This window comes from Ylistrum balloti, unplaced genomic scaffold (assembly GCF_031769215.1).
Source record: "Ylistrum balloti isolate Yb309-2 unplaced genomic scaffold, AGI_CSIRO_Ybal_v1 Utg370882, whole genome shotgun sequence".
NCBI lineage: Eukaryota > Metazoa > Mollusca > Bivalvia > Pectinida > Pectinidae > Ylistrum > Ylistrum balloti.
This window is the reverse complement of record NW_026782502.1, coordinates 639,878-784,056: the sequence shown is the minus strand read 5'-3', so window position 1 is coordinate 784,056 and position 144,179 is coordinate 639,878. Positions and strand designations below refer to the sequence as shown.

Below are 144,179 nucleotides of genomic sequence, written 5' to 3'. Positions count from 1 at the left end.
TTGGAGAATCTTCTGGAAATGTTATAAAGCATTGTTCAGTTGTTCTCTCACTATTCGGGTGATGCTTTTGTATACTATACTGGTTAAGTCGTTTCATTGCTGTACAATACGTGGTTTTCGTTGAAGCATCCTTCATCACTGCTTCCGGTATATCACACATACCACTATTAGGCACACAATCATTATCTACGGCCACCATTCGAACATAACGTGCTTTCGCTGCTTTTGAAGAGAACTTCAACACTTCTGGAATTGAAATATAGTTGTATGTGAAGAACACGTATGCTGCTTGTAACATAATGGATATTGCTATTTTCCGAATCACGTGGTATCTTTCAGTTGGGGATGATTCCATGTTCAATTATTACAACCAAACCCGCACAGTCTCCAGAGATATTTACCACTTCACTGCATAACACTATATCGATTACCACATGTCGTGTGTGATGATAAACAGACACATAGTGAAATTGCGCATGTGCTGAGCATGACAGAACGAGCGTTCATGGCTGTCTTTGGGTTGCTGTGAAGCAAGATCGGCTTAACTCATGCAATCCCACTGCAAATTATTATCGGATGACACCTGACTGAACCAGATGTAACACGATACTTCTAATGTAATCAAAATTGTCAGTCATATGTAACCGAGGTCATTATTTATTTCAATACCTCCGCTATGAATCGAACCCGAAACACCTGGCTTACTAGTCTGATGCTCAACCAATCGAGCTTAAGAGGAGTTCTCTCTAGCCGAGTGGTATATTGTGACTAGTATTTACCATGGTTACAGAGCTAAAGAGAAGTTCTCTCTAGCCGAGCGGTATATTGTGGCTAGTATTTACCATGGTTACAGAGCTAAAGAGAAGTTCTCTCTAGCCGAGTGGTAACCATGGTATATTGTGGCTAGTATTTACCATGGTTACGGAGCTAAAGAGAAGTTCTCTCTAGCCGAGTGGTATATTGTGGCTAGTATTTACCATGGTTACAGAGCTAAAGATAAGTTCTCTCTAGCCGAGTGGTATATTGTGGCTAGTATTTACCATGGTTACAGAGCTAAAGATAAGTTCTCTCTAGCCGAGTGGTATATTGCGGCTAGTATTTACCATGGTAACAGAGCTAAAGATAAGTTCTCTCTAGCCGAGTGGTATATTGCGGCCAGTATTTACCATGGTTACAGAGCTAAAGATAAGTTCTCTCTAGCCGAGTGGTATATTGTGGCTAGTATTTACCATGGTTACAGAGCTAAAGATAAGTTCTCTCTAGCCGAGTGGTATATTGCGGCTAGTATTTACCATGGTTACAGAGCTAAAGATAAGTTCTCTCTAGCCGAGTGGTATATTGCGGCTAGTATTTACCATGGTTACAGAGCTTATGCAAATTGGTCAATTAAAGTAAATGCAACGATCTCGGGTAGGAACCGAACCAATCTCTCCCAGTGACTGGAAGACTGAAACAGAAGTCAGAGTCAAATCGCTTCACATTGGTCATTTGTAGGATGAAGGTGACAATGCAGTCATCGACACGTTACTCTTAATTCTTCTACTGGTTGTGTTGTAAGATGAAGGTGACTGTGTATTCATCAAAACGTCACACTCTAATCTTCTACTGGTTGTGTTATAAGATGAAGGTGACTGTGTATTCATCAAAACGTCACACTCTAATCTTCTACTGGTTGTGTTATAAGATGAAGGTGACTGTGTATTCATCAAAACGTCACACTCTAATCTTCTACTGGTTGTGTTATAAGATGAAGGTGACCGTGTAGTCATCAAAACGTCACACTCTAATCTTCTACTGGTTGTGTTATATGATGAAGGTGACAGTGTAGTCATCCAAACGCCACACTCTAATCTTCTACTGGTTGTGTTATAAGATGAAGGTGACCGTGTAGTCATCGTCACACTCTAATCTTCTACTGGTTGTGTTATAAGATGAAGGTGACCCGTGTAGTCATCGTCACACTCTAATCTTCTACTGGTTGTGTTATAAGATGAATGTGACCGTGTAGTCATCGTCACACTCTAATCTTCTACTGGTTGTGTTATAAGATGAAGGTGACCGTGTAGTCATCGTCACACTCTAATCTTCTACTGGTTGCGTTATAAGGACTTCTTTTCTGAAGCGCAGCTTCTGTTTGCATATCGTACGTAATATAATGACTTTTAGAAAAAGGAATGAAATATCTTGTATTCATTAACATAGTATTGGCTAATTTGGTGCTTTAAGTTTTGAGAAGTATGAATTGAATAATCCCCAGCATTTATTTTCATTCTAGTGTTTTGTATATAAGTTGTCGATGGTATATCAGGGGAAAAAACTTCATTCCGGAACTTGTTTTAATTATTAGTTTGTACATAAATCCGGATAAGCTGACCGGGACATGTTAAGCAATGACATCATTTTACATCCGAAATACACTAGACTAATGATGTGAGGCGAATAATCATAGATATTGTAAATGAAAAATTGTGTTTAAAAAGAAAAAGGAATTTTAGTTTTAGCTGTGTCCACCTGGAATTCTCAGTAATGCCGACAGGGGTTGAGAATAAATCCAAATATTACCATGTGTCTGTCGTCTGCTTCATCAGAGAGTGAACCAATAATCGTCAAATTCCGACACATGAATACATTTGGTGTTAGAGGTGATTACAAAGGTGCCAATGAACACTTAATTATAATATGATTAAAAATTTTACCAAAATTGCATCCTGTAAAAAAATAAAACAAACGAAATGTATACAGCACAGAATACATGGTCAGTGTCTTAAAGTATAAGCTTGATTTGAGCAAGGGTGGAGAAAGACAAACGTACAGTAGCTTTCCTACTTTAGATACCCGCGCTATATTCTGTTGTGGAAGCTGATCACGAGAGCACAGATTACCTTACTTGTCTAGGCTGGTGGGAATTTCCCTTTAGTCGAGCAGTAGAGTGTTCGGGTAGTTCGAACCCCAGCGATGACATGATGTTTTTCATAACTCCTTCCGTTTGACTTTGGTGCCGTTTACCACTCCAGGGGAAGAAGCTACAGGAGAAAGACATGCTTTCTTGGAGATGTGGAACCTTGGTTGTCGTAGTCTTCTGCAGTTTTGATAATGGGACATCTTACATTCGGAGGTTGAGTGACTTCACCTCGAATGATCGAAATGATGCGGAAAATTTAGGTCTGGTTAGAAAACAAATCCAGGTTTCGTTTCATGGTATCGGCGGGGGATCGTACGCCCAGGACCAAAGTCCCTGTCGAGGAGATTTACTTGTTTTAAGACGTGTTCTACGGAGGATTGTGTTACTTCAATGTGGGGAAATTCAACGATATCTTACTAACTAAGTTGATATGTATTTGGTTTTCCACGGACCTAGAATAAAATATCCGAAGTCCGGTTTTTTTTTTTTTACACTACCGTCTTGGTTGGCTGATAAGAAATAGCTGTAAATTCTTTTTGTAGACACAATTTAATGTCTCGTCCTTTTATTTCACGAGTTTTACATTCACTATTACGTCGACCTTTCGGCCTTTTAGTGGACAAGTCACAACTTCACATGTCGCTTACTGGTGATATATATGGATCAGCAGCATTTAATATTCAAGCGTCGCAAAGACCTAGAGACTAGAAAGGTGAAGGTCTTAAAATAACACAACAGTAACCTGTCAATTCCAAATAGAGTAGGTGAGAATCTAGAACTAAAGAATGACTACGCATATTTAGTGAAACGTTGCATTAAGATAAGGACACGTAATTGATGAAATTAGGATTGTAATGTCATTTACGAGTTGTCAGGGGAAAGATGGCGAAAACACGATCAGCTGGGATGTCGGCCGAACCAGAACAGCGAGAACCGCTTTTACTAGACAGTGACTCGGAATTTGTTAGCTATTATGACGAACAGGATATTAAGAGAAGAGTGACAAAGAAGGACAAAAAGTCTAGGTGAGAGAATTAAGATGTATTCACGTACACGTTACAGCACGGTGACAGTGAGTCCTCTGCGGCTCTCTTAAACCTGTCTCAATCTTACCAGAGACATATATAACATATATACGTCTTTGATCTTACCAAAAAATTAAAAAAAAGAGAAGAAAATACTGAAACTATTAATATATTATCAAAATGTCAGCAGTTTTTACAAGGAATATGTAACCCCGGTGAAATACTAGCCACAATATACCACTCGGAGAGAGAACTCTTTAGCTCAATTGGTTAAGCTTCAGACTAGTAAGCCAGGGTCACGGGTTTGAATCCTAGCAGAGACATTAAAATAAATGATGACCATTGTTACGTTGCTGCCCACGAAGCAACCCAGTAATGATACTTAGTGTTACTTTCACAAGCATCACTGTAACCCCTAGAAACTTGAGGACAAGATACATTTTGTATTTCCTGGCAGGAATTATGTAACCATAGTAAAATAGGAACAGCAATATACCGCTCAACTGGTAATGCTGAACCAATCAAGCTAAAGAGAAGCTTTTCTCTAGCCGAGTGGTATATTATGGCTAATATTTACCAGGGTTACAGAGCTAAAGAGAATTTCTCTTTAACAGAGTGGTATATTATGGCTAATATTTACCAGGGTTACAGAGCTAAAGAAAAATTCTCTCTCATCGAGCGGTATATTGTGGCCAGTATTTACCAGGGTTACAGAGCTAAAGAAAATTTCTCTCTAACCGAGCAATATATTGTGGCTAATATTTACCAGGGTTACAGAGCTAAAGAAAAATTCTCTCTCACCGAGCGGTATATTGTGGCTAGTATTTACCAGGGTTACAGAGCTAAAGAAAAATTCTCTCTCATCGAGTGGTATATTGTGGCCAGTATTTACCAGGGTTACAGAGCTAAAGAAAAATTCTCTCTAACTGAGAAGTATATTGTGGCTAGTACTTACCAGGGTTACATGTACATGAAAACTGATCATGAGTTCCTCCACAGACTAAGTTGTCCAACTCTGGTGCAATAATATTGGTAAATCCTGCTCTCACCTTTCTAATTAGGGTTTCTGTGAGAGGAAACCAGAATTAAAATAACTTGTTAAAGGTGATTGCATATAGGGACCAGGCCATTTTCCAGGTTCTCTGTGGTATTGAATATGGACCACATTCACATTGGGATTTAGTTCCCAAAATTTACTTCTGAAAATTTGTTTCCCAATGGATAAGAAAATTTTAAATTCAAAACACATTGGAATTTACCTGTAAGTTATCAGCTTTTTAATTACCTGGTATATAAGAACCTCCTCCTTCTTCCTTTTCCTCATCACACTCAAATATTTTCAATACCATCTGTCATTGTTATTCATACAGCTGCATGTTTCTTTATCCGACCTTCATCATGTAATGGGCTGTTCAAATTGCCCATGGTCTGAACTAAACATCCATGAAGCCCTATCTTGTGAAGGGTTACATGGATCTGTCTTAAATTTGGGCTTCATTTTGTCTCTAGTTGTGCATTCTTTGTTTAGAGACTGATGAGAAAATCAAAATGATTAACAGATCCATGTGGTCATTATTGTGGTTCTTTCTTGAAAAGTTGTCTCTAAACGAATCATTTTCAGATTTTATTGTAAATACCTTTGGTCCGAAGTTGTGTTGACAAAATGGCTGACTGGCAACCACCTTGGATTTCAACATGGTCCATTTAAGAAATTATCAGAAAAATAAAATAACTGACAGATAGAAGTCTTTGATTTTGATAGAAAAAAATATCATTACAATTTCTTAAGAGGCAATATTTTCATTTTTCTCTCCAAAACAATATGTAGTAGTGATACAATGATTTAATCTAACCTCGTGTGATGTGATGATTGTAATTTTTCATAATAGATTAACAGTACATTAATATTTTCTTGTGTTTTAGCGGAAATAAAATTCATATCTTGCATAATAAAGATGCCAATTGGTATTCATACTTATGTTAATTCTAGATGAGTGATGTTTTATGTTAATTTATCTACAAAAAAGAAAATATTACTGCCAGACAGAATGTATTCACTTTCTAAGAATATTGAAGTCACAGTCAGCTGGTTATGTAATTGATTAACTACAAGGAGAAGCCTGTTGAGTTTTATGTGTTTATGGATTATTTATAAACATTAATATATAGATTCCCCTAGAACCATAGACAGACTAGATGTGCTTATTTGGTATACGAACCAATCAGAAAGGAAGGAAATAAGGAAAAACTAATATAGAACTCATAAAAACCATGCAAAGGTTGGTGTCAAGATCTTGTTGGGATCTTTTGTGTAAGTTTATAAAGCAATGAAGGATCTCCACCTTACATCTTGGTCCAATTCTTATTGGAAAGATTCTTTTCAGTTGTTCACACATGTACATTTATTGTTAAACATTAAACAGCCTCTACTACACATTGAGGGACTGCAAAGACGAATGAGGACAAAAAGTTTGCCCATTTTCAAAGCGCAATAAAATTGGTTAGCAAGTGACACATGAGCAAATCTCAAGACTACATTCTGTTTTCCTTATTACAAACTCATTATAAACATAATTTGTTTGTCCTTTCCAACTCAAAACATGTCCACTTTCGTGTACTGTGTAAATGATAATAACATAGTGTTTGTACCTGTCTATTCATTTTAATCGCTGAGTTGTCGCTAATATCACTTACGAGTCCTAAAAGAACTTCAAACAATGGTAGGACACATTTCTATGTTTTGTGTTATTCACTTACATGTTTTGTACAAATTCGTGGTCATGCATCCTTTGGGTGTTAGTATACAATTAACTTATTCAACACAATATTACAACTCAGTTTAAGGGATTTTTTCATGGTGTAGTGGTTAAACAATTTTATATACCAGTGTTTTGGATTTGATGCTGTAGATTGGTGATTCATCGTCCCAAAAGATCGTAAGTACAGCAAATTCTCTTTCTTGTTTATGTTTTAAGTTATTTTATTTTCTCTCTCATACATACACTACACTACATACTATTTACTATCTGATTAATATTAACAAGTATTGACTTTGGTGGCAGATGTGTCTGAAAAATGGTTTATATTATAGTATTGTTATTGTTAAAGTAGTTTTTGTATTTGAAGTGTTGGAATAGGACACCAGTTCCTCTTACACTTTGTGACCTAAAGGGCTTTTGTTTTTTCTCGTATAACTCTGTGCTAGTCTATTCTGAATATCTTAAGGATTTTATGTATTAAGAAAAGGTGTCTGTGGTCATGCAAAAAAAATCCTGAACTGAAACTACAAAAAATATATCCAGGCTGTATTGTGTGTGGATCTTACTTTAATGAAGATATGTTGGCCAGCTTGCCAAATTCCACTATGTAATTCACCGCTTCTTATGATATACATATGAATACAAAAGGAACCGTGAGTTGTCATTCAAAACTCAGGATAATTTTATTTGTGTGGACCTAGAGAGGCATTTGAGAGAAATAAATCAAATTCATGTTAGCCAGAGTCAGAAATCTTCCATTTTGATTTTCAGTTGATGAAAATACTTACATTTTATACAAAGTTGTCCTGTGGTCGCAGATTATACAAAAACAATATAATTAGTCACCAGTGAAATCGTATTGAAGAGAGCGGTCAAGTTGTGACCTGGGAAGATAATTGACATAATGTTTCGTGCGGATGAGAGGACTGAACTGTGTAGTATCAATCATAAACAGAAAGAAGATTCATGTTGGAAGAGGTTAAACTTAACGTATGACATCAACTATGATCAACTTATGTTTAAAGTACCAGTTTTCCAGAATAATTTAAAGCATTTTTCACCTAACAGTATTCAATATAGTCGCCATGATGTCATAAGTTAAAAACATTAAAATAGTCATATCTCGAAAATTATTGTACAGAGTTTGTGTAATTATGTTATTTGTAGATAATTTCCATATCTGGCTTATTCATATAACATTTAATGAAAAAAAAATGTCAAATGAAAAACTTGCTGTTGGGTCAAAGTTCAGAAATTTCTATTTTTAAAAAATGAATTGTTTCTTTTTAATATTTCTTTTTCTGATGAATTTAATGTCTTCTGATTTTTTCAGCACTTACTGTTAATGTTTAATGACATTTTATAAGTTTCTTTTTGATCTTTTGAAATGCTTACAAATTGGTATAACTTATTTTAGGTCTGTATCTAAGATTTCTCCTAATGGTCTCTACTATTTAGTGACATTTTCAACTTCATCAGAAAAAACAAAATAACTGCTATGATGTCATATAGGATTCTAACTTAAATTACCATATCTAGATAATAGCTGTATTAATTTAATTCATCTTCAGACATGCTATGTAAAATAACAAATAAATAGCATTTCATAGGAATCATTTTTTGTAAAATGTCAACTTCAGGATTTTGGTTGGAGTCAAAGTTTGAACTGGAAATTTTATGAAATAAATTTTTGACAGCTTCTACAAGGCCTAGAGGCTAGATATTTTAAATAGATTATCTTCAAGTTATCAAGTTTTATAATGTGACAAACTTTCAAGGTCACATGGGTCAATTATGTCAAAACTTTTAAATAGTTTTTTCTCAACAACCAAGAGGGACACAGTGATGAAATTTTGTCAGCAGCCTACGGTGATCAATTGCTAAGAAATCTATTAATAAAACCTTGTCTGAAGTTTGAACTTGCGGTTTTCAATGGCGTCAGATTTGAAAATTGCTATTTTGGATAAACAAAATTTGAAAAGCTTCTTTTCAAGATTGACAAAGCCAAGAGCCTTTATATTTCCTACTCAGGAAGCTGTAGTTATAGGCTATCAACTTTTTAATATAAATAACCTTGACCCACTTTGAAGGTCACAGAAGTCTATTTCATTAGAAATCTAGAAATGACTTATAACCAGTATTCAAGATACACAATGTGATGGTATTTAGTCAGTTCCTTACTAAGGCCTGTTGCTAGCGACAGTTGTAGGTAAAAGTATTTTGCTTGGTCTACTTCTGGTTTAAGGTTTAAAATTCAGAAACATTATTTTGGGTAACAGACTTTGAAAAACTGCTTTTCAAGTTCCACAAAGTCTGCAATTTAGATATTTTACTTGTAAGATAACCCGGTCATTATAACTATCAAGTTTGATAATATGAATGACCTTAACCCACTTTTGAGGTCACAGGGTACTACTTTGTTAAAATCTTGTTATGGCTTCCTTTCAGTAACCAAGAGGTACAGGGGACCATTATTTAGTCATTTGCATATTGCTCTCAATTGCTGTTGATAAAACATGTAGTAAAAGAATATTGTGTCATTTGTCAACTTCCAGTTTTCGGAGAGGGTTACATTTAGAAAGTTCTCTTTTGGGTAACACAAATAATCTGGAGTTGTATAGTGTAGAGTCTAGATATGTAATGGTCTGGCTATGAAGGTTTTGGAAATTATTGACCTTTATGTAAGGGGGTCAGTACAGGTGAAAAGCATCTGATGTGTCAAATCTAAATTTTTGCAGAAAATTACGTGAAAGTGGTGGAACATGCATAAGATTTTGAATATTAGGTATACAGGTATTGAAATTTGAGTGAAATCTCTTGTTCATATTGAACATATATGTGGAATACAAACCGGACCCACAAATAAACATTTACATACGCCGTGCACATGATGTCATTAATCCAAAATATTCAGGAAAAAATGCCTTGTATTTTTAACTCGCAAAAAACCCAAGTAATATTTTTCAAAACAAAATTGACTGAGAACAAAAGTTATTCAGCATTTTCTCTAGTTTCATGAGATATAATCAGTAGATCAATACCTCCAAAAGTAAGGGAGATAGGAATGTTTTTCCAACACCAAAGTCACGATGAATAGAAATGTATAGTTAGGAGTGACGGGGCTCAATTTTTAGCCGACAATTTCTATTTTACAGTATTGATTCTTTCTGCTTATGTAAATAGTGAAAAAATCACTTTTCCTTATAGTGTTTATTACTAACATAAAACATCCTGTTTACCTGGCATTTCAATAGAATCCCCAATGATATATATAGATAAGTTCTAAACACAACATGGTAATATATCTTTGTGTGATATTTAATCATCTGGATTTATGACATCCTACTAATTGCATTTGACTTTTTTTCCATGCATATTCATTAATATTGACTGTGAAGTGCAATATGTAGTTTTATTTACCTGTAAAATGTCACATAAATAACTCATAAAATGTTATTTATGAGTTATGACAATAACTGTTTGTTTTTCTCAATAATAATAGTTATCCTTTAAATAAATCTTCGCAATAAAGACAGCCTACACACTATTGAGCAAAAATACTGGTCTTCAAAAAGACCTATAGATATGCTAGCTTAGCAGTCAGACTTCCTTTCCTGTAGATTCATATTTTGGGGTGTTTTGTAAAATACCTTAGGCATTCATATATATTTAAAGGCATCGGTAATTCTCAGTGCATAGGATGTGATTCACTGTTAAACATTTTTTATTGGACTGCATTGACCTTCTGTCTACGCGAGAATTTTAATATCATAACATTACAAGTCTAAAGACCCTTTTTAAAACTGTTGAGATTTCATTCTAAGTTAAACGAAAAATGTTGGTCTATATTATAAACTATGACTTACCATTTTAATCTTTTGTAATAATATAACTATTTAAGATTTTTAGCATTTGTCTTTTACCTTTTAGTTTGTTTGATGTTATTCCATTTTGGGTCACTGTGGGTTTCACCAGTTAATGACCCTAATGACCTTTTATGTGTTGACAGCAATTAAGAATGTCATGATAATAATTATAAAATTTGATTTTTGGCCGGGTTGCACATAGTGCAGATCCAGGTTATAGTATGGTAAATGGCAGACAGGCGGGCGGGGAAATGGGGTACCAGTTTTGTAGAATCAACTCCTCCTAGAGTTTTTGACGTAGAAGCTTGAAACTTTGTCTGATGTTTACATATATGTTGAAGATGTGCACCTCCTATTATGGATTCATTCTGGACATTGTTCTGGATTTTCTGGACTTTGGAACTTAGTCATTTTTACCGCAGTTTGGAAGGAAAGGGGTGTACCTATTTTGTAGAATCAACTCCTCCTAGAGTGTTTTACGTAGAAGCTTGAAAACTTTGTAGGATGTTTATATATATGTTGAAGATGTGCACCTCCTATTATAGACTAATTCCAGACATTTTTCTGGATTTTCAGGGCTTTGGAACTTCGTCATTTTCTGAAACTTTTCTTGTTATTTTGTTATGCAAACTACTACAAACTGCACCAATTCATAAAATACAACCAAACTTCCTCTCTTATAACAAATATTCTACATACTCAACAAATGAAACACCTTTAAGTGTGTTAAAAATACCGTATAACATTGTACTCATCCCGAAACCCAGCCAATTGTGGCTTTGCCCCATTTTTCTATTTCTATGGAGAGAAATTTCTATACACCTAAATAGGTGGTAGGTCTTTGTCAGTACTGTAATTGCATTAGAATATAATATACTTATCTAAGTTTGTATATGAGGTGATAGTCGTTATTATTTACACATACAAAAAACCCGTACTTACTGGTCGCATAACTGTGAATATCCAAAGGGAGATAATAACTGACTGGAAGCCGTAATTCTTTACAGAACACAGTTTTGCTTGTTTGTGATCTTCGCTCTGCTGGTGATCATTCTCTTGGCGGTGGGTCTGTTTTTCTTGACGAATGGCATATCATCTGGAACACCAAGTCCGAGACCATCCCCCTCCAGCCTTGGCAAATTTAAACATGCTGCCCTGGCAACAGATAGCCCTATTTGTTCTGAAATTGGCAGGTAAGAATTGATATTCATAACTTATAATATTGATAATATGTTCTTGATAAAATTGTTAAAAATTGAGTGTGGTTTGATTCTTGTCCTGTGATGCTTTGTGTGGAAGCTGAGGCTGTGCTGATGTGGGTGTGTCCTTGAACATAACACTTTGCTTTAAATGCTCTTGATGGCATACAATGCTACCAGCTACCAGCTATCAGCTACTGCAAGGAGACCTTCCCCTGCCATCCCAACACACACCCTTCCCCAAACATACACATACCCTTCCCCAAACACACAGACAACCTTCCCCCAACACACACACATACCCTTCACCCAATACACATACACACCCTTCCCCCAACACACACACATAACCTTCCCCAAACACACATACATACCCTTCCCCAAACACACACACACACATACCCTTCCCCCAACACACACACATACCCTTCCCCAAACACACATACCTACCCTTCCCCAAACACACATACATACCCTCCCCCAACACACACACATACCCTTCCCCAACACACACACATACCCTTCCCCCAACACACACACCCTTCCCCAAACACACATACATACCCTTCCCCCAACACACACGCATACCCTTCCCAAAACACACATATACACCCTTCCCCCAACATTCACATCCTTCATGCAACACACATACACACCCTTCTCCCAACTCACATACACACCCTCCCTCAACATACCCACTCTTCCCCCAACACACATACACACCCTTCCCCCAACACACATACACACCCTTCCCCAACACACATACACACCCTTCCCCTAACACACACATCCTTCACCCAACACACACACACACACCCTTCACCCAACACACACTTACACACACCCTTCACCCAACACACATACACACCCTTCCCCTAACACACACACCCTTCACCCAACACACACACACACCCTTCACCCAACACACATATCCTTCCCCCAACACACACACATACCCTTCCCCTAACACACACACCCTTCACCCAACACACACACACACCCTTCCCTCAACACACATACACACATACCCTTCACCAAACACACAAACATACCCTTCCCTCAACACACATACACACCCTCCCCCAACACACATACACACCCTTCCCCTAACACACACACCCTTCACCCAACACACACACACACCCTTCATCCCCTTCATCCCCTTCACCCAACACACAACCTATTCCCTTCCCCAGTCAGAGTTATCATATCTTTTCACTGAACAATAAAACCATTTAACAACTGCAGACTCTTTGTGGTATTTACAGGAAAATTCTTGAGGATAAGGGTGGAAGTTCTGTAGATGCTACCATTGCTGTACAGATCTGTTACTCTGTCATCCAGCCACAAAGTAGTGGAATTGGTGGAGGGTTCTTCATGGTGGTGTACAACAGAACAAGCCAGGAATCAATGACAATTGATGCCAGAGAAGTTGCACCACTCGCTGCCACAGAGAATATGTATGTGAACAAACCTGGGGAGTCGGAAGTGGGTTGGTAGAATTCTTAATTATGTTACAGAGCATCAATTTAAGTCTCTTTAACTTTTTCTTAAATTTTTATCAAGGATATAATGAATTAAAAAATGTTCAAGCTAAGCCAAGCTAATTGTAATAAAATCAATGTTATAAAAATCTATTCATGTTTTCCACTGATAGATAATCTTTTATGCTCTCAGTTTTTAAAACAGCGTACAGAAAGTCTTAAACATTTAAAAAAGACCAAACTTTTTCTGTAAACATATTTTGCTAATAGCACTATCTGTTTATAACTTACACAACATGTGTACATACAAAATATTGCCACTTACGACATCACATTCATTTGTTATAGGAGGAAAGTCTATCGCCGTTCCCTCTGAAATCCGTGGATACAAGACAGCCCACGATAAATTTGGTCGTCTATCATGGTCTGAGCTATTTGCTCCTTCTATCAAGCTTTGTGAGGATGGATTCCCTGTATCTCAACATCTGGTAGACATGTGGATTAAGGAACGAAACAAACTCTCAAAAGATCCAGATGCCATGTAATTTCAAATTATTATTTTTTCTTTTTATGTTGTGATTTAGTCAGTAAAAAAATCTCATCTCTTTCAATCTTTCTACTTTTAACGGGATGGAAAATTTTTGCATATAGTTGCCGTTTTGCCCATTGGTGTCCATCTGTCAGTCCATCCATTCATCTTTCCTTTCATGTCCAAAGCAGAACTTTAAAAAAACTTCTGCAAGGATTATGAAATTTAATTTACACATTGGTCATAAAAAGACAAGGTATAGTGCACTCCTCAATTACAGAGTTATTGCCCTTTTTTTTTTAAATTTTTATGTCCATAGTTTACGTTTGCTTGCATTTAAACTAGCATTTCACTTGTTTTATACATTGGTTATACAAACTGCAGTGTAGTGTATAGAGTGTACCAAATTTAGATTTTGCAGCCCAATACTTTTACAGAGCTATTTCCCTTTTTTAGAACTTTTGTTTCCTGAGTGTAATTATATAGATGACTTAGTGCCCCTATTAAAATTTTATATATGTGGAGCATAAGTTTGCTTTCACTTAATCAAGGACAATATACAGTGGAACCTCATTATCTTGAACTTGTATAAATCAAAGACCCCGTTTAATTTGAAGCATTTCGTTGGTCCCTGCCTAGCTGTACACAAAATTTTCAAACTCACTGAAATAAAATATTTAGTTATCTCAAAGTTTTTGCTGAGTTCGAGATTACTAGGTTTGACTATACCTTGTTGTATACATTTTTATACTAGGAGGATTTGCAGTGTTCCAAATTCAGGACCTGCAACTCCTTAATAGCAGAATTATCTCCCTTTGTTTAAATTGTGTTGCCACTGATTTAACCACCATTTGTATGTGTTACCTCTTGATATTACAGCCATTTGTGTGACCTCTGATTTTATGTCTGCTGTTTGTGTTATCTTTGATTTTATGATGCCTAGTGTTAGTACAAGACTTACTTCAGAACACATTTGAATAAATATATCACATTTCCTGTGTTCTTGGGTAAAAATTCATGAAATTCTGCTCATTTTGTTTTTTTACAGTAAAACTTACACAGACCCAGCTACTGGAGATTTTTACAAAACTGGGGAAATGATGAAACTTCCAGCATTAGGAAAGACACTTCGAACCATAGCAACAGAGGGAGCCGAGAGTTTTTATACTGGTAACCTGTCCAGAGACATACTACTTGACCTCAAAGATAAAGGTATGTAATATATAGTTAACTACATCCTATTAACCTTAGTTAGCATCATTGTGGCCCTAAAGAAACTTGAAAAGTTCTTTCTTGTTATAGTTACATGGAGAATGTTTGTTGAAATCATTCAGTGGGGTGTTTGCCAGGAAAATTAGGTAAATTAATCTCCTCAGGTTCAATCTCAGATCTAGAGGCATTTATAAATAATTACATACCTCTGTGACATAAAGAAAATACTGTAAATTGTATTTTAGTGTATTTTATTTTAGCATTTTTTGTGGAGAAAGTTTAACACTAAAATAGGATTAGGCTAGTTGTAATTTCTTAACGCTGTATATATTAGTAATTATTGTGGATGCATGCAGAAACTGATAATGTCCTAAAATCTCCTTGTGACAAATTAAGAACTTTTAAATTATTATACATATATATATATGATATGCTGAAAAACTACCTGGTTCAAATAGACTGTGTTGGCCAAGCCGTTAAGGAATCTAAATGTCTTTATTACTAGCCCTCCTCCTCTGGGTTATGTTTCTAGGCCTTTGTTGGGCAGTTGCCAGGTACTTGTCTTAGGTTGGTGGTTTTTCTAAAGGAACTGTGGGAACTTCGACTTTCCTCCACCAAACAAACCTGGCACGTCCTTAAATGGTCCTGGCTAATTATAGAATGTAAAACAACTATAAAACTTAACTTGGATCAAAGTTGTTTATAACAGTTGTGGCTGCTATTGTATGTGTCTAGAAACCAAACTCTGACCACACATCTAAGTTGTTTGGACATTTTCAGACTCACTAATCACAGCGCAGGACTTGAAGAGCTACCAGGCACTTATGAGTAAAAGTTTAAAGTCGACTATGAGAGATGGTAGCACATTGTACTCTTCTGGGGCACCATCTGGAGGTCCAGTTCTCATCTACATCATGAATATATTAGATGGTAAATGTCCTACATTATAATGGAGGGCGAGCTTAAGGGGTTATATGGTCTTATACAAAAAAAGCTTTTACGCTATTTTTCAATTTTTCATTTTTTCAATATTTTACTTTTTGAAAAGAGTATAAAATTGACAAAATTGCAAAAGTTTCACTGAAATACATGGAATAAACAGTGTTGTTTTATATGTTTGCATTATCTTATGAAAACAAATAACATTTTTTTGTCATTGGGTGAAAATCTCTTGAGATATGATTCAGTTTCTCTAAATGGAAGTTGAAAAAAATCATCTTGGTAATGGAAATGTGCATGGTATGATAAAAAGAGAATTTTGTATCAATGAGATAATGAAGTACTTTCAACTGATTTTCATGATCAATATGAATATTACAGACATTTTTCTGACTTAGTTTAATCTGTCATATACAATAATAAAACTGATGTATACTTTCTCTAGGTTATGAAATTGCTTCAGGACAGAAATGGAAAAAAGAAGATAAACTTCTTGCTTATCATCGCATTACGGAGGCTTTCAAATTTGCATACGCCAAGCGTACAGACATGGGAGATCCGAAGTTTGTCCGTCATGTTGAAGGTGTATGTATATTTGTAGAATGGTACAACTCCTATTTATCTACATAAACCTGATTGGATAAGATAAGTCACATGACATCATATGGTAACATCATGTTGACTTAATACATAAGCATTCCCTCCTGATAATCAAATCATGTTCACTTACAATAGGTGAAGTATTTCTTAATTCTACATCAAAACATTGCTTTATGTTCTGTACATGTTGTGTTTTATTTCATTGTCTGCTTTTCACAAATAAATTTAAACAGCTCACCTGGCCTGAAGGAGCTAGGGGGACATGGACAAATTAGAGGAATTATAGGTTCAAATATTTAAATTTTTCCTCCTCAGTTTCTGCCAGGAAACTCTTTGTAATAGAAATGATTTTTTTAAATATCTGTAGAGCTTTGAAAGTTCTATGAACCTCTTGTTATATTCAAATTAGGAATATTGACTTTCCTTTTTATATTTCAGCTGGTTGCTAATTTCCTATCGTTTATATTTCAGCTGGTTGCTAATTTCCTATCCTTTTTATATTTCAGCTGGTTGCTAATTCCTATCCTTTTTATATTTCAGCTGGTTGCTGATTTCCTATCCTTTTTATATTTCAGCTGGTTGCTAATTTCCTATCCTTTTTATATTTCAGCTGGTTGCTAATTTCCTATCCTTTTTATATTTCAGCTGGTTGCTAATTCCTATCCTTTTTATATTTCAGCTGGTTGCTAATTTCCTATCCTTTTTATATTTCAGCTGGTTGCTAATTTCCTATCCTTTTTATATTTCAGCTGGTTGCTAATTTCCTATCCTTTTTATATTTCAGCTGGTTGCTAATTTGACTGCTATGGGCTATGCTGATGTCACACGCAAGATGATCTGGGACAACACCACCCATGGTTGGCAGTATTATGGCCCTACATACTATGACCGTTATAGGACAAGTACAGCACATGTTTCCATTGTTGGCAATGATAACTTGGCAGTGTCTGTCACTTCTACTGTCAATTTAAGGTACATCATTAATATATTCTTGTGCAGTTGATATTTTGTATTATGATTGATCCAATAGACGCTGTTGCATCAGCTACTTATATCAATCTTCTCCTACAACAAAGACTACATAGATAGCATTTCACCAAGCTGTATGATAAGTATGATGATTTCTGTTTCCCTATTGTGAATTTTCCATTTCTGAATAGCAATATTAATGCATCCCCAACCCATGGTATTTACATGTCACAGTTTATTCAATATTCAAAAGCCTGTTCTCATTAGCATGATTTTTCTGTGAATTAAACACAGGGTTTCAAATGATGCAGGTCGAAGAAAATCATGTGGAACACATCCTTTTTCACATCCAATTTGGGGATTGAAAGCCAGACTCTGAGGTGAAAGACATTAACTCACTGCCATTTCTAAACCACAAAGTGGTGATGCATCAGATCAATGAATAATTAAGGGATACCCAGCAAGTTTTGGTTACTTTTAGTCAACTTTTTTTGTATTTTGTCTGTTTAGGTTTGGATCTGGTGTGTTGGGATCAAGAACTGGGATCTTGTTTAATGATGAAATGGATGATTTTTCCACACCAAATCAAACTAATTATTTTGGCGTTGCACCCTCACCAAGTAATTTTATCAAGCCTGGGAAAAGGCCTGTATCATCAATGAGTCCAGCTATTCTCGTCACTAAGGACAACAAGATAAAAATGGTTTTAGGGGCTGCTGGTGGAACACGGATTACTACTGCTACTGCCTATGTAAGTTACTTGGTTATGGAAAGAAATTAAACCAAAAACTTTGTTTCAAAGCTTGATGTTTTCTTACCTGTCAAACTGTTCAATTTGAAAGAGAGGAGAAGGCATGTTGTCATATCTAATTTTATCTACAAAACATTTATGTGTTTTTCACTTTAAACAAACGTACATTGTGTTGGATACAATTGGTTTATAATTTAGGTGTATACATGTTGTTTGAATTTAAAGCTCATTTGAATTTTTTCAAAATCTTTCTCAATTCATTTACTTAACGTGATTTGATATTTTTCATGCTGTTATTAATTGCATCTCTTACAATTCAGTGAGATGAAAGGACAATTTGTTTGGGGGAAAAACTGAAGAATATTGTTGTACAATATAGATTGATTTTTTTTTTTCCAAGATAAAATGTTCTGTAGAATTCTGAATGTATATTATATTGTACAGACTGAAGAGAGTTTCACAATCTCTACAGGATGTGTATAGAAAGACAGATATTAAAACTCCATGTTTTCTTTATTTGTGTACAGCACTTATACATATTTTTACATAAAAATTTTCAAAGTTCTATTAAAATTTTATCATGTTATTTAAAGAGCATAAATTTTCTGTATATTTTGATCTTGCTTCTGATATTCAGAGGATGTTAGTGGTCTTAGTTTGTCATGTACCTACAGAAAACAATTATCTACATTGAATCTGCTTTGTGCCAGTGTTTTCCACATTTACCTTATAGGTTATAGCGAACTTTAAAAGACAAGATCAAAGTATATAACATTCAAAGTTTTAGAAAACCTGAAGGTTCAAGGTGAATTTTTTTAACATTTAAGATTTATATGTAGAACCTTAAAGGTCGGCGTCAATGTTTGTAACATTCAAGGTTGTAGCAAACATCATAAGTCAAGGTCAATGTCCTTTACATTCAAGGTTATAGCAGATTTTATAGGTCAAAGTTTTCTTACATTCAAGGTTATGTCAAATCTATTATCAAGGTCACCTTATAAAAAACAGCATTGTGAAATGAATTGCCAGGTATAAGGGTAATTTCTATTTTTTTGACATTTCAGGTGATGACGAACTTTCTTTGGTTTGGTGATGATGTGAAACAGGCAGTAGACTCTCCTCGAATACATCACCAGTTGTTACCTCAAGAAATTTCCTATGAGTCAAATTTTCCAGAGGTATGTAGTGTTCTGATATGTCAGGCTAATTAATCTTGCTCTACTAATCTTAAATCTTGTATTTTTGTGGGGTCCAAATTTTTGTTCTTTTTCAAAAAAATGTTTTTTGTCGTTGGCACTTGATTTCATGGACAATTCTTGATCACAAAATTAACTTGTTACATAATCCATATCAACTTTCATATGGTATTTTTGGACATTTTTTTGGACATAGAGAATCAAGGATCAGGCGTACCCCATGGATTCAATGAAAATAAATACCTCACTAAAATAAATGATTTTACAGTAAATTCTATTGTTATTCAGTATCGGTTATAGGGATCATAATGTTGTAATAGCAATACCTGAAGTATGTACAAAGTTGTTAAACTTCAAAATAATAAATGTATCGTTAATTATTGGGGTATTTAAATTCAAATATTTTTAATATTTCTTTTACAAGATTTATTAAATTTTTAACGAGAACTACATATATAAGGATTTGTGATCAAACCAAATCAATAAAGTAACTTTGAAATGTATATAAAATATAGTTAATGACGATACGCAAGTGATAATCTAAAGAAAATTGTTAAAAAAACACACAAGAAAAAGTTAAGTTAGCATTTTGCATAACATTTTCACAGCTTAGCTGCTCCTCAGTGCAAGGTAACTATGCTAACTTAACTTTTTCTTGTGTGTTTTTTATCAATTTTCATATATATATATATATATATATATATATATATATATGTCAATACTTTTGTTGCAGTATTACATTAATGGCCTGGCAGAGCTGGGACACAATTTAACATTGTCAAGCTCAATAGCTGTAGTGAATGCAATCACGAGTGACGGCGACTGGTATTACGCCAATAGTGACTTCAGACGACCTGGCAGCAGTCCCGATGGATTTTGAGAAATAATGATAATGATATTTATACATATATCTGTATTTATTTGGAATTCAGGTCAAGATGTCAATAAATTATCTCCTTTGATATAATAATATATGATAATTTTCACATGATTTTCAAAATGCTGTATGTATAGAGATTTACTATAAGTGAAGTTTTAGTCTTATCATTTGAAAATTTTATAATAGTTAATCACTGATGCAAGCATTACAGTAAGGACTATTCCAGTAAAAAGTCTACCCAAACCCAGTTGTTGTCAAGGGTTATTCCAGTAAAAAGTCTACCCCAACCCAGGACACTAGGTGTTGTCAAGGGTTATTCCAGTAAAACATCTACCCCAACCCAGGACACTAGGTGTTGTCAAGGGTTATTCCAGTAAAAAGTCTACCCCAACCCAGGACACTAGGTTTTATCTAGGGTTATTCCATTAAACATTTTTCTTAACCCAAGACACCGAGTTTTGTTTAACATCTTTCCCACCCAAAGACATCAGGTTTTGGTTTTTTCAGTGAAACATCTGTCTCACCCTGGGAATCCAGATTTTGTTTAGGATATTACCAATACAATTATATTGATAAACTGTTCAGAAGTAATATGCGTGAATCCAAACCATCAGAAGAAGTAATTTATTTTTGAGTACTGGGGTCAAGTAGATATTTGCTGGAATAACCATGATGTGTATTTCAGATATACACATAAAGTGTAATAAATTAGATAAAATATTTTTAACTTCATTTTTCTGTTACTGTATAAGTACTCCCAGACAGAAATTCCTTGACTTTATTTCAGACAACTATTTTCGAAATTCAGAAAACTGATTTCAATAATGATTACTATAATTTTTCATTGAATAAGGCTTCTATATATAGTCTATTTTCTCGGATACTTAGATAGGAGACCATAAAACCAGTAGTGGTATTTATGCAATACTGTATGTTTCATTTGATTCTTTTTAATTCTATTTTTGTTTATTTTTATCCTTTTTTTGTCATTGTTTGTGTTTTTGTGTTTAAATTTCTTTAAACTGATAGCATTTTGTCATTTGAAGGAATTGTGAAGTAATTATTTTTATCAGAGTTACTATTGCATAATTTTTGTAAATAAATGAATGACCCTACCACTGATACTACATGGAAACACAACAGATTTTAAGTCTTGTTTAATTCCCCTTGGCAAAATCATTATTTTGAGGAAATTTCAACAATGTCAATTTTTTATGGCTTAACCAGTTACATAAAAATCAGAATAGCTTGTTTTAATTCTTTTGATGGCAGTGTATATACATGTATATGGAGCTTAAATCTTGAAAATTTTGGTGCAGATTTATGTCCAGGGCGAGTTCTGTTTATAAAATAATTTTAGGTTGATTTTTAATCATCAATGCATTTCTTGAAATTTATAACATTAGAAATATAAATTACTGGAACCTTGCCATAGAAACAATTCTTTGTTCCTGATGTAAAACTGTGGTAAAACTCAGCACATGATATATACCAGTATACAGAACAGGATATCTTTGACAACCATATTGATGTGATTTGTGAAAGTCTGGTGATTTTGTGTTATTTCAATGTACATGCAATCAGACTTTAACACAGAATAAAATAATCATGCAATGACATATTTCAGAATACTTTTTTGAAAGTAAAAGTGTTTTTAAGCTAAAGACAAGACAATCCATATTTATGACGTAAGTCATATTTTTTAAAAAGTTGTATTTTGCATACAAATAGACTTGAAACGAAATTAAATACATTGTAAAGGGTTTTTTTGTCAGCGACTCAATTTTGTTGTTTTAATTATATTACATAGTTTAAATTCAAGATGTGAGTTACTGTGTAACATTCCTAAACCCTCAATTTGTTTACTCCTTTTGATGCACTTGTGTGTATGACTGTCATGTCTCTTTGAATTAAAAACGATTGTATTTGTTGTATACAGTATAACTGTAACACCATTGATTTTTAACCTTTGTGAAGTTCGTGAGACAAATCAATATGAAGTGTTTAACAGGGTATATTTGTGATAAACAAATGTTGAAACTTATGATTCTTCGTCTTGTGAATGGCAGTTATGGTGAAAATTGGTTTGGATGGTGTTACCCATGTTTTGTATTAAATCTGATAAACGTATCCTCATGTGCCTGCTTTCCTTTGCCTCATACTACATTATTGAGAATATTCAATTTCATTTCAATAAATGTACTGTCTCTTGATAAAGCAGAGCTTTTAAAAATTCAGAACATCACACTTTTTATCATCTTAATTTTTATTACCAATTATGGTTATTTAAGGATATTCTAGGCTGACCTGTCACCAGAACTGCCGTATGTAGGCCTTGAACCGTGCCCCTGAGGTGGAGGGCTGGTGATAAACATGGGCCGATGCCATTACCATCTGGGCCCTGCAGACCCTACATTACACTGTAAATTGTTATATAAATGTATTCTGTATGTAAGAATACAAAACACTTATATATAGGAGTATTACCATTCCAATATCGGATACATTCCTATTATATAAGATTTGAAAAAATATTCATGTTTAAAAACATTCTATTAATGTTTAAAAACACATCTGTTTTAAATCTCAAAACTGTATAATTTGCTGTTGAGTTTTAAGGAAAACATTTTTTAAAGCTTCTGTATGTGAACAAAATTGTTCCTGACTTTTACAAATTGAATTTGTTGTTCAAGAAATCTTTGTTATAAATTTACACTAAGAACAGCTATATATAGAGTGAGATGTAGTCAGAATCGTGGAGACCAGCACTTATGCTTAATTTTTACCTGAAAATGTTTCATTCCTTTACTACTGCTCAATTTATATTGAATTGTGAACTTTGATATTTTTATATTTGTTTTTATCATAAAGTTCACTGAGTGCAGATATGTATGATTGTGTTTTGTTTATATGTTCATTTAAAGTAGATCTCTCCATTACATTACTTGTATGTGTTAAGTAAGATTGTCATCAGATACACATTTAACGAACTATACACACATGTACCTGTTGTTTTCAGAGGTTTCTATGTGTTCGGTGTGTATCTTTCGTTACATTTGAGATAAATATCTGTTGGATATTGGGTCAAAAATTGATACGCGAAATTTTCAAATTTACTTAAACCGCGAAAATTTAGTCCAGCGAAAGGAAAACTTTAACAGTACTGAACTGAATATTGTGACAAATTGTTGTACAGAAGAATAGATTGTTGTACAGAAGAATAGATTGTTGTACAGAAGAATAGATTGTTGTACAGAAGAATAGATTGTTGTACAGAAGAATAGATTGTTGTACAGAAGAATAGATTGTTGTACAGAAAAATAGATTGTTGTACAGAAGAATAGATTTCTATGTTGTCTAATAGGTATGAAACTCATTTATCAGGTAACACAATTCTTATCATTCTGATCATGCTAAACTGTTCGGAAACATGGCTCTGTATGGTACTTAGAGGCTTTTATATCACTTCTCTTATTTTTCAGTAATTTGACTGTTACCTGATATCAACTGAACATTCCAGTCAAGTTATAGTATGTTTTATCTAAGATTATAACATCATTTTTTCAGTTTTGTATGTATTATTATGTAGATAAAGCTAGAAGTATGTAAAATGCTAGAGGAAAAGATGTATTGTGGGTAAGGGTACTAAAAATTACGTATGTTTGAGTATGTTGGTAGAAAGTATATATTGTGGAGTATGTATGTTCAAAGTCTGTATTAAGGGACATGTTAGCAAGATGTGTGTGTTCTGAGGTACGTATGTTAGTAGGACGTATGTATTCTGTGGTTAAATGACAGAAAGTATGTAGTGTTTGGTACATTGTACATATGCTAGTTGTATTGTGGGTATGTTAGGAGAAAGTAACTGTTATAGAGCAGGATGTCATGTCTGGAATTATCTTATTGATCACATCATATTTACTGATATATTATCCTCTTAATGTGTCATGGGAAAGTAACTAAATGATGCATGGTGCGATTAAACAAAGAAATTTACAAAAATTATATCTTCCCCAGAAAAAGGACTTCTAAGGTACACTGCTGTTGTCTGATAAATCAAATCCTTTTAAATTCTATATTTCCATTAGATTGCTGAAATGTTTTTGACTTCATTTATTACATAAATCAATGGAATTTTTTATATCTCATTGTTAACAATTCTTGAACTACATGTATGTACATTTCAATAGTATTTTTAGATGTCAATTTTTCTCCCATAATTTTTGGGGGGAGTGCTGATTTGCCACCCTCTTACTTGTACAGTGTTGTTCCATACATCTCTTGTGATCACTGTAGTGCTGTTCCATACATCTCTTGTGATCACTGTAGTGCTGTTCCATACATCTCTTGTGGTCACTGTAGTGCTGTTCCATACATCTCTTGTGATCACTGTAGTGCTGTTCCATACATCTCTTGTGGTCACTGTAGTGCTGTTCCATACATCTCTTGTGGTCACTGTAGTGCTGTTCCATACATCTCTTGTGATCACTGTAGTGATGTTCCATACATCTCTTGTGGTCACTGTAGTGATGTTCCATACATCTCTTGTGATCACTGTAGTGATGTTCCATACATCTCTTGTGATCACTGTAGTGCTGTTCCATACATCTCTTGTGATCACTGTAGTGATGTTCCATACATCTCTTGTGATCACTGTAGTGCTGTTCCATACATCTCTTGTGATCACTGTAGTGCTGTTCCATACATCTCTTGTGGTCACTGTAGTGATGTTCCATACATCTCTTGTGATCACTGTAGTGCTGTTCCATACATCTCTTGTGATCACTGTAGTGATGTTCCATACATCTCTTGTGATCACTGTAGTGATGTTCCATACATCTCTTGTGGTCACTGTAGTGATGTTCCATACATCTCTTGTGATCACTGTAGTGATGTTCCATACATCTCTTGTGATCACTGTGATGAACTAATGCAGATCACATTTTAATATATTACAGTTTGTCCAGTAGTTGTGTGGAGTATGAGAAATGTAACATATTTCAATTTTGTTATGAAAATTCCCAGGTCGTTTTAACTCTTTGAAATTTAATTAAAAAATAAGGTTTCCATTTTTTACGCAATTTTATTAAGATAGCAGATGATTAATAATTGTTTGTGTGTACACAATGATCAAGATGTCCCCAATAATTGGTATCAATTACCTCGGAGATATTTTTATGTAAAGTTTCATTTTTGTCACACATGCCTAATTTGATATATTTTTTACCTGGTAATGGACATTGTGATATTTTAAATATTAATTTCTTGTGTCTCTGTCTTGTTTACATTTGGTTTTAAGATCATCATAAGTCCTCATATTTGAAGTTTTGTATAGTGATTTTTACGTTTTATCTCTCCTTTATACGTTTATTCAAGAAAGTCTCCCAATTTTACATACTGATTCGGCAAGTCATGAAATTGCTGTTGCATGCTGTTTTATCTCAAAAAATGTTACGAAATTCGTTGATAATTGAACAAAATCATTTACAATATAGATTAAATTTTTATTAAGCGTACATCTTAAATCCGGCGTGAAATTACAATTGTGACAACTTATTACTTTTTAAGTAAAGAAAATGAATTTGATGTTAATTACATTTGCAATCATGTATTGGTAAAGTGTTTGGATGAAATCTGAATCATGTTAATATACAACTGCTGACCGAGAACGAACTTGTAAAATAAGGTTTATACTTTCGAAGTACGACGTTCACATTAAACATTATATCATGAATATCGAGGGCTCCAACTAACCTTTTTGCTTGGTTGTACGTAAGGATTAAAGATCAACTAAAACATTAATATCTAGAAGAAGAGTGCCACTGTCATAAAAGGCGTCTAGTTTTATTGATATGCTTCTACAATTTTTTCCCGTCTTGTTTGAGAAGGATAATTAACGTGTAGTTATTATAAAACGTTTAGTTTAAATATATTTAATTGTGTAAAACTTTTACAACTTCCAACAACATTATTGTCAGTGCATCACCTTCGATTTTATCATGGTACATTCTAAGAATCCTAATTTAGTGTTTTGGGATTGTTACTTTGGGATTTGAAAAACATGCAATTCCATAAAACTAGAGCAAAACATAAACAAAAGAAAGATTTATAGGAGACTACTGAAAAAGTTAAAGGATGATACAAATAGATGTTCCGGAAGAATAAGCGTATTCTGCTTCGTCGATGATAACGACAAGCTGAGTCAGAGTTTTTTTTTATATATTATTTGCCGTTTCTTCGTGATCCTGTCATTACTTATCAGAATCGACCAAGACCTACATGTCCTATGTCGTCGATGTAGCAGAATACGCTTACCTTTCCGGAACACCTGCGCATATTCCTGTTAAACATTGTAAGTGATCTGCGTGTAAATCTTTTCCTGTTTGTTTCCTTGAGTTTGAATTAAGATATTGTAAATATGTAGACCCCCCCCCGCATTGTTGCCTTAGATGGTGGCAAACTATTTGGATAAGACAAATTATGATTGTGCAATAAATGTTAATTGAACGTTGTACGCTGATCATGTAGTCGGTTCGTTGGTAGATTTAAGACCATTCTTGTCACTTCGTGGTAGCATGCGATTCAGAGATACTGATTATCAATACAAAAAAAATGTTTTTATGTATGTTTTTTTATGATTTTATGTACGATTAATTAATTTGTACAAATGTAATGGACAATAATTACATAGAAAAGAAAAATACTTGTAGATGAGGCAAATGGATTGTGTATGAAACATACACGTGGAGTGGAAATAATATCTCCAAATTTCAAGATTGTTTCATAATTATTGCTGAATTACAAAGATAAACTTATTTTACAATAGCCATACAAAGTCGTTACCATGGATTGAAGCGTGCAAGGGGTCTTACTATGTGAGTATCCAGAGTACCCAGAGGAAATCCGCATAGTTATATGGGTGACCCCCATACATTTTTATATGCGTTCTGAATCGAACCTCGATCATGTAGATGAAAGGTGGGTGTGTTACCACTGTGCCACCTGATCACCTGTTTAATCGTAGCACTATCCATGCATGTTTAAATTTTGATATTTCTTTCACTTATCTGGTTTGTTTTGATCATTTCTTGGTGCACGGAAATCTTGGACCACTGTAACACTTTCCTGTGTAATAACAGCCTTTGATTGTTGATATTGTTAAATACTTGCCTCTTTAAACCAAGCAGTCCACAATTATTAGGATATTACGTGTATTTGTTGAGTTGAAGTTAACATGTTTAATGCTTTATCTTGTTTAAGTTTTACTAAATATAATATCTGTTAATTTCTTTACATCACCAAGATATTTATGTATAATAAAAGGAAATATTAAAGAAACGATTTTGTTTTACTTAATTCTGTAACCATGACTGCTAGTCTTAGGAGGACAGATATAGTTTGTAATTTTATCGCCAGCATGATAAAAAATTCGATAGGTTTTATGTACATTTCAGATGTGAAAAACACGTTTTAATACAACTTAAAAGATCGATACAGTAGAACCAGACAGTTGATTAAAATACATAATACACACACTGCTGTTTTGTCCTTAGAGCTGGAGACGTGGGGTCCAATAGGGGATATATAGAAATGTCTTTAAAATACTTATTCTGCTGAAGGAAAACCAGGATTCAGTAATTTGGTCTGAATAACCATTTGATGAAGGGGGTTTAAGGGGCGGCGCCTAATATGGGTAAAAGAGCAAATTCTTGGAAGTCTCTCTCCTTTTGAAGGAATGCCAGTATTCCGTCTATGTTTGGTTGGTAGTGTCATTAAACATAAGGGACCTCCGTTAAAACAGTCGGACTAACTCACTTAAGAAGAGAGACAATGAGAAAATGGATAGTAATAAAACCGGGTGATACAAGCCTTATGGGCCTCTTGAGATTGTATAACGAACACGGGAATTATATGTTTTAATTTGTTTAAATGTCTTGATAATATGATGTTTCCATGCTGTTCTTAATATACAGACGTTAAGAAACAGAAACTTACCGCGAAAACAAACTTTTTTTAAAATGATATATTTTGTTTGAAGTTAATATATACAATATAGGTATTGGAATTTCCATACACTAAAGAAGGTTTATCATTTCAATGACTTCTGCTATTTTAGAAGAATGGCTTATATACTTCCGGTTCCTGTTTTTAAAACGACGTCAGCCGATCTTCCCTACATATAACTCCACAAAATCTATAATAAGCAATCTTGAGATATTAATAGATAGGTTTTTCCACGCCCTATATTGTCGTTATAAATAGGTTCCTCGTCATTTCCGCGTCACCTATATCAATAGAAAAATGGAGAACTGCCGTATATGTTTAATGGTAAGTATCACGGATTGTGTCCCATTACACAACTTGTGAAACAATATACAGTATATCTATATATAATTCTTGTAATGTGATTACTTCTGTACTCAGCCTTGTTGTAATATTTACAATGACGATATATCTTTTGTTTTGAGTGGTTCCGAACATGTCAGAAAATCAGTTGGCTATACAGAATGACTTCCGGCGTTCTGACGCCACAGCTTGGACGACCAGACAAGTTGTCTTTTATTTAGTAAGCAACTTTGATACAGTACTTGGCAAATTAATCATCTTGTTCATTAATTAAGACATTTTCTTTGTTTATCAATCATCTTATTTACTTACAAGATACATTGTTTAAAGTTAAAGAGATATTAAAACTTAAATAGACATCTTTAAATATTCATATTATATTAGTTGCAATATATATCGCTGGCATAGAGAGATCTCATCACCTCCATCAGTTGAGAGTAAGGCTAGTAAACCAGAGGTTTTGGGTTCGAATACTAGCGAAGTCATTGTAATAGATAATGATTATTTCTTTCATAAGCACTCATTTTAGAACTCGGAAATAACAATACACTCACTAGCATCGATAGAAACACGAGGACGAGAAAACTTCCATGAGGTAGAATAAAGGAAAATGGTACAAGGAACCTGGTAAATGCTAGCCGCAATATCCCGCTCAGTTAGACAGATCTTCTCTTTAGCTCCATCAGCAGTAAGCCAGACTGTCGAGTTAAAATCAGAGGAGGCATTGAATGTGATAATCACCTCTGATTCTTATACTAGTCCGTACTACAATACGATGAAAGGCCTGTGTAAGAGATACAATACGTGTCGCTATGGTTTCAGCATCAGAAGATACTGTAAGCTGAACGATGAATAAAAATACACCATAGACTTTAAGTATAGACCATTTCAATTCCTAAATCAGCATGTTATTGCACGGGTTCCATTATATTATAAAGTAATTAAATAAAAATAATTTCCATATTTCTGCTGTTTTGGGAGTGTGGGTAAGTCAAGGGTAAGTGTATCAACACATAAATACAACACAAACGTACAGTAAACAAACAGGGAAATATTCATATCATACATACTGCATGCCACGAACACACCTCACGAGAAGACATTTCGCAACAACAATAAATAGTCGACAACAGGAAGACTGGGTATTGCTATAAAACAGAATGCAGTCAAGTGTAAAGGATGGTATCAAATATCCTTTAGCCGACATTGGAAAAACGTAACAAGTTAAAAAGCAATCTGCCATTAAAGGTCTTGAATATCCAAACACACTCTTCAAACTGTATCAAAACACGTCTGGATTTTTTCTGGGTTTTGACACCGGAAACTGCAATTGACAATTTTCTTACTTTTCCTTAAACAATTTATTCCATAATCTTCAATATAAATACATATTATATATGAGATGGGAATACAAGTTTTAAGCCTATTTCAATCCCTTTCCTTAAACATTTATACAGGACAGGGCCATTGTCGTATACTGTCGTATTTTCGCGGTAATCGCATTTCAGAGCTTTTCGCAATGACGTATAATACAAAATTATGGTTACTAGGTGCAATTTCCCTAGGTTGTTTATAAAAAAGATTTTATAGGTCCCTAAAATTAATCTTTGCGATAATTTGCCAAGCATGATAAAGAGTTAAAACTAAGTGCGTTCACAGTAAATATTCTAGAGTTTTGTATTCACATGGCATTTGTATTTTTTTCAGAGTTCAAAATCAACGGACCTTCAATTATTGATTGCAATTTCCAAGTCCTGTCATACGGTGATTGTGAACATTTTATGGTGATGGTGTTGACATAACCTTATTTTAGACCATGTACAACAACTCTGAACGGTCGAAAAAGTGGCGAAACAAACGAAAAACAGACCCATCATATCGTGAAAATGAACGAAAACGTAAACAGGAATCGAGGAAACGTAGAAATGAGGATCAGAGAAAAAGGGATAGAGAACAATGTAGGGCTAGACAAAAGAAATACAGGGAACGGAAGCGGAAGTTGTCCGTGATTAGTAGTGATGATAGTCTTGAAGACCCTGGATTTGTATGTGGGTCGATAGTAAACGGCGATTCCATGGACACGGGTTCAGCTAGCTCCATTCCTCGATCCAATAAATTAGTTGCTTCAGTTTCAAAATCCGATGGAATCGGATTACATGTTGATAGTCAGTCATCCGGAAAAAACGAATATCGGTCATTTGAAGACAGTGTCTTCGCAATGAAAGTGTCGGAACCTGTTAAACAGGATGTGGAAACAAATAGATCTGAACCAATGGGCAATGTGAACATAGAGACCGGAGATTGGATAAACCATCTGCACCACTCAGTGGCCTCCGTTCAAATGCAAGATTCGTGTGATGATAAACAAACGACCAGTGACCTGCCGTTTGCTACTTTTTTAAATAACACTTCAAATAATGTTTTACAAGACGTAACAGAGAACGTCCTGTCCGTTAAGGAAACGGAAGGTATCGGAAACTTTCACCACCTAGCAGACCAATCACACGAGTCGACATCTGAAACGGATTTTGGCATATTTACATGAACAAGAACGTGAGCCTGAGCCACAGTTTGATAATGGTGTCAGTTTGACTGCAAAAGGTTCAGAATCGACAGAAGAATTTGGCATTGGAAGTCGCTGTTACCAATCGACTTCATTAAAAAACTCTTGTACCAACAGGTGAGTAACTTCATTCTTATTCCATATGCCATCAGTTCATAATAATGAAAAAATTGGACTCGGATTTAGATTTGGACTTAAATTCAATAAGATATTTTGATATTTTTAATTTCGCCAAAACACTCTTATAATTCGAGAAAGCAGGCACAGGGATTAAAATCTAGAATATCATCTCAGATTTCTATTCATCTGCAGTTCATTGATTGGAAAGAAAACTTCAAAGTGGATCCAGCAATACGCTGAAGGGGAGAACCACGAGGTCATGAGTTTTCTTACTAATGACGTCATTCATACAGTGGCTTCTCAAAGAAAAGAGTTCTTCGTGAGAATGCAGCAGGAATTTTTGCAGATTGAAGATTTCGAAGTACTCAAGTCAAGGTGCGTAGACGTATTCCGTGAGATAGAGGAAAGATATCAGATGTCAACTATACCAATCTTAGGTAGATCAGGACATCAACGTGATGACAAAGCCTTCAATCTATATCCGACTGACGCTCCACCAGATCATGTTCCAGTCAAGATAGTCGAAGACGGTAACTGTCTCCCACGTGTTGGGAGTCTGTTTGCTTTCGGTAATGAACAAAGACATCCCGAAATGCGTGTTCGAATTTTCATAGAGCTCTGCATATTTGAGGATACGTATTTAAATGATTCCTATTTAAACCGCGGTTTGAACAATTCAACAAAGCGAACCGCTGGACTTATAGCACAGTACGCTGAAGTGTTCCCAAGAGATGTACCTGGCCCTGATTGGTACAAATACATTTACAGAATCAACACAAAGCACGTCCTGAAACCTGGATCATATAATGGAATGTGGAGTGTATTTGCATTAGCTAGTGTGTTAGGAGTCAGATTACAATCAATATATCCCGATTATGGCGGTAGAAATGTCCGTGACGATCACAACCGTTTGATCATGCCCAGGGTTTCTCGGAATAATCACACAGTTATACACATAATGTGGACAAATACACGAGGAAAACAGCCCCTGGCGAGTGTATGGGTGCCAAACCACTTTGTTGCAGTTCTTCACAAAAGCACAATTGATGATAAACCCATCGCCGCTGTTGGTTCCCCAGAGGTTACCGCCACAGAAAAACTGACGGATATCACAAGCAATAATGCTAGCGACAAAGAACGGTATTTTTTTCGTTTTTATAGCAGTAACACAGTAAACTATAACGGTTGTACCTTTGTGATGATTGTGTTTAGTTATTCATCATAAAAATAAGATACCAGATGACAAATAATGGTCCCTTTACTTGTTGACGAGATAGAAATAATCTGTTTGCTTCAAACTCTTTGCTCACTCACGTTTTATTTTAAATCGTACAAATGTTGATATTGAAAAATATTTACATCAATAATACGGCTTGAACGAAAACAATCTCAAATATGTTTTCTGTTCTTTATTGGTAGTGACGTCAAATAATGACACACCTTTAACAGTATGTCTGTTACCTGTTTCATTTTCAGGCTAAGAGCCATCCTCGATACTCCAGGTGTTACGATCACCTTCGTTCTCCCCTGGAACATGTCATGGCAAAATTGAAGACACAAGCAAAGTAATTGGATTGATTCCAGGATAAAACAACTGACCAATCATTGGCTAATACGTTCATTTTGAAGATTACAAAGGAGCGACACCCCACTTCAAAGCTATTAAAATGTACCGCTATGCGACCCCAACATTCGTTTGATGTAAATGAACGGATCAAACTAGTCTTTTCGTCTTGACTAAATGGTGTTGCAAACGGAATCTTCAATTTTGCCACGACATGTGCCAAAGAGTATCGAGGATGCCTTAGAGCGTGACAGTTGATAACGTGAATGTTATATTTGCTAACTTAATCCAAAGTTAATGACAAACTTTGATTACAAATCCATGTAGTTCAGTATTTTTTGTCTTTTTTTTTGAAAATTCAGGCTTCAGTTATCAGATGATAGTGGACCGTCGCAGATGGTTCCCAGTTACAATATCCTGAATACAGCTGACAGTAGTGAAACTGCTACACCTAAAGCCAACATCACCTGTACATCACACCAGGACTGTCCGGTTCCAGCTGCCGTAGGTCCTGTTGAAAGGTATTTCATTACACTGTTTAACATGCGCAGCCAGATCAATGTTCTGTTAGGAATGCATTATTTGATAGTCACAATTTACATATATCCTCGATGAAGCAGACTTTTCCTATTCCCAAACACCTTTTTCAGGAATTTCCGTCAATTGTCAATGTCCTGTTCTCTCTTCTTTTAATTTGAATTTGAAATATGACTATGTTCTTATTTTTGTCGTTGTCTTTGCATTCTGCGCATATGATTGAAATGATTATAGTCATTCGATAGTAACTGATAGTTCGTAACGATTGCTAGTAGACTTTTACGCGATGTTGAATTTTTCTTACCGGCCTTTAGCATGCATTCTGAAAATATGTTGTAGATATCCTCTATTCAAAACGATTTGTGTACTTTTTTATCACCAATACGTCACAGAGTCGAAATTTCTTACCTTTTTTTCAGAAACGAAGACACTTGCTTCTACCATGTCAATGAGAAGCCAGTGTATTTGTGTAATACGTGTAAAGGGCGACCTATATGCTACAAATGTCCGCTTGAAGGACATAAATATCATGACTACGAAGATCTGAATTCACATCTTGAAAGCAAGGAGAGAATATATCTTCAAATGGCGTTACGAAAAAACGCAATGGTGCTGAAAAAAGAGATGGAAAAAGGAAAAATAGAAAACGAAGAAAACATACGTAAAATAGCAGCAGAGCTTGATTCACGTGTTGAAGATATTACAGAACTGTTGCAGAAATGGAGAGAAGAATGCCTTAAGAAGCTTCAAACGGATGGTCAAGCAATCTACAACAACATCACTTTATCGGGAGCTCGAACGTTATTAAATTATGACAGAAATCTGAAACAAGAATTAAGACGCTTGAACACGACCAAGCGACTTGCAAAAATGTCTGAACAACCACCAGTTGACATAGAGGTGAATACAGGACCACTCACGTATGTTCAGTTTACTCCAGGAGCCACCGAGCACTTGATACAAGAGTTTGGACGCCTTTCCTATATCCTTTCAGACACTGAAGGCAGTAAAACGGGAAACACAGCAACCAGCAGCGCTATTTGTGACTCACTTGAAATCACTACATTTCTTCAGTCACATGCCCTATTAACTTCTTCTAGTCAGATGGCACAGACTGCGGAAAGTGAAGATTTGGAGGACGCGGTAGCTACCTTGCATAGTACCAAGTCAATTGTAGCTATCAATTCTGACGACAAGAAGCAGACAATGGTCGCAAAAGAAGAAAATGCCGAATGAACCGATCCCGAGCGAAAGCCAACGAACAATACCTATAGTAGGTAATAATACAGACCTGATTTAGAAACTGCACTGACAACAGCACACACCACCTGTTCCGTGGAGTAGAAATGCACGCGATGTACTTCTATAGCATCAAGTACTACTAGAACAACGAAATAAGTAAAGTATGGAAGAATTGACAACCTCGGATCGAAGTGATGCTGATGTAAGATCACAGAATCCAATCTGCATACAAACATAAGGGAAGGGTACACCATTCCTGCCCTCGACAATTCTAGTGACTTCATGCAGCATGCTGCAAGCTTTAAGTGTCCAACCTCTATACAGATTTCAAACAGGATCGATTCAATTCAACGAAATCGAAGAACCAAAGCAAATTAAAATCAGATATGTAGTGAGGTGGAAACCCAAAGTGACTGAAAGTGAATAGATATGTAACGTTTATAGCTGTGCATCCTCGACAATCCGCAGGTCACGACCACATTTCACTTTCTGCGCCCTTGGAACATTCATTGCAAAAATGAAGGCACCAGCGAAGTAATTTGATTGGTCTTGAGTGGATTTCATATGAAAAAACAACTGACCAATGACAGACTGATACACTCACTTTGAAGATAACAAATGAGATTCACCCAACCTCTAATCTAGTACAACATAAACCATTAAGCGATCTCGAGATTCATTCGACGTACATAAGAGAATAAACTAGCCTTCTCGTCTTATCCACCAGATGTCTCTCATGGAACTTTCAGTTTTGGCATGAAATATTCAAAGAGAAAAATAAACAGCAAGCGTAGTCCATAGAGTATCGAGGATGACAGTTGTGATAATATTTAAGTTGTTTTAAAGATAGCTAATTTGTCAGATTGACCAATATCCGGGAAGTAAGATGCATTTATTGTCCAAGTCTTGTGACGAACTAAATACTATGAATATCTTTTATATTGCATTCTCATTTTTTTTCGGATTGTTTTCAATCCTCGAAAATAATATCATTTATTCATATTACTGTAAATTTTACTAGTGAAATTCTAATTTTAAAAAAGACAATTCTCATTCAGTAATGTGAAAACATAAACTATCATACAATCAGCTCAGATTTGTCTTATTTTCCTCATTCATGTCCCTCATTATGTTATCCATTTTTAGTTTTAATCAAGATTCTGTTGACGCGTCTGTATTTTCTTTGATACACGTAACCGATACGATAGCCTATATTTCACGCGATGTGGGAGCGGCACGGTAGACCAATACTTGTATTTGTTGACGATCTCTCAAATATTTCAAATAAATGCTTAACCTTAAGTTAATATAACTTCTAAATGCTAAAAATATCATCGCCACTGTACTAGATGGGTGCTTGCTGTTCATTCAAAACCAGTCGTCGTCATGACAACACCATGGAACTGTGTAATTATACAGACATACCACTAAGACAAAGTACGACCAGGGGATACCAAATACTGTTTATGTAATGTTCAAATTTCAACCACTATTTTAATTATCGAGTGCCTTGTAAAATCTTTTTCAAGAACAAGGGGGGAAACTCTGTCGTCTTTCTAGCAATGTCGAATATTGTTATATGTTTTTAGATCGTGCTAGAAGTTGTTATTCCACACTGCACACAACAAAAACGTAAAAAGCACAACTAAAACAAAGTACAAATTGTAATGGGTAAATGATCGCAATAATCAGACCTGCAGTTATGCCAAACATGGACTACGCCATTTTGCTCCTATAGTGCGACCTAATACATATATATCAATTTTCACAAAAATTATCAGCAGTAAATGATCGCAATAATCAGACCTGCAGTTATGCCATACATGGACTACGCCATTTTGCTCCTATAGTGCGACCTAATACATATATACCAATTTTCAAGAAAATCAGACAATATCTAAAATTTGGCCAAATTTTGACCACAGCTGACTGCTCAGATGACCGATTGGGAAAAATTTAAGTGGGCTGCACTCCGCCTCGCATGTATGAATATGTGTGTAAAGTTTTGTTAAATTCCATATAATCCAATCAAATCACAAGTGTAGTCCAAACAAGATAATAAAATGCAATTAAAATTACAATCATCAAAACCGCGCAGAACAAAATAACAAATGTAGTCCTAACAGGTGAAGAACGTGAAAACCAAAGCTGTAACAGGTAAAAGATTGTGTAAACAGAATCAAACAAGAGATCCGAGAGGATTCTTAGAGGTCACCATTGTTTGATCTTTATTTGTTCTTTGAATGTGGGATCTTTTCTCTTCTTTTCTCTGCCTTTGCTCTTAATGATAATAAATTTGAACATTAATCCTTTGCAGAAATAAAGATAATATTATAAAGATAATACAACTACCATATCTAAGATTTTGCTTTTTCTGATCAGTCACAAAATTTAATGGGCAACAATGGGGAACCTAGATAAGAAATTTGAGAGAGATCCCTTCAGCACTTCTGCAGAAATATTGATAACAAACTTCACTCTGTGAAATCCAAGATGGTCATCTGTCCGCCATTTTGTTTTTCTGATCACTTCAAAAATCAAATGGGTACAACAAAAAATGTGTATGGATGGACGGACAACAGATGTAAGACAATTTGAATACCCCCACCAGCTGATGATGGTGGGAGAAAAAGACATTGGAAACAATACAACAGCAGACCCAACAAGTATGTTCCTACATGTTACAAAATCATCATTCAATCTCAATAAAGATGAAACAATGGCAAAATAACGACTTTCAAAAATTTTTTGACCTAAAACCTTTTACGTTACTTGCCTAAAAAAAAACAGAAATCACAAAGTTTTATTATTCATGTTTTATTCCATTATTTAAAAGAAGTAGATTCCAACTACCATTTTACATGGATCTGTATTCAGCCCCTACTTCCTTTGCAAATGGTCAATCAACAAGCAAAAAGGGAAAATATATCAAATATAATGTTACTATCACTAATAATCAGCTTGTAGCACGTCTCGACATTCTGATTAATAATCACAGGTCACAGAAATAATGCAATATTGACCAGTGCATAGTGGTGCCACATTATTACTTTGAATCGTTTATTAAATCAACAATTCCCTCAAACTATCAAAATCAATGTCTATTATCACATTTCTCACATAAAAAATACTTTTTTTTATCAAAAAATGCCAAAAAAGAATCAGATGTGAAAATAATTGATCACGAATTAGCTACTTTCCAAACAGGCAAAATTCCAACAATTTGGATTCTCATAAGAAATATGTTGATTTATGGAGCTCTATGATAGCAAAATCCTGGTATTTTCTTCCATCTTTATCAGCATAAAAGTAAGTGAAGAGCTTTCAAGACCCTGGAATTTTCCTTTAACATAGTCTGTAAGATCTTTCTGTATCTTCTTAATTTCTTCATTTTTGAAAATGTCTGTGAAGATTCTAAACTGTAATGTTCTCTTCTATTTTTATATGTGAAAATGTCAGATAAGATGAACCAGAGCAGCTGTAATTAAGAAGGAGAGAGTGACCACCAGGTATCCACTGTTGTAGGTCTCTTTTAAGCTGAAGCCTTTAGCCCAATCCCACGCCTGGAACAACACAAGACATTAAAGACACAAAACAGCAAACAGGAGATCACATACAAATGTATCAGAATGTACATAAAACTTTAGGATATTCTTTCCATCTTCGCAATAACTATATCAACATAATGATTAAACTTTCTAGTGATTCTTGAGCATATCATTCATGTTAAAATATTTCAGTATTAGTACTTGAATGTTGTGTTTCAGAACTTAAACCACAGAAATTGCTATAATAAATCTGATGATAAAAGAAGATATATTCAGCTGTTTCTGTTTTCTTTCTCTCAAGCCAATTAGATATTCTCAATTAAAAACAGATCATAAGATTAACCGATATGTCTAGATTTGTAAAATAGTTGCCATTTTGATACTTACCAGATGCCGTATACCATTGACATAGTGATAGGTGAAGGGAAAAGCTACTATATATTTACAGGCAATCACACTCCCTGCACTTAGATGTACAGAGTGAAGATAGGTGGTGAAATCTCCAGGGGCAAACATCAAACCTGTAGCCACAACTGGGATAGCTGTCAGAAACAAACAAGAGTAAAACATCAGGCCATAGGATCAATACATACATATCAAGCTATCATGCTATAGTTCAATCTCTAATGAAGTTAAAACAATTTCAAATTGAAGATAAAAATATTGGGTTTCAAAAATGTAATTTCCTGAAGAAAAAAAATAAGGAAATTTGACCCTCACCATGGTGGGAAATGTGAGACCCTATGCTCATGAAATTTACAATTTTGGTTTAACACTTTAAGACATTTTCATCCACACAGAATATTGGCTCTACTTTATCTAGGAATTGAGAAGAAATTTTTTTAAATTTCAGTCAATTTCGCCAATTTTGGGTCAGCCAGGAACAACACATACATATTCTCAAACTGTTATCCTAAAATGGCCATTCTAACCAAGCTTAAATTCTTTCCAAAAGAAAGTAAACAAATCATGCTCCAAGATCTTATTTTCCAATATAAACTTTTGTGAATTAGATAGCAAATGAGGAAAACTGATTGTCTGTATCACAACAAATTTCAAAATCATAAATGAAATAAAAAATTATATTAATTGATAATAACTCTAACCAAGTTTGAATCCACTCAAAAATTAAATAAGTTATTCTCAAAAATGTTCTTTTTTCCCTATAAACTACAGAAAACTCAATTTTCAGTCTAGTTTGGCCACTTTTGGACCTGCCCCTCAGGTTGTTAGGATGGGGACTATATGATTTACAATACTGATTTGTCTGTGGCCCTTGAAGGTTTCAGTAAAATTTCATTGTAACTTGTTCATGGGTTTTTGGAAAGATGCTTATAATGTTTAAGGACACTCGTCAGATTACACACGATGTCAGAAACAAGAAAAAAGAGGATTGCAATAGGTCACCATGAGATTTAGGTGACCTAGAATGTGTTCTATACAGGGTGTTCCCCTCTGTCTCATCTCTCCACAAAAACAAAGTACATGCCTGTTTATACTACTGTACTGTACTTACCAACTGACATTGCTATACCAGTGGCTCTGTGAGTCAGCGACAACATTGAGGTAAGCTGTGGTCTATAATACAAATTTTATAATTAGAAAATGCAGGAAACTTGTATGTTAGCTACTAGTTATCAGAATTATGTTTATTTACTCCGTCAATAATGTACCTACTAAGTCATGTTACATCTATCATGAATATTCAACAGAAACATACATGCTACCTCTTATCAGTTGATGAAAAAGATTCTACAAATGACACACAAGTGAATATCATCTCTTATACAAATTAAGGAAAGATAAAATAGAGACAAACAATGAATTAAACAGCATCATACAGCTGTTTCCGCCTTCTGTGACTCATCAGTGATACGAAGAGCCTAATTCTAAACTAATGAGATGAGTGAGAAGAATCCAAAGTTATCAAAAGAAATGTCAAAATTTAGTTTGCACTAGCCCCATAATTCAGTAGATTTTAGAAGAACATCAAGTACATGACTGTATGAATAAAAACCTGGCATAAAGGTTACAGCAAACCTTGTGTATCCAGTTACACCAGGGTTGTTCAGTGTGATCTTTACAACATACAAGTGACTGAGTAGGTCTAAAAAATGAAGAACTTACATGGTTCTAACAAATATTGTTAATTTGGTATTTTACACATTTAAAGAGGTTAAAGATTGAGTCCAGAGCTAATAACGCTATCACTGAAACATGTTTATAGTGTGATCACACTGAAATATCACAACCTAGAAATTTATAAACTGTAGTCTTAGCCATAGATTGACAAATGTATATCAGGTAGGTTTTTTTTTTAGATCAACACGTGTATATTAAGTTGCCTTACCTGTAGATTGACAGATGAGGAGACAGTGGTCTGTTAAGTTTTTTGTTTTTTTGCCAGAAATCCTTCATTTCATCGTAAGCTTGTGATGATGATGGCTGTATACTATTAAATGAAAAACAAATGATATTTATCATGTACATAATACAGTGTTCTCACAAAAAGGAAACAGATGTTTGGTTTAAGAAAGCAGTTTTCTATATATCTCCTAAAAACATAACCAGTTAACTGTTTATAAATAACAGGCTAATCTGTGAACCAAATCGTTTTTAACTGGACCAACGTTGTCTATCAAGATCTGATCTTCGGAAAAATTAAAGAATTTAATCTTTTTATGCAGTAACAAATAGAAATTCTAGGTAAGTTTCTTTGTTAAACAATTTGACATAGCAAGCAATCAAAATAATATAGATGTATGAAGACTTTGAACATCAAAAGAGTTTAAAGTGTTTTTAATGACTTCTGTCTATTGAATCATTGCGACAGTTCATTGCATGGTATACAGCGGTCAAGATTTTATTCTGATGAGTCCAGAACATCATTTCCTAAATAATGACTGACATTCACAAACAAAAAATACATTCAACAACAAGCCAGGAAGGAGGGACTCAATAATTTCATTACAATAGAAAATAGACATCCTCATCAAAAACATTGATTACGATCAGTTTTTTAAGAACAGTTATTAACAGTAAAATTAAACCTTGATACATATTGGTAGGCATTGGATTATTAAGCGTCTTGTAGGATTTAGTGTGAAATGTTATGTGATTATGTATAATCAAATGAAAGAAAATTTTAAAAAATACCAGATAATCCATAATACTGCATCAGTGAAACTCAAATATTTGAGTCCTGGACTTGTGCTTTTCCTGTGGTACTTTTTGGGAACCTATTCCATCCCATTTTAGCTAAATTTATAAAACTTTTTGAAATGCTTAAATAATTTTATCAACCATGGTAATCACTGATGCATGTGTCATACCATTTTGTAATCACCAATTTGTTGTGTCCAAGTAGTCCTTTTCTGCCAAGATTTCTGAAAGAAAGATAAGATTTAGGTCAGGTATTTATAATGTTTAGTAATTAAAAGAAACAAATCTTGTGCTTGTCAAAATAAACAGAAGGACCTTGTACGTGAACCTGTTAGTCTTCGGAAACTGGAGAATACTTTAGAAGAGTTTCAGCACATTGATATCCGCAACTATGAAATAAGATCAACATCATTTACATATGTATATTTCTTATCACAAAAACACTATCAGAATATGAGTACCCTGAACTTTATGAAACTTGAAAAGAATTTTTTTCTAGGTTTTTAACAAATTTTTATAGTATTCCATCCCAGACCTTCTGACCAAACATTACTATCCAACTGCTTATGCTTTTGGACGGAATGTTGCTCAAAGAAAAATTAGGCATGCATAGAGACAGATGGACATATGTACTTTTATCCTGCAACTAGCACTGCCATTGTCAAAATACACTTGCCACATATATTTTTGCTATATTCGGCAGTGAAAGAAAACATCTGTATTTTGGCATGAACAGTAATTCAACAGAATTACTTCCTGACTTTAAATTACGTCTAACAACACAATAATTTTTCAAACAGGCAATTTTTTATGTTATACTGAACAAGTTTATTCACAAAAGTCATAAAATCACTGTCATATTCATTGAAGTTTGGAACAATTTTTCTGTGCAGAGAAATTATTATGGCAATATGCCATCAGGCAAAATCCAACGTAACATCATCATTAGGTAAACTGCTGAAGTTTTGATTGCCTGATTTTCAATCAGTGTTGCATGATTAACTCGCCACTTTTATTTTTCTTCACCCTCGCCAAAACACGGCTTATATTTTATTACACAGACCATGTATTCTCTATACATGCAACAATAATAGGGAGGTCAGCTCAAAAAATGAACCACCTAGAAAACATTTTAAAACATGTTTTTTGGACAAAACTCAAAGAAAGAGGAATTTTGGTGCAAAAATTTTGGAAATCGGTTGAGCGGTTCAAAAGTTACATCAATTTTTGTACCTCGAAAAGCGACCCTTTTTCTGTTTTTAGCAAATAGTCCCTAAAAGAGGCATGTTTGAGGCCTTATATCTGAAAATGTGGTTATGATATGTATTGTCTGATTGTTGTAGGGTGCCAAGTTCCCCTTAAGCTTCAAAAAGAAACATTTACTTAGTTTAGGTGGGGACAGATAAAAAAAAAATTGGCAGCTGAACATGAGGAATTATTCGTTTGGACTTAGTTTTTTTGAGAAATGTGTCGGCACCCCTCTTTGCTAGACTACAACTTTTGAAGAACTTTATCTTAAAAAGTAATCACCCAATTTATCCAAATCTCCTTATTTTTACAGATCACAATGCATTTTCTTGAAAAAAAATTCCAGTTAGGGTTTAAGATCATTATTTTTTTTAATATTTTGATATCAAATACCCTGCGCAGCCCCTTTTTGAGACGAAATCGAAAATTTCAGAAAAAATGACTTTTTTGATGCAGAAAGCTCAAAAAAAATCTGGAATTTTTTTTATATGGTGTTTCTTGTTGATCTTTGTATGTTTTATCAGAAAATATGTAATATTTCCCCTAAATTTTTTTTTTGAAAGCAACAGCTCCAAAATATAGCTGCCAAAGAGGTATATTTTTAGCCCCGAAAAGACGAAAAATAACATTTTTTCAGGACAAAAAGATCTTCAACTACTCCCAGGTGGTAATAAAATGACAATTTATATAAGAATGCTTATTTCTACATACAAATGATCCAGTTTTAACTCAAAACAACAATTTTTTGCAACATTTAAGGTTGTTTTTCTACGTTTTGAAAATTTTGGATAAAACCTGAAATTTGTGTTTAATCATGAAATGCGAGAAGAATATAAACTATTGTATGGTGTATAAGGTATCATTTTAAAGATAGAAATATGTAGAATGCAACTAGCACATATTTGTACCTCTATCTATTAACAGCACCAAGTATTTCTATAAAAACCTAGCCCTACCCCAAAATCAAACATTCTCAGAAGGTGAAACCCCCCCCCCAATTTTTTTTTACTCCTACAAACAATATCATTTGAGAAAAAACGTTCCTGTTGATATTAGTTCACCTTTTATAAGCCTTAAGAGTTGAAACACGGTTATTCTTGTCTTTATAAGTTTATCCTTAAGATTAAGATAAAAGCACAAAAAATAGGTAAATCTGTCATTATCTAGCATAAGTTATTTTTAACATCAATGTTAAAATTTAACGGTCATAAAAATTGTTATCTAATTAATTCATTGATAGTATTGAAAAAAAAAGTAAAAACAATCATCACATACTTATCAAACTGCAAATAAAAAAGTGTATTGGATTGTAAATAAAACTTATCACACTTACCAAAAATAAAATGAAAATCAGTATATCAGAGCGTGTAAACAAACTAAAAAGAAAATAAATCAAAATAATTTTTTTTTTTTTTAGAAAAAGATTTATTTAGATTAAAAATTAAATAAAATAAATCACAATTATTATTCTTCCTCTGAAAAATTTGACAACTTAAAAAGAAACCAAAATAAGGTAAAATAAAACTTAAAGAAATAAAAGAGATTTTAAAAAGTGTCATAAATTAGCAAAACAATTAAAAATATAAAGAATTTCAACAAAATAAATAAAACAACTTTCTTTCACTTCAACAATACCCCCTTGCATTGATAAAGAAGGGCAGTTCTTACATTCAGAAGGAATTTAACAACCAAGATATAGACCAAAATCAACTTTCTGAGTTAAGAAGAATGGGCTAGTTGAGAGGGAGTATAATCATGATATTTTACAGAGAAAATTGTTTTCTCATCAAATGTTCATCCATTTATTTCATGGAAAATAATTTGTATTTGTGTCTTAAAAGATTAAGAAAATAAAGTATGGTTCTGTGTTCAGAAAATGTTTTTTTTATACCCCCAAACATATTTTTCTTAACCACAGCAACTATTCCCCCCCACCCCCCACCCCCCCCCCCCCCCCCCCCCCCCCCCCCCCCCGTTTTTCTTTTGTTCTAAAACTTTTATATAAATCCTAAAGAAAATCGAATGTTTCCTTTGATATTTAACATAAAAATCCCAAAATGTTCCGAATGGACATACTGATGTCCCATTGGTCAATTTTGTTTACCGGGTCGGGAGGATTTGCACCCGGCCTGCAGCAGCAGCAAAGTTCGATAACTCATACGAACAAAACATTGTGGCAAAAGTCATTCAAATATCCAATGATTTCCGCTGGCTGCTCTTGTTATTTTGTTGAAACCTTGGTTACCAATCGCTAGATGAAGGTCCAGGCTACCAAAATCCGAGTGATCCCTGTTCGCGGCGAAGTGATATCACGGTAAAAAAACACTGTTTTGCAAATTTATATTTTTTACAGTGTGATCCTTATACTTTTTCAAAAGAGATCACTCAGTTTCAAAAACTAGACTATATTTCCTAAATTTTAAGCCATTAATGGTAAAAATTGGTCCAGTAATAGCCAGCGGATTTAATTCTGAACTTGGCACACTTGTTGACACATAAATCAACATGGCGGCCGAATTTTTGGAAACGACTTCACTTCGAACTCCATGCAATGGTAGGAATTTATATCTTATTACAAAATAATTACCAAAATAAGAAAATATAAGTCTTGAACTTTATTTTGATATATTTCTATCCCCCAACTACGCTTATTTGATATTTTAATTTTAGTGTGAAAAACCCGAAAAAATGGGGTTTTTTGCTCCAACAGAACGTAATAAGCCTGTAAATGACCGTCGCCGACCTCCCTAACAATAAGCCTACACTATATTTGCCATTAGTCCGAAGGGTTTTGACTATCTATCTGCAACTTTTTTTCTTTGTTTCGGCTGTGACCAAGACAAAAAAAATCGCAGAAAGATAGTCAGAGCCTTCAGACTAATTTGCCTTTTGATTTAAAAACCCATGTACAATTACTCCCTGCTCCATATATTTCCCAATCATGAATCACTAAAATCAAAATTAGTGCAGAGCGTGATTACTAATTATCAGCAGTAATATTTACTTACTAATGTGTACATTGTATTCTTTGCTAAGAGAACTACGTGTAGTAAGACAACTTTTTGATATCCTACATTGCATGTGTTTATCAAACAAAACCCTTCAGTTAACCAACATTACGTAAACTCATTAGCGATGTATCATCATAAATTTGCTGTATATCAATACTGACAGAAATCGTGCGCTTATGATTTATATCAATTGAAAACTATCACTGTCACAAATTTTTTTTGTTTCGGCTGTGACCAAGACAAAAAAAATCGCAGAAAGATGTATTCCTTTTGATTTAAAAACCCATGTACAATTACTCCCTGCTCCATATATTTCCCAATCATGAATCACTAAAATCAAAATTAGCTTCAAAATTTAGAAAATAACTGTTACTTTGAGATCGTTACGCGACATGCATGGCAAAACTAGAAACTTGGGCCAAGGGCAAACACGAACAAACCTAAACTCTTGCATTTTTATGGAATTCATGAACTTAAAGTTGTACGATAACAAACGTGTATGGTATACAATAACGCATTGCTCTTGTGTTGCAATATATCAGATTCGAGCAATCTGTAAAATTGACAAAAACATATTATCAAATCCCAATATTTTTTTTCACCTCAATAGAAGCGCCATCTTGAATGTCTATTTGGAACTCCTCTAGACTTAACATATTATAATAAACTAAATGTCAGAAATGTGTCGATCGAATCCAACTCTCGAAAAATCTCGCTTGCATATTCGAGATTTATGAACCGGAGGCGCCAGAATCAAAACAACACCAGACAACAATATTTTGGTAGGGAAATAGGTTTGTTGAATTCTAGCTATGACCCAATGTTAGGTTTATTGATAATTTACTCAGCGCTCAATACCACTTTATCATACATTGTATGATCATTTTATTGCTGGGGAGTGTCCTCTAAAATTTTCCGTGATTTTTGGGCTGGTCCCGTGTATTTCAATGTGGAATTTCGTCTTTACGTGTGTGACTGCATGCGCAAATGCCGATTAGGGAAATGGAAAATGGTTGATAAAATTGATCGAAATATCAAATATTTGTTGTAAGAAAATGCATATTCGCAAAAAATTAAATCTAGACCGATACATTTATTGTTGAACACGCCCATTTTATTTAATAAGACCTATCACTCAGATTGGATATACATGTACAGGGGTCCTACATGTACAGGTGTCCTCTGGCTGGCACCTTTAGTTGGGCAAAACCCCACATATGGGTTAAAGTTCTAAATTTGAGGAATGTTTACTGCTTAAGAGTAATCAATTAGTAACTCAACAGACCGAAAATTTGTGTCTCTAAAATATTCACATTTATTATGTTGTTATTGATATTTACATATTTATTGATTATGCTCATTTTAGAGACAGGGTGGAGGAGTTCATAAAAGTGGTAAAACTTAAACATCATGGACAAAGCGAATTAAACAATTTCCCCCTCCCTAACATACCCAGAAATCTTTAGTTTATTTCAAAGCAAAATTATGCATATTTGCCTGACTAACCTTTTCAGATTTGATAATTTAATTTTAAGCCATTTCATTAGGTTTTTTCTCTGCTTTGACTTGAACTTTTGTTTGTGCCACCTTTTCCAGTTATAAAGTAGAACCCACTTAATGTCATGTCTGTTTAAGGGATATTCCGCCCAAGATGCAAATATATTTTACTGCTCCATTCGTTTTTAATCTATCATTTATGACTATTCAAATGATTGTAAGCTTTAAAATATCCATCTGGTGGTCTTAATGGAAACACACATCATTTTGAAAGTGAGGCTGCAAAAAACAATTATGTCAGTTATCCATAAAACTGCTGCCACATTTTTAATGGAATATAAAGGGAGAAAATCGGTGTATCAAGAAAAATGTGATATATCACCAGAAAGTGACATTGAAGGGATATTCCACACAAGTTAGGATTTCATAGGATGCTTTTTGAGAAAATTCTGATATGGTCACTTATTTTCACATGGATATGCTTAATGTCACTCCATTTTGATGACTTTTACAAAAATTCATAGGTAGATATCAGGTAAGTGAGGACAGGATCAATGGATTCATGCCTGATAGTTAATATGTCATACCTGGACGTGTTATGTAAACATTGTCACTTCCCTACTGCAAAACACATTTGCTGATGACACAGAAATGTCACATACAAATCTGACCTTGTGTAAATTGGAATATTGGAATATAATAGTTAAAACTTCAAATGAGGAGATTGCCACATTTCTTTTTGCTTGTCATCTAAGGTTATGTGTAAATTTCACAAGGAAGTCTCTTGATCAATGGTGTAAGATGTTAGGACTATATTTACACAGAAAAATGTATAATTATAATCAAAACATATATGTATACTGTCTTAATTTGTCATGTGAAAATGGCATGCTGTTTGGAAATTTCCTTTAAAATCAATTTGACACAAAAAAGTCTTTCTTTTGTTCATCATCTTCCGTTTGTAAGTTCTATGTAGCCTAAAAGTCTGGAATACTGTTCTGTGATCTGTATGATGTTAAATATATGGGTTGATCTAGAATTTGGGGAATACTACACATTGTGGAAGGAGGTAATTACTTGGATATTTTAGAGAAATGGAAGAATTTTCTCACACCTCTGTTGGTCACAATTCAAAAGAGGGATAGGGTTAAACTAGATGACTTATATGAATGACAATTGAGGTCAAATTGAATTCTCATTTCTTGGCAGCATGACTTGAAAATATGTTCAGTAAAAATACATTAATTGCTCTGTTTTGAAGAAATTTTCTGTATTTTTAGGAAATTTCCCCATGTTTTCAGTATACTTTCTTGATGGAAAATTTGTTTATATTCAGAGGGGAAAACATACCTCTTGGGGAATACTCCCTTTTTTACTGGTGGTAAAATTTGTCGAGATTAATCCCTGAAATGTATGATGAATTGTTTTGATTCTTTATTACAGGTCAATAATACCAAGTGTTTGATCAGAGCTCTAACTAATCAACACCATCATGCCTGTGGAACAGATTTCATACTCAGAGAAATATTTTGATGAACATTTTGAGTACAGGTATGGCATAAGATTTCTGTTACAGTAGCTCTAGATTTAGTCAAGTGTTTTGTAAAACACACTTCTGTGCAGTAAGCTCATCCTTAACCAAAACCCCAACTGGCGAATAGTGTATAAACACAAGATTCACATTTTATATAGGTCTAGATTCTTAGACTTATGATAAAGCATGGAATTTCAAAGCAGTTTTAATTCTTTGCTGTTTCCCAGAATAGAATAACCTTAATATAAAGTTGACATGCCTTGAAATGATAAGAGGAGAGAAAAGATAAATAGAATGATTAGAAAACGATTTCTTTCAGTTTTCAAATTGGAAACAAAAGCATCTTAATGGTAATCTGAATAGTAAAACCTTCAAATGATTACCACATTTGTATTTGTTTGGCTTCTAAAGTTATGTGTAAATGTCAATGGGAAGTCTTTCAATCTTTACCAATGGTGTTGGATGTCTGGACTATATTTCCACAGAAAAATGTTTAATTTCAGTCATAACATATATATGTAACAGAGGTCATTTTTCATCTCAAGGCCTCCGCTAGGAATCGAACCCGGGACCCCTGGCTTACTAGTCTAGAAGTTCTCTCTAGCCGAGTAGTATATTGCGGCTAGTATTTTACCAGGGTTACACATATATTGCCCTAATTTGAGTTGTCTGAAAATAGCATGCTGTATGGAATAAAAGGTTATGTTTAGCCATTTTAAATTATCAGGGTTTTCCCTGGGACTCTCAATCTTACGAATTGTAAGATTCCACATACTCAAATCATACATGAAAGAAAGTAAAATGCATGATTTTTTAGGGTCTTTTGTCAGATTATGGAATAAAAATGAAGGTTTTTTTAGGGTTATGGAAAACCCGGAATCATATCTTCTAGTCTATCTATTTTAGTGTTTTAATATAAATCGTTTGAAGTGGAAAGTGTTTCAAATGGAAAAACATATTATACATATGGACACTTGATTACTAAGAAAAACAGGCATTTTTTCTGGTTTCTTAGGATAATGGATCTCATTCCAAATTGAAATTATTTCACATTTAAGCCAAATTCTGAAATTCTTCAGTTTACTCTGAAAAAGTTCCTTCAAAATCCATTAGTTGCTAAATCGAAATGAGGCAAAAATGTCTGCATCCCAAACCAGTGAAAAAGAGGGAAATAACTCTAGCTCGGTGCCTGGAATTGTTTCCAGTTCCATTTCTGTTGTTTCAATTTATTGATAAAAGGAAAGACAAAGAGAGATTTCTTGCTTTTTAGATTGATAGAACAATTTTTTGACACTCATTTGTGTTAAATTTGTTTAAACAGACATGTTATCCTACCACCTGATATTGCCAAGCTTGTGCCGAAGAATCACTTGATGACGGAGACAGAGTGGCGAAATATTGGTGTGCAGCAGTCCCCAGGCTGGATCCATTACATGGTGCACTCACCAGGTGTGTACAAGTGAAAACACTATAAATATGTATGGTTTATATGTTCAACATATTTCATGGAGGATTTCAAACTGGGAGGCACCGGTTGATGTCCGTATTGACTTTTTATGTGTTGATGAATCGTTAAAAACGTCTTAATACCTATGACTGGGAGGTGCTACAAAACCGAAGTGAGTAATGCATTGTCCCAATTCTTTGGGAGGTGAAACCATCCCTCTCCTCTATGTGGCAGACAAGAGATTTTCCCAGTTCAAAACATCAGACTAATTTATACCTTTGGTAAGACACAATGTGTATGGTTTGATCCCAACTCAAAGCAGTTTGTGTTTTTCACAAAACAGATCACAGGTTGTCGTGTTCTGTGGTTGTTTTTTTCCCTTGGGCAGGACACTTAACCCTAGTCAATGACTTGAAGTGGGCCTCCCATCAGATGTGTAGGGAAAAAGCCACAAGTCACATTCAAGAAACCCATCCTCAAAACTGGTCTGGTTATTCACATAGTGTTAAATTCAACAAACAATACTAAAACTAGTAAATTTGGATAGTAGAAATTATCTTTCACTGATGTACACACCGAAACTATTGACATCTGTTAATCCTTGACAAAAGGCTTGAAACCAATATATTGACGGATGCACAGCATAGTTTTTCAAAAGAGGTTTTTATATTTTTGGTTTGTAGTCTTGTATTAACATGAAGAAATCAAAAATTCTCTCTTTTTAGAACCACACGTATTACTGTTTCGACGACCAGTACCACAGACACAGAAATCCCAGGTGTCCCAGGCCATCCCCACACAGGTACACTAATGAAGCTTTCAACACAGAATCTGTGGTGGACTGATGGAGAAAACGCTGGTCTGAGATCCAGATCAACAGAGAAAATGATGTCGCTCAGTGTGTGATTGAAAAACAGTCCTCAGACAATAGGAGTGTCTGAGAGAAGCTTTATAACAGGTGTACTTTGTTAAGCATTAAGTGGGTATACTTTTAGTCAGGGTTTTATGGAAATTTTTTTCTTAGTTTTTTTCATTTTCTAAACAAGAATGACATGAGAAAAAAATCACATTTAAGCATTCCATGAATACAAATCAGTATTTATGCTTTATTTTCAAAGGATAAATTCATGAACTTTACAATTTTGCTACTTGTGCAAAAACCCATAATTGTTTATAATTTTGGATTATTTCATCATTCAACTGCGACTTTGACTACAAAAGTAGGATCGACAGGCTGGAGCTGGTCCACCACTGTGGTAGAGGAGAAATACAGATTTCTTTTTTTACTGTGTTAAGTCTATGATAAGTCCAGACATGAATGAAGCTTGTCTTTAGAGAGGTTAGCTGTGTCTACTCTAAGTAAAAAGTTTTTAGAATGGACCACACTGCCGAGATTCCTGTATGAGAAATCTACATTGTCCAATCCAAATATTCACATTTAGAGCATTTTCTGTTTAGTTTTGAGTTTCAGCTCTAAATAACAAAATTTAATTGGTTATTTTAAACCTCTTGATTTCTTCAGGAAAAGACCTTTGTAAACGATCATCAATGATGTATTCTTGAAGTCAAAGCATAGTACAAGTAGTATTAACATTATCATGCGAAAAGTGTATATTTCTACATTTCACCTTCCAAACTTGGAAAGTCGAATGATAATGTTTGATGGGCATTTTACAGAGCTGGGTTTATCATAGGCTAGACATACCATATACCTGGTAATTTTTGCGAGTGAAAAGTTTCAGGATTTTCTTTTGAAAGAATCAAAATATGTTTTAACGAGTCAAAATTTTGCAGTCTGGATGTAAAAGGACATCTACACAAATGTCAAATTATTTCAAAGACTAAATTTTTGAATTTTTTTTTTAATGTACGGTAAAATAGCAAAAATATGGTCCCTGCAAAAATAAGCAGCTATATGGTAGCTATGTATATATTAATGACTTTGTTGATATTATCTGAATCTCCATGTTATTTTTTATGTTAGTGTTATAGAATGTTTTGATGATCACAGATCATTTTCTGAGAAAAAACCAGATTTTTTCAGAAAATCCTATTTATGTTTATAATCCCTTGTAATGAATCTTAATGCTTATGATGAACACAGGATCACATGTGAGTGAATCAATAATATTTTTGGATTCATCTACAAGATATCATAGTGACATTATCTTGCAGATAATAAATGTTAGGCAAACAGTCATTTGTGAGAAAAAAAAATGAAATTTTTTTAATTTACCTACAAGAAATCATAGCAATTTTATGTGAATCAATATGAAATTACATATTTGTTAAGTTCTTTGAGTATTTGATATCATTAAATCTTTAAATTATGGGTCAGCGGTACACTTTCCTTATTTTTACTAGTGTGATCAGTTACCTCCCTTTAGTTGTTTATGACAACCACTGACATTTTTTTTTTTGAGGGGTTTTGAATATAAATATGAATATAACATGTTATCCTTATCTTTTTAAATTATATCTTCTTTGTATAAAGAAATGTTGTGGCTGTGTTATAGATGAGATGGCTGTCAGATAATTTAGACTGGGCTCTCCCAAATTTCTTTTCTTAAAATCAGCAACTGCTACAATTTTTGTAGGAAGAGTTCAGGATAGTTCTTTCTTTTAAATTAAGATTTTTAAAATAAACAGAAATGAAAATAGAAATATCCTTATTTGGAGTATATCCCTCCAACAACATGTCTATTTTCTCTTGTCAATATTGATTCACAATTACTTTGAAATTTGGAAGGACCCTACTAAAATCTTATGTCATCCCTTATACTGATGTCAGTATATAGTGCTTTGTTTTTACGGTGCTGTTAAAACTGTTTTAATTCATGTTAGTAGTGATATTAAAATGTAGCGGATACATTACTGAAAAAGTATTAATCATTTATATGTTAAGAAGAATTTAATTGTAGATTTGTGTCAGTGTTTCAGTTTCATTTACACTCATCAGACATCTGTTACCAATTTAACTAACGCTTGTTAGCTAGTCACCACAGTATAATGTTAACTGAATTAATATGGTATACTTCCATAAACAAAAGATGTCCTTTTTTCTGCATCACATAAACGTTTAAAAAAAATTCTTCATATATGATGAGCTATCTTCTTTTCCAAAATTGAATGCTTGAAAATCATCTCCAGATATTTCATTGTTACAGTTTGTAAGGTAGTGGCTCTCTGTTAGAGATGTTCTTGGTCACTAAAAGGCTTCCCAACCATATTCCGAAGAGCCTGTTGATAATAGACAAGCAGAGGTTAATAAAGTCCTTTCTTTTTTATTGAGATGTTATTGATTGTACGAGTACATAGAACAGATGTCCTACAGGATGCCAACAAGATCAAAATCTTGTTTTTTTTTAAACTATTGGAACACTGCCTGACAATTAGTTTTTTGTGTCGCCTGCAGAGCTGGCGGACACTTAGGGATCACTTTGTCTGTCGTCATGCGTCCGTACGAAAGCTTTCTGGACTTTTTTCGGTAATGCTTTGAGTTATCAAAATGAAATTTGGCATATGGCTTTTTGTTGCAAAGGTAAAGAATAACTTCGATTCCTGGTTGTCTGTGACCCTTCTTGGCTGAGTTATGCCCCTTTGAACTTAGAAAATTCTCTAGGAATATTGTTTTCATGACTTTCTTTGTTTATGCTTCAAGTTATCGAAATGAAATTTGATATATGGCTTCTTATTGCAAGGGTACAGATTAAGTTTGATTTCCGATTGTCTGTGACCCTTTTTGGCAGAGTTATGCCCCTTTCAACTCAGAAAATTCTCGAGGAATATTGTTTTCTTGACTTTCTTTGGTTATGCTTCAAGTTATAGAAATGAAATTTGGTATTACAACTTTATGGTTGATTGTTGCACATCCAGTTCAATTTCTGGGTGACCGTGACACTTTATGCAGGCGATACATACATTTTCAAGGAACTCTTGTATTCAGTCTCTCTGACTGTCTCTTAGGTGACACTCTCAGTTTCATACCTTAGATTAACCAATTTTTAGAGTCTTTACCAAATATTTTACAACACATTCAAGAGAACTGGGGCTTCATATATTTCATGAGATAAGACCTTGCAATTTGGTCAGTCTTGGATCTCAAATTTCCTTACTGTCAAAACATAATAATATTGTGAAACTGCTCTTAGATTGAATTTTCAAAAACATCAGTACTTTTGTAATGGTGACTGTGGTTTACTTTTTCATGATTACATAATTATTGTTTTTTGTTAAAAATGGGTACTTTAAGTATTTCATGATATCGGAACCGTTTTTCTTACACAAGTCAATGAGCTAGTAAAATACTTGTTTTCATAATTTTCATTACTCTTTCAATTACAAGTATAATGTAGATTTTAGATATGTATATACGTGTGTTTTATAGGATCACTCTAGTTGTTGTACATATTTAGCTCAAACTTGCCTGTAATTTAAATGAAGAGGGGACAAATCAACAGTTTACTGCAACCTTAGACCCCCAGCACATTTTATCTGGATCTTGAAAAAAGTGATTAATTTTAGCTATTCAATGATCAATGATTAGACTTTTAGCACCTTACCTAAATTACTTTTCACCCAATTTCTGTTTATGTTGTTCATGGCATTTTTTGTTCATTAAATTTAGTTGTTGTTTGAAGAAAGGTGTTGTCACAATATGTACTGCCTTTTACTTCCAAACATTATATGTTTTACGTTCTGCACTTTGTTTGGTTGATTTTATTTTTACAGTTTTTACAACGTAACCAGACCATTTTATTGTGTATTACAGTCAACAAATGAGTGACTTGTCACATGAATTTTACCTGAAATATTTAATTTGATCCATGGCATTTATAGTATCGTGTGCCCACCTGTAAAGTGTAGACATTCCAAAAACAACCATGCATTTCACAAATGTAATTCAGAAATTGGTCTGCCTGTCTTCTTCATTGGAGGTGAACATGACAGGTTATTTTGGTCGACAGCAGTTGAAGTAATACTACACTAAGTGGCAGATACAATTTATTTCAGTAGAACCTATTGTTTTAGGTCTTGATGTTTTAATTGTTGTTTTTTTGTGTAGTGCAATGTGTTGTTTTACTTAGTCAAATTTAAGTCAGAATTATACTCATTGTTTTTATCCATTAGGAGAGTTTTGTGCTCTGCATTGTTAATGTCCTTGACAAAAGAAAACAAATTTAAATGTGCTGTCAGTGAAGTGTTTTCTGACTAAATACTTGGATGAAAAATTTTTCTGAACACTTTCCGCTTAATATGTTAAATACACATATTTGACACTTGTTTGGAACTTACTACTTCATATCTTAAATACATATATTTAACACCTGTTTGGATTGATAAGAAATCTGGGCTTCTGAAAATCATATTCATAAACCACGTTTTGACAAAAAAATTCTATTTGATGCAATTTATTGAGCCTTTCATTTTGGTTTGATTTCATGGATCAGTGAAATAAAGAATAATGAAAAACTAACCAGAGAATGTGTCTCAATTCAAATTATCGTCTGAAGAGGCACGGCTGGCAAGATGACAAGATAATTAGTAGGTATCCACTGCAATATTTTTCAAAGTATAACATAAAAAGGCTGAGCGACTTTAATGTATAGTTTAATCATCTTCACCAAAAAGCAATTGTAAATTCATATCTAGCAACTAGAATGTTAATAGCAGCAACAAAATGAGATTGGTTTATGATTTCAAGTTATGTACAAATTTTTATACGAGTTGACAAAACAGGATTTTTTTTTCCGTGATGTGAAAAATTGAAATGCCAGATATTTATTCTTCTTTGATTTTAGAGCACGTAGCTTGTTTGCAAAAAGAAATGATCTTGACCCATAGTCAAGGTCAAATGGGCCAAATGTGTTAAACGTGGAACATATGCACAGATATAGTATAGTTGGTCATCCAGATTAGGGATACAGGGCCTCTGGGCCTCTTGTTCTGACTTAGGAACTCAGTTTTTAAAATGCAAAAATGCTGGTTAAAGTGACCGGCTATGCCTTTCTTATGCAAATATTGAATCATTGCTATTTCAGCGATTTTGTCCATTTTACAAAAGGCACTTGCCTTGTTTAATTTAGAGTGCTACCTCTTAGACATAAACTGACCAAATGACACCAGTCGTCAGGTATACAGCCGAGTAGTAGAGCTGAAATACTCCTGCTTAACTTCTTGAATACATGTCTGACAACATATCAATAGGTCCTTGTAATTGTGAACTGTACTGAATTGTTATACACGAACAATATGATACACCCATATCCGAGATATATACGGCGAATGAAAACATAAAAATGATCGAGATTCTGGTTGACAACATCGTTGAGTTTAGTGGTAAGATATTGGTATGCCTACATGTATACGAGACTTAATTATCACACAGCTTATCAAAACAGTATTAACCAAGTCCATATATGTCAACCAGAAATGGATATCAAGGACACTTCAGACTCTTCTACATCAGCCACTTATCTCGATCTTTCTTACGATGAAACCAACACGAAGAGCCTTCCACCAAGCTGTATTAATAGCGTGATGATTACCATTTACCCATTGTGAATTTTCTGGATAGCAACATTCCTGTATCCCCAACCTGTGGTATTTGCATATTGCAGTTAGTTTAATATACAAAGGCCTGTTTTCACTATCACGATTTTCGTGCAGGAAGTCAACAAACGGACAACTTTGTAACACAGGGTTTCAAAGGATGCTGCCAATATGTGGAAATTTTACTGTCATCATAGTGATCATATAGAGATATATTCTATTTCTTGGTGTGATATGAAGCTGGACGTGTTTAAAGTTCATCAGTTTGTTTGTTGGTTCCGTTGTGTGATATAAAGCTGGACGTGTTTAAAGTTCATCAGTTTGTTTGTAGGTTCCGTTGTGTGATGTGATGCTCGTTAGTTTGCCTGTTGGTTCCATTGTGTGATATGAAGCTGGACGTGTTTGATGCTCGTTAGTTTGCCTGTTGGTTCCGTTGTGTGATATGAAGCTGGACGTTTGTGATGCTCGTTAGTTTGCCTGTTGGTTCCGTTTGTGATATGAAGCTGGACGTTTGTGATGCTCGTTAGTTTGCCTGTTGGTTCCGTTGTGTGATACGAAGCTGGACGTTTGTGATGCTCGTTAGTTTGCCTGTTGGTTCCGTTGTGTGATATGAAACTGGACGTTTGTGATGCTCGTTAGTTTGCCTGTTGGTTCCGTTGTGTGTTATGAAGCTGGACGTTTGTGATGCTCGTTAGTTTGCCTGTTGGTTCCGTTGTGTGATATGAAGCTGGACGTGTTTAAAGTTCATCAGTTTGTTTGTTGGTTCCGTTGTGTGATGTGATGCTCGTTAGTTTGCCTGTTGGTTCCGTTGTACGGCATGAAGCTGGACGTGTTTGATGCTCATTAGTTTGCCTGTTGGTTCCGTTGTGTGATGTGATGCTCGTTAGTTTGCCTGTTGGTTCCGTTGTGTGATATGAAGCTGGACGTTTGTGATGCTCGTTAGTTTGCCTGTTGGTTCCGTTGTGTGATATGAAGCTGGACGTTTGTGATGCTCGTTAGTTTGCCTGTTGGTTCCGTTGTGTGATATGAAGCTGGACGTTTGTGATGCTCGTTAGTTTGCCTGTTGGTTCCGTTGTGTGATATGAAGCTGGACGTTTGTGATGCTCGTTAGTTTGCCTGTTGGTTCCGTTGTGTGATATGAAACTGGACGTTTGTGATGCTCGTTAGTTTGCCTGTTGGTTCCGTTGTGTGATATGAAGCTGGACGTTTGTGATGCTCGTTAGTTTGCCTGTTGGTTCCGTTGTGTGATATGAAGCTGGACGTTTTAAAGCTCGTTAGTTTGTGTGTTGGTTCCGTTGTGTGATGTGATGCTCGTTAGTTTGCCTGTTGGTTCCGTTGTGTGATATGAAGCTGGACGTTTGTGATGCTCGTTAGTTTGCCTGTTGGTTCCGTTGTGTGATGTGATGCTCGTTAGTTTGCCTGTTGGTTCCGTTGTGTGATATGAAGCTGGACGTTTGTGATGCTCGTTAGTTTGCCTGTTGGTTCCGTTGTGTGATATGAAGCTGGACGTGTTTAAAGTTCATCAGTTTGTTTGTTGGTTCCGTTGTGTGATGTGATGCTCGTTAGTTTGCCTGTTGGTTCCGTTATGTGATATGAAGCTGGACGTTTGTGATGCTCGTTAGTTTGCCTGTTGGTTCCGTTGTGTGATATGAAGCTGGACGTTTGTGATGCTCGTTAGTTTGCCTGTTGGTTCCGTTGTGTGATATGAAGCTGGACGTTTGTGATGCTCGTTAGTTTGCCTGTTGGTTCCATTGTGTGATATGAAGCTGGACGTTTGTGATGCTCGTTTGTTCGCCTGTTGGTTCCGTTGTGTGATATGAAGCTGGACGTTTGTGATGCTCGTTTGTTCGTCTGTTGATTCTGTTGTTTGTATACATTGTTCTCATTTGAGAACATGACATCACTTATTTGGACTGGCTAAGATTAACGTGTCGTCGATCAAGCTGGAGACGTTTGCTCTTCCAAAACACCCTTTGTTCTCTTTATATTTTTCAGGAGTCTCCATGTTAATCTTTCTTTTGTATTTCATCCAATTTCATTCATGAATATTCTGTTGATATTTTCTTTGATTTTTTTTCAAAACTAACACGATTTAGATCATTCAGCATCTGATGACAAAGGTAAATTAATTTCAATATTGAATACTCTGATTGAAATATATTCTATGATTAAGTATTTTTATACATGGAGAAATTTCATCGGCATGTAGGTTTGATATAACGTAATTAATTCAGTCCGTTTAAGCTGGTATCCGGCGTAGCGTTCGGGGGAATTTAACTCCGAATTAGATGAAATCAACATGGAATCAACTCTTGTTTTGGTACATTTGCTCTGTATTTCCTCCTATTCCGATCTCAAATACAATTTCTTCTCAAAAACGAGTTCAAGACAACTTATCGTTTCATGTCTGACAAGAGTTATCGCCCTTCTCCAAATTTCCGGAATACTGTCGTATATACCGTATAGCACCATTAAAGAGCCAGACCCACTCCTCGACCGATATTATTTTAAATTAAAAAAAATCACGATTTTCTTTTTTTCTCGGGTAGCAAAAGTTCTGACTAACCCTGTAATACCGCAATTTTAAAGTAAATCGCTACCAATCTAATAAATAGTTTTAAAAAAGAATTCGAAACTAATCAGTGCTAATTCATAATTATGCGGGACGTCCTGTCCTCTGACGCATGCGCAAAGAACTGTAAATAAATCTGCCGTCTTCCAACATGGCAGAAAGCGTGCAAGGGAAGCGGGGAAGAAAACGTGTTTTGACGGCCTCTGAGGCGAAAAGAAGGAAGATGGCTGGTTCATACTCTTTATCGCTCTCTGTTAGGCTCTCTCGTGTAGTATAACTCTAAAATCATATTCATAAATACTCTTATCCTCGAATATTCGCTTTAGATAAATCCATTTCGCGATGTTCGTTACCGTATCGTAGCCCTCGTTTGAGGACCACTTTGCAATTAATCGGAGATTTTCTCGTAATTTGCACGTTTTTGTGTCATATCCAAGCATTGAAAGATGTGATCAATACATACGTTAGAAGATTTCCATACAGGATATATAGAATATTTATTGCATTTATCGGTAAAATCTCTTTACAAGCGATGTCACATGGACGTACTACTCGCCTCTTTCTCAATTTTTGCTTTGGTTATGACCGCGTCTGAACGTATCACGTGACATTTCCTCATCAATATTCATATCCTGGTGTTGATTAATGAGACTAATTCTGGCACCGATATCTCCGGTACCCTTTCAATGTCAAGTTCGAAACTTTATACAAGTCAATTTACAGTCAAACCTCGTTAACTCGAAGTCGATGGGACCACGAAAATACTTCGAGTTATCCGAGTCTTCGAGATAGCCGAGTTCATGAGTTTTGGTGCAAAGATTTTTAATGTTCCTGATTCCTTGTACTTTTTGTCACTTTTTGGCTATATACGAGCTTGATGTAGATTCCGGTAATAAGCAAACATATTTTGTTCTTGATCGTTGAAAAACCAGAATTGATAATTAAATTAGGTGCAGTTTGCTTATTATTTAGAAACCATCAATGTCGTTCTGTCAGTCCTTTTTAATTAACGAGAACTAGATTAGCCTACATGTCAACACGAGTCTAGGCTACATAAATAACGATGATACGGAAATCAACATTCACAATTTAATAATTTGACATTAATTAAACACATAATACAAACAAAATAGAACCAAATCTAACATTTTAAGAAACACATACAATGTGAAAAACTTACGATATCATTCTAAACAGCACTACATATGACCGACTATGAGAACTCTCCTGCTTCTTCGATAACATACATAAACTTCCGTTGCGCATGTCCAACAAATGTTACTCAACATCACTGACTTGGCGCGTACACTAGGAAGATTATATTAAAGAGTATGCATGTACACAACATGTTAGTTACGATAACACCTGTCGACTTACAAAGCACTGTAAGTAAATGAACATTCATTATAAGCACTAGTCTTCGAATTTAAGGCCATAATTAACTCACTAATTCTGCCCTAAGTACTTCGACGCTAATTAAATAATTGTTTCACTCATTTGTCGGTTTAATTGAGCACAGGTGACCGTTTCATGCGTACTCCTGTAAAAACATTAAGCCTAGTACCGGGCCAGTGTTGTGATTGTTTTCCATAGCTTAGTTCCGCTTCACTGAGTGTATACACAGGTCGGTGTTTGTTATGGCTGACAGACACGGAAATTACGCAATGTGAGTAGAACTTCACTTTTTATCGCCGATATCTATCAATTATAAGATCTAACGGTTACCTTTTATCATTCAATTAAATAACAATAAACACTTTTCTAAAACATGAATATTGTTAATTACAGTATTGTTCATTAATATTCACTTGTAAAGCCTATTGTCGGTAAAATTGCAAAACGGCGTAGCGCATCAGCAATGTAATTGACCGGCACAAAATTTATACTTCGAGTTTTCCGATCATATTCAGTATATGTTTTGTTGTTGGGACCAAATTTTTACTTCGAATTAACAGAGTTTTTCGAGTTTTCCGAATTCGAGTTTTCCGAGTTTTGATTACTAGAATAAAGAGAAGATTTTGCCGGGACCGACAAAGTGCTTCGAGTTAAACGGGGTCTTCGAGTTTTCCGAGTTCGAGTTAACGAAGTTCGACTGTATATATTATCTAATAGTATACAACAACATTTCAAGTCAATAAAATATGAAAAATATCTATAATAGAGTGGGTCTGGCTCTTTAAGTTTTTTAGCATTATGTACTTCATAGTCATTTAAATTGCCTAATAGTCTCTGGTTATGACTTTAGTAATTTAATTAACATTCACGTGTTTGCGCCTAATGATTCATGTCTCTGGACATTGTCGCCAAATTGTTGATAAGGTATGGACATTGTTTACTCAGCATTCGTGACTAAGACCATAGCAATATGACAAAATCAGAGTCAAATATTGCTAAGATAAATATGAATTTTATGATAACCCTTCTTTGAAGTGAAGGCAACCAAAAATTTGAAATTTCCTCCATTTTCCAAAGTTGTCTCCCTTTCATACCCCGCCCCCAGCCTCTAACGTGATAAATGATGTGTACAAATAACAAGGCACACATGAATAATGTTGATTCAGCTTTACTTTCTAAATCGTGGATTTATGTTTTAGTAAACGATACACTATAGTCCAGGTGTTCCTGAGTATAATTGATAGAAATGAATCTTTTTTTAATTGCCGGCGATCTTGTTGAAGAAGTCTATGGCTTCTGTGTCGTTGTTACCGTCGGACTCGTCCGAGAAATCGTCCTCATAAACATCAGGGAAATCATTAATCTTTGTGGTCTTATCTACAGTCACATCATGTACAACCTCTTTGTTGATTTTATTACCATGTATTAGCTCCTCAGATATTACCTCGGCATGAGACCCGTTCTCATCAAGTCTGTCTGGGGTTCCAGAACCAACCACTTTCTCTGCGCGACCAGAATCGTCCAAATTTTCAGCAAATCTGTTTGTAGCAGTAACCATTTCCCCGTCAAGATCTGCGACACCAAATTCGTTTCTATCTTCAGTATTTCTATGCAAAGTGTCCACTTTCACGGCCCTTTCAGTGTTTTCCTGTCTTATTTCTGTGGACAGTTGCTTCTCTGATAACACGTCTTCCCTTCCCCCCTGACTTGATGTAGTTTGTGTACTAAGGGTTTCCATCATAGGTAACGGGGAATTGCTGGAATACTTCTCTTTTGTGTCATTATCGCCAAGATCCGAATGCTCGTTTTCTTTGTCAATCACAAGATTGTTATGATCCAAATTAAATCCTGTACTTCCTGGAAACTGTTTATCTATTTGTTCCCTTTTTTCTGTTTCCGCTTCAGTTGTTTTGTCACCTGATATGACAGAACGTTGCATATTATCATCAGGTTTTGTCGTTGACGTCCGTTTATCATTAGGTTCGATACCAGTAGAATTACCTGCTATTTTGTCAGCCATTATATGAGCGTCACCATCCACCCGCTGCGAAGTCTTCTTTGTCTCATTTGTATGACTTTTTGTATTGCCCGCCTCTGTAAATAATCTAACATTATCTTCAAGTCGCGTTTTTGTAGAGTGGAAGTTTTGGTCTTGTGTTTCAGAAGCACGCCCGGACCTGGTGGAAGACCTTGTTGGCGGCCTGAAACTGTGTCGCTTACCGGTCGTCCTGTTCTCGTTCTGTTTCAGCCCGATGTTTGATGATTCTCTACCTTGTAATGGAACAAAGCTGTGCTTGTCTTGTTCAGTTGAATCTGATCTGTGTACTTCTACAGTGTGCACCGATTTGTTTTGTTTTCGTTTTCCCTTATCCTTTCGACGACTATAAGAAAACATGAAACAAATAATTAATTGTCTGATTCTTGTGGTCTATATCTTCAAAATTAAATCAAACAGACCTAAGATTTCCAGAACATGTCAATATATACTAACGTACATGTATATAACCTATAAAACGACCGTTAAAAAACAGAAAAAAAAACGAAAAAAATAAAAATAAAATTCAATAAAACTAAAGCAAAATGTGAACAAGTGAATGATTTATACGGAGCCACATGAAAAAAGAGCAGGTAGATGTTTTTTCCGTATCCGCTCAAATTTTGCAAGATACAATTTTCTATTCAGACAAAAGGTCTCATATCTGAAAGGTGATTGATCAAATCAAAATACCCCTTTGAGAGTGATCCTACTTAAAAACATTACTACTGATTCGTTCTTTGTGATCAGAGCTTTAATTATGAGCCTGCGATGTAACGGAGAGGATTACATTATCCTGCTGTTGTTAATACGACGAATTTAAGACGAAAAGTTAAACTATTAAAATATTTCATTGAACGATTCCCAACAACGAAATAAACTAAAACAGACAGTACTTTTAACCATAGAAAAACTTCTTCAATATGTTGATTAGTAAGGAACCCCTTATCACCAACTAGAAATGTTATTGGAAATCTTTAATTTTGGATAGAAACCTAAAATGGGAGGCTGACGTTTGGTGTAATTCCGACCAAGCACATATTGTAATAACCACAATATTGACATGACCAACATAATATTGATATTTTATCGTGTAACCACCTTCCCGCTGACCTATTGCTCCCTTTGGAACAACGGTCATTGACTTTGATTTCAACTAATGTTCCCTTCACAGTGCCATTATAAATCTCTACGAACTGAAGTAGCAACATCTCATGGATGCCTCGATTGAGATGTGTTATATTTACTGTGATATTAAGGAAATAACCAGAAATTATTTCATATTTTAGATAATTACTTTCCCCTCCCTGTAGTATCGTCTATTGTCTTGGAAGCCGGAGGTGTGGTTGTGTTTGCCTTGTCATCTAGTGACGGAAGTAACGTGTTCCTCTTCATGTCTTCTGGTGTTCGGAGAATCGGGTCCGATTGGGACTCACTAGGACCTGCAGTTACCAACCCCTCACTGGAATCCGTTATTTTCCTACACGAATGACATAAACAGAAAAACATATTAAGCATGCTTAAGTACCCACTATCTGCATACTTAAATATACGATTTCTGTAGCTGTGAATTTTCCATTTCTGAATAACAACAATCCCGCATCCCCAACCTATGGTGGTTACATGTCGCAGTTGATTCGATATTCATTGGGGCCGTTCCGTTCCCATTATTAGGATTTTTCACGAAAGACTGGACGTTTTACAGTGTTATCTCAATATTTTATTCCTTTGAGAGATATGAAGTTTGACGTGTTTGATGCTCGTTAGTTTGCCTGTTTGTTCCGATGTTGTATACATTGTTATCAGTTGAGAATGCGACATTACTTACTTGGATTGACAAATTTACATGGCGGCTGTCCTTGTTGAAACAGAAGACGCTTGGTCTGCCAGAACACTTGGTCTTATTATGGTACTTTCTCAGGAGTATCCTTGTAAATCTTTTATTTCTGCATGTTTTGCCTCAGTTTGATTGAATTTGGGTTATGATTATGTTGACATGTTGGCATTTTCGTGTTGTTTTGGAAACATTCAAAGACGTCAATATATTAGGAACTAAACCAATAATTAAGCTCACATAAAAAGGCGGCAAAGGTTAAAGGATGTTTTTACGGATGATGAGACCGCTAAAAAGCGCTTTGTGAATTATTATAACCTGGACACGACATTATGTCAGGTTATTCTGTAACAGGCTTTTACTCATAAGTCGTTTTAAGTTGTACGTCAAACGTACAACAGTGGATAACAGTTTTAGTGGATCTTGGTTGCCTTGGTCTAGGCAGAGAACTCATGGTCGAGCGGATTAATACCTAAAAGCATGGTATTGCCTAATATGGCATTAGAACGAACAAAAGCATGAAATGAATGAGTAGTCACATTTGATTGTTTTATGCAATTCATGCAACAATGACTTAAGGAACGATAAAAAGCAAAACAAACGGATAAATAACATGAACCTCTTATCCATATTCGAAGCGAACTAAAGCTACAAGATAAGAAGCCACTAAGTAACTGTCTGAGGACAAATAAAGCAAATGTGTTCCCCGATATTTTGGTTTTAAAGCAATTCTTATATAAGTAAACGTCCATGATATTGTTCGCCTAAGACACATACACTCGTTATGTTTTACAGCAAACTAAGAAAAGATTTTCATCGTGTAAGATTACTTCATGGCTACTTTATTTCGCGTTTCAATCACGTATCTCTCAAGTTCTCTCACACAGAATATTATGGATTCCATTAAATTCCAGTATGCGGACGTGTAAGTAAGTAAGTACGCTGAATGAACTTTCAAGAGGTAATATAAAACAATAAGCACAGATTTCAAAACTTAGTGTACAAGATACTTTATTACCAATTTTACGGAAACATCGTTTTGAAATGAAGCAAAAGTCGTCCTAATATTAAGCATGCCTCTAACTGAAAAACATGGCATCAACAACGAAATTATTTGCACCTGAAGGACTGAGGTAGTGTGAACACATCGATTTGAACCAAGTATATTCTTGCACGCAATATCATTGGAAGACATAATCGCCATCATATGCAGTGTAGCGTTCTAGGTGTGTGTTACAGTAAAGAAATGGGAAGTTCACATACTGATTATAAAACAGGCCATCGACGATTTGTCTTCTGACAATGTGCATTTTATGTATGACCAATCATGTTTTCATAATTTGAAACTGGAGAGTTAGCCCTGATACTGTCTAAATACATGTAAACATATAGGTAATTTGGATATTGTAACACAAATAACGAAGGAAGATACTTTAGACTCCAGCCTTGCACTGATTCGAACTCATGATCTGTGACACCAAATCGCGTAGCCAAACCATGACACCACCATATCTCCACAAAAATTCTGTGGAAGTGGTAGTGATCCCAGCGGATTACTCGGATTATAAATCATCACCAACTATCTAATTGAATCATGGCCGACTTTTATTCTTGACTTACTCTAGTTTTCTCTGCGCATGCTCAGGGATCATACAGTACAGGTTGAGGACGTAGTAGTTATGAATAACTACAATATATAGCTGGAAATTCCTGACAAAAACATTATAATTACTTGTCCAATTACGCGACATATACACCGACACGAATTATACATCAATGTCGGTAACAACTACGACAATATGAATAACCTATCGTAATCAATCTTGAAATGCACATAAGTCTATATTTTGATAGAAATAATTCACTATTTACTTCTATTTGTACCTTGAATTTAAGTTACTTTGAAACTACACACAGGCAAATGAAGTGAATTCAGTTAAATTGTATAACGTACGTGTCTCTTCTGCATTTTCTCTTCACAGATTCAACGAGGATGCTGATCTGTTTATCAATAATGTGACCAGGTTCAAGCACTCGAATACGTCGAACGCTGAATACGATGTTAAATACCTACAAAATAAGATTCACAGTGTAAATAGATACTCAACTGCAGTGTATAGGACGAATTTTGAATTTTCTGTAAACATCACATTCCATTACCTCTGTGTATGATTATGCTTAAATGTATATTCAAATCAATCTTTTGTGTCTGGATATGAGAAAGATATTTAATTATATGTAATGTAATTACAACCGACTAAGATGTAAATATAGATAATGTCATTTATTCGTAAAGATATGCCGTTTGTTAATCATGAACTACTCATGTATACTAACGAGCATCAAATATCAGACTAATGTTCGCCAATTCAATACCGACGATCAAAGCTATCAAAACCTTAATCAAAAGTCAATGAAAAATACAGAAGTCCTTCAAAACGAAGGCGTTGTGATCTGCAATGGTAACCGTCTCCTTCATCACCAACAACACCTGGCATGTAAACCTTGGTTAATTCACATTTGTAACGTCAGGTTCTCGAATGAGAATAATGTCCAGAAAACATTTAACATATCCCACAAGATGGACTAGTTATTAATGTGATCGGAATGACAACCGTTCTGTGTCTGTCAAAGTCTTGAGTTGTATTCTTTTAATCCAACTGTCTGCATCTTCGATTAAAGTAATGATACAACACAAGAAAGTGGTACTTACCTGAAATGCCAGTAAAAAGGAGAGGAGACATAAAAACGTGATCATGTAGCCACCGAATCTGTCCAGAAGCGTGTCATTGCAGCCCTTGATAAACACATAAAACATCAACCTAATTTAAACAATTGTATCATTTCTTTTCGTTTTATAGACATAAATAGAGGCTATTATTGATTTTTTGCGATGATGGCTTGAAATAGAGAAAATCAAATTAAATCAAATATAAATAATTGTATATATTCTTTTCATCCCAAGGATATTTTCTAGGATGAAATGCAATTATGGAAAAACAAATGTCTCAAAAAATGACATAGGAAAGGAAAATTAATTTCATTACTGGTGTTAAAGAATATTTTGCAAATGACTAAAATTAGAGCAATCCAAAGACAGCGTTTACAGTAGGTTTTCCGAGAACGTCATATACGTGCAATACATGTTTCTACTATAATTTGTGGATGTTATGCAACTCCCAATGCATCAATCTATCATTCCATTTGCTATATATGTAAACATATGTGTTAAACTGCATGTGATATAATCTTTTTTGATTGGCTAACAGGATGAACATTGAGCACGAAAACGAAACCGCGCAATAAGTAGCTCCATATTGTTTCTGTAATCATTTGATTTCAATTTTCGGCTTTGAAGACCAATTTAACTCTTGTTATAATGCGTAATGGGGTTCAATGTCTCATCTATTTCTGAAATTGATGGCGTTAACAAAACACACGTGGGTACAGAACAGGTTATACGGTATGTCTCGTAATTCCTGACTGGAAGCCTCGGTACCAACAAAATTACTGGAAACTGAAAACATCTAACCTACCACAACAACGAAGTGATTTTATATAAACCTTACCGTCTCATAGAAAGTTCCCGTGTAAAGATCGTTTGTACAATTCTCCGACCCCGCCTCCAGACCCGGGTACCACCTCGTCACATTCTTGCAGCAATAGATAGATATTTGTCTGAATTGCAAATTTGGGTGTTCGAAATCTCCATAATTGCCAACTCCGCAACACTGCATCTACACGGGATCATATGTAACCCAAAGGAAGATATCACAGTTATCAAATTAATGTCAAATCAGTGTTTTTTATTTTGGAAAAAATTGGAAACAATGTGTGTATGGTGTGTGTTCTTAAATGTATATGTTTTAGAAGTTCAAAAAATGCAATGAAATGATATGAATTAGAATAAAGCTCGTTCTCGATTGAAGCGCAAAGAACATTAAACGTCAGAATAGGAAACGATGAAAAGAGTTTCAGCTAAGTAACAATGACCTAACATTTATGTAAAATGTTAGAACCGTTTCACAGAAAATGCTCAATACAGTGATGCATGTAAAGTATAGTTTGTAATTTATTCATTTTTATTACTTTATATCCTCTGTCTGTCTCTCTGAGAGTTAAAATTGATTTGAATTAATCGTAAAGTATAATGATACCTTAAAAAATAATTTCTCCCATGATGTACCAGAGTCCTCTCCACTATTCACATATCTATTGAAGAATAGCTGAAGAAGTTGATCATACATCGTCCAATCGATCTGAAACAAAACAAAATCAGGATTTATGATGAAATGTTAGCAAAAATGTTTTTCAGTGTTGTAAAAAATAATATGAAAACCTTATGATATGATCCAAATTTAATGAGAGGTAACAAATTCCCAAATGACGTATACAATGGCCAACTACTAGAAGCTTCCAAAGAATTGACTGAAAGACCGATCAAAATCACTGAGAACGGGACTATTATCATACAACGGTCACAAGGAAAGAAACAAATGTTGGAAAAGAACCAATCTCAAATAATCACGTTAGGTAGTTGCCATTTTATCATGTTCTGTATAAAGTGGGGTGTGACGCAGCATTTTCCTATAATTGTTCTCACACTAAGAAAAACATTAGAACTTTCCTGTGTAATGCCGAACTAAATGTACGAAACGTAAGTTAAGAATGTATAAGGATCCCGGAAAACCAATAAAGACAACCTACGCTACACAAAAGAATCAAACGAATAAATATGCTTTACAGGAATATTGTTTTTCTTTTTAGTTTATTGTAATTGCCAACGTTACATGAAAACTACCAATTAGAAATTTATCTAAACACGTGCAAAAACAAAAACATTTCAGAATCATATTCAGGAAAATTTAGCAAACCTTACATTGCTTTTCGTCTCAATACACAATCCAATGATCACTATCACCGCGACAGCAAGTGCACCTCGAAGTACAATCGACTAAAACAGAAGGTGTACATCCGTCACACACTCTTACAGAACAAAAGCACACATTCTGATATTTTTATGTTTCGTTTAAGCAATTTCAAGACTTGTATCTCTTTCCTCTGTTCGTATTTTCCCTTCTTTATCCATATGGAGATTGAATTAAGGTTCTATTGACATGCTGGCTTTTCTCTTGTTGTTTCCTCAAACACAATGGATGTTAATGAAGGTCTTACTGCATTTATGTAAGTAACGCTTTTTGTGATATTTTAGTATATTTACAACCAATAAAAGTTATGTAAGGCATGTTTTATTAACAAACATTGTACTGTTCTTTTAAAAGGCACATTAGAAAACAAAAATATTTCATTTTTACCCGAAAGGCAAGACAATTGTTATAGGCATATCAACAGTCGACATTATTGACCACTAGTTTTGACTTTTGAATGTTATTCGCCGTGGAACATTCAAATGCTCTTAAGCATTCAAACAATAAGTAGCATCATGAAACATCTCTCTGATAGCAAATGACATTGGTCAGGATGGTTGCTCCTGTCAATCCTAAAGAAGAAGGACGACTGTAAGAGTTATCAAATGAGGTCTTTGGTGATTTGATTGCATTTTATTGACGTGTATTGCTACAATCATATTGTTTCCTTTTTTTCAAAGGACCTCTACTTTGGATTTTAAAAGAAGCATTCGATTTGTTTTAAGCCTTTATTATAAGTAAAAGAATTCCCACTGGCTTTGCAACCTAGGGAAACACTTCTTTGGGTTTGTCCCAAAACCCCTCGAGGGTATAGTTTAATAGATTTGAATGTTGATTGATGAGGCATGAAACAAAAGCTTATTGTTAGTTGTAAAGTCAAAGTAACGTACTATGCTTTCCAAGAATTTTGCGTCCCAGCAGTATATGACACATCCAAATAAAGTGATAATCATCTCTGTGATGCCAAGTCCCAGCATACCAAACCATAGGGCCTCTATGTAATAGGTGAAGCGGCGGTTGTTAAACGAAAGGTTATAGAATATATCATGCAATTCAATATCATCAAAAATGTCATCGAATCTCAGTAGTAGTCCAGTCACAACCAAGCAAAGTCCGCAAAACTGTAAAACATATACCACAAAAAACATACGTCAAGAGTATAGGGTGAATGACACATGGTGTAATAATATAAATCACTTTTAAAAACAAATTAAAATGTGTTATTTGAATTACGAAATTGAGAGAAGGAACGACCTTTTATAAAAATGGAAAGATTAGACGCATTTTCAAAACCTGAAATCATTTCATAGCTAGAAATTTTCCAAGATAAACAACGGAACGTTATCGTTGATAATACAAACATTTCTGCGCTGATTGGTTCCAATATATCTATTTCTACAACACCGAATATGCCTATAGTATTATAATAAAAACTTACCATTGTTATGATCTTCAAGGCTATCCCAACTCCGTTGTATTTATCTCTGCATGAAAATGTCAACTATTAATGCATGGTCATTTGAACGATATACAATTAATGTTATTGACATGTTGGATATAAGGCACTCTAACGACTCAATTGTTGCTTTTCTGTTCAGTATATATAAAGATATGTTTTGCTTATTCATATGTGTAATATAGACTATTGTGATGATAAGTTTAGATGATAAAATGATGTCATTCATTCCTATATTCCATTGTGACGTTTGATCATAAAGATTAAATATATAGAGCCGAAATGACTACCAAGACGTAAATATAATTAGTTATCAAATGGATAGATATATATCTGTTTATCGTTTTATGTATAAGGATGGGACAAATATGTCAGTATTTTTAATAATACTACATGTCTATGGTTTGGAAGGACTTTTTATTATTTTCATAAACCTTTTTTGTGTGCGAAAAGGAAGTGCAAATCATTTCATCAACTGACTTTCACATCAAGGTATTATTGAAGAGTCGAAATTGAAAGATCTCGCATGAAAATATCATTTCTCTCTACATTCACTTTACGCTTTCCAGCTTCGCAATTTGAAGCCTTAAGTCGTGTAATTCTAAGATCAGACAGAGCATTCATTCTATTCTTTAGAGTTTGTCTATCTAAAACCTAACATATGATTGCTTCATGACTGTCAGGATCGACCTAACTGAACAAACAAGACAAAACAACATATTTTATAATCTTATCTCTGTATTAGTCTGTATTATAAACTTTCGCGGTCCAAAATCATGAAATAGCTGTAGTGATAAAACAAACATATTTGTATTTGGTTCGTTTATCATATTGTTTTTAATATCTATCCATTTAAGTACATGTACTTACTTCTCCCATAAGCTCTTAACTCGTCGTTTTAGAATTCCAACGATGCCTGTTTGAATGACTGGAGTAACTTGACTTGTGTCCGAGTCAGTGGATTCATCGGTCAAATCTCGTACCCTCTTGTTTACATACAGCAGTGAGAATATCTGTAAGACGGTTTATCTGCGATTTTTTGAATTTGTATTTTGTGATGGATAAACGTAACAGCAAATGAAACAATGGTTACCTTAAAAGTAGCAGGGGTCAGCTGTATCTTGCATGCCACATTTTACTTCATTCGAATACTTTCACGGTTCAGAACATACACATGTACTTCACTATGTTCCAAAATCATCTGATATATGAAAATTACGAAATTTATTTAATTACGGGGCTAGCGCCCAGCTGATGCAGTTTAATTCATTATTTGGCATTACTCAATCTGTCTTGTACAATCTCTATTTTAAAAACGATAATGGCAAGGCGGGAATTGCAAGATTAGATAGAAGGTAAGTACAGCTTCAGAAACAGCATTATCAGTCTTGTTATCTGCAAACTTTGCAAATAGTTTGATCAATGATCAAATCGATCATGAAGTGACTTCATACAGGACTCTTTAGTGATGCTAAGGGCCTACTGTTTGAAACGTAAGAGGGGACTGAGGAACATCCAACGTGTTCGAAAAACATCAAGTTTTTCCTCATAAACATACTCATATTTACTCAAGTTGGCAGAATTTATCATGCTTGAATTATTTAATGTCTATTAGATATATGCCTTTAATTCATTCATATGAGAACACCCCAGAATAGAACCCAGAATATACCGTCGATAACAACATAGTGTGACGGTATATCTGACTAGAGTTTTAGAATTCAAATCCATATTTTTTTATATTTTGCTTTATAAACCTACCTGTAAAATGAGCGTCAATGTCACCAAAGACAGACTAGCGCCTGAAAATGTCTGAAAATGTTCCTCGAGAACTGGAACGCAGGGCTGCAAGTTAAATAAACATCAAGATAATTATGATGCTTTAACAAAATCAAAATCTAACCTCAATATCAATCAAAGATGACAAGATGTAAACCAACAAAGATAGCACGCAAACATTTAATATCTTAATGTACAAGAAGATTAAGACCAGGTATTCTGAAGGGTAAGCGTCTTAAGTTTCATCGACGACACCCATCACGTATGTTTAGGCCAGTTCGATTAATGACGCGGTAAAACTTGATAAGTAATGCCTTACTTACCCTGAAATCTGTACACAAAGGATATAATCTGTACCATGAAGAGCTCGATATCAAATGAAGGTCTTGTTGCCGTCTTATTCCACAGCAGCTTAACTTCATAAAAAAACGAGTAAAGCTCAATATAGAAATCATATGACTGATTATTGTTATTATTTGTCTACTGCTCGATGTTCGAAATATGCTTGCAGAACTACTGCTTTATTTATCGTATATATGTCGTACTTTAAATATTGTAAAATATTTTTCGTTGAGCTAAATTTTCGCAGTTTTTTTCGAAATTTCGTTGATACTTAATTTGATGGTTACTAATAGTTCAAGATATCTACTCTTTGATTACGAGTACCCACGGGAAAAAAAACGAAAATAAAGCTACCACGAAAAAATATCATTTAACAACACATACAACATTTTATTCTGCTAAATTGTGAGCGTTTAATGAGCATATGCCATGTTTTATTATTGTAACCTCAATATCAATTCTTAAATATATTACCTGAAGAATTAAATCCCTTGCGTGCGAAAAATAGGGTTCGTAGTTTAACGATGCGTAAAATAATTCCTCAACCTCTTCATCCATATTCTCTCTTACCTAAAACAAATGTATGCTCTTGATGTTAAAACATTCGTTATCGACTAAGGTTTGGTATAATTAAAGTACGTTTCTTTACAGATATAATATCTTTTTTACTTTAGAGCAATTGGGAAACTAGCTGTCAGCTGAAATTAATATGTTTTCCCGAATACAAATGCGCGAAGGTGCTGTGTGAGTTAGCAAAAGAAAAGCACGCGGGATCGACAATATTCCTCCTTACATTTTCATGTGTTACCTGACCACACAAAAATGCCAAGCGTGTTTGTGCTGTTTATACTAACGAACACGATTTATTATGATGCCGGAAAGGTGCGATTAATATAGTTCACATATTTATATTTACACTTATTGTTGTGTATAATTTATAAATATATTTTTTCTATACATTGTTTTATGAACGAGAAATAAAATGGTGCTAACCAAGGAATAAATATTGATATCATAATGTTTTTCAGATGATTTTTGTTAATCATAAGCATGAGACTTTGATAATCGTAATTATCTCCAATACCTTTTTGTCTGTTTTTAGTTATACGATATTTCTTTCGTTAAACAAGAAATTAATCAATAAAAAGAGGTCCACACAATACATTAAAAGTAATATACATTACCTCAGTAATGAATACGCCAAAGAATATAATTGCTGTTACCGATATGACAACCCCTGTATTGTTGAGGAAGGCAGACTGAAAACAAGACAAATATTGCTTTGGCCTAGATAAGACTTGCCCTTAACAGAAATCATAAGAATAGCGATATACTCCTCCTCTGAAGCAGCTGTGCCGATCTTTAGTTACAAAATAAACTCTATAGACAGAGATTTCATAATAGGTTCACACTGATTTTGGTTTCAAAATTTGATTGTTCAATTGATATTTAGAAAACTCTCAATCAGTTCAACAGAAAAAGTACCGGAGTACATATAGCATTAATAGTTAGCACAAACATTACAAAATCAAAAACGGGAAGAAAACAAAAAGCAAATAAAATATGAACGATTCAGAATTTTTTTTACGGAATTAATAAGTTAATTGCCTAAAACAATTCTTATTTTTAACTGTGTTCTTTCAAAAATAGTATGAATTTGCAGGTCGTTAAAAGCACAGATTAGATCAATATTTAATTATCATCTTGTGTAAGTTTAACATTACCGTTAAAGACAGAATTGGAATAACATAATCACGATGTTCGGAAATCGAACAGAACAAAGGAACAAACATTTCAAAATTTGTAAAATTAGGTTAAATAGTTATAAAGATTGTATTGTACAATAGACAACCAACCTTCAGGTCGGTAGTCTACCTGTAGTATATCAGTAACGTTCAGTAAGAAAAACGGCTATGTCAATTTAAAGCGTCGCCTGGGTAAGAACATATCATTTTTAAATAAGCTATTTTTTATTCTGACATTAAAACAAACTAATTTCATGAGAATTTTAAAAGACTTCACAAAATGAAAATTTACCATAACATGCAAAATGAAACATCAAGAAAATACCAACATAATCATCCAAACTCACCTTCCATAATACCAGAGCAAACTATAACACTTCTGATCGGTCCAAGCAGACGAATGCCAGGTGTTCCGGAAAGAAAACGTCTTTTGTTTCAGCATTTATTTCTACGTATTTTTACGACACTTCAGGAAGGATGCTATTGCTAAACACTTACCACGTAATATGCCGCTCGTGACGTCACACATGTCATGGAGATACCCTGGAGAGAGACGAGGAGTGAAGTACTTCCACACAACACGAGCAGAGAGGCAAGGAGTTTAATCAAGTCGTCCAATTGAACGTTGCAGAACCTAAGACGCTGTGTATGGGTCACAAACGAGGGGTACTTGTGTATATTGTAACCACCATAGATTACTAAGATTACAGCGAGACACTATGTAAAACAAATAAATAAATAACTGTTACTGCATACAGAAGGTATGATAGGAATTTTGTAGTTTGTACCATTTTCGATAATATAAACTTTTTTAAAAATATTTATTTGTTTAGTTTATTAGAATCAATTAAGAATTTTAAATTTCCTTCTAAGTTTAAAATAAGTAATTTGTAAGTCAATTCAATTTAAGCAACCACCAGGCCGGAAGTTGACATTTGACTCAATTGTCCAAGGCTGGACTCAAAGGCCATTTGTTGCTTTTTATTGTAATGTCTATTAAATTAGTTTTCATAAAGTGTTATTTGCTCATCTATACATACAGTGTATCTGCATATTTTATGAAGATATACACTTACACCCTGACACACCGCCACACATCGCATAAAAAACGATAGCCTGCCTCTACAATAGAAAAAAAGAAACAATCATACTGACAAGTTAGGTAACAATAGACACGAATACAATGGTATTAGTCACTATTGACAACAGTATTATAATATATATTTTTAATCAACGGGATATCAAGATTAATTTAATGGGGATACTTAAACAAAATCTGAAACTAAACCTTACAGTATCTACTTGTATCTGTTTACAAGACAATACTATGTAACTTTTCTTTTGCACAATAATCAATTGCTATTGTCGTATATACGTTAAACATTAATTTTTTTTATCAAAAACTTCCTAAGGCAACATTATAACGTAACAAATAATGTGGTAATTAATTTCGATTTGTATGAAAAGTTTACACAACGAGTGACTGCAGTGTTTGGTACCTACTTCATCCGCGTGAGTTATTTTTCAAACGTTAAAAAAAGAGCTTTAGCGAGTGTTTTGTAACCTTAGGAAGCAACTAACGAGCGTGCAAGAAATAATACCGTACATAACAAACACGAGTTTATGTGACCTGTTTCTTCCATAATGAAAAAAGAATATTCCCAGGTTTAATTGACAAGTTCTGTACGCACGCGTGTTTTGTTAAAGGCGTCAGTTGGGGCGTAATATATCCTTTAGCCACTTATTAATATGCAAAACTAAAATTCATGGAAACATTGTAACTCATTACAAATCATAACTAGAAATAAATTGGTTTGCCTTAAAAACAGCAAACAGAAAGGTATAAAAATTCAAACATAGATAAGATCATTTCAAAAACAATTTTTAACTCCTCAGTGCTCTTTTTAAATTCCCTGGGAGTGTAAAGCGTCCTTTCAGCCTGGCGGCATATCATACGAAATTATTAAACTACAGATAGTAGTAAAATATTGAATAAGCAATAAATATTCACTACAATGCCGATAATTTCGTTAGACAAAGCTATAAGATTGAACTGTTATATGAATTGACTTTTCTAAGATATATCTACCAACGCTGTGAATACAGTTTCAGGCAAGGTTTACTTCGAACACAATGTAATCATAAGCTCTCTTAAACAATACGATATCTATTCTGATTTAATCAATTCAGACTGAATTCACTTTTAGTAAATAGCCTCAGCGTATTGAATATCGTGCTTACCTTTACACTAGTTTCATGTTTTTTGAGTTCAAATGACACAGGAGATTAGTATCATATCGATGTTTGTGCATGTCCTTTACACTTACTTTCTCCAATATAAAACAATGTTAACGTAGACGTCACCAAAGGCGTCCCGGGGGATATATGGTATCACACCAGTATTTTCGGATCTCTCTGCCTCTTCCTTTCGTCTCCATTCTCTGTATTTGTAGTCTGTGATAACCAGGTTTAATACCTGGATTACATAATTCAATCCTCGATGAAAATATTTTTTTCTGTAAAGCTTCTTTTATATTCATGTTTAAAACTACATATGATAACGAAGACCCTATTTTCCCTCAAATACCTTGTACCTTCGCAACATAGATGAAGAGCTCTGGAGACATTCATTGTTAACAAATAAAGACATAGTTCTATCGCAAGACTTCGAGCACATTTAGCAATAAGTCTAATACAGGTATAATGATTAGCCTTAACATGTATGAAATCGACATTTTTGAGAATATTTGAAATATTTAAAATATGAGAGAGAGAGAGAGAGAGAGAGAGAGAGAGAGAGAGAGAGAGAGAGAGAGAGAGAGAGAGAGAGAGAGAGACAGACAGAGAGAGACAGACAGACAGACAGAGAGAGAGAGAGAGAGAGAGCAAGCATAAGACATTTCAAACTACTACAAACGGGAGTTATGAAATAAATATGAAAATCGGAGAAGAGGCAGATATGTCAAACGGTATGCAATCCGTGTTTATACAACTATTCCTTACCGATCAAAGAAACAAAAACTGGCGAGACGAAGAGCGAGTACATAATGCACATCGTCTTTAATAGTATATACACTGTTAAAACAGCAATCCTGTCCACTCAGAACTATCACATATTATATAGAACACGATATTTGTATTTATGATAATGGACGGTCTTGGTGGTGAGCCCCGGTGACGTCACAACCGACCAAAAAAAATGACTCATGGGATAAACTTTTGACTAAAACAATGACTCAAAAATCCCCTATAAGTACATTACTTTGAATTCAAGTTTGACTCAAAATCCCTTAAAATGACATTTCTTTGAATTAAATTCCGACTCAAAAATCCCCTAAAATTACACTACTTTGAGTCATGTTTGACTCATAAATCCCCTATAAGTACATTACTTTGAATTCAAGTTTGACTCAAAAATGAAGGAACTATAGTTAAGATGTCCGCTCAAACACTCGAATCAGCTTATGGTTTATTGGAACTAAGCTTGCAAAAATAATTATTCAAACAAAATCTGCGTCAAAGTTAGTGAGGAACGCTATCACAAATAACCTACAACACATCGATGACGCATGCTTATATAACATTATCAGTGTTAGATGTGTTAGATGTAAGTATTGATATATATTTCATTTTTATAAGTAATTGTTTACTTACTTCTAAAATCAACATACTGATGACAAACATCAACATCGTACTTAAGAAGGTACGAAACGAGCTCGACCACAGGTCCCAGCACCCCTTCAAAGGAAATGCAAATTACTTACAAATAGGTCAATGTTGGATACAAAGAATTCAATGGGAAGGAAATTTAAAAAACGCGGTTTGTTTTCTTTAATAGTAAGCAACTATGGTTAAAATTTAAGGAACTACTGGCTTATAATCAGAAAAGGCTTATTTTTCAGGTCGAGTCGTTAGAGTAGGCCTATGTCATTAAGATTGCAGATGTAAATACATTTCCGGTGGATTTTCAGTCAGCGAGATCTACTGTTACCTGCATCCACGTTTTAATTTATTTGGATATCATATGTGCGACATTTCACTGGACCAATTTTGATTTTCATCGGTATTTTTAAATCTTTATTTTACAACAATTGGAAGCAAGTTTTTCCAACTTATATTAATCACTCTTGTTGGCCCGGATGGAAGCGCACGAGTGATCTTAGTGTGGCAGGAAACCGGAGTACCCGGTGAAAACCCACGTGGTCGGGCAGGTGACCCCATACCTTTTCGCATCCATTCCGGGAATCGAACCCCAGACGGACGGCTAGGTAAAAGACGAGTGCGTTACAACTGCGCCACCCGACCACTCGTCATCGGGCGCTTCACAAGCTGCGGTTTAGATAATTAGCATAATTGTCGAGCATCCTTGTTAGAGTAAAACCATACCACAGCTTATTCAATACTTCATTAAAAGGTGATACTCTGTTTTGAGACATTCGTACATTTCTTTGTACCATCGTCATTAAAGCAATATGATTTCTTTGTTACCTGTAATAACAATATCTTTATATTCCTGGAACAGGTCAGGAATCTTAAAATATTACCAAACTAAAAATGTCCTATTTTTACTAGAAGTGATACCACCTTGAAATGTGTTTAGATCCTTAAATCAAAACACAAAATCCAGTAAACAAAATCATCTACTGGGTACACACAAATATCTGGTCCATTTCCTTGTCGACGTAACCCTTCTTGTGGATATCAAATTCAGAAATGTCATGTTCTCAAAGTAGAACTGTGTAAAGTTTATCGTTTACAAATATCAACATCTCTAATACAGGTTTTGATGAGTTTGAAAACTTTTGCAAATAGATGCATTACTTTATGTTTAAGGTTGGAATATGAATTGTGTTAGTGTTTATCACGACGTAAATGTCAAAGGTGCGATTACCCGAGGGACGTGTGAATAGGTATTGGGTCACCTGTTCAAGCGCGTGATTTTATCCGGGTGCTCCATCCTCACCAATACCCATCGCGCACTTCCATCCAGTCAAAGATCCAGTAATTAAATGGGTTACAATGCCTTAAAGTATAATTTCAAGATAGTGTTACCGTATACAAATTTATTACTCGTCGAGGTTGGGGTGTTGAGTTGCCAGAAATAACAGTTTGATTACGTGGCGTGTTTCCGTACTCTCTCTCTCTCTCTCTCTCTCTCTCTCATCCCATCCTCTACCCTCGCATTTCTTCGTTACGTTAAGGAAAATGCGATATTTAAATGACCTACCGGTAATTTGGCATTTGTTACATAAGAGTTCAGACAGGGGTCTTCACCAGAAAATCCACAACAGGATAACTGGAATAAAATTGATATTGATCTATGATTATACAAGGTGACGAATGTAATATGAAATCAAGAACAGAGATTATCCAAAATATTATTATTGATTTGATATTTATTTTCCAAGATTGCTCTCTCTCTCTCACTCTCTCTCTCTCTCTCTCTCTCTCTCTCTCTCTCTCTCTCTCTCTCTCTCTCTCTCTCTCTCTCTCTCTCTCTCTCTCTCTCTCTCTCTCTCTCTCTCTCTCTCACCCCTAAGATTGACTGTGAAATTCGTCCGGTGTATCTCTAGGGAGACATTATAACTATTAATACATTAATTTAAATCCAACAAGAATAAAGGAAATTAACACTACGATACATCTATAGTCATCTCATACTGATACTGTTGTAACGAAATAGAAATGTAATGTCACTGTCTCTATATTTACGTATCTTAGTTTGGGTACTTCATAAAACAGCAGTATACATTATTTTCATACATTACATTTTTATTGTGAAGGTAAGGTTGATCATTCCACACTACTAGGATCAGTACCTACCATATAACCAGACTTTAGTCAGATCAATCATAACCCTTGTGAGGCCAAATCTAAAGCTACAACAGTTTTTTTTATCTGTATACATAAAGAAATCTTTTTAGTGAGGACTATTTCAGAATTGGCTACAAACACACCTACGTTTTTATATTGATAGACAAAATGAAGTCTTCTTTAAGAGAGCTATTTCAGAATAGACTTCACGTACATCTATGTTTTGTTTCTGTCAGTACGAAGAAAACATCATTTTTGAAGTATACCTACGTTTTTTGATACTGGTATACATAAAGAAATCTTCTTAACAAGAGCTGTTCCATAATTGACTTCACGTACACAGTCGGTATGAAAAAAATCTTTTTAAAGGAGCTATTTATAGAATTGACTACCCATACACCTATGTTTGCTCTGTCAGTACGTAAAATGTCTTTCTAAAGTATACCTACGTTTATCTGTCCATAAATAAATTTCCTTAAAGAGAGCTATATCAGATTTCACTGTAAGTAGTCTTACGTCATTTCATATCAACAGGTAATTGATACCTGGTTTACAAATGCTAACATTGAATTAACTGTGATGACATTTGATCAATATTAGACCTATCTTACCGTTTCTTTGAATTCCTTTGTAACGGAATCGTCAATGTTCAGCTGACTGTTGAATTCCTTATCGATCCAAATATAAAACTAAAGTAAAATAACAAAACCAGAAATTTCAAAATTAGATATAAAAATACTAACCTTAAATACAAATATTGTAAAATGTTCTTTTTCATTTGTATACAATCATTTTGGACTGAACTGTCTGGAAATAACATTGTAGCATCTAGACAGGTTTAACATATTGAACAATAGCATTATCATCTGTAACATACGATACAACACAATATCAGCATGACCTTTATCGACTTCATATTATAGATTCATTTATTGTTGCTTTACGTCATATAAACAGTTAGTGTCATTTAAGGACATGCCAGGTTTGAATGGTAGAGGACAGTCATAGCGTGCGGAAAAAACCACCGACTTGTGGCCAGTACCTGGGGACTGTCCCGCGTAGGCCTGGCGACCTAGAGGTGGAGGGATAGTGTTTAGACGCTCAGATAACTTAACTATATGGCCATCGCATCCCCTTTATATTAAAGAAATCGAAGTGATAACGATTTGGATCGATATTTTAACGTCCTATCAACGACTATGGTCAATTTGAGGATGGACTCAAAACAACTTAGTAGTAAATAACGAAATTAAATGCAACCAATCAGTGCTTTGAGGATCAAACTGACGGAGAAAACACAACAAACCTGACTAGACATCATTACAAAAGAACAACTTGAAATACTTTGCATGGGTCCAACTGACAGAAAGACCATAGTCACAGGGTATGGGGAAAACAGCATCCGAATTAATACATCGCATTATCATAATTAATGTATACTTTATCATATTGGCTTAAATTCCCGTTGTCATGTCGACGTACATTGGTAATGAAAACAAACAGTAATAATGTATCAAAATTAACCTTGTTGCTTAAAACAGCATCTTGATACAGAACGGGTAAATTTATAAAACTCTGATTGTCGCCCCTGAATCCACCTAAATGTGAGGTTACCATGAAAATCAAAAACATATGATTATACGTTCCGGATGGTAGGCGGTGTCTGCGTTATCAACAACTTCAAAACGGTATACTTATATGTCAATTTCAACAAATCTTATTGCTCAGAAAGGGCTAAGGGATAGAGGATCAGGCATTGACTATTTAAGCCTTCTCCCAGCAATATCTGGATGGCAATAGAAGTGAATTATTAACCACAAACAGACAATGCATTACAGATAGGTATACAATGGTGTCTCCATTTCCCCACTGGGTTACATACAATTACTCTTAGTTCAATATTTAGTGTCAATTATATATTCTGCTAAATTAGTGTATGCATCTTCATCACATTCATGGCAACCATGAAGTATTACATTAATATTATGGTATACTTATATCAAACTAAAAAAGCAATTTCAAAATGTTACAACAGTAGCATGGAAAACCCGGCGAATGTGAGCATATTCAGACAAAACGAAACCTATACCTTTTTATACATAGAATCTTTATATAACACAAAAAAAATCCAGTTTGATCATAAATCTATGATGCTGACACAGATTTAGGATATTTTGATAGGCTGATTAAATTATCCTATAAATACTTACGTCATGTAGACCGCCAGCCAATAGCACGGAGTACACAATCATGACGGGGATAGTGAAAAACGATATACAGATGTGCTGATAAAAATAAAATGTTACTGCATCATAGACCAGTTCTAATGTACAGTAAACCGATTTCAACAATCTCAGAAACATATAAGTATATTTGACTGATGTCTGATAACATACAATAAGCAATATTTAACAGGGAAAGTAATTCGAATTTGTGACTGCAAATATTTCTAGAAATTAATCTTAACAATCTTGGATATAGCAAAAAAGGTGTTATACAATTTTTTATTTTTTTTGACAAATAATGTTTGATTATCTTTGTTTTTAAAAGAACAAGCCAATATCAATAGTATTATCAAGTTATTATAATAAATTAACAATATAAAACAAAACGGGAAATCAAAATGGGTTGAAATCTTTAGTATACATACAATGTAGACGATCTTTCTGCTGGTAAATAACACTCCTGCTAATCCCATCACACTGTTTAACACCTGTATTGGCATCATTGCACATGCGCAGGAATACGTTATGACGATCAGCATCTTTCCTAGTTGAATTTCCCCGAACACGTGCAGTGTATCGACAAAGTTTAAGTGGACGGTCTTGAGGGCCGTGTCGGTGTTTATGAGTACCAATGCATATACAGAGCATCCTAATGAGACCAACTGAAATATAAAAATATGCAACCTTACTCCTTGTGCTGTCTTGCTACCTTCCTTTTCAGTTTGTACTTAGAGTTATCTCCCTTCTTTACCACTCTTTTGTTATATAGTTGCACCGTGCATGCTTCTTGACACTCAAAACATCTTACTCCTCAAAAGTGATGTGTTCTACCTATGAGGCCTAATGGTGTTTGCAGAGACATTACAACTTAAGGCGATATGCCATATTAGAGTCGTACCTTGATCTAATACATTACTGGCTGATGAATAACAAATACATATATAAAAAACAATTGCTGAATATTTATACGAATACTATATATAAGTGAACATTTTGTCGAAACTTCGCAGCAAAACAGGATTGATTTTTAAAAAAGTCATAAAACGTTGTGACATGATATGGTTGTTTTGTCTGATAAAAGTCTTTTAAATATCTTAAGAAATCTGATGATCTGTAGACTATTATGTACCAGGCGGATCTAATTTTGGAATATGTGTTTTTATATATAATATTGTAAGATATTGTATCAATTATGTGACATCATCTGTATGATAGTTTGAATGTGATGTGATGTATTCCGTAACATAAGGTTGAATTAGGAAGTGAACATCACTGTATGACAATTAATATGTTATATGACGTATTTCATAATATAAAGTTGTTTGAGAACTGAAACATCAACTGTATGATAGTTTTATGTAATATTAGGTATTCTATAACTTAAAGTTGAAATGTGACTTTAAAAATCACCTCTGTGATAGTTTGTATGTCACAAAAGTCGACTTCTGGTTGAAGAAAGGCTCAGGAATGATATTCCATACTTAATAAAACAATTGTTCAAAAGTCCTGTCGATCTAATACCATTTCGCCACACTATTTTCTACCTCAGTGTACCCACGAGTATATTACAGCCGAAAAGTCCTGTCGATCTAATACCATTTCGCCACACTATTTTCTACCTCAGTGTACCCACGAGTATATTACAGCCGAAAAGTCCTGTCGATCTAATACCATTTCGCCACACTATTTTCTACCTCAGTGTACCCACGAGTATATTACAGCCGAAAAGTCCTGTCGATCTAATACCATTTCGCCACACTATTTTCTACCTCAGTGTACCCACGAGTATATTACAGCCGAAAAGTCCTGTCGATCTAATACCATTTCGCCACACTATTTTCTACCTCAGTGTACCCACGAGTATATTACAGACGAAAAGTCCTGTCGGTTCATGACCATCTCGCACAATGTTTACCTCAATACAAATACTTTTCACGATAGTAATTCGTCAGCTGAAGGCAACGTGTAGTCAATAAAACGTCATACTGTTTTATTTCCGTTTGTTTCATGCATATTCGTGTTCTACGGAGTCATATATCCATGAACTTAAGAAAAGCACTATAGATGACTCATTGAACGATTATTATTCATAAAATCAAGTGTCCACGAAATAACATTTAAAAAAAAATGAAGCCCCAACGAATATATATGATTTTACAATATATTCTTTTCTTACAACTTGTGATATTACCAACCGAACATATTCTACTACTGTAGTAAATCTGTTTTAATTGGGGCACATGTGTGTTTGTACCACTGTGCTTTAATAGACGACTATAACTGTTATTTAAATGATTATGTATATACATACTGACACATTAAATCCTCTCTAACTGTACGCTCTTTCACTTTGGAAGGTCGACATGCCTTAATAGCAGACATAAAACCATTAAACGTATAAAAACATGACGTTTAACTTAATGTTGTTATATCAGTTCCATACTAATTAAGGACAGGTATTATTCTTGAAACTGGTTCTCTAAATAGTTAACGATTTATTTGTATATTCTGTTTTGCTTTGATACTTAAATGAGAGACGAATCTACGTCCAAAAGATATATGTACACTTTCGACCCGGTAAGTGGTTTGGCAAATTGTCGGGGGTTATTTGGGATGTCTGCTCGATTCCTATCTCTTTTGTCTAATTTAGCCCACATACGTTCAATTGCGGCCAAATCGAGGCTAAATGGAGGCCAATCAATAGGGACCTTGTTCTGTGTCAGACGATCTCTTACAACGTGTGGCCATGCGTTATTACGCTGAAAGATCAAATAGTGCCTTAAGATAAAAGACACAACACAAGGCCTCATGATCATCTCAAGAGCGTGAATTCATTTAATTCACTTTATTAATCACTAGAAACTTTAAACCTTGAAAAATTCCTCCCCAAACTATGACCAATCAATCACTAATTATGTCGTGCTCCAAAACGCAAAAGTCTGCAGACGTTCTCCTCGACGCAAATGCACGCGTTAACGGTCATCTAATCAAACAACATGAATCGATTTTCATTGGTGAAGGGCGTGGACCTTTAACGTTTCATCGGGAAACGTCTGGTCTGTCACACATCGCATACTACGTACTCAACGCTGACTTATAAGTGGCAAATCAACGTACTGGCGACATTGGCGTAAATTTGTCTCTTTCTCACAGTCTAATTCTCGAAGTTTGTTGGTGGATTGTACGGTTCGGCTACTATTAATCTCCTGTCACACAGGTGGATAAACCTTATTAACCTATCTTGACGTCGCTGCATTAAACAATGATGTCTAGATCGCGATCTATCATCAACTGTTGCCATGGCGTTGAGACGTAAGACTAACCAAAATATAGTCGATTTATGAACTCCGTAGCGAGTAGCGACCTGCTGTTGGGTGTTATCTTCCACGAGCATTGCGAGAGCCCGTCCTCTGTCAAGTTGGGATAGCCATAGCAAATTTGTAAAAACAATTCTTGGTTGCAACTGTATTGGCGATCACGTGTCTTGTGATAGGCAGAAATCGGCAAAAGTTTGAATAGAAAAGAACATGTGTATACGGTCACAGCATATCGGTAATTTAGGCGCACCGGATGTGGATATGTTTTTTGTCACGGATGACATATTTTTTAATACTTATAGGGTATCAGGTAAGGTATCTTAATATTCATATTACAGCTATTTATTTTCAATATAAAATACCTTACAATTACAGAAATTGATCTTTTTCCGTATATATATAAAAAAAACATACAAAATTCAATTTTCCACGAAACAAATGAGTCACCATATGTACATAAACACATCGTCTAAGTCATTAAATTGGTATCCTTTCCGGTGAACCACTATGTTCATTGTCAGCAGTTTTTAAAACAAACTGTTCCTTGCAGGTGATGAACCAGTGAGCAGCTGTGAGACGTCCCACTTCAGGAGAAAGTTTTACGAGATGGAGTTCTGCCTAGTCTGTATGACTGTTTCTGTACTTTAAGCGATTTGACATAAGTTTTGTTCATCTCAATGAAACGTTGTTATACTTACTCTGAACAGCAACACATTAACAAGAAGAATGTTGACTCCTATTGGCATCAATCCACGCTCCACTTTGGGGTCACAAACAAACGGTAAACAGCCCATTGTTAAGGCACTCTGCTGGCGTGTCTCCAGTCGCACCTTAGGGGCTCGGGATAAATGGTTTAGCCTTGTAACCAAGCTGAAATAGATAATTGACAGTTTGTTCCTTTGTTACTTATCGTGAATAAACATGACTTCTCAGTCTTAGTAACAACCCAATTACGCCTTTGGGAACGGAAAGCATATCACGTGAAGGATCATCACCAGCACTGTAGAAATTTTAGGTGAAAATCAAGAGTGAAATCAGGGAAAATATGACACGCAAGTTAGAAGAATTACTACATGGCGTTAAAAAGGAATTCCTTTCTCTATTTAAGAGCCAAAAGTACTTGGAACGACGCGCAATAGAAATGAAATAGTTTTGACACTGCGGTAAAGAGTTCAAAACATCATGAAAGCAACGACACGTAAGTCAGTAGTCAGTTGGTGGTTGGTTAAATAAAGGTTTTTTTTCATCTTCGTGAATTCATCACTGGTTAGGCGTGTCACAATTTATCTCTGGTTAGGCGTGTCACAATTTATCACTGGTTAGCCGTGTCACAATTTATCTCTGGTTAGGCGTGTCACAATTTATCTCTGGTTAGGCGTGTCACAATTTATCTCTGGTTAGCCGTGTCACAATTTATCTCCGGTTAATCGTGTCACAATTTATCTCTTGTTAGCCGTGTCACAATGTATCTCTGGTTAGGCGTGTCACAATTTATCACTGGTTAGGCGTGTCACAATTTATCTGTGGTTAGCCGTGTCACAATTTATCTCTGGTTAGGCGTGTCACAATTTATCACTGGTTAGGCGTGTCACAATTTATCTCTGGTTAGCCGTGTCACAATTTATCTCTGGTTAGCCGTGTCACAATTTATCTCTGGTTAGCCGTGTCACAATTTATCTCTGGTTAGCCGTGTCACAATGTATCTCTGGTTAGGCGTGTCACAATTTATCTCTGGTTAGCCGTGTCACAATGTATCTCTGGTTAGGCGTGTCACAATTTATCACTGGTTAGGCGTGTCACAATTTATCTCTGGTTAGCCGTGTCACAATTTATCACTGGTTAGTCGTGTCACAATTTATCTCTGGTTAGGCGTGTCACAATTTATCTCTGGTTAATCGTGTCACAATTTATCTCTGGTTAGCCGTGTCACAATGTATCTCTGGTTAGGCGTGTCACAATTTATCTCTGGTTAGCCGTGTCACAATTTATCTCTGGTTAGCCGTGTCACAATTTATCACTGGTTAGCCGTGTCACAATTTATCTCTTGTTAGCCGTAGCACAATTTATGTACACGAGTTATTCTTTTGTAATTATCTATCTGAAATCTCCATGGTGATTGATTTTTCTTGACTGTTGAGATACTCGAACTTCGCGATAAGAAATCGCTACGAACTTTACAGTAAATTAAACTACTGTCATATACCCGAACTCGGCAGTCCGGAAATTCACATATACCTGTGATATCGAGGTTTTATCCACAGTTACTTACCGTACAGTATTAATATGGTTATGTGCATTAACTTAATGCTAACAATCCTAACGACTGTTGTTTAATACGTACAGGTCTGTATAGACAAAATCTAAAGATCTACGTATAGACACCGGTACCTATTACACTGGTTTCCTAGTAATTATCTAGGGGGATCATATAACGTAGACATGAATGGTAGTCGTGCACTGTTCATATGTAAATATTAATGACAAATATAACGTCTAGAAATATATCTTACAGGTTTGTCATGTTTTAAATCCAATACATATCAGGTCAAATCTACATGACAGTAAGATGTATATGTGCATAAAAATAACCGATAACTAGAGAGCAATGTGGTAATCTATGATATCAATTCAAAGTCGCACTGTTCAGAATAAACACATCTATATGATTTTCCTCTGAGATTATCAGATATGCAAATATTACAAAATGTATTGAATCATTAAGCTAACGCGCCTTATTTATTTATTTATTTATTTATTTAAGATGATGCACCTCCATGTCTACATTTCGACATTTCTTTCGATCAATTTTTATTTTCCTCATTCGCCTCCTATGCTTCAACAATTCAGACCCTTAGGCACCACTGCCTAGTCCTTAGCATCACTGCCTAGTCCTTAGCATTACTGATGAGCCCTTAGGCACCACTGCCTAGTCCTTAGGCACCACTGCCTAGTCCTTAGCACCACTGCCTAGTCCTTAGGCACCACTGCCTAGTCCTTAGCATCACTGATGAGCCCTTAGGCACCACTGCCTAGTCCTTAGCACCACTGCCTAGTCCTTAGCACCACTGCCTAGTCCTTAGGCACCACTGCCTAGTCCTTAGTATCACTGATGAGCCCTTAGCATCACTGACTAGCACTTAGCATCACTGATGAGCCCTAAGCATCACTGCAAGCCCTTAGCATCGCTAATGAACGTAAAGCATCACTGACAAGTCCTAATCATTACTGCTGAGCACTTAGCATCACTGATTAGCCCTTAGTATCACTGATGAGCCCTTAGCATCACTTACTAGCCCTTAGCATCGCTGATGAACGTAAAGCATTACTGATAAGCCCTTAGCATCTCTAACGAGCCCTTAGCATCACTGACGAGCCCTTGGCATCACTGATGAGCCCTTAGAATTACTGATGAGGCCTTAGCATTACTGACGAGCCCTTAGCATCACTGATTAGCCCTTAGTATCACTGATGAGCCCTTAGCATCACTGACTAGCACTTAGCATCGCTGATGAACGTAAAGCATTACTGATAAGCCCTTAGCATCTCTGACGAGCCCTTAGCATCACTGACGAGCCCTTGGCATCACTGATGAGCCCTTAGCATTACTGATGAGGCCTTAGCATGACTGATGAGCCCTTAGCATTACTGATGAGCCCTTAGCATCACTGATGAGCCTTTAGCATCAATGACGAGCCCTTAGTATTACTGATGAGCCCTTAGCATCACTGTTGAGTCCTTAGTATTACTGACGAGCCTTAAGACGACGAAACATACTTGTGATGCAGTTTAATTTCACTATCCACCTCTACTGCAGTAGCTGATTGTCTTGTATAGTCTAGTAACCCAACAACAAATACCAACTGCAAATATATTTTGTTTCGATTATTAAATTTTCACGAATTTACCAAAATCTTAGCCTGTCTCTAGTATATTAAAAATAGCAATTCACATCTGGCTTTATAGTTATGATTTCTTGAACATGTTTGATTCTAGATGCCAAACAGGGACAGATAACCCAAGAACTTAGAAGAACAGTTCTTTACAAAACCTCATCAAAAATCTTGATTTATTTTTCTGTTATGTGTGTGATTAAACGGCTATAAATTTCCCAATCAATTTGTTTCCAAATTATCTATTTTAATCATTTCATTCTTTCAAATAGTAAAACATTATTATCCAGTATAATATCAGGTTATATAGAGTGTACTTGTACAGCTGTATATAAGCATATATTAACCTGCATTGTGTGTCTTTTATACAATTTATAATCAATGTACACGTGTTTAGGACGGAACAACGCCAGTACAGTTACATTTAATTGGAGTCGTTATTCCATGTTTTGCTATTAGGACGAAAAACCATAAAAGGAGAAAGTAGGATAAATCCATTCGTTTATTTACTACCATTTTAAACATCGTATCAAACTACGATGTTTGCGTGCTATCGTACCCCTACTTCGCTCAGGAAACTGATATCGTCAACCTTATTTATACACTTGGTTTAAGTACATCTATAAATTTGTATCAACTATTCTTCACATTTAAAAATGCTAAATTTAGATTTACAATACAATGACACATATAATATCAATAAGGTTACTAATTTCAATTTCCCTCACCACGCCAATCAGCTTTATTGCTAATGAACCTTAAACTCGTTGTCACAGTAATAACTGTACCTATCATTTACGTAATAAACTACAGATTAAATGTTTCTGTATTCTGATCAATCTACTGTACAAATACGAATTTATGAAATATGAACGAATCCCTGTAGAAGAATATATGAAATCCTGTAACCACTTTAGTTATATAAGTTATAATGTTACACATCTATATCAATAGAAAGAATATATAAATTATTAAATATATGTAAGCCTTATCATATGTCAGCAAGTAGAAACACTTACCTCTGGAATGAACTGCTGACTGTGATCTACACTATAGTAAATTATCTCCTAACACAGAAACAGACAATAACAACATTGCATTGACAACCAACCATTACCACTCATTGGAACCGGAACAAGGATATACTATTCCATACTACAGAGACCACGGTTGTAAATACTTTAAACAGATCACCGAGACCTTATAACAATACACTGTACAGCATATTCTGAGATGTTAACCTTAAACACAAGATTGATTGAAAAGTGCATTTGCAGGCTTTGTTGAAAACCTCTGTTTCCTATGTCAACAAAAAGGGCGAAATAATGAGGGTTAATGAATTATCGTCAACTCGCACATCTAGGCACTCATTGCTTGAAAAAGGGAAACATGATTTCTCTCGAAAGCTCGAAAATATAGTTTTCAATAACTAATGCTGTTGAAGCTGAACACTTCATTAAAAAATATAACAACCATGTATTAAATTCATAGGACACAATAATTCGTTTTAAAATCCGAACTTTTCACAAAAACGAAGTGTGTGAATTTGTGACAGTTATTCAAACTGACATCGTTTTATGGTATATTGGTGACAGTTTCCAATCTTATAGAAAATATAAACCCAAATCAATAAACTACACAGATCAGGACAAATGTGACCCGTAAAATTTCAAAGTCCTCATACAAAAATCATGAGGTTAAAGTTTAAAAACATTCGAGTAGAGTAAAACCGCGAAAAGCCGCGTAAACTAAAAGAGGGAAATTAAATACTCTCGAAAATGATAGTTTTACAGTATCTGATGGCATTGTCATTTCTTCGTCGATATTTTGTTTTGATATCTAAAAGAGATTTCTTCGATGTAACTAAAAGTGGAACTTTGCAAAGCAGACAAATTCATTATCATACAATACTGTATCTAAATCTACATGTGTATTGCCAGTTGCTATTCACTCGTGTCTTTTGTACAATCTGGTTTTTTTAACGAAATAAAGACAAATACACGAGTTTCAATACGTGTTAGTTTTGGTCATGTCCCACGTTGTGATTAAAACTGATTAACATTACTTCCTGGTTTACGTTTACACATAGATCTGTTATGTACCTAACTACTGCCTTGTAATCATAAGGAGGTACTACTCACGTATGTGTCTTTTGTACAAACTTGAACACAAAGTATTCTTTTATATTATTACCAGTCTTGAATAAGTGCAGAACAATTGCGCTTTGTCTACTGAGTTCGCGACAAAACCATTGTTCCCTGCTTGTGTCAAATTCTGTAAATATCCTTTGATTCATTTTTGTCTCGCCAAAACCAGACGTGGTTATGTAAATAAGGGTGATTTACTTTTCGGTGCACGATCATTGATTATAATGTTTTCAGTCCTATAAACATACTCAGGACTTTTAAGTGACTTTCAGTCACTAGGATCAATTGAATTAAAATCATTCAAAGCCATCACTCAATCGCAAATAAGTATATTTATCTATTTTTCTTATTTATAATTTTATTACTATATATACATATGTACAAACCAATTATGTAGGAATCCTCCCTATGTCATCATCACATCCTCATCGTCATCATCTATCATCATTTACTCCTCCTCCTCCTCCTCCTCATCATCATCATCATCATCATCATCATCATCATCATCATCATCATAACAATAATCATTTTAAGCACGCAGTAAGACCAGCTTTCAAATAAATTGAAATAATTAAATTAAACAAAATGGTTTATTTTTGTTTCGCATATTATTAAAATCTCAATACATATCATTTTCAATAATGTAGTTATTACTAGTTTGCCGTCTGCTTGGTTATGGCCTCGTAAACAACCAAGCTCTCCTTGAAGCACCTGGTGGTTACCTCTCTGAACAACATACACGAGGCTTTGCATGCGATGCAGGGTGAACACACCCACGACAGCAAAGCCAGGCCAGTACTCCGTGTCCTGAGAAACACTGATCGAGACGCTTGGTCAGATCTCTATCTCACATTACGTAAGTCAGAGTTCAAACCGAGCTAGATCTATCGTGGCCCTTTTCAATATTTACTGGTATTTAAACTATAATTATCTCATACAATGAGCGCATTAACATTATCCACAACAGCAATGTAATGAAGTAATTAATCACAGTTGTAACCAGAAACACCACACAATAATAGTTTGTATATCCCCAGCGGGACACAATTCAATTAGTTTACTCTGTACGCTAAACAACTTACCAGATAAAATATACAATATTTTACCAGAAACTGGGAAACGATTTGGGTACCGCACCTGATTTGGTGTTCGCCAGTGAAACTAGAAAATGTTAGACTTGAGGAAAAGTAAATAAAAATGAAACATAGAAAAATAAAGAAAAAACCCGAGCCATAACTGAGGTCCTTGTTAAAAACCATATAGCTACTGTATCATTCGTTTATTGGTTGTTTGCTCCGTGGTACTTAAGTAGCTAATCTACAAATAACCCGGTACTCCCTTGATCACTTCAGGAAAAAGTAGTCAATAAATTTCTGGAGTAACTTCCGAGTCGTTTAGATGCTTAGCAATACTGACTCTTTCAAACGTCCACATGCTCCTGTGCATGATGTAGCGTTTTGAACAAAATAGCGGTCTTGACGGACAAAGGACATCGGAATTTAATAGGATTTGTGTTATCTTTCCAATGAGTGTTTGATGAATGAAATTTGTCAAGAATTGACCAACACGTGACCTTACAATTTTAGAAATATATGTAGCTTTTCCCTGTAAGGTTGAAAGGTCCTTCCATCTGTAAATGTGTACCCACACAGAATGTCATTTGATGGTGTCATATCTCGTTCGTCGCAGAAATCCGATATTAAATCACGGAGCCCATTTTATTCAGCAGGAACCGACATCTTCTTTTTGTCACCGATGAAGTATGTCCGCCGTCCTCGGCTCCAACTTCAAAACCCAATCCAGGATTACAGCAAAAAAATAAGGAACGAAAACTCAAATCAATTTTAGATTTATTTCAGTGTTTTAACAATCTGACACTTTTAACAAAATCATTACATTTTCTTATTTGTTTATATTGGCGAATTTTAAAACTTGAACGCAAGACTCGACATTAGAACTGTAATGAATATAATCAAAATATTAGTTCTTTTTAATATGGGAATGTCAGAAAACCGAATTTTAAAATGTCTTCAATTTTCCCTTTCTCGGGAGTTATCACTATTATACATATAGAAAGACCGTGTATTGAGATTGGGAATTCATGACACGTCCCTATGGCCCCTGTCACGTCTGTGTTACACGAAGTCTTTAAATATACAGATGGTAGCTCCCTCATAAACGTTTGAATTGTACAGACAATCGACAGCTAGTCCGCATTTGAATTGCACAGAAAGGTCAGGACAGGCCCTCAACGTCTGTGTTACACAAGCACTTTAGGAAGTTCCCTCCACATCTGAACGTCGACGTATCATCGTTAGGCCGTCTCGTATGGGAACCAAAACCTTATTCAAAGAGTAAATTGTATTAAATTGAATATAACCAAAAATGTGGTAAAAATGGTTTAACTGGGGGTGTCAGTTAAGACATTTTGTCAGATAGTTATCCAATTGATTATCATTCTAATATTGAGGCTTTGGCACCTGTAAACACTTTGAACCTTCATTATTTTATTTCATTCTTTATTTTTGTATTTGAAATTTAAATCCATTTATCTTTGAAAATTCAAATGATGTTAAAAAAGAAAAACAGACAAAAAATATATATGTATATATAAAATAATACTGGTACATTTCCTGATAAAATTGCAATACATGGAAATATTACATATGGCGAACCTCCACCCTAACACTGGTGTATACTGTAGTGAAAAGCAATGTAAGGCGAGCTTTGGACCATTGCCAGAACCCTTATTCATATATCTTATCGGTTCAAACAAGTTTAATGGAAATAAACTCTACAATATCTAACTCCGATGTAGATAATATGGCAGGTTACAATCAGATTTCTAGGTTCCAGTTGTTTAAAGGTTAGCCGAGTTAACCACAAGCAAGTGAAATGTATTGCTACAAAAACACAAAAGCGTTAAAGGCAAAATGAACACTTCACAATACAGTTGGACTTCGTTATGTCGAACTTTTCGGGACCATGGGAATACTTCGAGATAACTGAGTGTTCGATTTAAGTGAGTTGAATGTTTTTTGTAAAGTCAGGACGGGACCGACGAAATGATTTGAATTAAACGGGGTCTTCATGTTATACGACTTCGAGACAAAGAGTTTCGACTGTATATCAGTCTGGGTTGCCTCATAAAATCAACAGAAATGATAACGAAAATTCTCAGCTTTGTTTTATTCATGTTTGACAATTTTCATTCACCAGTCATTGAACAACCGGGGCCTATATGAGTTCCTGACCTTCTCTACATTAGAAAGGTTACAGGCAGATAAGACGAGTAGTACTCTTGATGAACACGTCATCACCAATATCTGCATCGTATCGGTCGATCAATACGTACACAGACTATAATAAGCCAAAACATGTATGAAGTATATTTCTAAAGTGATTAATCTAAATTGCATTTTAACGATATACAAACTTCGATGTAACTCCTCGTTTATGACAAATGCGTTTCGTCTAAGAACAAAATGTGATTTTAAAGATTTGTATTTTCGATAGGATATTTCGCTTTATTAAGAACGGACCGGAATTATAAATATACATAACAACAGGAATTAATGTGAGAGAGAAAACCATAAATCGTGATTGTGACTTTTGTATAAAGAGCAAAATGAGGTAAAATTAGATAAGAATCATCCGCGAAATTTTGATTTATCTAAAAAAAATCATTTACAGAAAGGTAGAAAACAATATCCCCCAAATAAGTACGATTATTACCTGATACACTCTCTCGTCTTTTTCTACAAAGTCGTTGAAATCTCGAATGATTTGACCCAATTTGATCGCCCTATCCGACATCAGGTTATGGCAGTAGGGTGCTCCCTGGAATAGGGTGTTGTCTGCCAGGATCGTCCCCCGGGCTGTTAACATGTCTTTGTCCATGATTATCTGTAGAAATTATAAAAATGTTAACTCTAACGATCCATAATATCTATGAAGGACGTATTTTTTTTTAAACCTTTGAGGCTGTTGAGAAAAATCAATATTCGTGGAAATGTCACCATTATATTACCATAAAACGGAAATAGTGAAATATTTAGAAAAAATGTATTAGTGACGTAATAAGTTTTAATAAGGAGCTGTTATAGGGCATTCAGTAGAAAGGACCTACGTACCTCATAGGAACATCGTGGTGTAGTTAGACATAGAAAAAGGTATCACTATGCCACTGTATGATAGTTGGAGACGACTAAAAATATGCCCCTGCACGATCGGGGATTTTTGTCTTTGGCTTAAACCAAGGAATCATTATAGAAACCAATTTAGGTCTGCTGCCCTATTGTAACACATGAACACTTGACCCTTTTCTTTACTTCATGCCTACAATTTCTTGCTGTGTTTTTTATTTTCTACTCTGTATCCCATTTAACCTTTAATGACCCTGACTGTTACGCGGACGTTGATGTCCTGTTTTAAGTAGCAGACATTGATGTTCGACGTTGTAGCTGATAGTTACAAAGTAAGCATGGATATATAAAACAATCATTGGCACCATTAACCTGTAATAGTTGATATTAGTGACTTAAGTATAGGCACCATTAACCTGTAATAGTTGATATTAGTGACTTAAGTATAGGCACCATTAACCTGTAATAGTTGATATCAGTGACTTAAGTAGAGGCACCATTAACCTGTAATAGTTGATATAAGTGACTTAAGTAAAGGCACCATTCACCTGTAATAGTTGATATTAGTGACTTAAGTAAAGGCACCATTCACCTGTAATAGTTGATATTAGTGACTTAAGTAGAGGCACCATTCACCTGTAATAGTTGATATCAGTGACTGAAGTAAAGGCACCATTAACCTGTAATAGTTGATATTAGTGACTTAAGTAGAGGCACCATTCACCTGTAATAGTTGATATCAGTGACTGAAGTAAAGGCACCATTAACCTGTAATAGTTGATATTAGTGACTTAAGTAGAGGCACCATTAACCTGTAATAGTTGATATTAGTGACTTAAGTATAGGCACCATTAACCTGTAATAGTTGATATTAGTGACTTAAGTATGGGCACCATTAACCTGTAATAGTTGATATCAGTGACTTACGTATAGGCACCATTAACCTGTAATAGTTGATATTAGTGACTTAAGTATAGGCACCATTTACCTGTAATAGTTGATATTAGTGTAATAGTTGATATTAGTGACTTAAGAGAGGCACCATTAACCTGTAATAGTTGATATTAGTGACTTAAGTAGAGGCACCATTAACCTGTAATAGTTGATATTAGTGACTTAAGTAGAGGCACCATTAACCTGTAATAGTTGATATTAGTGACTTAAGTAGAGGCACCATTAACCTGTAATAGTTGATATCAGTGACTGAAGTAAAGGCACCATTAACCTGTAATAGTTGATATCAGTGACTTACGTATAGGCACCATTAACCTGTAATAGTTGATATTAGTGACTTAAGTATGGGCACCATTCACCTGTAATAGTTGATATTAGTGACTTAAGTATAGGCACCATTCACCTGTAATAGTTGATATCAGTGACTTACGTATAGGCACCATTAACCTGTAATAGTTGATATTAGTGACTTAAGTATGGGCACCATTAACCTGTAATAGTTGATATTAGTGACTTAAGTAGAGGCACCATTAACCTGTAATAGTTGATATTAGTGACTTAAGTAGAGGCACCATTAACCTGTAATAGTTGATATCAGTGACTGAAGTAAAGGCACCATTAACCTGTAATAGTTGATATCAGTGACTTACGTATAGGCACCATTAACCTGTAATAGTTGATATTAGTGACTTAAGTAGAGGCACCATTAACCTGTAATAGTTGATATCAGTGACTTACGTATAGGCACCATTCACCTGTAATAGTTGATATCAGTGACTGAAGTAAAGGCACCATTAACCTGTAATAGTTGATATTAGTGACTTAAGTATGGGCACCATTCACCTGTAATAGTTGATATTAGTGACTTAAGTATAGGCACCATTCACCTGTAATAGTTGATATTAGTGACTTAAGTAGAGGCACCATTAACCTGTTTTGGTTGATATCTGTGACTTAAGTAAAGGCACCATTAACCTGTTATAGTTGATATAAGTGACTTAAGTAGAGGCACCATTAACCTGTAATAGTTGATATTAGTGACTTAAGTAGAGGCACCATTAACCTGTAATAGTTGATATTAGTGACTTAAGTATGGGCACCATTAACCTGTAATAGTTAATATTAGTGACTTAAGTATAGATATTTACCACCATCGTTGGTACCATTACCTTGTAATAGTTGAGATAGTTGTCTTTGTCAGCATCGATGAAAATAATGTCATATTTTTCTCCAGCATCAGCAAGTTCCGCAAGAGAGTCTAATGCTGACCCTGCAAATCGAGTAAACGAGATCAAACACAAAAGACGTGATGTTGTCGTATGACACAACAGACACTGTAAACAGTTTCGACTTAAAATTTACTAGAATTCCACTTTTAGACTTAAATACAGACATGTTGGCCTGTAGTCGATATCGTACTATTATACCAATATCTACACTTGTCCTTCATCTTCAATCTTTCTACTTTTTCGTCAAATATGCAAGTCCGATAATCAATTCAAGAGAGCACTACATAAACTAAGGAAATTTCCTTAAATCTAAATTTTCCTTAACTTATGTAATGCTTTTATGAATTTTCCTTAACTTAAAAATTCCAATAGGAGAGCCTTAAATAATTAAGGAAATTTCCTAAAATTGAAGTTTTCCTTAACTTCAGATTCCCAATAGGAGAGCAATAAATAATTAAGGAAATTTCCTAAAATTTAGATTTTCCTTAACTTATGTAAGAAACGTTTTTACCTATTTTTATTGTTACTTTCTTTCCATGAGGCGACTTATCCATGAATTTACGTGCAAGGTCTTTTACATATGGCGCTATTTCACACGATGTTACGCTGCCGTCTGCCGGAAGTGCTTCCGCTATTGTTAGAGCACCACATCCGGTGAATAGGCCAAGCTCTAAAACCTTTTTGGCGTTGCTCAAGCTGATGATTGTCTTCAGAAAATTTCCTGTGTAAAAGACAAATATAGATAATAAACTTAACAATCTTATTAAATATCAAATCGTTTACGAAAAAACGGCAAATGTTCTCGTGCATTCAACCTGAAATCAGGTAAGAATGAAATGAGATCTGTTTTTACATTATGGTATCTTAATTAGTCATTTTCATCGGGTTTTTGGCAAAATTGTGTTAGTTACATTTCTTTGTTTGCTTGTGTTTTTTTTTTTTTTTTTTCTTAATTTTTCATCGGTCAGTGTATTTTTATCCACACAACGGGTCAGAATTTCTAATTCCGTGCTGCGATAAAAGTTCCACCGCTGATCAGTTCAGAGCGATCATACATGCTGTTTGTTGGTTTCATTGGGTTTTTTTTCAGACACAATACCATAACAGATTCAGGAAAAGCCTCTCTTTGTTTACCTTGAAACGTATTTGTACGAATTGGTTAACATGCCTAACATACCCGGCTGATATTTCAAGTATTTTAAGGAAGATCATGACGTCATGCACAGATCCCATGAGGAGGGAGCTACAGGGTACATACAAATGCCAGTGTTGCTGTGTAATTTCCCTATCACGGGCCCGTGACCTGTCATTAGCAATCTTTTAAATCAATTAGCTTTAATCAGATTGATTGTAATTATCATTATTCCAACCTTGAGAAGTCAATCAGTAATCTTTTTTCAAATTTTCTATTTATATACGTATACATATGAGGGGTGGGGGTGGGAGGGTGTTTATTTGTTGTTCTTCGAAAACCAACAATATAACTGACCTTCTAGTTTCCCGGAAATCATTCCGGAATGCAGGAAAGGAATGGTTCCAGCCTTATGTAAATCGCTCCAAGGATGGTTCTGGGTTTGTTCAATTAGGCTTGTCACGTGCTCACTAGCGGAGGACGACTTCATGTCACAGTAGTCATCACGTGCCTGTAGATGAAATAAATCGGAAATGTGTAATGTTAAGTTACTATCAGAAAAAAAACAGGATAGAACTGAAGTGTGGAATTTGTAGAGAGACTGGTCACAATAGACTTACTCATTTCAAGGAGGATACATAAGCTTATCCAGTCTTTGAGCATATGTTAACACATATTTGAACTTCATTTCAGTGACTCAGTTGGAATGACACTGTATGTCAGAAGATCATAGTCTTTTAATGCATGTTGCATACCAGATATTTTCTTTTGTTTTTGTTTCTAATGAGTTAGGTCGATCCGCAAAATGAATGACTTACTTACATTGGCCATGAGTCGTAACATTGCTAATGTTCTAGTCAGGGGAGCATTGACATCTGTATGTACTATGTTATTGTGATTATGTAAAAGTTTGGTATGGTATATACAAGAGATAGTATTGAGTATGGTGTTGGATAGTATTGAGTATGGTGTTGGATAGTATTGTGTATGGTGTTGGATAGTATTGAGTATGGTAAGAGATAGTACTGAGTATGGTATGAGATAGTATTGAGTATGGTATGAGATAGTATTGAGTATGGTGTTGGATAGTATTGAGTATGGTGTTGGATAGTATTGAGTATGGTGTTGGATAGTATTGAGTATGGTGTTGGATAGTATTGAGTATGGTAAGAGATAGTATTGAGTATGGTAAGAGATAGTATTGAGTATGGTAAGAGATAGTATTGAGTATGGTAAGAGATAGTACTGAGTATGGTAAGATATAGTATTGAGTATGGTATGAGATAGTATTGAGTATGGTGTTGGATAGTACTGAGTATGGTAAGAGATAGTATTGAGTATGGTGTTGGATAGTATTGAGTATGGTAAGAGATAGTATTGAGTATGGTGTTGGATAGTACTGAGTATGGTAAGAGATAGTATCGAGTATGGTGTTGGATAGTATTGAGTATGGTGTTGGAATGTATTGAGTATGGTAGGAGATAGTATTGAGTATGGTGTTGGATAGTATTGAGTATGGTAAGAGATAGTATTGAGTATGGTGTTGGATAGTATTGAGTATGGTGTTGGATAGTATTGAGTATGGTGTTGGATAGTATTGAGTATGGTGTTGGAATGTATTGAGTATGGTAAGAGATAGTATTGAGTATGGTAAGAGATAGTATTGAGTATGGTGTTGGATAGTATTGAGTATGGTGTTGGATAGTATTGAGTATGGTGTTGGAATGTATTGAGTATGGTAAGAGATAGTATTGAGTATGGTGTTGGAAAGTATTGAGTATGGTGTTGGATAGTATTGAGTATGGTGTTGGAATGTATTGAGTATGGTAGGAGATAGTATTGAGTATGGTAAGAGATAGTATTGAGTATGGTAAGAGATAGTATTGAGTATGGTGTTGGAGAGATAGTATTGAGTATGGTATGAGATAGTATTGAGTATGGTATGAGATAGTATTGAGTCTGGTGTTGGATAGTACTGAGTATGGTAAGAGATAGTATTGAGTATGGTAAGAGATAGTATTGAGTATGGTGTTGGATAGTATTGAGTATGGTGTTGGATAGTACTGAGTATGGTAAGAGATAGTATTGAGTCTGGTGTTGGATAGTATTGAGTATGGTAAGAGATAGTATTGAGTATGGTGTTGGATAGTATTGAGTATGGTAAGAGATAGTATTGAGTATGGTGTTGGATAGTATTGAGTATGGTGTGGTGTTGTATGAGTATGGTGTTGGATAGTATAGTATGGTGAGTATGGTAAGAGATAGTATTGAGTATGGTGTTGGATAGTATTGAGTATGGTAAGAGATAGTATTGAGTATGGTGTTGGATAGTATTGAGTATGGTAAGAGATAGTATTGAGTATGGTAAGAGATAGTATTGAGTATGGTAAGAGATAGTATTGAGTATGGTGTTGGATAGTATTGAGTATGGTGAGATAGTATTGAGTGGTGTTGGATAGTATTGAGTATGGTATAGTATTGAGTATTGAGTATGGTAAGAGATAGTATTGAGTATGGTGTTGGATAGAGATAGTATTGAGTATGGTAAGAGATAGATAGTATTGAGTATGGTGTTGGATAGTATTGATAGTATATGAGTGGTGGTAAGGATAGTATTGAGTATGAGTATTGAGTATGGTGTTGGATAGTATTGAGTATGGTGTTGGATAGTATTGAGTATGGTGTTGGATAGTATTGAGTATGGTAAGAGATAGTATTGAGTATGGTAAGAGATAGTATTGAGTATGGTGTTGGATAGTATTGAGTATGGTAAGAGATAGTATTGAGTATGGTGTTGGATAGTATTGAGTATGGTAAGAGATAGTATTGAGTATGGTATGAGATAGTATTGAGTATGGTATGAGATAGTATTGAGTATGGTAAGAGATAGTATTGAGTCTGGTGTTGTAGTATGAGTATGGTGTTGGAAGTATTGAGTAGTATTGAGTATGGTGTTGGATAGTATTGATGTATAGTATTGAGTCTGGTGTTGGATAGTACTGAGTATGGTAAGAGATAGTATTGAGTATGGTAAGAGATAGTATTGAGTATGGTAAGAGATAGTATTGAGTATGGTGTTGGATAGTATTGAGTATGGTGTTGGATAGTATTGAGTATGGTGTTGGATAGTATTGAGTATGGTGTTGGATAGTATTGAGTATGGTGTTGGATAGTATTGAGTATGGTAAGTTGATAGTATAGTATGGTGAGTATGGTGTTGGTAAAGATAGTATTGAGTATGGTGTATATTGAGTATGGTGTTGGATAGTATTGAGTATGGTGTTGGATAGTATTGAGTATAGTATTGAGTATGGTGTTGGAGAGATAGTATTGAGTATGGTAAGAGATAGTATTGAGTATGGTGTTGGATAGTACTGAGTATGGTAAGAGATAGTACTGAGTATGGTGTTGGATAGTATTGAGTATGGTAAGAGATAGTACTGAGTATGGTAAGAGATAGTATTGAGTATGGTAAGAGATAGTATTGAGTATGGTAAGAGATAGTATTGAGTATGGTAAGAGATAGTATTGAGTATGGTGTTGGAAAGTATTGAGTATGGTGTTGGATAGTATTGAGTATGGTAAAAGATAGTATTGAGTATGGTGTTGGATAGTATTGTGTATGGTGTTGGATAGTATTGAGTATGGTAAGAGATAGTATTGAGTATGGTAAGAGATAGTATTGAGTATGGTAAGAGATAGTATTGAGTATGGTGTTGGAAAGTACTGAGTATGGTAAGAGATAGTATTGAGTCTGGTGTTGGATAGTATTGAGTATGGTGTTGGATAGTATTGAGTATGGTGTTGGATAGTATTGAGTATGGTTTTTGATAGTATTGAGTATGGTGTTGGATAGTAGTATGAGTATGGTAAGAGATAGTATTGAGTATGGTAAGTATATGAGTATGGTGTTGGATAGATAGTATTGAGTATGGTATGGTAGTTGGATAGTATTGAGTATGGTAAGAGATAGTATTGAGTATGGTGAGATAGTATTGAGTATGGTAAGAGATGGTATATGAGTATGGTGTTGGAAGTAGAGTATGGTGTTGGATAGTATTGATAGTATATTGAGTATGGTGTTGAGATAGTATTGAGTATGGTAAGAGATAGTATCGAGTATGGTAAGAGATAGTATTGAGTATGGTGTTGGATAGTATTGAGTATGGTGTTGGATAGTATTGAGTATGGTAAGAGATAGTATTGAGTATGGTGTTGGAATGTATTGAGTATGGTAGATATGAGGTGTTGATAGTATTGAGTATGGTAAGAGATAGTATTGAGTATGGTAAGAGATAGTATTGAGTATGGTAAGAGATAGTATTGAGTATGGTAAGAGATAGTATTGAGTATGGTAAGAGATAGTATTGAGTATGGTAAGAGATAGTATTGAGTATGGTGTTGGATAGTATTGAGTATGGTAAGAGATAGTATTGAGTATGGTGTTGGATAGTATTGAGTATGGTGTTGGATAGTATTGAGTATGGTGTTGGATAGTATTGTGTATGGTAAGAGATAGTACTGAGTATGGTAAGAGATAGTATTGAGTATGGTAAGAGATAGTATTGGTTAACAAAATGGTTTATACCATGTGACCAAGAGCTCATTTGCTGAAACACCCACGAAAGTTCTGTTATAATAACCTTAAGCATTTTTTATTGTTAAAGCTGAGCAATACACGTCCACGTGCCTTTTGTATCTGTTGTTATTTAGTTGTGTTCATAGTACACATATCAAATTTAAGTCAGTTAAGGCTGAGTACTTTTTATTCTGGTGAGCAGCTTGTACAATGTATATGTATAATAGAAACACTAAGAATTGTGTAAGTACACATGGTGTACTTTTTCCAACTATTTTTTTTATTCATGTTCATATTTTTAGTTCCAAATTTCCATGTATGAAGTATTCGGTGATTTTTGAGGGTTTTATTTTTATTTTTGCGTTATTTGCCTACTTTATTTCAGGTTTGCACCTCATGAACTACACCCATAAGATACTTTTATATAATATAACATTCAAAGTGATTCTTCAATATGATATAGTTAGCACAGCTGTTTTATTTACTGAAATACATGATCACGTTGAAAAAAATGGTTATCAGATCTAGATCAATATGGAAATGTCTCATAGACTACACTTGTATGATATTGATAAATGAATCTTTGTGCTAACAAGAATTTGTAATTGATTTTATTTTTGTTACAAATTTGTTAATATTTACGTTTTATCGTTGAATGACAAAGGCATGTCGTTTAAACTTTACAAATAAAAGAGTTACAAAAACATCGTAGAGTCGACGTTTGTCCCGGAACTATTTGTGTGGTACATATTTGCGTTTACACTGAAAGTTCAAAATACATTTAACGGCCTAAAATGAGATTTCCTGAAGCTGATACCTGGTTTGTCAGTTAGAGAATATATATATTACGTCACACTGATTCGACAAAGTTATTGCCAAAAATAGGGCGGATACCCTATGACACCATAGTCGGTAGTCAGCTTTCCCCTTACAAAGTGAAGTCGGTTCGGTACAACTTGGCTTCTTTTTACGAACATTTTTTTAATTATTTTTTTCCTTTTAAATGGTTAAATGTATTCCATACATCCCAATCTCAATTTCTTCTGGTGTAACAGACAAGTGGAGAGCCCACTGTGTTTTACTTTGATTATACTCGCAAAAAATGGGCCGATTACATTGCGTAAGAGGTCAGCTGTTGACATGACAAGGGGCGTAACTCCGTACAAAGAACAAGTATGTTCTGATAAGTTTGTAAGATACTTATATAACGTTTAACGTGAATTAAATACACCTACTTCCGTATAAGGCTGCATTAACAACCGCATTTTCTCACGTGATTCTATTTCTATGGCCTGGCTATACATATATTATTATTATTATTATCTTTATTTCCTCCTTTAAGAAGATTTCACAAAAAAGAACAACATTAATTTAGTGAAAGAGAACGTTGAATTGGCATGCAAATCAAAATTATTACCAAGATATCATAACATTAGGATAATCATAGTAATTAAGTCGTTACAAAATCAAAATTAAATACATCTTCTTCCGTATAAGGCTGCATTAACCACCGCATTTTCTCATGTGATTCTATTTTCATGGCCTGGCTATACATATTTATAAAACACTTACGTTAACTACTTCCAGACAGAGGTCAATCTGTTGTTTAACTTCATCCGGCACGTCATGCTTCAAAGCTAGTTCCTGCAGTGCCCATAAATTCCTCACCACCGGGTCTCTGTGTGCTCGTTTGGGTGTTGACGCCATCATTTATCCTGAAGCAAAAGAAATCAGTCTGTATGTGGAGTTACAAAAGCCCACCAGATAAAGTAACAATATGGGGTCAGTAACTGTGACGATACAATCACTATCTGGATTCACGAACACTTACCAATGACAAATCTTTATCCTCGGTAAGATAAAGTTCGTGTAAATAATCAGATATACATCATCGGAAAAGCAATCAGATCCCTTGTGAATGCATTCATGATAAAAGGTACACAAATGACCTTTCATCAATGTGTGTTACAGTATGTAGTGACTCTATTTTTAGTAACGCTCATAAATGGTGCAACTCATCTAAGATACTTTAAACACGTAAGAACCTTCAAAATATCAACGAATCAGTCTAATTATGAAGTGCATGCCCATTATCTGAAACTGGAATCACAAAAGTGTCGTTAGTTGCAGTCACCACCATCTCGTCACCACACCTAGTGTTATGATAACTAGGCTAAATGACATATCAGAAGCGGGCGAGAGTGAGGAACCGTCATGTAGAATGCCCTGTACTGCTCCGTGCTACTACATATATATCTACCTAGTTCTACTATGGAGTGATTAGCAGTTAGTAGTTCCTGTGTCGTTTATTTGTTATGTGTGTGCGCGTGTTTTTTCCTGTACATATTTGTATTGTCTCACTTCTGAATGATTTATACCCGAGTTGTCTCCCTTCGTACACAAAATTAGAAAAATGCATGATAATTTTGTATTAAAGCAAAACACAAAAATATACTATTTGGAATCCATTCCAAGTGCTTACGTGAATTTTGAGAATCCCTGACTATTTTAAAGAAGGAGATGATCTTGAGTTTATCACTATCCGATGAAAAGTACATTAGTATTATCCTTATCATTCTGGAGTATTTGTGTGACAAGGTTTGTCTTGATTGGTCGAACGACAAAGCTATAACCAATACATAGGTCACAGTAGGAGAATATCAACAATGACTGGAGTTTATTTAAATGTTTCGGGGTTTTTTTTCTACATTTATTTATTAAGTTAATCACGTACATTCCGTTTGTATACATGATTATATATTGATATAAATATATATATATATATATATATATATATATATATACTGCAATTTCAAAGACATATGTACAGATTACGACTGACATTTGTGACCATTGGTGTGAATATATACTCACCGATTCACTTACAGTAAATTAAACAATAATGACAATTATGTGAGCATTGTTGAAGAAGTGTACAATGTATATACTATGTTGACGTTGATACTTACATGTACAAGCGTTATTGAAGAAGTGTACAATGTATATACTATGTTGATACTTACATGTACAAGCGTTATTGAAGAAGTGTACAATGTATATACCATGTTGACGTTGGCACTTACATGTACAATCATTATATACGTTGAGTCTACATGTACAATCATTTAACGATACAGACATGAATATAACAAAGACATTCATTCTTGATTTCATTTTATCTGGGTTCAGAATGTTTTCATATACTCTCGGGAATTTTAAAGAGGCAGGACGGGACGTCCATATCATACAATGATAGATATAACAGCTATTCGATTTTCAGGAAGTGTACGGACGTGATAACGTACAAGTCACGGCTAATGTTTTGTTGTCTGTTTGTTCTGTTTGTTTTTCAATTCTTTCTCAGTCAATATCCATGATTCTATAACTAATTTGTATAACCAGTTCCGTGTCAATAACTATCGGACGACGTGATCCTTAGGTAATGGCCGTAATGACAATTGTTGTCTTGTGCAATGTTATACAGAACATCTGCTTATTCGAAACTTATTTCATATAGTCAAGTACACACACGTTTGTAAATGTATCGATATGTATATGCAGGGAGATACTGAGTAACTCCATTAAAATCTTCTGAATTATTTATATTGCATGGTTGACGCATCGCAAATTATTTTGTCACATTATTGCCGTCACCGGTGTACAGCTAATTTTAAGACATTTGTCTATGCTACCTCAAAATGACCCATATACCACTTGACTCGTCCTAATTAAGTTTACCCGTGTCCTAGACTTAGGTACTACTTGCTATATACGCCCCAGGGCAGTTGACTTTCACACCTCAGCGGCAAGCCTTTTTTAATCCCCCGCTCCCAACCCGCCCTATCAGAAATGACGTGATATGAATGACCAATTCTAAATTCACTATCAAAGGGAGTGGTACAAATTTCATCATTGCTACATTGTTTCAATCATTAGAGTAAACAACGAATTGTAAAGGGGTACCCTTTTCATTTACAATTGCACCAACGTGATTAGAGATGTTTAGGTCTCAGTTACCTGTGCCCCGTTCATTACAAAATATATGCGCTCTTTGCACTGTGAAAGGGGATACAATTTTCGTAACAAAATAATGATACTAATAAATCCTAACGACAAATCCTAAAAATGACTTTTGTCGGACGGGATATTGTTTAGACTTTAATGCCATGGATTTACAAAATACTTCCTTCGATATATGGTGATATTTCAGTTGTAAATAACACAAATCCGCCATTTCTATAAAACAATCTGAAGTAAGTAAAAAGTACTGGTCACGAAAGTTAGCGAGATCAATTCGGAAATCGGGATTTCTACTATACTGTTTGTGTAGAAAAGATTGATGAGGAACTTTTGGAGAAAAATTGTATATAAACACAGCAACGCTAATTAAATCTAACTGATACAGTATTTTGATTCCATAATACAATCATCGTACAGAAAATATCAATTTATAGGTTATATTTACCATGTTTCGAGACAATCATAATAATCAGATATCAAAATAGGTACAAACATGCATTTCCAGCATTTGAAACAACTAGGAAAAGGTAGAAAAAAAAACCAGTCTCAAATCTCTCTATTATACGTTTCTGAATTTACCTGACATAGCTGACATTCAAGACTTGTTTAAAAGAAGATTTAATTATGCTGGCGTGCTAGTATCGCATTTAGTACACTGTATATCATTACATTAGGCTTTCAAAAATCACGAACTTGTTGCTTGAAAATTATGAACATGGTTTGATTTTGTAACAACCAAGCAAATGGATTACAAAAAGAATTGACTTAATGAATGTTAGTCATCAATCTTAATGAGAATTAAAAGGCACGAGTTCAGTGAATCCGAGATTTGACCTGTACTGTGTATTGGAAATAGATAAAAGCGTGGGCACGGTAGAGGAAAAAAGGTCTTTTTAAAAAATACTGTGGTTAATCAATTTCGAATCATTGTCCTTCTTTTCCTTAGTGTAATGGGTTACTTTCAGATATAGTTAACGGTAGATGTTGTAGATCCCGTCCGATCCGAATCCTTGATCAAGAGTTTTCAGTTGTTAATCTTTCAACTTTAATTGCTAGAGTGTCAAATGTTCTGTTCAAATATATTTTCAAATTCTGGGTCTTTTCTCAGTTTTATTTGTTTAACCAAATCCAGGGGTGTCTATATCATATACACCCTAAACCAAATCCAGGGGTGTCTTTATCATACACCCTAAACCAAATCCAGGGGTGTCTATATCATATACACCCTAAACCAAATCCAGGGGTGTCTATATCATACACCCTAAACCAAATCCAGGGGTGTCTATATCATATACACCCTAAACCAAATCCAGGGGTGTCTATATCATACACCCTAAACCAAATCCAGGGGTGTCTATATCATACACCCTAAACCAAATCCAGGGGTGTCTATATCATACACCCTAAACCAAATCCAGGGGTGTCTATATCATACACCCTAAACCAAATCCAGGGGTGTCTATATCATATACACCCTAAACCAAATCCAGGGGTGTCTATATCATACACCCTAAACCAAATCCAGGGGTGTCTATATCATATACACCCTAAACCAAATCCAGGGGTGTCTATATCATACACCCTAAACCAAATCCAGGGGTGTCTATATCATATACACCCTAAACCAAATCCAGGGGTGTCTATATCATATACACCCTAAACCAAATCCAGGGGTGTCTTTATCATACACCCTAAACCAAATCCAGGGGTGTCTATATCATATACACCCTAAACCAAATCCAGGGGTGTCTATATCATATACACCCTAAACCAAATCCAGGGGTGTCTATATCATACACCCTAAACCAAATCCAGGGGTGTCTATATCATACACCCTAAACCAAATCCAGGGGTGTCTATATCATATACACCCTAAACCAAATCAGATGATTTCGTCGTATATTGACTTTAGTATTGTGTGAAATCATGAAATAGAGTCAGATGATGACAAATTAGCACGTGAAAGTGATAATTGTCCAGTGAACCATGGGGTTCTAAATAGGGGGTTTACATATAATAAATGATGTTTTTATTCAATAGATATTGTTGAACTGAATCGTAACACTCTCATTTTTAAAATAATCATAGAACGTAGTTTTTTGTGTGTGATTTTGAACATGGATAGTAATGCTATCAAGGATTCAAATTCGAAATAAGTCTGACATGTTCAGTGTGTAACCTCTATGTAGGGTACAACACAAACCTATATTCAAATTCAAATTCATTTATTGACTTTGAGCTTTACAGCTCATCAGTATGTACACAATACATATAAATACAGTGGCAGGCAATGCAATACCGCAGTGGAGAATGGACAGAAAATGCATGTAGTTACATATATAACTATAGCTGTACGGGTCTCCGAGTAAAGCTGTATCTACTCAGTTTGATGAAATCATTCATCCATGACTGGTCTCATTCTACCTGTGGGCTCTTCTGTCTACGGCTCGATAAGCGCTGAGGTGATGTAACCCATGATATCCCGTAGAAATAGCTGCATATACATACCACGGGCCAAATATCAGTACCCTGAGGCTCTTTGTTATCGACAAGTCGTTTAATTATTTTAACATATTTGACCTCTGTGACCTTGAGAGTAGGTCAACATCATTCATATTAAAAAACTTGGTATCTATTTTTTCCATTGTGTTACAGGCCTAATATCAGTACCCTGTGCCTTTTGGTTACTGAGAAGAAATCCTTTGAATGGAAAGTTTACGCACGGCGAACGTCGATGGACGAAACACGATGGCTATAAATTATCCTGTCCCTTCGGGTCAAATAACCGAAACAATGCTACAATTTAGAAACAAATTATTTCCAAAATTACTACAAATATCTAAGTTTTAACAAATGAAGGGCGTTGTTTTTCATTTTCAATTAGTATTTAATTTTAAACTTTTGCATATTCTTAGAAAGTTGAACTTATTATTTATAGATGTATCTGTTACCTGTATAACAAGTCACAACAACTCTATTTACTCTGTGCAATGCTTCCGGTTTAGACAGTCTGTATAACTTACATGAATTTTAAATTTGTAAAGAAAGGTATTTTTTTTTTGTAATTTCAGCATACACGTATTACTATGTATAATTATGTAATCAGCCAAAACTTAATTTGGGCCAGCCATGTTTTAAATTCTTACTTTGTAAAATGTTATACACGTGATAGAACGAAATAAATTAATCTGAATCACAACACTGTCGCCTGGAAACAAAAATTGCTCCAACGGGGTGTTCCCAGTTTGCAAACACCAATTGTTTGGTATGTTATTTTAAGGGATTAAAGTCAGTTTCTAAATTACGAGTTACCTGTAGAATGTCTGTTTACCTGTGGAAGATACTTTGTGGGCAAACATTTTGACTATAGACTTATACAGTGGTTATTGTAGGCTAATATAGTTGGTTGATTTTAGAAATTGTACATTTACATTAATTCTATTTAGTATTTTATAAAAATGATATATTTATAATGTATTTACTATCATCTTGTTTATGTACAATAATTGTGTTTAGTATTTTATATTATGAATAGGTTGGCGATTATGTAACACATTTCGTGGTTCTGAACCGACTTAGAATTATCAAATATCATTTGCCACACCCATAACAAAATTTGCTCCACGACTAAATCGGTCACGACAATGTTAGCGATTATTATCACTTATTTTGTAATTCTGAATCGACAGATATCTGCCACACCCATAACAAAATCGTGTGGTGCCAAACGTGATTTCACTTACTCCGTCACTCCTCTTGCTTTCACTACTGCCCGCCATACAAAGTGTTTACAAAGTGATCTGCTTCGTTTTCAATTCTATTACGGAACGTTTTCAGCGCTAAATTAGTAGTCAAGCTGGACATCGACTGTGGATATCGAAATAACATAGAAACGTAAATTGAAAAGAACAAAACGCAAAAAATTAATGTTTTACCTAGATGATCCTTTAATCATTTCACAAAAAGACACCTGTATCTACAGTCTTTATGGTGGGGAATTTATTTATATCTAACACAAAATCATTAAACTAAGTCCAGGCTGCATTGTTATATCTACGTTCGGTACAATGCAATCTGGCAAATGTTTGCTTTTCATATTCAATAGCGTAAAGAATAAGTTCACGTTTAATGTCTATGTCTAAAAAGGTGTAATGTGAAAAACAGAATACAAACACAAGGAAACAAAGACTATCAAGTGTTATGATATACCGGCATTTTATGTCTTAATATGTCTTATTTATAATATCACCGCTGTGACGTCATTGCACACTAGTCCACCTGACCTAGTCTTGGACGACGACAAAGTAGATATTGTGATCTTTTGTGTAATATTTTCAATGTGCATTTGTTATTTTATTTCTGTTTCGTTCTTATCCCCTCACGAGATCTCCGGAAATATGCATTTATATATTGTGGTTGTATTTAAAAGTTCGTCAAGTCTTCCCCATTGTTCATGAAATATTTAGAAAAAAAGCGTACTGATTACCTGACAGCTGCGTATTAGTCGATGTTAATATTTGCTTTTTTTGTTTTTATTTCACAGAATGGGGAAAAGCTTTCATCATGCAGATTTCAAGACACCTGGAAAGTCTGACTTTTTCTGAACTGAGGGTATATACCAGCATATTTGCATACTTTTCAACCATCAGGAAGTATTGTACAACATACATTCAGAACTGATGTTACTGCCATTAACATTGATTAAAGGTATAATCTTGTAATATTATTCTAATTAAACTTAACTCATCATCTGTAATTTAATAGTGATAGAAAATGATGCATTGTATATAACGTTTGTTATTGAAAAAAAACTCAATGTAATCATCCTCGATACTCCAGGGGTTATGATCAATTTCATTCTCTGTATCCCTAGAACCATCCTCGATACTCCAGGGGTTACGATCAATTTCACTCTCTGTACCCCTAGAACCATCCTCGATACTCCAGGGGTTACGATCAATTTCATTCTCTGTATCCCTATCCTCGATACTCCAGGGGTTACGATCAATTTCACTCTCTGTACCCCTAGAACCATCCTCGATACTCCAGGGGTTACGATCAATTTCATTCTCTGTATCCCTAGAACCATCCTCGATACTCCAGGGGTTACGATCAATTTCACTCTCTGTACCCCTAGAACCATCCTCGATACTCCAGGGGTTACGATCAATTTCACTCTCTGCACCCCTGGAACCATCCTCGATACTCCAGGGAATACGACCAATTTCACTCTCCGCACCCCTAGAACATATGGCAAAATTGTAGGCACAAGCGAAGTAATTTGATTGGTTCCAGGAGGAAAAAATACCAACGACAGGCTGATAAGCTCCTTTTGTAGATTACAAAGAAGCGACACCAACTTCATATCCATTACAAAATATCGTTATGTGACCTCGAGATTCCTTTGATGTACATCAAATGATCAAATAGTCATTTCGACTTGTCCACAAGGTGTCGCACACGGAACCTTCAATTTTGCCGTGACATGTTTTAGGGGTAACACCTGGTGTAAGGATAGATTTTAATATGGTTGATTATTCATACATATTCAATGAGGTGCAGCTATATCTCAAAATGTTTTCTTCCTGGCAAAATGTGTAAACTATTAAGTCTGGCAAACATAATAGTAAAAAGCAATCTCAAACTCGTTATTATGAAATTTATCAAACTCACATTTTTTTCTATAAATTATACAAAAAAAGTTACAGTGTTAAGTTACATCTTGTGCTAATGATTTCCTGAATTCGTGTATAAATTTAATTTGAAGATCACATATTAAGACAGTGCTTTCCGAGATGTTAACACTCCTTCAATTGGAACTGTAAACCTTAGGTTTCATCTTAATGTAAATGTTATCGTTGAAAATTATTCCTTTCTAGAAATAAAAGTTTGGAATTCTTAAACCACTAATATCTCTAATTTCTATTACACTTTCCAGACCACATTTTCTGCATCATATCTGGCGGAACTTGATGTGACGTCATCATGGTGTTACCCTGGTAAATACAAGGGTCGGCACGAAATCTTCCAGCATTGAAATTAGCTATCGCTTGTAACTTGTATCCGAGTTTTCTTATACAGAGGGCAACATACACGTCCTCAAGATGGAAAAATGGTACATGCTGCGACACTTCAAACACTTTTGTTACAACGTTCATACTAGTAACGTATCCGGTACCGGAACAAAATCCCGGATAATGACTTCCAGGAAAACTCCTTTTGGAGGCATACCATTTTGAACGCTGGTCACGGATTGGTTGTGCCTTTTGATGACATGCTCCTCCTACGGATGTCTGTAATTGGTCTTTGCGGGCTTTCGCTGCAGTAATAATGTTAGGGATATTGACATACATATCATCATCAGTTTTCATCACAAATTTGGCTTCTTTGCACTTGGTGCTGGCCCATTTGAATGCCATCATGGTCTTGTAGGTCAAATTGCTGTAACTATCTTTGAAATCTTCCTGAAGAATATCCTTGAATAAATTAAATTCCTCTTTGACTTTATCGTTCATCGCTGGATCAGCAGGTGCTCCAAGTAGGAAAGCATATCGAATGTTAGAATCTAACGAATTGTTTTTAGCGTAAGTGAGCCATGTTCTACGTATGGTGTCCCTTTGTATTCTGTTCTTGTGAATAGTAAATATCATAACAACAATGTCTATTTCCGGAGACTTATCGTTGCGAGAACATATTTTGTCATTGTCTAAAATGTAATTAAAACTGTGTTTGAAACAGGACTCACAGTTGTCCAGACGATCAGATGGAGGTTTAGATGGCGCTTTAATCGGAATCTTAGTCAGGGAAATGTTTACAATGGCTGAATCGTTCAACGCGGTCATGTTACGAACTATTGACTTCCAGTTTGTCGGCGTTTGTTTGTTTCGAGGTAATTTCAGCACGCCAAATAATACCCCTGTTTCATTGTTGAATAGGTTATGTACAGAGTCAGATAATTTCTCCGACAATGTGAAGATTTCATTCACGTGTTTCCAGGATAGGGCAACACTACTTACAATAACTATACATAGGCATATTAATGTGAAAAATAAGGCTTTGTTGTTACAAGGCCTGCTTCCCTTCTTGATCCTCATCATGTCGCAAACCAATCCCTGTCACTATAACACACGCGAAGGTATCAATATCGACTTTTAATCCAGTCTCGAGGTCACTCATCCGTGCAGGATATCTTACAATGTTGAAAGACAGGTTTGGTTGAATCGGATTTCTGTAACTGTTATTTAACAAATTTCACTGCAGTTGCTTTAATTCCTTAATGAATGTCTCACATACACGTTCATTATACCTAAATTCATATAACCGATAGTTGTTTCGGTTACATACTCAACACCTGGTCAGGGAAATCCATATATCCATTTCACCTGTCACGTTCGTAATGACACTTTTTACAGAAGTAAAGTTAGTAGACGGCCTACACCACACGGGAATACCCAGCATATATGTTAATAAATGTTATTGTCATTTGAGTCCGGGACAAATCCTTGTCATACAGCCCTGCAGCTCTGTCAGGTTTGATCAATACAGAAAAGCACACATTACAGGTGAGCACAATGGAACACAATATGAGCCATGTGTTACTAGGTCCGACAGTGGTAATGGCCTGAATCAGTTTTCCTGTTTGTAATGAGGCAGACACACGACACGTACACCTATCGGGTACACAAGACGACATATGTGCGACCATATACAGGTACCCTAGAATTGGTTACAGTAGGTAAATATGGACCAATCGTGACCGAGGTAGATCATTATTAGACGTTTTAGAGGGTTAAGCCAACATTAAGTAGAATGTCCTCCCGGTATAACGTGTCAAGCGTGAATAAACTGCAGCTGTCCTTGTTTGCTCGGCATGCGGCAACCTGGCGAATAACATAAAGAAAGGTTGGTGACGGCAGGTTACATTACAAGTCAAGTACATGGATACATTATGTTAACTGAAATGTGTGGTGATGTGGAAACGTATACGATTATATGTGTTTGCATGTATTATGTTGTAAATTTTTTTTACCTGTCTTTTTAATGATTATTATGAAATTTCTATGCGTGAATGTGAGAATAATTGATGTTGTTTATTCATATATATCTTCCACAACAAATCAAGAAGATTTTTTTTCCGTTGTAAAGAGCCTGCGGCGTCAATCGGCCGAAATGATTATCGAGACACCTAAATTTACACCACCACTCTCGATTTAATTTTATAACTTTGAATTTGTTTTATGTTCTATGTATGTGATGTGATTTATGTAATATTTGTGTCTAAATAAAGGGGCAGATTGCCTCGAAAATTTCACAATTCACTTATCCGTACTGTCCTTATTACTTCATTGATCATATATCTATTTCCCTAAAATACAACAACAAAATGGATACATATTCTGATAAGGAAGACAAGAAGAAATAGAAACGTCCGTATCACATATAGACTTAATATCTTTCTCGACACGCATATTGGTTTTGTTTTGAAGAATGCAGGAGGCCGAAGTCAGGCGTTCGTTTTATAAAGTGAATGGAAGTGAATAGAGTCAGGGACGAATGACAGGGCAATAAGAAAGAAGGCCCAGTCGTGACTTTTCTGTTTTTTTTTGTGTTTGTTCACTGAACCGTGAAGCCTCTTCTTGCTGCTCTTACCTTATCTTCACTATACTGATGATGATGATGATGATGATGATGATGATGATGATGGTAAATGATGATGATGATGATGATGATGATGATGATGATGATGATGATGATGATGATGATGATGATGATGATGGTAAATGATGATGATGATGATGATGATGATGATGATGATGATGATGGTAAATGATGATGATGATGATGATGATGATGATGATGATGATGATGATGATGATGATGATTTAAAGGTGTCAACAGTATGATGATGATGATGATGATGATGATGATATAGTAATAGAACGGTTTTCTCTACATTGTACTTTGAAATATAATAAAACCGATTAAAAATTAAATCTGCAGACTTCACGGATGATTGACCATGAACAGCTCACCGAATATCCAACAACAACAATATCTGAAACACTTAAGCACGGTTGCCTGGGAATTATTGACATGAAATATTCAACCATACAAATCACACAGGAAGATAACGTATTCTCTGAATCTTGAATGATGTATTTTTTTTCATTCATGTACAAAAGTTGTTATGTGTAAATGCTGTGTCCAAATTCAGATGTGCCGTGTTTACATGCATTTTCTCATATTGACTGTTTACATAAAAAAAACCTGTTTATAATTATTTGTCACAATATGTGTAGATAGTGTTAGGAAGATTTTTTCTAGAAAGCTCGGTTACTAGAATGACCTGTGTATTTCGGGAAGTTTCTAAATCTAGAAAGCTCGGTTATTAGAATTACCTGGGTGCTTCCGGAAGTTTCTAAAGACACATGTAACCAAGCTTGATACCTGCAAGTCTAGAATCATCTAGACAAGAACTTTCTAGAAACCTTTATTGTATATAAACATGATATATCTAGTTACGTACATCGAGGACAAGAATTACCAAGAAACGATCAGCTTTATCATATATCTAGTTACGTACAACGAGACCAAGAATTAACAAGAAACGATCAGTTTTATCATATATCTAGTTACGTACATCGAGACCAAGAATTGCCAAGAAACGATCAGCTTTATCACATATCTAGTTACGTACATCGAGACCAAGAATTGCCAAGAAACGATCAGCTTTATCATATATCATACGTATCGAAAGAATTGCCAAGAAACGATCAGCTTTATCATATATCTAGTTACGTACATCGAGACCAAGAATTGCCAAGAAACGATCAGCTTTATCACATATCTAGTTACGTACATCGAGACCAAGAATTGCCAAGAAACGATCAGCTTTATCATATATCTAGTTACGTACATCGAGACCAAGAATTGCCAAGAAATTTAGGACTGATCAGAATAAACAAAATGACTAACAAGCAGTGATCCTGGATCAATGAAAGTGTGCTACTGTTATTTCTTTCTCAGGTTCCAGAATAGTTCCTAGTTGTTCCTTTTTAACTTTGGGACGGATCAGAAAAAAATGACAGTTAAAGATGATTGTTCATTTTTCGTAAAAGGAATTTTCAAATTTCATAATCAAAAGCAAAAACAATGAAATGAAGGAAATATCTCCGACGATAAAAAAAATGATGACCCATCAAAGAGATTGTTATTGTAATGATAACAATAAATGAAGGCCATCTTCACTTTATAAAATGTAGATATAGCTATACCAAGATTAGTAACTTATTAGTGTTAACATGTATTCATTGAAGTCTCAGTAACCAAGTTCTGAAGGGCTTGATTTATAATTCTAATTTCTGGACGAAACATAATGTTTGTACCTTTTTATGGGACATGTGGCGGTAAACTTGAATTTCCGAAAAGGAGGGACAAGCAGAATCCATTTGCCCCGAGGTCAATTTGACTAGCACTCCATAAGATTAAGAACACAATTTGATACCGCATCTGTATATGATCTCATGAAGTAAGAACGAATGGTTTCAGCAACACACGCAGATAGCCATCTTGGAAGAATAGGTCACCAGCTTTAGGACTTACTCAGATTCGAGAAATAAAAGGTATCCTAACCAGTGTAGATTTTATAAGATTTCTACACCAGTGAAAACGTGCATTTTAGAATCCGGCAACATATGATTAACGGACAAATATTCGTCAGATTGGGGTTCACCACAATTCCTCCAAATATTGAATTACATTTTTTATACATTAAATAAAACGAAACAAAACACAATATTAAAACAAACACAGAAACAAAGACACAAAATAAAAAAAACAAAGAAACAAAACCCTCAAGTGCTCTTGTTCAAGAGTATAAAAACTCCGTATAGTTCAAAGACTGAATAACCCTACAGTATCAACTATAATAGTATCATGTATGTACGGATATTATTACAGGTAAGCATTTATTGTCGATTTCAGGACAGAGCTACACTGAGTTGTTCCATACGATATACAGTGTACACGTTACAAGCTTTGAACAACTACATTACAACTGACAAGCAGGACTATGTGTATTTAACATCAATTAAGCTTTTTGGTCTGCTGAAGGGGTGTTACAGATGTTGAATTTGACAGTATTTTAAATGCGGCGAAAGATTATTGTTTTCATCAGTGAAATAATTTCAGTCTAAGTTGTTTTACCTTTCTTAATATTGATTGCAGTACCAGAGTGTAAGGTACGGAGATCTATTAAGATCAAGCATGACAATGGACCAGCTAATTTATTTTAGAAGCGGGAAAGATATGTCTTACACCCGAGATATCAATGTAAACAGTTTAAAAGATTCAAAAATAAGATAGCACATTTACAAAATAATGTATGTCCTGTTCAGACTACACAGCAAGCCCTCGAATAATTATATACCTGTATTATATCAGTGATATAAAAAAAATCATGCAGCACTTGTGATATCGCACCTACTCTACATGATTAATAAAATTGTTTTCCTTGACAGCTTTCTGAAGTTTGAAAAACATCGACTAGTGATACCCACTTTTATTCGCAAGCTCAGCGGGCGCAATAATGTATAATATGTGATCATGCTGAACCAACAAGCTTCAGCTTCACACATTGTTTCATTTGATAAACAAACATCCATTTTGTAAAGATCAGTAATAACAACACTACAATGTATAAAGTTGATTTTATCTATTCATTTATCTAACAGGCTTAACGTCCGGTATTACAGCCTTTTGGCCTTTCAACACTTCAGGAGACGGAGTTAGTTCGACAGTCAGATTATCAGGTACAATCTCTGTACTTAACACAAGTTAATAAATATCAATTCATGGATATCGGTGTTCCATCCATGTTCACTATAAAGTCCAAACCTGTAGAAAAGGGGAGACACGGATAGATTTGTGAACAAACGGAAGAAAATGAATTAAAAAAAAGATGAAAAGATCTCAGAAGAATGCATGTTATTTAAGTAAATACCTCCTCAAAATTCGTTTCTTACTACGTAGTCCACTTTTTGTATACTCTCTCAATAAATTAACTTTATTTATATATTTACTACTTATACTGACAAATCTTGTAAGCGAGCGAGGAGTCTCTCTGTTTGAGAAAACACAAATTCGTTCAGGGAATCAAACCCCGGGCAGCAAGGAGAAAAGCGTGTGTGTTACTACAACACCACCTGACCAACGTCAGATGGCGATGATGAATGTAACAACGTCTTGTAAATAACGAAAAACACGGTTATAGATCCAAGTCCGTGGTAACACATTGATATGTCGGCGCGTGACTTCCTAAAATCTTGCAAAAAATAAGCAAATTAAAAAAAACACGCTTCTGTGAATCTATTCAAACTTTCATCGATATTCACCTACTTTTTAGTCCTAAATTCGGAATTCTTCTCTAAATCTAAAGGTCAACAGGTCAGTGGTAGGAAATAATAGGTCAACAGGTCAGTGGTAGGAAAGAACAGGTCAACAGGTCAGTGGAAGGAAACAAAAGGTCAACAGGTCAGTGGTAGGAAACAATAGGTCAACAGGTCAGTGGTAGGAAACAATAGGTCAATAGGTCAGTGGTAGGAAACAAAAGGTCAACAGGTCAGTGGTAGGAAACAATAGGTCAACAGGTCAGTGGTAGGAAACAAAAGGTCAACAGATCACTGGTAGGAAACAATAGATCAACAGGTCAGTTGTAGGCAACAATAGGTCAACAGGTCAGTGTTAGGAAACAAAAGATCAACAGGTCTGTAGTAGGAAACAGTAGTTCAACAGGTCAACAGAAGAAAACAATCAAAGGCAAAGACATTAGGTCAACGGCAGGAACAAGAAATCAACAGCTCCACAGTAGGAACAAGAAATCAACAGCTCAACGGCAGGAACAAGAAATCAACAGGTCCACAGTAGGAACAAGAAATCAACAGGTCCACAGTAGGAACAAGAAATCAACAGGTCAATAGCAGGAACAAGAAATCAACAGCTCAACAGTAGGAACAAGAAATCAACAGGTCAACAATAGGAACAAGAAATCAACAGGTCAACGGCAGGAACAAGAAATCAACAGGTCCACAGTAGGAACAAGAAATCAACCGGTCAACAGTAGGAACAAGAAATCAACAGGTCCACAGTAGGAACAAGAAATCAACAGGTCCACAGTAGGAACAAGAAATCAACAGGTCAACAGTAGGAACAAGAAATCAACAGGTCCACAGTAGGAACAAGAAATCAACAGGTCCACAGTAGGAACAAGAAATCAACAGGTCCACAGTAGGAACAAGAAATCAACCGGTCAACAGAAGGAACAAGAAATCAACAGGTCCACAGTAGGAACAATAAATCAACCGGTCAACAGTAGGAACAAGAAATCAACAGGTCCACAGTAGGAACAAGAAATCAACAGGTCAACAGTAGGAACAAGAAAACGGCAGAAAAACCTCGAGTTAGTCGTAAATATCCTCCTTGGGCAGATATTTCTTTGTCCTACCCTCAAATTAAGGAATGATCCTTTTTTCTACCCCTCATCTCCAACATGATAGACATAGAATAGCGAGGACAAAATATGAGGCAAAATCTATTTTTTTGTTATGTTTTATTTTGACCAAACTGTAATATACATTATACACTGTGCAAAGACAATTGTGATGGTAACTCATTGTCATAAAAGATGATCAGATACTGCCCTACAATAATATAAACCTTCTTTTGAACCGTCAATATCAATCAGTCACGTCCCAAAATTACAACTTCCAGTTTAGCACGTGTTTATGTTCTGTGCGTGCTGGTGCGCCACCGGAAGTGTGGATATTTCTGTTCGATGGGTTAGAAAAACTAAACATTACTCTCGAATTTTGTTTACAAGATACCATCTATACCTGATCTACTAATCTTAAATGTTTAAAAAAAATCTTGAACTGTTTTCAGTTTGTTCATAATTCAAACTAAGAGTTAAACTATAATACAGCTGTTTCGTCCTTCTCCTAGAGGTCTCAAGCACATGTTTACAAATAAATATGTCATCGGACATTCATATTCTTGGAGATAAGGTATTTTAATACAGACGGCCATATTGCCGTTTATACTCATCATGTTGTGAAAAGAATGGGATAGACAGGTGATAAAATATCTGTTAAGTAAAACAATAAGAAGCTATAAATACGTAACCATAATCGTAATCTAAACTAAAGATTAAAAGAAAACCATGTATATAACAATGGAACCACCAGGCGAACTAACGCACATCAAACATGTCCAGATTCATATCGCACAAAGATACAGAAAATGGACTGCAGCCGTAAAGTGTCTTAATATTCGTGCAGATGTTTGGAAAGCAATTAAATATCATAACAATATATAAAATAAAATCTACAGACATAAGTGTTACAATAAGGATAAATTTTGAGAAAAAATATCGACGACCATTGAAATATATTAGTTAAACTGTAATAATATCATATCATACAGGAAACGACAAAAAATACATTATCCTTATAAGCTATTGTAAATTAATAAGGCACAGATAACTTGCAAATCGTGGGAGAGATATTACCAGGGATTATTTTAAACATGAAGACATTTGGTGTTAGAAGGAACTGGCACTCATCTTAGAACCTCTGTGCAGAAATAATGACAAAACATCGAGTGATCTACTGTGGATTCATTTTATTTCGTGGGGGTCCAATTTTCGTTGTTTTCGTGGATGAGCAAATCCACGAATTTAAAAACACAACGAAATATGAACTACTTACTAAAGTAATTTTGAAATTTGACCAAGTAATCTTTGCCGACACCGGAAACGTCCACCGGTAATGACAGAAGCCCCGTAATTAGTCGGGAGTCGGGTAGTCTGAGGCTCGACATGGATACGCTAAATTGGTGTCAACGATATATAATTATATATTATTAAACACAACAAAGGGTAAGTACCCATTGTGATGCTAAGTATGATGGGATCGCAGTCGTTAGCGACACTGTGGACACTAGGCTTGATCGGACCATCCTGTCGATTGAAGATTGGATCCGTATTTCTATCCGACTACAGGTTCACAATAATTATTAATAATGCAGATCTTGTTTACACACCTGTTTACACACATGGTCCAATCGATACGCGTGGTGTATTACAGGCTAATTTCACTGGGTGATATATTGATATGGTGTGAGGTAAACGTTCATTCTGGAGTTAATGCTAAATGTTTAAAACCTTTGTTTATAAAATTCTTTCATCTGGTACAAGATATATTATTAAGAAGTGTTTTCCTGTAAAAAGAACTTAACATGGCGGAAATAACCTGGTCAAGCTGCAATGGTATGCTAGTATTCACAATCTTGGATATCTTGGAACAGATGGTAGAATTTTACAGATATTGAATGCGAAAAAAACATTACAAAAAACATTAATATATACTAAAGGATATTCTTCGCTCTTTATTTTACATTTAATAAAACATATTACAAATTTTGATATGATGTTAAATAACACTGGACTATGGAAAAAAAGGGCAAACACAAGATATTGAACATATAGTAGAGATATTAACGTGAGCAGGAACAATAAAAGTCAAGGATACAGTGTATAATAAAGAATAAGACAAAATAACGTCAATCTGCTGTGGCTTGGTTCTGGATATACACATGTACTTCCTTCTAAAATTATGTATGTATAAAAATTACAAAATCCATTGAGGAATGGCGAAAGTGCATCTCCCCACCTAGAATTATTACTTTTCTTTCGATCACTTGGGATTTTACTCCTAGGCTTTAAAGAATCAAGACCTTAGCATCACTGACGAGTCCTACAAAACTGCTAAATTACCAATTATATCAGCACTTTCCAACTCACGTCTTTTCCATCGTATTCGGCGGAATGTTGCATGACGTCTTTATGAGCTTTTCCATGGTACACACCAGGGTCAGCTGGAACTCTAATGCGATTGAACCCTGATACAGCTGTTCCTTATGTGTTAGTTGGTGTTATTTGGTGAGATATAATACGTTGGAACTAGTTTGATGTCTGCTGGTAAATTGTTGGTCATCATTTCTTTGTTTTCAAACTCAGTTGATTTTAGAACTTTCAGTAATCGTTTGGTATCCTTTTCATACAGTTCCTTGAGGTCATTAGCAATTTCCTCAGAAAACGAAGCCATCTCTTTGATATGGTACCAAAATATTAGCATACTGAAAATCATCAGCACACATAATCCCAATAACGCAAACAACAGCACTTTTGCACTACATGTTTGGCTAACCTTCTTTTCTAGATCAGTCATGGCTGGACTGAACGAACACTCAAACAATCAGTAGGTTTTACACAGTTTTTACCAACCCGGCTGTCGATGATGTGATATTTTTTCAGCAGAAGAATGTTACATCTACAAACATGTCAACATTTATATCAGATTTCTGTTGTAACAACCGCTTTTCTAATAATTAATTACATGCACTTAACTTAGCACGGCTACACATGATCATGGCATGCACACTGCGGATGATTGTGTAACCGATTTATGTCGCCTTGTACCCAGTGATACAGGTAGGTAAACTACCCACCGAATTACTTTGTCAGTGCATGGTTGGGATGTCATGTGTGACTTGACGGACTCACTATGCAAGGTGGGCAAGTCTACATCAAGTTATGATACAATTAAATACCCTCGGTTAACTATAGAAATGTCCCAAGCCTTCAGTACCTTTGTCAAGAAATATCTGTAAAAAAGAAACAAGGGTTTTAACATATGGCAATGACGAGTCTTTGAAGAACGAAACAACTGTAGGATGCCGAAAGAGTGTTTGTATCACTTGTATGTCTTTGGTTAGTCCTAAGTGCAGATTATCATCTATATTTCAACGTTTGTTTCAGCAAATTTTGTCATTCCACTTAACAAATTATCAAACTCATATTTAACTCCTCCGCCATAACCGGCCAAACAACTTTGTGATACAATTTAATTCATTATCTGACTCTACTCTCTTTAACTCTAACTTTGGTTTCGGAATACCCTCAAGAAATACGTTTTTCATCACATAATGGTATAACTTTGTTTCATTCAAAGACGTACATTGAATTCATGATCTTTTGGATTACAGATTTTTTAACACAGCCCTGAAACTGTCCAACACAGTTTGTATGGAATTTTTTTTTAAAACAAAAAATTGCAAAACCAGAAACCTGAAAGGTGACACAACCTTCATTTCCATGGTAAACTTTCATTTCCACGGAAGTCAGGCAGCAATGCAACTCAAAATGCCTTATCCGGGTTCAAACCCAATACCCAACCGGGCGTCTTGAAAGTGGATCTGCTCATTTCAGGATAACTCGGGTCAACGACATCGACATCTAGATTGCCGCCAAATGTTCAGATGCGTAGTAATTATCCATAGGTTCAACTCTCTCTGAACATTTTACAACAAATTATGTCTAGAAGTGACATTTTCTATGTGAATATCAAATTTATTTTCATGTTGATATATTTCAATTATTTTTTTTCCAAAAACGGACTACATTTTCGCATTTCCGTATTGCGAAGTTATCCGCAAAAAGCATAGTCAGCTTCGTCCTTTAATATATGTCCTAAATATAGCAGTAATTTGGCTGTTTTGCTTGTAAAAATGTAATAATTAGCATATTTATTAGTGTCTTCAGTAATAATGCTCACTCGTGAATGACGCTAAAATATTAGACACTTATTGAAATGCCAATGTATATTCATTATTACTGAAGACATCAGTTAACTCACGTTACGATTTTGTTTCGTTCGACCATTCTGTGTTAAATGTCGTTTTGTGATTGAGGGTGTTTGATATTAGAATAAACGCATAAATTCATTTATCAGGCAAAAAGGTACCATCATGGAATAAAACTTTCCTCATTCCCAGTACCTTGTTCGTGATTGTGTATGCATTTCTCCTAGGACTCATTTGTACATATATAATAAGAACACATCATATACAGAACATATTGGATGACAAATTGAATCCCATCGAACCCAAAACGAGGTAACAAACACTAAAAACCGTCCAATGCCACCGACAAGGATCCACTAAATCAGGACCAAATGGTGGCAACAACCCGTGAGACGTCGAAAGAAAAGGTCACTGCCATCGACAAGGAGACACCAAAACAAGACACGAGTAGAAAGTTCATCTCACATTGGTTTTCACTATAGCACAAAAAGTCTTTCAAGATATAAGAAGAGACGTCAAAAGAAATAAAGAACACAACAATCGTACAAGATACTTCAAAACAGTAGAAAAGACAATTATGTAAATATAAGGACAAAAACAGAAAAGAACGCTAACACCCATGAGACAAAAAACATGATAAAATTATAGCAACAAGCCAGAGCTCGTCAAACCAAAAAGTATAAAAACACGAAATGTGCACCATTCATGTCATCATAATTTCACAACAAAGACCTTGAGACAAGTGAACTAGTATCACGATCCGCTGCATGTAAACCATGAACGGCGAGTTCGAATGACAAGACATATCGTACATGTACAGGTATGGTGACTGGGACATAATCCAGACTCTAAATTCAATTAAACTAAAGCAAACTACAAACAAAAGAACGATTTACAAGGAGACGAAAACGTTGTTAATCAGAAACCGTTCTCCGTATATTTATTCTTTGATTTCGGCGTAATTTTCACGAAATACGCTTCAGTAAAGTGCCTAAACATGTATTTGTACCACCGTTCACCTTTCTTTGAAAAGAAAACTCCCATCAAAAGAGAACGAAGGAGTTCTTTGCGCTTTTATTTATATAATAAATTAAGTTAACTGCATAAAATAACAACCCCGATTGGACAGTGGATACTTTAGACAGAAATTCATGTAGTTGGAGGCTGAAGGAATTTGTTTGTGTATAAGAGGACGCCGAGAAAAAGGACCTGAGAAACATACTATTATGTACATTTAGTGGTGGGCCGAAAATAATCGATCATCAGTGACGATTCTAGAAGCCAATTCATCGAAAATAAGGTAAGCCAGGAAATAGTCTTGTTGATTCTTTATTTTTCTGACTTATTCAATTTACAACTGACTACGTCGGAAATAAAATACGTTACCAACCGCTAACTTGTTGGTAGTGTACAGTATTGAAAAGTACGAAAATATGGTCGCAAACAAACAAATGCACAAAACTCAAAATGGCGGATGCCACATCTGACAATTTTAACCAATATATATAATCCATTTCCACAAAAGTGCAATTCAGCACCAATTTGTTTTTAGAAAATCGATGGACAGCACTCTTTACACGAGTTCATTTGGGCAATATGCGACGAAGCCTACCGTTTGTTGTTCTGTGCATAAGAAACTACCTGCTAACGGGGAAACTCGCCCAATTAAAGGAAATCCTTCCTTTCAAAGGAGCAATAAATATAAACAAAGATGTCGTTCTCGGATGTTAAGTTAGAGAAATTCTATATCGGTAGTTTAAATACTAAATAGCTACACTTCCACATATCAATAGCAGTCTCAATTAATATATTCCAGTCATTTCTACTGAGTTAGAAATTCATTCTTGTCAGGTAGCATCAGGTATTTTAAAGCTACATTATCATCTATTTACTATGAGACTATATTTGTAAAATGTCTAGATATATTTTTTGTAAAATGTATAGATACGTATATTTGTAAAATTTCTAAATACGTTTATTTGTAAATTGTCTAGATACGAATATTTGTAAAATGTCTAGATATGTTTTTTGTAAAATGTCTAAATACGTGTATTTGTAAAATGCCTAGATACGTATATTTGTAAAATGTCTAGATACGCATATTTGTAAAATGTCTAGATACGTATATTTGTAAAATTTCTAAATACGTTAGTTTGTAAAATGTCTAGATACGTATATTTGTAAAATGTCTAGATCTATTTTTGTAAAATGTCTAGATACGTATATTTGTAAAATTTCTAGATACGTATATTTGTAAAATTTCTAAATACTTATATTTGCAAAATGTCTAGATACGTTTATTTGTAAAATGTCTAGATACGTATATTTGTAAAATTTCTAAATACTTATATTTGCAAAATGTCTAGATACATGTATTTGTAAAATGTTTAAATATGTATATTTGTAAAATGTCTAAATACGTACATTTGTAAAGATAGACTTGTATTTATAAAATTGAAAACATTTTTATTTTGTAAAATTGAGAAAAACGTGCATTTGTAAAATTATCAAACACATGCATTTTCAAAATTGATAAAGTGTTTTTGCAAAATTGATTAACACATGTTTTTGTAAAGATTATAAACGTGTATTTATGAAATCGCTAAACACGTGCGGGTTCGGCCTGAAAGTTCTGCCGATACTGGTCACACACATTCTAACAGTAGTAGTGATACACCAGTGAGTCCCTCTTCCCCGTGGCAGAATTGACGGCTTGTCCCCGTGGTTCACGCGCAGGTTACCGTCATATGAAAAGTCTTCCTCATACATACAACGTACACGTGGTAGTGTTTTATTATTAAAATTTAAATGCCACATCCTTTTACACACATGGCGAAACTAGTCAGAGACGTGAATTCACCATTACCTTAAATATGCAGATTCCGTCACTGATAGTATGAAAATATATCTTTTATCATTTGTAAAAGCAGAATGGGATATGATTAAGTAATGGTAATATCAATGTGAATATAATAAAAGTGTCAGTTTAATTCACGTTAATCAAGTATTGAAATTTCGTGGTAATGGTATAATTGAGTTGTCAAAGCAAGATAATATTGTATAATATTAGTATCTGTCAGCTGTCAAACGTGTGATACACAACTGCACGGATGAATTACACTTTTTCCAAGGAATGCAGTAAAAATCACAAATACATCAACACCTAAACCACTGGCACATTGAATAAAATCTACCCAACGTCAAAAACAAAAAACTATATATTCATATATATATATATATATATAATCTGTCTCTCTGTCTCCCTCCCCCCTACTTCCTCTCTGTCTCTGTTATCAGCCAGTTGTAAGTAAATCAATGTATTTCAATTATATGAATAACAAACCATGTCAAAACTGATATGGTTATTTACTATTTATTCTCCTTCATATTTTCACTTGTAAAATATTTCATCTTATTTCACACGGACATTCCTGTGCATTTACTGTGGGAAAAGTATTACCAACGTCATGCAGCGTGAAAACTTCATACTTACTATCGACGGAAATGTTGAAGAATGAACTTCCGTAACGTAAATGATACCCATCAGTTCGGAAATTCGAATTCCGGTTCCGGAAATACTTTTTGGGAACAAACTTTTCACAGTGATATTTTCGCAGTGGTCCGGACATTTTGTACACATATAAAAAGCCAGCATACAGCTAGACACTGTGTGTAGTCATAAAGACTGCTGTCAGATCGTCACCGGAAGAGGTCATCTGTAGAGCATGTCAGAGCTAACGGGACCATTAGGCCTGCATTGCTCACCTGTTTCAACCTCTTAAGTATTTAAAACAGTTTACCTCGTGATGTTGAAAGTTTAACAAGATTGTGCACTTGAACTAACTTGAAGTCATCATATCAGCATGATATTGGTGAAATTTCAATATCTAAAGTTTTCTGGTTATTCAAGATAAGTTGTTATAAATGTTTTCAACCAATTTGACCAGGGTGACGTTGCATGCGTGTCGACAACCTTATACTTTAATTGTTAATTGACACTGTCAGTATAACATTAAGATGGGGACTCAGGGTGGATGGCTATATGAAAGCATGAAAATTGACTTTACTAGGTAGTACAGTATAATGGTTTCCATTGTGATGTTGTGGTCCAAGAATTGCTTAAAGTTTTCAAAAGGAAGCCTGAATTGAGCACAGGGCCAATCATTACTATAAACAATTATATACAATTCATCTGTTTATTATAAGGTGGAGAATGGGATAGATTAGATAATCACCTGTTTTAGAAGATGAAATTCCAGCTGTAGTGCAAAACAACAACATTTAGGGCACCTGCCGAGGGAGAACAGTCAACTGAGACATCATTTCATGGTTTCTTTCCATGGTAACAAAGACATATCAGAAATGGAAACCCTGCCTGTTAGTGATTGGCAATTTGATTGCTGTTTCTAGTGTATAATTCGGAAACGGGGATGTAAGGTTGAAGCATTTTACAATGCATCGTTCCACAGAAACAAGCAGCATGATCTATGAAAGAACAGTAAAACCGAGAGATCATTTCACACATGCATATGAAAATCCTTTTCAACAAATAACTGAGTATCTGTTTTGGTCTATGTTTCAGTAAGTGAACCAAGTCGTTCGTTACCTAAGTTTTAATCGACATTTACACAGAATGACATCTATTTCACCATGCTGTACACTTCCATTATTATTAACATGTATTCTACTATAACAGAAAAGATGTTTTTACTGAGGAGGACAGTAATTTGTTTAATTAGGAACTAGCATTGTTTTTAAGCCATTAACGCAGTAATTACACATTTCCTAAATGTATCTCATCTGTGTACCAACATTTTCACGCACCTGATCATTTCTTTAACAATTTCCACAAACTGATCATTTTTTGTGAAATATTGTTTATATGCAATAAACAGTACTGTTAACGTAATCATCAAGCTCACTTTCATTCAAATATTGTTTCTTTTTAAACAATAAAAAGATAAGTAACTTAAATATTAATATTTTACTTTGTACAGTGTCGTTCTCGGCTTACAGCTGATATTGCAAAATTGCTTATTTTCAACTTTAGAAATCTTACAGATGATTAACTTTTAAGCAAATCGTCCATTATAAAGCAATCTATTATTGGTATATTGATTCCATTTCTCCTTCCGCTGATTAAAATTTGTTTAATAAATGCTTTAAAATCGGTCAAATGGGGTTTTTAAACAACAGGTGGTAGCGATAAGGATTACTTTGCGGCACGATCTGCTTTTTCATTGCCTGGTATTCCTATGTGCCCAGAAACCCACCAAAAAACTATACGAAAGTTAAAGGCAAGTTCATGATATAGTATTAATGCATTACGAATGAAAATAATTTCGATATTTATATTGCTATAAGTTTGTAGTATAGAAAGAGAATGGATAATAGCTCTCGTTGCTTTCTTTGAATATATTCAAGGGCGAGGTAGATAGCTCGCGCTTCCGTCGAGAATATTGAGGCGTTGTTCAGTAGCAGACATATCAAGGTTTCACCTTGTAAAATCATGGCTGTGGCGACATTATCTTTTAAACAATCACTATATATATGGCAATCTGATGTAATAAATACCCTGGTTATTATTGTTCGGGCCAGGTGACCTGAATATTCAACGAAATAGTGATGCGTAAGTCCCGTCGCAGTTAGCTAGCTATGTTTAGGAGAGGGAATGTACCGATACGCATCGATAACAAGAAAAATTAAATATTCAAATGACACAGGTTTATTCACAATTAAAACATCTTTTACATTACATAGTAGAGAGAATATCAGACCTAGTATTTACCTACAAGACAGTCTTACAGTTTTACATAAGAATAAAACATAACATACTCTATAATTCACCTCAACAGCATAAATTTAAACTGACCAAACACACACAAGTGTTTCTGCAATATCCCCTAATTACGTACATGAAATGAAAACTTTCACGATTTATTTTTAACCATTCAAAATTTCAAAATTATAAATCAAGCTTCAAATCAATATAATTGAAGGTGTGATAGTGTATTCATCGAGCTTCAAATCAATATAATTGAAGGTGTGATGGTGTATTAATCGAGCTTAAAATGAATATAATTGAAGGTGTGATAGTGTATTCATCGAGCTTCAAATCAATATAATTTAAGGTGTGATAGTGTAAGTGTATTCATCCAGCTTCAAATCAATATAATTGAAGGTGTGTTAGTGTATTCATCGAGCTTCAAATCGCCCTGTAAACAGCAAGGGATCGGCCAATATAAGCTATTGAATACCCCCTAACCAACATACGGAGGCCTAATGTATGCCATCCACAGTAATTGTGTTGAACACAAATCGCCATGGTTGTCTACAAGTGGGGTTATATAATCCGATCAGTCTCCACGACTCGGACCGGTGCTTATGTACGGCGGTTCTATATGGGGAACGAAGATGATTCGGTTATAAATGATGTGCAAAGAAAAGCATGTTGCTTCTTACTTGGGATTGGAAAACATACCTCCGGTATCGTTACCAAGGGTGATATGGGGTGGTGTTCGTGTCTATAGAAACAGAATGTCTCGTGTGCGATACTGTTGTGTAAAATCCGGAGGCTCGAATATCATCAGAACAGAACAAATTAACGGAATAGTCATCTCGACAACGACAAGGTTTGGAATATTTCAGTGCAACGTCCGTGTGACGATACAGACACAGAAAACTCCATATCCAATTTATTATCATTATGACATTCTTAACGGCTCTTCAACACATAAAAGTCACTAGAGCCATCAAACGGTAAAACACACAGTGATCCAAAAAGAAATAATATTAAACAAATCAACTTCCACAAACCGATCATTTTTTGTGAAATATTGTTTATATGCAATAAACAGTACTGTTTACGTAATCAGCAAACTTTTTATTTAAATATTGTTTCTTTTAAACAATAAAAAGATAAATAACTAAGATATTAATATTTTATTTTGTACGGAGTCGTTCTCGGCTTACAGCTGATATTGCAAAATTGCTTATTCCAAAGGGAGATAAACCACGTCATTTCTTAAAAAACTGGAGACCTATCTCTTTGTTAAACATTTCCTACAAAATAGCTTCTGGAATAATTTCTCATAGGATAAAATCAGTTCTAGAAAAGCTTATAAATGAAAATCAGACAGATTTCTTATCTGGGCGCTATATCGGTGAAAACATTCGTACTCTTAATGACGTAATGGCGCATGCTGAAGATTTAGATATTCCAGGAATGCTCCTTATGGTCGACTTTGAGAAAGCTTTTGATTCGGTTTCATGGGATTTTATTGATAAAGTTCTTGATTATTTCAATTTTGGGTGGGGTATTAGGAAATGGATAAAACTTTTGCATACTAATATTTACTCCTCAATTAATCAGGGAGGTAATATTTCTGCCTCTGTTGACATCCATCGCGGTTGTCGTCAAGGCGACCCTATCTCCCCGTACATTTTTATTTTGTGCGTTGAAATTTTAGCAGCAAAAATAAGGACAAATAACAATATACATTGGTATACAAATTGATTATGTATCTATTCTTAATATACAGTATGCAGATGACACTGGTCTTATACTTGATGGCTCAGAGAACTCACTCAAGGAATCAATTATTGAACTAACTTTTTTTTTTGCTTGAATGTCAGGTTTACATATCAACACAAATAAAACACAGGTAATTTGGATAGGAAGCAAAAAAATATAGTGATGACTCTTTCCTTCCAGAATTGAACCTTCTCTAGGGCAATAATAAGTTTACTTTTTTGGGTATTGAATTTTCGGTCAACCTTAGTGATATTCCTAGAATGAATTCTGACAAAATAATAGTTAAAATGAAAGCAATTATTAACATGTGGCAAAGACGGAATCTTAGTCCTATTGGTAGAATTAACATAATTAAGTCACTTCTAATTTCCCAGTTCAATTATTTATTTATAACTCTTCCTAATCCTCCCGACAAAGTCCTTGCCAAATTAATTTCATTACTGTTCGAATTCCTCTGGAATGGTAAATGTCATAGAATTAAAAAGGATGTGGTAATTCAACGCCATATTGATGGGGGGGCTAAAAATGATAGATGTAGGAGCTTTTATGGATTCTCTTAAATTAAGATGGATTAGAAGAATCACTCAGTCATCAGGAAAATGGAAAGTTCTATTGAATTCTATTGTAGAGGTAAAAAAATTGTTTCATTGCTTAAAGGAGTATGTTAAGTTATGTAGTAACAATTGTAGCAATATATTCTGGAAAGATGTTTTTAAAAGTTGGGTTAGATTGAATAATTCCTTTTCTTTGAGGCAAAGTAAGCCTGAGTCAATTAAAAAAACCCTTTATGGTACAATAATGACATTCAATTGGGCAATAGATATGTCTTCTATCCAGTATGGTTTAATGCTGGTATATACCATCTATGACCTAATTAAAAATTCTAATCATTTGACACTTTTCTCCTTTGATGAATTTCTTCATAAATTTTTAATCAATACCAACTATTTACAGTATTATGGCTTGATTACAGCCGTCAAGTGTTTCTTGAGAAAACATGACTTCCATCCATTAAGACTATTTCAGCCTTTTATACCACTTCTATGGGAAACTTTTTATAAAAGTCAAAAAGGTGCCAAAGACTTCTACAATGCTATTATTAAACCAGCACCAACCCCTACTGGTATTCGAAAATGGAGTGATGAGTTTGACTTTGATGATCAGAAGTGGAAAAACATATTAATAATTCCGTTTACTATTACAAAAAGTTCTAAGCTACAGTGGTTTCAAGTAAGGATTATACATCACATTCTGGTTACGAACTCCTTTCTTTTCAATATTAATCTAATTCCTAGCCCTTTATGTACACTGTGTAATATGGAAAGAGAAACTATCGTTCACTGTCTATGGGAGTGTATAGGGGTACAGACTCTATTGGGGAGATTTGAATCTCTTCTTGATATTCTTCTGATTCCTTTTTGGATAAACAAAGAAACATATTTATTTGGAATTATCCATCGTAATGCTAACACTGTAGATAACGAAATTTTAATTCTCATTAAACACTATGTTTATATGTCAACATGTCTACAAAAATCTCTTAATTTAAATGCTCTTATAGATAAGATTAAGGATCATTTCCACGCGTTCAAAAGTACAACATTTCCAGCAAAAGCACTATTATGAAAACAAATGTTGAGAATAATTGGAAAAAATGGATGCCCATTTTGGAACTATAGTATGTATGCTAACAAGTCTGTTCCCAATGGCCATGGCCTTGACTTTACCAAACTGACTTTAAATTTATTGAATTTCCACAAAGTTAGTGCTATTTTTATTTAATAATGATTATAATCCTCCCAATTCTCTCTCCCTCTCTCTCTTTGTTTAGGATGTATAATGTTTTTTTATATATATAAATGTATTCATGAGTGAGTATGTGTGTGTGAGAAAATATCTTTGATCAGTGTAAGTGATATGATATTGTATGTGTATGTGAGTATTTTTTTAAGTACATGTAAGTTTGCTATGTGAGTGTAAGTGGGTGTGAATGTTGATGAGTGAGTTTGTGTGCAGTAAGTAGTAGATACATGTGCATGATGATAAAGATGATGATGATGATGATGATGATGATGCATGTATATGTGTAAGACATATTCAAGTAAGAGCACACAATTGTGAGAGTGTGTGTGTATGTTTTTGTGTGGATTCTCTTGGATATTGTGTATTGTGTAATATATAAAAAAAAAACTTGTCATAAAATAAAAGAATTACAAAAATTGCTTATTTTCAACTTTAGAAATCTTACAGATGATTAACTTTTAAGCAAATCATCCATTTTAAAGCAATCTATTATTGGTATATTGATTCCATTCCTCCTTCCGCTGATTAAAATTTGTTTAATAAATGCTTTAAAATCGGTCAAATGGGGTTTTTAAACAACAGGTGGTAGCGATAAGGATTACTTTGCGGCACGATCTGCTTTTTCATTGCCTGGTATTCCTATGTGCCCAGAAACCCACCAAAAAACTATACGAAAGTTAAAGGCAAGTTCATGATATAGTATTAATGCATTACGAATGAAAATAATTTCGATATTTATATTGCTATAAGTTTGTAGTATAGAAAGAGAATGGATAATAGCTCTCGTTGCTTTCTTTGAATATATTCAAGGGCGAGGTAGATAGCTCGCGCTTCCGTCGAGAATATTGAGGCGTTGTTCAGTAGCAGACATATCAAGGTTTCACCTTGTACAACCATGACTGTGGCGACATTATCTTTTAAACAATCACTATATATATATGGCATTCTGATGTAATAAATACCCTGGTTATTATCTTTGTTCGGGCCAGGTGACCTGAATATTCAACGAAATAGTGATGCGTAAATCCCGTCGCAGTTAGCTAGCTATGTTTAGGTGTGGGAATGTACCGATACGCATCGATAACAAGAAAAATTAAATATTCAAATGACACAGGTTTATTCACAATTAAAACATCTTTTGCATAATACAGTAGAGAAAATATCAGACCTAGTATTCACCTACAATTTTACAGTTTTACATAAGAATAAAACATAACATACTCTATAATTCACCTCAACAGCATAAATTTAAACTGACCAAACACACACAAGTGTTTCTGCAATATCCCCTAATTACGTACAAGAAATGACAACTTTCACGATCTATTTTTGACCATTCAAAATTTCAAAATTATAAATCAAGGTTCAAATCAATATAATTGAAGGTGTGATAGTGTTAGTGTATCCATGGAGCTTCAAATCAATATAATTGATGGTGTGATGGTGTTAGTGTATTCATGGAGCTTCAAATCAATATAATTGAAGGTGTGATAGTGTTAGTGTATTCATGGAACTTCAAATCAATATAATTAAAGGTATGATAGTGAATTCATGAAACTTCAAATCAATATAATTGAAGGTGTGATAGTGTAAGTGTTTTCATCCAGCTTCAAATAAATATAATTGAAGGTGTGATAGTGTATTCATCGAGCTTCAAATCAATATAATTGAAAGTGTGATAGTGTTAGTGTATTCATCCAGCTTCAAATCAATATAATTGAAGGTGTGATAGTGTAAGTGTTTTCATCCAGCTTCAAATCAATATAATTTAAGGTGTGTTAGTGTATTCATCGAGCTTCAAATCAATATAATTGAAGGTGTCATGGTGTATTCATCGAGCTTCAAATCAATATAATTGAAGGTGTGATAGTGTAAATGTATTCATCCAGCTTCAAATCAATATAATTGAAGGTGTGTTAGTGTATTCATCGAGCTTCAAATCAATATAATTGAAGGTGTGATAGTGTTAGTGTATTCATGGAGCTTCAAATCAATATAATTGAAGGTGTGTTAGTGTATTCATCGAGCTTCAAATCAATATAATTGAAGGTGTGATAGTGTTAGTGTATTCATGGAGCTTCAAATCAATATAATTGAAGGTGTGATAGTGTAAATGTATTCATCCAGCTTCAAATCAATATAATTGAAGGTGTGATAGTGTAAATGTATTCATCCAGCTTCAAATCAATATAATTGAAGGTGTGTTAGTGTATTCATCGAGCTTCAAATCAATATAATTGAAGGTGTGATAGTGTTAGTGTATTCATGGAGCTTCAAAACAATATAATTGAAGGTGTCATAGTGAAAGTGTATTCATCCAGCTTCAAATCAATATAATTGAAGGTGTGATAATGTAAGTGTATTCATCAAGCTTCAAATCAATATAATTGAAGGTGTGATAGTGTTAGTGTATTCATGGAGCTTCAAATGAATATAATTGAAGGTGTCATAGTGAAAGTGTATTCATCCAGCTTCAAATCAATATAATTGAAGGTGTGATAGTGTTAGTGTATTCATGGAGCTTCAAAATAATATAATTGAAGGTGTCATAGTGTAAGTGTATTCATCCAGCTTCAAAACAATATAATTGAAGGTGTGTTAGTGTTAGTGTATTCATTCAGCTTCAAATCAATATAATTGAAGGTGTGATAGTATAAGTGTATGCATGGAGCTTCGAATCAATATAATTGAAGGTGTGATGGTGTATTCATCGAGCTTCAAATCAATATAATTGAAGGTGTGATAGTGTAAGTGTATTCATCCAGCTTCAAATCAATGTAATTGAAGGTGTGATAGTGTTTGTGTATTCATCGAGCTTAAAAACAATATAATTGAAGGTGTGATAGTGTAAGTGTATTCATCCAGCTTCAAATCAATATAATTGAAGGTGTGATAGTATAAGTGTATGCATGGAGCTTCAAATCAATATAATTGAAGGTGTGATCGTGTTAGTGTATTCATCCAGCTTCAAATCAATACAATTGAAGGTGTGATAGTGTAAGTGTTTTCATCCAGCTTCAAATCAATATAATTGAAGGTGTGTTAGTGTATTCATCGAGCTTCAAATCAATATAATTGAAGGTGTGATGTTGTATTCATCGAACTTCAAATCAATATAATTGAAGGTGTGATAGTGTAAGTGTATTCATCGAGCTTCAAATCAATATAACTGAAGGTGTGTAAGTGTATCCATGGAGCTTCAAATCAATATAATTGAAGGTGTGATAGTAAGTGTATTCATGGAGCTTGAAATCAATATAATTGAAGGTGTGATAGTGTAAGTGTATTCATGGAGCTTCAAATCAATATAATTGAAGGTGTGTTAGTGTTAGTGTATTCATGGAGCTTCAAATCAATATAATTGAAGGCGTGATCGTGTTAGTGTATTCATCCAGCTTCAAATCAATATAATTGAAGGTTTGTAAGTGTATTCATCGAGCTTAAAATCAATATAATTGAAGGTGTGATAGTAAGTGTATGCATGGAGCTTCAAATCAATATAATTGAAGGTGTGTAAGAGTATTCATCCAGCTTCAAATTAATATAATTGAAGGTGTAATAGTGTATTCATTGAACTTCAAATCAATATAATTGAAGGCGTGATCGTGTTAGTGTATTCATCGAGCTTAAAATCAATATAATTGAAGGTGTGATAGTAAGTGTATTCATGGAGCTTCAAATCAATATAATTGAAGGTGTGTAAGGGTATTCATCCAGCTTCAAATCAATATAATTGAAGGTGTGTTAGTGTTAGTGTATTCATGGAGCTTCAAATCAATATAATTGAAGGTGCGTAAGTGTATTCATCGAGCTTCAAATCAATATAATTGAAGGTGTGTTAGTGTAAGTGTATTGATCGAGCTTCAAATGAATATAATTGAAGGTGTGATGGTGTTAGTGTATTTATGGAGCTTCAAATCAATATAATTGAAGGTGTGATGGTGTTAGTGTATTTATGGAGCTTCAAATCAATATAATTGAAGGTGTGATGGTGTTAGTGTATTCATAAAGCTTCAAATGAATATAATTGAAGGTGTGATGGTGTATTCATCGAGCTTCAAATCAATATAATTGAAGGTGTGATGTTGTGTTCATCGAACTTCAAATCAATATAATTGAAGGTGTGATAGTGTAAGTGTATTCATCGAGCTTCAAATCAATATAATTGAAGGTGTGATAGTGTAAGTGTATTAATCGAGCTTCAAATGAATATAATTGAAGGTGTGATAGTGTATTCATGGAGCTTCAAATCAAGATAACTGAAGGTGTGATAGTGTAAGTGTATTAATCGAGCTTCAAATGAATATAATTGAAGGTGTGATAGTGTATTCATGGAGCTTCGAATCAAGATAATTGAAGGTGTGATAGTGTAAGTGTATTAATCGAGCTTCAAATGAATATAATTGAAGGTGTGATAGTGTATTCATGGAGCTTCAAATCAAGATAATTGAAGGTGTGATAGTGTAAGTGTATTAATCGAGCTTCAAATGAATATAATTGAAGGTGTGATAGTGTATTCATGGAGCTTCAAATCAAGATAATTGAAGGTGTGATAGTGTAAGTGTATTAATCGAGCTTCAAATGAATATAATTGAAGGTGTGATAGTGTATTCATGGAGCTCCAAATCAAGATAATTGAAGGTGTGATAGTGTAAGTGTATTAATCGAGCTTCAAATGAATATAATTGGAGGTGTGATAGTGTATTCATGGAGCTTCAAATCAATATAATTGAAGGTGTGATGGTGTATTAATCGAGCTTCAAATGAATATAATTGAAGGTGTGATAGTGTATTCATGGAGCTTCAAATCAAGATAATTGAAGGTGTGATAGTGTAAGTGTATTAATCGAGCTTCAAATGAATATAATTGAAGGTGTGATAGTGTATTCATGGAGCTTCAAATCAATATAATTGAAGGTGTGATTGTGTATTAATCGAGCTTAAAATGAATATAATTGAAGGTGTGATAGTGTATTCATGGAGCTTCAAATCAATATAATTGAAGGTGTTATCGTGTTAGTGTATTCATTCAGCTTCAAATCAATATAATTGAAGGTGTGTTAGTGTTAGAACTTCAAATCGCCCTGTAAACAGCAAGGGATCGGCCAATATAAGCTATTGAATACTCCCTAACCAACATACGGAGGCCTAATGTATGCCATCCACAGTAATTGTGTTGAACACAAATCGCCATGGTTGTCTACAAGTGGGGTTATATAATCCGATAAGTCTCCACGACTCGGACCGGTGCTTATGTACGGCGGTTCTATATGGGGAACGAAGATGATTCGGTTATAAATGATGTGCAAAACAAAGCATGTCGCTTCTGACTAGGGATTGGAAAATATACCTCCGGTATCGTTACCAGGGGTGATATGTCGTTTCTTCCTAGGGATTAGAAAGTATACCTCCGGTATCGTTACCAGGGGTGATATGTCGTTTCTTCCTAGGGATTAGAAAGTATACCTCCGGTATCGTTACCAGGGGTGATATGTCGTTTCTTCCTAGGGATTAGAAAGTATACCTCCGGTATCGTTACCAGGGGTGATATGTCGTTTCTTCCTAGGGATTAGAAAGTATACCTCCGGTATCGTTACCAGGGGTGATATGTCGTTTCTTCCTAGGGATTGGAAAGTATACCTCCGGTATCGTTACCAGGGGTGATATGTCGTTTCTTCCTAGGGATTGGAAAGTATACCTCCGGTATCGTTACCAGGGGTGATATGTCGTTTCTTCCTAGGGATTGGAAAGTATATCTCCGGTATCGTTACCAGGGGTGATATGTCGTTTCTTCCTAGGGATTAGAAAGTATACCTCCGGTATCGTTACCAGGGGTGATATGTCGTTTCTTCCTAGGGATTGGAAAGTATACCTCCGGTATCGTTATGTCCTTCCTAGGGATTGTGATATGTCCAGTGATATGTCGTTTCTTCCTAGGGATTAGAAAGTATACCTCCGGTATCGTTACCAGGGGTGATATGTCGTTTCTTCCTAGGGATTAGAAAGTATACCTCCGGTATCGTTACCAGGGGTGATATGTCGTTTCTTCCTAGGGATTATACCTCCGGTATCGTTACCAGGGGTGATATGTCGTTTCTTCCTAGGGATTGGAAAGTACCTCCGGTATCGTTACCAGGGGTGATATGTCGTTTCTCCGGTATCGTTACCAGGGGTGATATGTCGTTTCTTCCTAGGGATTGTCGTTTCTTCCTAGAAAGTATACCTCCGGTATCGTTACCAGGGGTGATATGTCGTTTCTTCCTAGGGATTGGAAAGTATACCTCCGGTATCGTTACCAGGGGTGATATGTCGTTTCTTCCTAGGGATTGGAAAGTATACCTCCGGTATCGTTACCAGGGGTGATATGTCGTTTCTTCCTAGGGATTAGAAAGTATACCTCCGGTATCGTTACCAGGGGTGATATGTCGTTTCTTCCTAGGGATTAGAAAGTAGGCTATACCTCCGGTATCGTTACCAGGGGTGATATGTCGTTTCTTCCTAGGGATTAGAAAGTATACCTCCGGTATCGTTACCAGGGGTGATATGTCGTTTTTTTTCCGAGGGATTAGAAAGTATACCTCCGGTATTGTTACCAGGGGTGATATGGGGTGGCGTTCGTGTCTATAGAAACAGAATGTCTCGTGTGCGATACCGTTGTGTAAAATCCGGAGGCTCGGAGATCATCAGTTTCAGAACAAATTAAAGGAATAGTCATCTCGACAACGACGAGGTTTGGAATATTTCAGTGCAACGTCCGTGTGACGATACAGACACAGAAAACTCCATATCCAATTTATAATCATTATGACATTCTTAACGGCTCGTCAACACATAAAAGTCACTTGGGCCATCAAACGGTAAAACACACAGCGATCCACAAGGAAATAACATTAAACAAACCAAAAGTTAAAAGACAAATGTTAAAAATATTTAATGGGTATGTTAATACAAAAGATAAAAAGAGTACGTCATAGTCTGTTATATAGACCAACATCTTTCGGGTAATGTAGAAGTTTACAAATCTCAACAGTTTCAAAAAGGTTTTTTAGACATGTAATGTTATGATAAAAACATTCTCGAGTAGACAGTCAATGCAGTCCAATAAAAAATGTTTAACGATGAAAGGCTCTCCACATCATAGATATACAATTTAAACCTTTCATCAAAATTTGTAGTCACAAAACTCTTACCGAAATTATGATTAAAACGTAGTCACGAATGGCAGTCTCAGGCTACAATCGTAATAACGTGAACGGAGAAAAGACATATGGGCGGTTCACGAATGATTCATTGTCTAATGTTACATCCGATTGAACATACCAAGACATTACCGACATTACTGTGCATCTTAATGTTAATGGATGTTAATGTTGTCGCCGGTTGCTATCAGCAAAACCTTTGAAGTGGGAAAATGTCAGCTTTTCAACGCAATATGTTTATAAAAATATGGTAATATAGGCCAAACTACACAATAATTGTCGTAGTTTTGTCGCCGGTTGTTTTCAGCAAAAGCATTGATGTGAGAAAAACACGACTAAGAAGGGGTGGTATATCAGTTAACACAAATTGTGTATGGATATTGAAAAAAAATTAATAAACATGAAATCGGCACTTCCAAAACGTGAACGCAAGATGATCAAAATTTTGCCCTGTATGATTCATGGTTTCACTGACACTCGCTGACATATCCACATATACCAGTGTGTTACCACGGACTTTGATCTATCTCCGTGGTGTCATCGCCGACATATCCACATATACCAATGTGTTACCACGGACTTCAATCTATCTCCGTGGTGTCATCGCCGACATATCCACATATACCAATGTGTTACCACGGACTTGGATCTGTCTCCGTGGTGTCATCGCCGACATATCCACATATACCAATGTGTTACCACGGACTTTGATCTGTCTCCGTGGTGTCATCGCCGACATATCCACATATACCAATGTGTTACCACGGACTTTGATCTGTCTCCGTGGTGTCATCGCCGACATATCCACATATACCAATGTGTTACCACGGACTTTGATCTGTCTCCGTGGTGTCATCGCCGACATATCCACATATACCAATGTGTTACCACGGACTTTGATCTGTCTCCGTGGTGTCATCGCCGACATATCCACATATACCAATGTGTTACCACGGACTTTGATCTGTCTCCGTGGTGTCATCGCCGACATATCCACATATACCAATGTGTTACCACGGACTTTGATCTGTCTCCGTGGTGTCATCGCCGACATATCCACATATACCAATGTGTTACCACGGACTTCGATCTGTCTCCGTGGTGTCATCGCCGAAATATCCACATATACCAAGGAGTTACCACGGACTTCGATCTGTCTCAGTGGTGTCATCGCCAACATATCCATATATACCAATGTGTTACCACGGACTTTGATCTATCTCCGTGGTGTCATCACCGTCTTATTCACGACGATCATATCAGATCTGGAAACTGACGTAATGAAAATTACAACTTTATGAATTATGTCGTATTTTATCATTGCATATTGTATGTAAAATATATAACTATTTACATAAACAGGATGCGTTATTCTGGGTTTTTTTCTTATTAATTTTTTCCTGTTCCTTCCGTTCGTTCACAAATTTATTCGTCAGTGTCTCCTCTTTTGGACTTTTATAATGAACAAGCATGGGACACCTATATTAATGAATTGATATTTATCAATTGTGTATGTTGAGTACAGACATTATTTGTATGCATAATAACCCGCTTTTCAAATTTATCTCGTTTCCTTAAACATTTAAAACCCAAGAGGCCGTAATGGCTGACGTTAAACCTGAATGAGTAAAGTCAACTTCTGGTATTGTAGTATTGTTATTACTTATCTTTACAAAATGGGTGTTTGTTTATCTTATGAAAAAAATGTATGATCGACAGCTGAAGC

General features: G+C 34.9%; 7 protein-coding genes across 8 annotated transcripts; 2 read left to right on the top strand and 5 right to left on the bottom strand.

Moving 5' to 3' along the window:
* Window positions 1-3,784: 3,784 nt before the first annotated feature.
* LOC132559284 (glutathione hydrolase 1 proenzyme-like) lies at window positions 3,785-20,311 on the top strand. Its single transcript, XM_060223899.1, has 11 exons — window positions 3,785-3,927; window positions 11,560-11,745; window positions 13,020-13,243; window positions 13,584-13,776; window positions 14,813-14,976; window positions 15,757-15,906; window positions 16,361-16,500; window positions 17,300-17,487; window positions 17,995-18,235; window positions 19,300-19,413; window positions 20,165-20,311. Exons 1-11 carry the CDS (start codon window positions 3,785-3,787, stop codon window positions 20,309-20,311), a joined length of 1,890 nt encoding a protein of 629 aa, XP_060079882.1.
* Window positions 20,312-24,513: 4,202 nt separating this feature from the next.
* LOC132559275 (histidine-rich glycoprotein-like) lies at window positions 24,514-25,179 on the bottom strand. Its single transcript, XM_060223889.1, has one exon. The coding sequence runs from the start codon at window positions 25,177-25,179 to the stop codon at window positions 24,514-24,516; it is 666 nt and encodes a 221-aa protein (XP_060079872.1).
* Window positions 25,180-37,484: 12,305 nt separating this feature from the next.
* On the bottom strand, window positions 37,485-46,290 carry LOC132559238 (succinate dehydrogenase cytochrome b560 subunit, mitochondrial-like). The gene is made up of 6 exons (XM_060223855.1): window positions 46,255-46,290; window positions 41,564-41,617; window positions 40,582-40,683; window positions 39,748-39,809; window positions 38,619-38,773; window positions 37,485-38,246 (listed from the first exon to the last, which is right to left on the bottom strand). Exons 1-6 carry the CDS (start codon window positions 46,269-46,271, stop codon window positions 38,139-38,141), a joined length of 498 nt encoding a protein of 165 aa, XP_060079838.1. The 5' UTR covers window positions 46,272-46,290; the 3' UTR covers window positions 37,485-38,138.
* Window positions 46,291-48,633: 2,343 nt separating this feature from the next.
* LOC132559283 (cyclin-dependent kinases regulatory subunit-like) lies at window positions 48,634-51,124 on the top strand. The gene is made up of 3 exons (XM_060223898.1): window positions 48,634-48,700; window positions 50,005-50,132; window positions 50,856-51,124. The coding sequence occupies exons 1-3, from the start codon at window positions 48,642-48,644 to the stop codon at window positions 50,939-50,941; spliced, it is 273 nt and encodes a 90-aa protein (XP_060079881.1). The 5' UTR covers window positions 48,634-48,641; the 3' UTR covers window positions 50,942-51,124.
* A 10,783-nt stretch (window positions 51,125-61,907) lies between these two features.
* On the bottom strand, window positions 61,908-78,458 carry LOC132559273 (uncharacterized). Its single transcript, XM_060223888.1, has 18 exons — window positions 78,423-78,458; window positions 77,096-77,244; window positions 75,845-75,890; window positions 75,267-75,485; window positions 74,208-74,282; window positions 73,498-73,593; window positions 73,005-73,097; window positions 72,664-72,747; window positions 71,773-71,915; window positions 70,885-70,930; window positions 70,337-70,567; window positions 69,398-69,472; window positions 68,676-68,777; window positions 68,088-68,255; window positions 67,232-67,315; window positions 66,473-66,588; window positions 63,982-64,164; window positions 61,908-63,030 (listed from the first exon to the last, which is right to left on the bottom strand). The coding sequence occupies exons 1-18, from the start codon at window positions 78,456-78,458 to the stop codon at window positions 61,908-61,910; spliced, it is 3,069 nt and encodes a 1,022-aa protein (XP_060079871.1).
* Window positions 78,459-93,999: 15,541 nt separating this feature from the next.
* Window positions 94,000-106,379, bottom strand: LOC132559249 (O-methyltransferase MdmC-like). 2 transcript variants are annotated; one of them, XM_060223868.1, is made up of 7 exons: window positions 106,246-106,379; window positions 105,773-105,915; window positions 99,979-100,132; window positions 99,001-99,210; window positions 98,430-98,530; window positions 95,897-96,067; window positions 94,000-94,503 (listed from the first exon to the last, which is right to left on the bottom strand). In XM_060223868.1, the coding sequence occupies exons 2-7, from the start codon at window positions 105,908-105,910 to the stop codon at window positions 94,435-94,437; spliced, it is 843 nt and encodes a 280-aa protein (XP_060079851.1). In that variant the 5' UTR covers window positions 105,911-105,915; window positions 106,246-106,379; the 3' UTR covers window positions 94,000-94,434. The 2 variants fall into 2 exon arrangements, with proteins under 2 accessions (XP_060079851.1, XP_060079850.1); XM_060223867.1 differs by lacking the exon at window positions 106,246-106,379 and adding an exon at window positions 106,032-106,199.
* A 7,756-nt stretch (window positions 106,380-114,135) lies between these two features.
* Window positions 114,136-124,503, bottom strand: LOC132559272 (beta-1,3-galactosyltransferase 1-like). Its single transcript, XM_060223887.1, has 2 exons — window positions 124,229-124,503; window positions 114,136-115,228 (listed from the first exon to the last, which is right to left on the bottom strand). Exons 1-2 carry the CDS (start codon window positions 124,501-124,503, stop codon window positions 114,136-114,138), a joined length of 1,368 nt encoding a protein of 455 aa, XP_060079870.1.
* Between the last annotated feature and the right edge of the window lie 19,676 nt (window positions 124,504-144,179).

Bases quoted from the DNA above. Each gene is read 5' to 3' on its own strand.
- LOC132559249 (XM_060223868.1), bottom strand. From the start codon at position 105,910: ATGATGGCGTCAACACCCAAACGAGCACACAGAGACCCGGTGGTGAGG. The intron at 100,133-105,772 runs GTAAGTGTTTTA...TTTCATCTACAG, and splicing joins TCTGTCTGGAAGTAGTTAAC to GCACGTGATGACTACTGTGA. The intron at 96,068-98,429 runs GTAATGGTACCA...TAATTTCTACAG, and splicing joins ACTATCTCAACTATTACAAG to ATAATCATGGACAAAGACAT.
- LOC132559283 (XM_060223898.1), top strand. From the start codon at position 48,642: ATGCCTGTGGAACAGATTTCATACTCAGAGAAATATTTTGATGAACAT. The intron at 48,701-50,004 runs GTATGGCATAAG...TTGTTTAAACAG, and splicing joins GATGAACATTTTGAGTACAG to ACATGTTATCCTACCACCTG. The intron at 50,133-50,855 runs GTGTGTACAAGT...CTCTCTTTTTAG, and splicing joins TTACATGGTGCACTCACCAG to AACCACACGTATTACTGTTT.
- LOC132559284 (XM_060223899.1), top strand. From the start codon at position 3,785: ATGGCGAAAACACGATCAGCTGGGATGTCGGCCGAACCAGAACAGCGA. The intron at 13,777-14,812 runs GTAATTTCAAAT...GTTTTTTTACAG, and splicing joins TCAAAAGATCCAGATGCCAT to TAAAACTTACACAGACCCAG. The intron at 17,488-17,994 runs GTACATCATTAA...TTGTCTGTTTAG, and splicing joins ACTTCTACTGTCAATTTAAG to GTTTGGATCTGGTGTGTTGG.
- LOC132559275 (XM_060223889.1), bottom strand. From the start codon at position 25,179: ATGGAACATCACTACAGTGACCACAAGAGATGTATGGAACATCACTAC.
- LOC132559238 (XM_060223855.1), bottom strand. The intron at 40,684-41,563 runs GTATGACACATG...TTCATTTAATAG, and splicing joins AAATTGGTGATTACAAAATG to TATACAGCCATCATCATCAC. The intron at 38,247-38,618 runs GTAAGTATCAAA...GTGTTGTTCCAG, and splicing joins TCAATGGTATACGGCATCTG to GCGTGGGATTGGGCTAAAGG.
- LOC132559273 (XM_060223888.1), bottom strand. From the start codon at position 78,458: ATGTTGATGTTTGTCATCAGTATGTTGATTTTAGAA. The intron at 77,245-78,422 runs GTAAGTAAACAA...TATGTAATCCAG, and splicing joins TCAGTATGTTGATTTTAGAA to GTATTAAACCTGGTTATCAC. The intron at 72,748-73,004 runs GTAAGTAAGGCA...TTTAACTTGCAG, and splicing joins CTTTGTGTACAGATTTCAGG to CCCTGCGTTCCAGTTCTCGA.
- LOC132559272 (XM_060223887.1), bottom strand. From the start codon at position 124,503: ATGACTGATCTAGAAAAGAAGGTTAGCCAAACATGTAGTGCAAAAGTG. The intron at 115,229-124,228 runs GTATTATATCTC...TATTGTAAGTAG, and splicing joins GACATCAAACTAGTTCCAAC to TGTTGCCCTATCCTGGAAAC.